Source organism: Ursus maritimus, unplaced genomic scaffold, assembly GCF_017311325.1.
Source record: "Ursus maritimus isolate PB19 unplaced genomic scaffold, ASM1731132v1 scaffold_26, whole genome shotgun sequence".
Lineage (NCBI taxonomy): Eukaryota > Metazoa > Chordata > Mammalia > Carnivora > Ursidae > Ursus > Ursus maritimus.
Genome location: NW_024425119.1, coordinates 29,275,702 through 29,407,972, shown reverse-complemented (window position 1 = coordinate 29,407,972; position 132,271 = coordinate 29,275,702). Strand labels below are relative to the sequence as shown.

At 39.2% G+C, this 132,271-nt stretch overlaps 1 protein-coding gene and 1 non-coding gene across 2 annotated transcripts; one reads left to right on the top strand and one right to left on the bottom strand.

The window, feature by feature from the left end:
* The first annotated feature begins 14,330 nt into the window (after positions 1-14,330).
* PKP2 (plakophilin 2) lies at positions 14,331-104,140 on the top strand. Its single transcript, XM_040642332.1, has 13 exons — positions 14,331-14,623; positions 27,790-27,902; positions 28,597-29,291; positions 39,594-39,729; positions 56,304-56,511; positions 65,210-65,387; positions 81,383-81,500; positions 82,363-82,527; positions 83,418-83,591; positions 91,543-91,696; positions 99,058-99,247; positions 101,666-101,753; positions 101,901-104,140. Exons 1-13 carry the CDS (start codon positions 14,401-14,403, stop codon positions 101,967-101,969), a joined length of 2,511 nt encoding a protein of 836 aa, XP_040498266.1. The 5' UTR covers positions 14,331-14,400; the 3' UTR covers positions 101,970-104,140.
* On the bottom strand, positions 36,125-36,232 carry LOC121105455. The gene has a single exon (XR_005837984.1). It is a non-coding gene; the product is annotated as a U6 spliceosomal RNA (small nuclear RNA).
* Positions 104,141-132,271: the final 28,131 nt, after the last annotated feature.

Genomic DNA, 132,271 nt, shown 5'->3' with positions numbered 1-132,271 from the left:
GAAAAAATCAGCCTCACACAGATATGCAGCTGGAAAAGCATGGGGTGGTTTAGTAGCCTTTTGGGATATTTATGAACATTTTATTTGATACTACATGAAAATTTAGTGGTAGAATCTTAAAGGTTCATTGTGATGTGGAATTTAAAATTACATTAATGAATTTTTCTTACTGTCCACACTAAAATCCATTTGTCTATTTAGCACTCTGACTAGCTCTTTCATCCATGCATGATTGTAACAGAAATGTTGGCTCATTGAGTTATGTATGTCTTCTAAATGTTGGTACATCTTATTATACGATAACAAAAAAATCATATTTGTTAATATCACCATCAATCTCAGAAAAATATGGGAAGCTTTTAAAGTCACAATGGCGACACATTTTTCCAATTTCTCATTTTTACTGAAAAGTTTGAAATCTTGTCATTTGCAATAAATACTTGTAGTTGGTGTCTTTGAATTGATAGACTTCATTTATTTTCAAAAAAATACCTGCCAAATACCCAATTCTGAATAATCATATTTTGTTAGTCCTTCTTACAAGTGAACAATGCTATCTCCTGAAAAAGGGGACTTGTTTCACTCACAACTGAAACAGATGCACGAATGCTTTTCCTCACGGCAATCCTCAGACACAGCAGCAGATCTATATGTGTACCTCCAATTAGTCATACAGAACTTTTTTTTTTTGTCAACTCTACACCCAACGTGGGGCTTGAACTTACAACCCTGAGGTCAAAAGTCACATGCTCTACCTATTGAGCCAACTGGACACTCCAGTCATACAGAATTTCTAAAAGACATGTAATCAAGGGTCAAGATTTAAAAGAATTAATAATTGTAAGTCTTCCATGAATGATACTCTTAAGTGAAACTGGTATTCTCTTCTCTCCTGCAAGTGTGTGGCAGTGGAGATGGCCATGACTCCTAGCATGGGGCAGGACCACTGACTTGCGCTCTTTCGCCCACCATTGCTTTCCACAGTCAGGGCAAATGTGAACATAGCAGAAAAGGCAGAGAAAGTTTCACTAGTATTATGAAAATAGTGTTATTTTGCAGAACTCTAAAAGAGTCCTAGATCCCTAACCCTACAGATCCCTAAGTACAGACCACTACTCTAAATGTATAAGCTAACCAGGGAAAAGTTATACAGGAATAGGTTTTTAACGGCAGGACTGGAAATTTGGAATTCTCAAGGAAATCAGTTGCAAAAGTGTCCCAAGAGTTGTTTGTGTTGAGAGCCAAAGGAGACAGAGAAAAGGAAAGAAGCAGTCTTAACCCTCTAAACAACCAAACTTTTTAGGGGCCTTTTGAAAGCTGCTAAACATCCCTCTTACATAACAAATTCTTCTGCTACCATTCCTTCCTCTGCATCTCGCTGAAAAAACACACGCTCTAGAGCCCCGGAATCACCTAGGACCCCCATGACTCCTGCACCGCAGCTGAGGACTCTTAGTTTACCATCTCATCTCCACTTTTCTTTTCCCTCCCAGGCCATTCCAGAGACTGTAAGTAAAGAGATCAGAATCTCAGGTAAAGAGATCAGAATCTCAGATTCATACCTTAGAACACCTCCACTCCCCAAAACTTTCTATGACTCTTCACTGACTTCTGTAGTTTTCTCATAGGGTTCCCAGAGACACTTTTCTTAAAAAAAAAAAAAAAAATATATATATATATATATATTCGTACATTATTAAAGTTTGAGACATGGTGTTTTATAAGGTACAAAATCTGCTCCCAACATTAAGGCCTCTGTAGTTTGGACCTCAACTAAATTTCTCCCTTTATGGCCCACTAATCCTTTTTATCTGTGGTTTCCAAACCTGGCTGTTGATCAGAATCTCCTTGAAAGCTTTTTCAAGCCTATAGATTCTGATTTAATTGTGCAGACTGGAGCCCAGGAATCTGTACAATTTTTAAAGTTTCCTCTTTGATTCTATTTTTTTTTTTAGATTAGATTTTTATTATTTGTTTACTTGAGGAAGAGTGAGTGAGAGAGAGAGAGAGAGAGAGAAGGAGCAGGGGGAGGGGAGAGAGAGAAGGAGAAGCAGACTCCCCACTAAGCAGGGAGCAGGACTCAACTCAGGGCTCATGATCCCAGGAGTCTGGGGATCATGAACCAAGCCGGAGGCAGATGCTTAACTGCTTAACCAACTGAGCCACCCAAACACCCCTCCTCTTTGATTCTAATGTTCAACTGGTTTGGGAACACTAGCCAGATTTATTCTAGTCCGACTAGTTTTATCAGCCTTCCAACAATCTCACTTTTCTATCTCCACACTTCTGCTGCCCACCTTCTTAAAACCCTCTACCACTTTCCACCTAATTAAACACTACTTATCCTCAAGATAATGCTCGATGAATACCCTACCACAATCTCTATACTTACTGCACCAACTGGAAAGCAATCTCTTATGCCTAGGACTTTCAGGAATACTGTTTAAATTTCCAATTTATTTGTCAGATCATCCTGTACCACCTCCTTTACTGTTGCTTTGAATGATTTTTGACATGCTATTGTTATTTAACTTTTGACATATTTTTGTTTTATCTCCCTATCTATGATGGAAGGGCCTCTAGGGCAAGAATGTTCCTTATTCTTTTTGCATACCAAGTTCCTAGCTACTATCTTGCATATTGCTAGTTTCAAAACAATCTGTTACTTTGATGGCATGTATCTAAAAATTCTAAAATATGCAAGATAATATTTAACATTCACATAGTGCTTTATGGTTTATAAAGAATTTTCCTGTTATTTCACTTGTCACATTAGCCCTAATAAATATGGTAGTATTTATTACCCTGCCCTCTTCAAGCTAGAAACTAAGGCTTAGAGAAGTCTAGTAACCTGACCAAGGTTAAATAAGTAATAAATGGCAAACAGAGAAAAGAATTTAGGTTTATCTAATTTCAGAGGCTAACTCTTAACCATTATGCTATAGTTCTTTATTCATCATGCATTTACTATTAATTTTTCATTTACTAATTTTTATTTTCAGTACCTCAGATATACAAGCAAACATAAAACAAGCAAGTTTGTTCTGAACACTAGGCTCAGCTCTTTAAAAATGTCATCTCATTTAATTCTCAGGAGGCAAAACCAAATGATTTTAAAGAGTCTGGGGTGGAGCATAGGGGAACCCATAAGAGCAGATGAAGTCAGCCTTGTTAGGGAGAGGAAACATAAATGGACCTTAAAAGATGCAGTAGATGTAAACTAGGCAGTCACTGAAAATAGGAGGAAATGAACACCAACAATTTAGCGTGTGAAAAGAATTTCAGCCTGCCTGCTTTAGAATGTTTGTTCTGGAGAGTTCCATACTGTGAGATAAAGTCAGCTTGGTAGGGTAAGGCTGATGAGAAAGATCTTGAATGCCAGGATAATTAAGGCTGTCTTGATCCTTTATGCAACTGATTGCTGATGGGGTCACTTTCCCACTTAAGTACTTTCCTGATAATGTCTTTGAAATTTGGTTCATTGAGTCAATAATTGCCTTGTTAGTCATGGCCTCAAAGCTTGATGTTTCTGCTGAAATACACGACATCGAAATATCAGCAAGGCCATTCAAAATACAGAGCAAATCATTCTCAACCATTTTCATGAAAGCTGTTGCACAGTCATAACTTCGGGAGGACTTCCTTTCTTACCTCCTTTTCTGTATCACAGGACAGTCACTAGGATTCCTAGGTGACTTTGGTTCTATAGTCAGAATATTTCTTCAAAAAGTTTGCTGCTGTCTGAGCTATAACACTTTAAGCTTAAAGAGAGCAGAACTATGGGGCGTCTGGGTGGTTCAATCAGTTAAGTGGCCAACTCCTGATTTCAGCCTAGGTTATGATCTCAGGGTCGTGAGATCGAGCCCCCTGTCAGGCTCCATGCTGGTCATGAAGCCTGCTTAAGATCTCTTTCTCCCTCTCCCTCTGCCCCTGCCCACCTCCCCACCCCCCAGTGCTCCCACGCTCTCTCGGTATTAAAAAAAGAAGAGCAGAACTGGACAGGTTCTAAATTTGAACTAGTTTAGTTCAATTAAGTGGATATTAGGGAATTTTAGTTGCTGCAAGAAAGCTTGGATTGTAAAAATGAAACAAGTGACCTCAGAGATGCAGAAGTATGTGTTCTGTCTAGACCTGTCCCTGAAACCATGGAAATCCAGAGCTTTCCAAAAGGCCCTTGCCCTTTACAAAATTGCCACACGATCCCTAACTAAACGGGGTGACTCTGGGAGATTTGCAGTAAGCTCCAGGTTTCAGGTTCCAAGAGCAAAACAAATTGTGAAAACAGATGATTGCTTAACCTTACCTTCATTTAACACATTATTACTCAAAGCATTAAGTTTAAAAAAAAGATAATGAAATAAGTAAATCAGAATCCCATCTTTCATTATAAAGCTTTTTTCTTTCCACGACAAAAAGATACAAAAAAATTGTCCTCACATTTAAACTATATTAAAGGGGGCACCTAGGTGGCTCAGTTGGTTGTGTCTGCCTTAGGCTCAGGTCATGACCCCAGAGTCCTGGGATGGAGTCCTTCATTGAGCTCCCTGCTCAGCGGGGAATCTGCTTCGCTCTCTCCAGCTGCCACTTCCCCTGCTTGTGCTCTCATTCTCTCTCTGCATCAAATAAATAAATAAATAAATAAAATCTTTAAAAATAAGTATATAAACTGTATTAAAGAAGAGGGAGGAACTAAAATTAAAATATATTTCTATTATGCATTCAGTTAACAAATACTGTGAGCTTACTATACATATGGATTCTCAGCACTATGGATGAATTGGTGAACAAAAATTTTCTGCTTGCAGGAATCTTACATTCTAGGAGGGAAATAACACATATGAACATATATACCTCTATAAAGAAGACAACCATCAGGACAAGGTAAGTGCTTTGTAGAGAGTGGCAGAGTAGGTATTTCAGACTGGTTGGCCAGGGAAATTCTTTTTTTTTTTTTTTCTATACCCAGTGTGGGGCTCAAACTCATGACCCCAAGATCAAGTGTAGCATGCTCCACCAGCTGAACCAGCCAGCCAGAGAAATTTTTTTCTGAGGAGGAGATATTTAAACAGATTTGAATGACAGGAAGAAATCAACCTCATGCTGATTTGGGGAAAGCATCTTCCAGGAAGAGGAAAGAACGAATGCACAGTTGTATTTCATCAAGATATGAGGAAGGACGCTTAGCCTCACCACCTAAGCCCTACCTGGACAATTTTTATTTATTTTTTTAAAGATTTTATTTATTTATTTGACAGAGAGAGACAGCCAGTGAGAGAGGGAACACAAGCAGGGCGAGTGGGAGAGGAAGAAACAGGCTCCCAGCAGAGGAGCCTGATGTGGGGCTCGATCCCAGGACTCTGGGATCACGCCTAAACCAAAGGCAGACGCTTAACGACTGAACCACCCAGGCGCCCCTGGACAATTTTTAAATTGAGGCTGCAGATCTGATAAAAGAGAACAGAACATAATTGGTATGGTCTGAATGTTTGGGTTCCCTAATATGTGAAACCTAAAACTCGATGTGATGTTATTAGGAGGTAGCGCCTTTGAGAGGTGGTCGGCCTATGAGGACAGAGCCTTCACGGATGGGAGTAGTGCTCTTATAAAAAAGACCCCGGAAAGATCTCTTCCCCATCTGCCACGTGAGGTCGCAGTAAAATAATGCCTTCTGTGATCCAGGAAGTGGGTTCTCACCAGACACCAAATCTGCTGGTGTCTTGATCTTGGACTTCCAGCCCCCAGAACTGTGAGAAATAAATACTTGTTGCCATTAAGCCACACTTTCTTTTTAAAGATTTTTTTATTTATTCACTTGAGAAAGAGAAAGATAGAGAGAGTGAGTGTGAGTATAAGCAGGGAAGAGGGTTAGAGAGAGGGAGAAGCAGACTCCCCGCTGAGCAGGGAGCCCGAGGAGGGGGGGTTGGGAGCCTCCATCCCAGGACCCCGCTTAACAGACTGAGCCACCCAGGTGCCCCTTAAGCCACACTTTTTATGGCATTTTGTATAGCAGCTGGCACTAAGATGATAATGGAATATAAATGTAAAATAATGGGGTTGGAATAACAATTGCCTGTTCTTTGTCATTCATACTCTCTCTTGGCAATTGCTGTTCTTTTGTACTACAGCAACTGTATTCCTAGTGAATAGCAAATGTTTCTTCTTACTATTGTAAAGATATTATGTATTTTTCTCTTACCATTATAAGTAGGAATGACACAATACAGTGAAACTATACTATTCATCACTTCTGAGATTCATTTATGTATTTTTAAAGTTATTAATTTTTAAAGTTATTAATGAGTGTACTCTGAATAAAATCCAAGATGATGATCATTCAAGCATCAGTGACATCACTGAGACGGTGAACACACTGGAACTCCATCCACTTTTGAACCAGTAGAGGACCAGCAGGGAATGCATCGCATCCAATGAAACATGTCTGAATTAACTGCACTTGATTTCTAAAGATATCCAAGTTTTCGCTGAATAGAGTTTAAACTCCACTGATGTAACAGGCAGAGAGCTACATGGATCCTCTCATCACAGGTAAATCAATACTGATTTCCTTTGGCTTTGCTCCTCCAGCCATTAAAAGATAATAACAATCCTGCTAAGTTCTGAGAGGTATACCAAATCTTGATAATGATAAATAATAACAGCAGCTACCATTTATTGGGCACTAAGGGTTTTCGATTGTTTGCAAAGATATCCACCACATCTCCCATCCCTGCATGCATGCCTCTTGTAATACAACTTTGTCGTCTCTCCCTTAAGAGATGGCATTTCTTCCCCCACTCCTTGAATCTGGGCTGGTTTTGTAACTTGCTTTAACCAATACAATGTGGTCAAAACAGCATTAAGCAAGTGCCAGAAGCTAGGCCTAAAAAGGCCTATTACTTCTGCTCTTGTTCTCTTAGAATGCTGCTCGAGACTACCCTGTAAAGAAGCCTAACTAGCATCCTAGAAGATGGGACGCATATGGAAAGAGGTCCAACCATTCTAGCTGTTCCAGCTGTTCCCAGACTCATGAGTATGGCTGTCTTAGACTAACCAGCTCCAGCCAAGCCACCAGCTGACCTCAGCGATGAGTGAACCTAGGCTAAACCCATAGAACTCTCAAGTCAACCACCAGATCATAAGAAAGAAATCAATGTTGTTTTAAACTCCAAAATGTTGGATTTGCAATTGTGTATAAATGAACTAAGTGTGGACTAGGAGATCAAAGTGTTTTATATTTAGTATCTAAATAAATCTTCTTAACAACCTGAGAGGCCAATACTATTAATAACAGGACATACCAAATAAAGAACTTGAAACTCAGTGAGTTTAAGTAACTTGCCTAAGGTCACACAGTAAAGCAACAAATCAAATCCAGTACTGTCTGGCCTCAAGCACACATCACATCCCTCTACCATTCTATAAGGATGTTTAAAATATCATTCTACAATGATGTTTGGGAAAGAAAAGTAGTGGGGAGATGGGGCTTTTAAAATCCAAGCCAGATTATTAGTATTATTTTTTTATACAGAATGTAATACTTCCCTTTATAGAATTTCAAGGAACTAATAGTATATATGGAAAAGGACACAAATTAAAAATGAAGATAATTTATTCATGAATGAAAATACACATGTATCAATCAATATCTTACATTCATATAATTTCCGAACAATCCAAGACAGCGTATAATGCAGTAATTTTTAAAATTTAAACAATGCATGACATTGCAGTGCTAGATCCTCTACAAAGTTATAGAAAATCATTTTTTTCTGAATTTCTCTGATACCTTCATAAGGTTAAAAATTACTAAACATCAATCCCATTTCCATCAATCCCATTTACAACTGCACCCAAAACCATAAGATACCTAGGAATAACTCTAACCAAAGAGGCAAAGATCTGTACTCAGAAAACTATAGAATACTCCTGAAAGAAATTGAGGAAAACACAAAGAAATGGAAAAACGTTCCATGCTTATGGATTGGAAGAACAAACATTATCAAAATGTCTATGGTACCTAGAGAAATCTACTCAATGAAATCCCTGTCAAAATACCATCAACTTTTTTCACAGAACTGGAACAAATAATCCTAAAATTTGTATGGAATCAGAAAAGACCCTGAATAGCCAAAGGAATGTTGAAAAAGGAAACCAAAGCTGGGGGCATCACAATTCCGGACTTCAAGCTCTATTACAAAGACAGTATGGTACTGGCACAAAATCAGACACATAGGTCAATGGAACAGAATAGAGAACCCAAAAATGGACCCTCAACTCTATGGTCAACTAATTTTTGACAAAGCAGGAAAGAATATCCAATGGAAAAAAGTCTCTTCAACAAATAGTGTTAGAGCAATTGGACAGCCACATGCAGAAGAATGAAACTGGACCATTTCCTTACATCATACACAAAAATAGATTCAAAATGGTTGAAAGACCTAAATGTGAAACAGGAATCCATCAATATCCTAGAGGAGAACACAGGAAGCAACCTCTTTGACCTCAGCCGCAGCAACTTCTTCCTAGACACGTCTCCAAAGGCAAGGGAAACAAAGGCAAAAATGAACTATTGGGACTTTATCAAGATAAAAAGCTTTTGCACAGCAAAGGAAACAGTCAACAAAACCAAAAGACAATCGACAGAATGGGAGAAGATATTTGCAAATGACATATCAGATAAAGGGCTAGTATCCAAAATCTATGAAGAACTTATCAAACTCAGCACCCAAAGAACAAATAACCCAATCAAGAAATGGACAGAAGACATGAACAGACATTTTTATAAAGAAGACATTCAAACGACCAACAGACACATGAAAAAGTGCTCAACATCACTCAGCATCAAGGAAATACAAATCAAAACCACAATGAGATACCATCTCACACCAGTCAGAATGGCTAAAATTAACAAGTCAGGAAACAACAGATGTTGGTGAGGATACAGAGAAAGGGGAACCCTCCTACACTGTTGGTGGGAATGCAAGCTGGTATAACCACTCTGGAAAACAGTACGGAGGTGTCTCAAAATGTTGAAAATAGAGCTACCCAGCAATTGCACTACTGGGTATTTACCCCAAATATACAAATGTAGTGATCCATAGGGACACCTACACCCCAGTTTTTAAAATAGCAATATCCACAATAGTCAAACTATGGAAAGAGCCCAGATGTCCACTGACGAATGAATGGATAAAGAAGATGTCGTATATATACACAATGGAATATTATGCAGCCATCAGAAAATGAAATCTTGCCATTTGCAATGACGTGGATAGAACTAGAAGGTATTATGCTAAGTGAAATAAGTCAATCAGAAAAAGACAAGTATCATATGATCTCACTGATATATGGAATTTAAGAAACGAGGCAGAGGATCATAGGGGAATTGTGGAAAAAATGAAACAAGATGAAACCAGAGAGGGAGACAAACAGTAAGAGACTCTTAACCATAGGAAACAAACTGGGGGTTGCTGGAGGGGAGGGGGGATAGGGTGGTTTGGTGCTGGACACTGGGGAGGGTATGTGTTGTGGTGAGTGCTGGGTGTTATGTAAGACTAATGAATCACAAACCTGTACCCCTGAGACAAATAGTACATTATATGTTAATTAATTGAATTTAAATTTAAAAATATCAAACAACAACAACAACAAAAACATTGTTCCCTCCTAGGCATTCAAATTACATTGAGATTTTGTATTAGGCCAAGCTACCTCCTTCAGGTTCCTTTTGCTCAGTTGTACCTGGGCCCACTCAGAGGCAAATTAATTAATCAAAATGCTTGTAGATGAGAGGTTATACTCAACAAGCTATTTATTGAACACCTGCTAGCTATCTCATTGCTAGGTTCTATGGCAAAGACAAAGAAGTGAGGAACATGGTCTCTTATGAAACCAAGAATGTACGGTGGAAATCCACCAAGTTGTTCCCTCCCTTCAGCCTCTCCGGTTATCAGATGAAAGTGCTGACAACCATTAATGTAGCAGCTGTAGTCATCCCCCCAGAAGGTGCTGAGCTCATACATGCCCATGAGTCATGATTTAAAGGAACTGTCTCTCCTTTTTTTTTAAGTAAACTCTACATCCAATGTGGGGCTTGAGCTCACAACCTTCAGATTGAGAGTCTCCTGTTCTACCGACTAAGCCAGCCAATTGCCCCTAAGGGAACTGTCTTGAAAGCCTCAGTAACTATGAACAAATCGCTCATTGCCAGCTCTTATGGTTGCCCACCTGGTTTCCACCTCCCACATCACATTTGGGGTCTGTTAAAAAGAATAATTTTCAGACCTACATACTGACAATGTAGCCAAAATAGCAGACAAGATGAATATCTGCATTAAAGATAAACACCTTAACGCTCCCTGCCACTGAGGTCCCCATCACAGAGTGGTGTTCAGCACGTACATGTTCAGAGCTTCCTTTTCCACTCCTAATTCAGTTTCATTGTATGTGGCTAATGATAAAACTGTTACCCATTGCCTTGGCAACATACCATTTGCTAAAAGGAGAAATAAAACCTGAGGTTTGTTTTAAATTTCTATCTGCCAGGTCTCTTATACTAATTTAGGAAATATTTTTTTAAAAACAATAGATGTTGGGGCGTCTGGGTGGCTCAGTCAGTTGAGCATCTGACTTTGGCTCAGGTCGTCTTGGGGCTCTGGGATCAAGCCCTGAGTCAGGCTCCATGCTCAGCTGGCAGTTTGCTTCTCCCTCTGTCCCTGCCCTTGTTCTCTCTCTCAAATAAATAAATAGAATCTTTAAAAATAAATAAATAAAAGTAATAGATATTAATAGCCTACAAATAGTAACAGGAAAATGTTTCATGAAAGACACTCATGAAAATGTATTAGTTTATTTTTTAAAATATGAATGAGTTTTGATGCCATTAGTATTTTAATGAACATTAAAGAACATGTCTGCTCTAAAGTTTATACTATAGTCTTCTAGTAACTTCCTGAATTTTGTGCATATTGGAATTTATAAATAGTTAAAGAAAATAAAGGTTACTCTGAGGAAATCTTAACTGTATATTTGAAAACAATAAAAGATTAGTGCTTTAAGACTATAATGTATAAATCAGGTAAAAATGCAAATTTAAAACTCAAGAATTTTTTGAATCCTTATTGCATATTTCCAACAGAAGTAACCTCATAATTCAGTTATCTGTTATTTACAATCCACTTCAACATTTCTGTGGTTTTACCTTTTTTTCCCCTTTGATTAGTTTCTGCTGATAAATGAAAAACAAAAGAAATGGGAGCATTTTCAAAACTGAACCAACATACTAAAAAGTAGCAGATTGCAGAACAGCCAAATACCACAAAAGTATTCACCAGCATTTTATTTCCATGTCACAATTTGTTGGCCAGAAGCTACCTTTAGCATTTAATATGAGGGCTTGCTCACAGTTTAGGAAGTCAGCTAGGCAGCATTCCCAGGAAATGCAAAGAACATGATAGGACTCGCGCTCTGTTGGAGTAGAAACACATCTATTCTGTGTTTTGGGGCACAATACCAGAGTCCGCTTACTTCCTCACCCTGTAGTTAACTATTGCTATTGCAATAGGATTCTCACATCCAAAGAGATCCTTTTAATGAGTTTATATGTTTATCTTAATTCAATGTTCTACTGAACCATTGAATTACGAAAGTATTGAAAAATTATTTCAGTTTAGTTTGTTTTTTATTTACAGGGAATATTACACAGCTAATTAGTAGAAGACCTAGAATATATAATGATATCTAAGTGACTTTTTAAAAGATAACAAGTTACCAAGATTTTGAAAGCCTAAATAATTATTGCTGACTAACAGTTGTTGAGCACTCATTATATATCGTGTAATATACTAAGTGCTTTTATGCAGGATTCATTCATTTAACATATATCTATTGTCTCCTATGTGCATTATTTTAGGGCCTGGAGAACAGCAGTGAACAAAACAACATCCCTGCTTTCATGAAGCTTATATTTCAGTAGGAAACAATCAACAATTAAATAAGTAAAACATAAAGCATGTTCAATGAAAATAAGTGCTATGGGAAATAATTAAGCAGCAAGGGGAGATAGTGAGTGATCTGTGTATATGTGTATGTCTCTCCTTGAGATAAGTCGACATATGAGCAAAGACCTGAAGGAGGTGAGAAAATCCAAAAGTGGATCCCAGAAGATATTAAAGAGCATTAAACAATTACTTATTGAGTATTCTTATGTAATCCTCACAGCAGCACTTTATGGTAGGTACTTTTATTGCTCCCATTTTCCTGGTAAGAGAATTGAGGCCCAAAAAATGTAAAGAAACTTGCTTAAGGCCGCACTACTCACAAAGGGCAATATCAGATCTGAACCCAGATCTGCCTCCCTCACAAAGTGTGAGTGAGGCTTTTAACCATCTTCCTCCTGTCAAATCACCTACCTATCCCATAACAAGATTTCTACGTGCCCTACCTAAAAGGATGGTCAATTACAACATCAACTTAATAAGAAAAAAAAAACAACTTGAGAGGAAAAAGGTAAACGAAGTTTGGCTCAAATAAAGAAATTGAAAAAAATTCCTCTCCAGTCCCCTGGTTAGGGGTCTAGATAAAGGCAGAGCTGACCTTGTCAGTTATGGCTCTCCAGGCATAAAATCAAGGATACCTTAGCGGTCCCTATGGGGGCTGGTACTGCAATGTCTTTCAATGCAGCACTATCAGGGCTGCAAGAAGAGGCCATAAGTAGGGAGATGAAGAGAGAAAAAAGGAGGGGACAGGAACTGAGTCTGATGTTGGAAGCCTCTATCATCACTGCCCCTTCAGTTCACTGATCTTTTCAATTGAATCTCAGCATCAGAGTTGAATGTTTACATCTGGCTATGTAATTGAACTCTTCACAAGGTATAGTCTACTTCAGGACTGGTCCTGCTGTGAGGAATTAAGATCCGCCATCCACATGACTTCATTTAAGCATTACATTCCGAGTGGCCTTAGGCTTGTGGCCAGCTGAGAAAGGCTGGCAGAACTATCACCACTCCATTGTCTGGGTTTTGGGCCCCTTGATTTCCTCTTCACTCCCTGGAAGCACGTGTACCCATGCATGAAGTGTGTGTGTAAGGGTAGAGGTGTATGCACAGGAGAAGGGGGAAGCTGTGTTCTTCAGCCACTTCAGACCTGAACAAGTGGAAGTTTGCAGTATATGAGAGATTTGAGGGAAAGTGAACATACAAACCCAAGCAATTGAAGAGAATATTATCTTACTTAATACCAGGAATAGATGTTTTTCTTTCTGCCTCTCAAGTCCTAAGAGGAAAATCAGGACGAGTGATTGTTGCAAACTTTAAGGCCAAGGACCCTTTCCGTTGAGCTTCACTCTCAAGTTCTCAGTAGTCAACTGTGCGTGAAACATAATTAATAGCAAGATAAATATAAGTTGTGGAAGATGCAACTGAAAGTCAGAGGCCACTTCCATGGGCCCTCTACAAAAAGCCCATCATAAACAAGACGACATTAGCAGGGCTATTAAACAGAATCACCTTTTAAAAGCGTACTCTTCTCTAGAGCCTCTTACTGGAGTTTCTCTGTGTGGGTGTGTTCGTAAGGGAGTGGGTGAGCAAGAGTGTACTGGGTACAATTTGTGTATTTACAAGAGAAAACAGAAGCTCTGAATGAGGAAGAACATATGTTTCTGGGACTGCATCTGTTCAAAAAGTACATAGCCCCTGAAGTTGTACGAGAAAAAAAAAACTATTTAAAAAAGTCTTTTATTTCACACACATCATCTTTTTGGCACATTTCCCTCCTGCTGCCCTTTCTGCCTGACCTTTCTCACCCTCAGGTCCAGGAAAACCATGAAATGTTGAGCAGTGTGACAGAGGCTGCCTAACCAGATAAACTGCTCACTCGGGGATCCCACAAGCAAATCTTAACCCAGGATCAGAAGTGACTCTCGGGGCGCACCTGCCTAGAGGGCGGCTGCTTCTGCAATTAAGCGGAAATCACATCCTCTGCCAGAGCTGCGCGGACGCGGAGCACTGCAACCCGAGCCGGGCGCGGCCCCGGCAGGCGGTATCCGAGGTGACTTGGAGGGTTTGCGCGGCCCCGGGCGGACCCCGCCTCTCACCCATCTTCCCCGCGGGGCTGCCGACTCGCCAGGTGTCTGTGCGCGGCCGGCCCCGCCCCCGCTCCCAGGCCGAGTGCGCGTGCCTGGCCGGAGCCGCGCCCCCTGCCCGGAGGGGTTGGGGGGAAGCTGGGCCTTTCCTCCTGAGGCCGCGCTCCCCCCGGCTGGGGCCTCGCACCAGGCGTGGGGGGTGGGGCCGGAGGCGGGGCCGGGGCGGCGGGGCGGGGCTCGCGCCAGTGCCCCTGGCTCCGCTGCAGCTTCGTCCGCAGGTCTCGCGGCAGGCGAGCGGCTTCGTCGCCCCCTCCGGCTCCATGGCAGCCCCCGGCTCCCCGACTGAGTGCGGCTACATCCGGACAGTCCTGGGCCAGCAGATCCTGGGGCAGCTGGACAGCTCCAGCCTGGCTCTGCCCTCCGAGGCCAAGCTGAAGCTGGCGGGGAGCAGCAGCCGCAGTGGCCAGGCGGCCAAGAGCCTGCGGATCCAGGAGCAGGTGCAGCAGACCCTGGCCCGGAAGGGCCGCAGCTTGGTGGGCAACGGTGAGTGGAGCCCAGCCGCCCCCCGCACCGCCCCCATCCCACCCCTTATCCCTTCCCCTCCCTCATTCTCAGCGCCCTGTTGCTTCGACTCGCTGCTTCCTGAGGGTGCGGAACCTGCTGTTCTGCCCACCTGTTGCTCGCGGTCCCTTTGTATGACCCGCCGCGCCTCCAGACTCTGACCGACTTACTTGGGAAAAGCACTCTTTCTCAGCTTCTTCGTATATGCATCTACATATATTAAATGCAGATACATATATATGTGAAAAAATTAATACAAGATTTTCACCCCTTAACACCCCCCCCACCACCACCAATATTGTAGACTTAATCTGGAGGTTCTGGGAGTCTATAAACACTTCGAGATTCTGTGCAGAAAATTGGTATGATCATTTTTCTGGAGGAAAATGCTCCTAGCTTTTATTAGATTTTTAAGAGTCTATGACCGCTCTATAAATTTTTTGAAAGAGAAAACCTGAAAGTACTGGCCCTCCCTCTTACAACCTGTAAATTACGATTGTGGTGCCTCGCCCAGGTATTTCGGGGCTCTCCACCCTGTGTACGGAGCGAGTGGTTAATCTAGGAAGTGAAAAAAATTGAGTAGGAGGCTTTGGGCCAGGGAACAACCATACCACCCCGCGGAGGAGGCGGAAGGGGACTTTGGCCCGGCCAGCAGCAGCCTCACCCGCTTTGCTAAGGCCACTGGATGTCCTCTTGGGCACAGCCCTGGTCTCTCCAAAAAATTAAACTTGGAAGTGAAAGGGGTTTAAAAAACAACAATTACACTATATTAGTAATTGATAGGGGAGGTGGAAGGGAAGATGGTAAACCAGCTGTGAAAATTAGAGAACATGCTAAAAGTCAGATAATCAGAGCCGCACAGTAACACTTTTATTAGTTGTTTGATTTATTTTCTTTATTATAAAAGCATTATAGGTTTATTTCTGAAAAGAGAAGAGGGAAACTAATTGATTAAGTTGGGATATCCGTTTGTTTGCTGCATTGTTGAACTGTTTCTTTAGGACATAACTTGGGCAATGGCAAATATAGAACCCATTAGGGGGGAAAAATGCTTGCAGACCAGAACAGAGATTTAAAACAGCAGACCCTGGGAGGCTATATTGTTTTCAGTTTGTGTGAAAGACTCCTAAAGGATCAGGCAGTCAATATTTACATACTTGAAAGGTAAAGAGAAGATATTTAATGATTGTAGTTAACGCAATTCCCTACTGTGTGCCAAGAATTGAACTACGTGGTTTGCATTCATTGTATGGTTATGTTTAAAACAACAACAACAACAACAAACTTTTGTCCTAGATGTTTTACTCCCCATTTTACAGATGAGGAAACTAAGCAATTAAGTAATACTCAAGTTCCCACAGACAGTAAGTAGGAGAACTAGTATTAAAACCACCAAGCCTGAATTTTTAAACCACTCATCAGTTACATCGTTAAGCTTTTTGGTTATTAATACAAAATGGGATTTTTGTTAGACCCCGAGTCCTCCCTGGTCTCTTCTCATTTTCCTTTAAGTAAAATTGAGGTAGTTCTGAGAGTAGGGAGGTCTAGACAATACTGAACTGCCACAGTACATGGAAAAAAAACCCCTAAATTTACATTTGAGAGTGTGACAACTGAGGCCAATTTTTGATCAGTGGCGTCATTGCACCGTTTGTACAGATCCCGTGTTAAACTGAAACCAAACTAGGGTGTTCTGCTTGGGGGACACAGGGGATGCGCATTAAATGTTATTTCTTATCCTCTAAAAATGGCTAACCAGAAGAGGATTTAGACAGCCGTATTCAATGAATGGGGAAAATCAACATAATGAAAGGGAGCATTGCTGAGCGTCTACTGTGTGCCTAACCCTGTTCTAAAATCTTCTAATGTTTGCATTTCATTAAATCCTTAAAACAATTGCATAAGATGGATATGAAGCTCCACTTCACATATGAAGAATGCATCAGTCTCTCAACTTTTATTGGTTTCTTTGCCCCAAACCCACACATGATCTGTCCTCCCTACAACATAGTAAATTCATATTGCTTGGTGAATTCAAGAACTATCAGATGAGTCTGTTCTTCATGCAGGGCACTGTGCAGGTGCTGGATTAAACAAAGACTGCACTTGCTTTCAGGCGAGAAGTTTAAAGTCTGAAGAAGGAAACCTCCCTCTAAAAAATGTGTTATCACATAAAAAATAGTAAGCAACCCAAAAGAAGAACAGCTAACACATTACGGAGTTTGGAAGTACAAGTTAGACTACCAGCTAAAGGGGATTTTGAAAAGCTTCTTAGAGGAATTGGGATTTTAGATCTCAAAAAATCAGTAGGACTGGAGCGTTCCAGGAGGGAGCAGTGCGAATGTTCCATAGTTCACAGAATTGATGTGGTAGAACATGTCGTGGTGCTTCTGCTCTAATGCTTAGGGCAACTACTTGAATGGTTCTGCCTACTAAGAAACAAAGTGTTTGAAATATTTTGATTACAACAGGAGCTTCCCTGCAAGCCGAAGTACATTCAGCAGCCTACACAGAAGTACAAGTCAGGCAGAGAGATAAGGCAGCGAACACCTACTTATTCTAAAGCCTCAGCTTTCTGAGACTTAAAAAGGAAATCGGCTTCAAAGGAATTTAACATTAACACGCCATGGAACGATTACCGAGGGTGGTTCGTGTATGTTAATTAAAGTTCTTTGAAAAGGCCTGGGGGCTTGTGATGGTTGTGAGTATTGTTTTTATTATTTCCGTATTACTATCCTGTCTCTAAAGTTGAAACAGACACGCAATTGTTGCAGTAGGGCTGGTCTGGAAAGTCTCCTGTATCAACACAAGAAAAGTCTGGGAAGAAAGGACCCTGGTGTTAACTGCTGTTAGTTCCAGAGCCCTGGAGAATTCTGAATTGTTGACATACCTGCAAGATTGGGGCAGCAGATAATCTGCTGAAACAGAGCTGTGATAAATGAGGCTGATTTGTTGATAAATATCCTGCAAGGGTCTTGAATGCCTCAGTGTATAGGTGGGTGGTTTTCATTGTAAATCATTCTAACCTTTGTTGCTGTTTCAAACTGTGTTGAACATTTTAAAGTTGGCTGTAATTCCTGGGAGTGGCGGGTGTGAGGGGGGTGGGATCCAGGGACAGGGGATCAGAGGTATGTAGCAGCATTGTGAAATGAGTGAGTGTATTGTAGGGAATTTTAAAAATCACTTTATAAACATCACAGAGAAGACATTTAAGAACTGCAAGTATCAGCAAATGAAAAAATTTAAAGTGTCCATATCCTATTTATTACACTTACTTTGAAAGTACTACTATACTTAATACACGGTTCCCCCAGGTGCTTGAATGGGAAAAGTCCTGTTTTAAATTGTTGTATTAATACTTGTAAAACACAGTGAACAATATCCTCATTAAAATTTGCAACTTTTTAGGAAATCTGCCATAAAAACTTGAAGCATGTCATTAACTTAATTTCCCTGTTCAAGATGTTTTGAATATCTGTGATCAGAGGAAATTCTGGAGAAAGGACAGAAACTTGGTTAAGGAAGCAAGAAAGATTATTATTAATTGTGTTATTGGGGAGAACAGACTTGGGGGGTGTTCAAATCCTGTATGCATTTATTTGTTTGCCAAAAAGGAATTCCAGGAATGAAGCAGTTCTGGGAGCGAGGTGGCTAGTCCTTCAGAAAGTGGGAGGGATCAGGAGAGGGGGGAAAAAAGAGTCTGATGGTGGGGTGGCAGAGACATGCCTAGGCTGCTCTGAATGTAGTATGTCAGTAGTGCCACCTGATTTAATGTACTTCTGTGTCTGCCTAATACTGCCCATGGGCTACTTTTTGTTTAGTGTTCAGCAGATCGATTGCAGTGAGTACAGAAAAAGTGTGTGTGGGTTTTTAGTTTAGTTTTGTGGGGTTTTTTTTAAAGACACTATTTATTTGAGAGAGAGCACGAGCACGGACAAGCAGGGGGAGCGGCAGAAGGAGAGGGAAAAGCAGGGTCCCCACTGAGCAGGGAGCCCCATGGATCCCAGAGTCCTGGGATCATGACCTGAGCCAAAGGCAGACGCTTAACCAGCTGAGCCACCCACGCACCCCTTGTTTTGTTTTTTAGAAATTCTTCTCATTATAGTTAATAAAAGGAAATAGAATGTTAGCAAAATATCACAAAAACTATATTCCACACTATTAGAAATAGTGAGAACACATTCTTTATGAATAAGGTCTTGAGTGAGAGTGTGGTGGGGATCTTTCAGAATTAGTGGAACTATAACAACGTTTGATTTTGATTATAAAAATTCATTGCTCTATGTGTCACAGATAAAATGCAGGACATTCCCTTCAAGAGAAGACTGTTATTTAGTTTTTTAAAAGGGCTCCTTTAATGTTATCTATGCCCTGTCCTAGTGGTTCCAATGATGGGAACAGAGGGGAATTCACTTGACTTAGATATTCGAGGTATTTGTTGTTCGCATTGGCTCATTCTTCTAAAGTGCTTTTTTGGTCATCGGCTTTAAAACTTTTTTCTCGTGTATTAAAATAAGGATATACATATTTGCATTATTTTATCTTCAGATATAGTTAACATTGAATTTAGTTCAATTGAATATAGTTAAAATTGAATTTCTGGCCTGATCAATAAAAGCTTTATTTTTTCCTTTTCTGAAAAAGTAAGCATATTATTGGCAACCTATCTATGATTAGTAAGAAATATAATAAATATGTTGCTAGAACCTCTAGAATTTATAAGCCAGACTTGATTGATAAGTCCTATGAAAGATCATTTGGTTCCATCTCAGATGATATCCAAAAATTTTAAATTATACAATTCTGAGATAAATGTTCGACTCCAGCTATTTTGTGCATGTACACAAATGTTTGAAGACATAAATACCATACTTCTCCTGGGGGAAGTAAACAGTAGCAGGCAGCATCGCAAGTGGGAATAGAAAAAATGAGGAGATCTTTGGATTAGAGTGAACCATCTCGCTTGCCTGACTTATGGTAGGAGTAACAGAATTTCAGATCCTCTAACAATAGAAATATTTAAAAATCTATTTTCTATCTTTTGTGTAATGCCATTAGGGGTGATTGGATATTGGACATAAAAACAGTTGTTATTTCTTAAGTGCTTAAAATGAAGTAGGGAACCCAATATGTCGATTTAGACAGAAATGCATATTTCAAAGAAAAGAGCCTCCCTTGAGCATTTGGAAACACAACTCACCATTACCATTAGAAGAATCCACATACTTATATTCTTGGAATAATCAGAATTAGGCTTAATACTGTTAATTGGTGAAAGCATCATGATCAAAGTACTGAAATGTCTTGATTTCCAGAAGAAAACGTTGCTCATTAGAAGCTTAATAAATTATTCCCACTAAATCTAAATCTCACTAACACATGTAAAGGATGGGAGTGAGGAGGGTCATATCAGAATTATCGTATTGGGTTACCTTTTGTCTTTGAAGGAGGAAAACAAATGGGAACTTTTCTTGACAGATAATAGGAACTCATAGACCACCAAAATATTACAGGTCAATCTCAAGCCATACAGATAAGAGAATGACAAAAAATATTTAACATCCAGATGTAGAATCAACCTTGCTAAAAGAAACATAGCCTTTCTACTGAGGAAGAAAGAGTCTGCCTACATTAGGGGGAACGAAATTTTTTCTCCTCTCTATATTCCCAGAATGACAGACACAAAAAATATTTGGGCAACTTCTATCCACACCAAGGCAAAGAGCACACGTGTGACTGCCATCCTTACGTTTGGGCTCCACTGTGGCGACCCACAGGATGGATGTCACAAGGTGGATGTTGGCCTGAAGCCCTAAGTGCAAACTGAATTTGTGTAACTAGGATATTTCAAATGGTTAAGGAAATATGACTAATTAACAATTAACTTGTCAAGTGCTGATGCAGGACTGTGCTAGAAGCAGTAATAAAAGATGTGATTCTTTATGTCGGGATGTGAAAATTTACCTAGAAGATAAGACAAACCCTTCCTGCTTGAATCTGGCCTCACTCCAACTCATTCCTCACCTCACTACTAGAGTAAACTTTCTAAAGTGTCACTACATCATTTCTTGATTTAAATTCCTTCAGTTCCTTGCTCTTATCGACATAGTTATTCCACTGTGAGTAAAATTCTCATTCAGCAAGGCATTCCAAGTTCTTCATGGTCTGATGCCTGCAACTTCTCAAACTTCATCTTATCACCCCCTCCTCCCATGCCCCACCAAACAAACACGTGTGACTTATCTTACTTGGTGTTCCTATTCCTGCCACCCTCATTCCTCTCTTCTTCTGGCCTGGTTAACCTCTTACCCGCCCCCTCAAAACTCAGTAAAGTTGTGTTGTTGGATAGACACTATCTCAGAGGGTAGAGAGAGAGATATTGAATGCAAGTTGAAGATTTGATATTTGCAAGTCACTGAAGACGTTTCAGCGGGAGAGAAATGTGAAAAATGCAGGGGATTTCTGAAAATACATTTGGAAGATTTGGCGCAAGGAGAATTTTAAAGGAGAAGGGACAGCAGCTATGAATGAGTTGGGAGGGAAGAGATTAGCCCTGGCACGTGAGAGGCAGTGGGGATATAATGACTTGAGACTCATTACAAAAACCTGTAGTGAGTTTAAAAAAAAAAAAAATAAGTTTGTGAGTTCTGTAAATTCATCTTTTTGACCATTATTTGCACTGTTTTGAGTATAATGTGATATTTGTCATTGCAGTTCGAAAGTAATCATTATCGGGTATGTCTGCGAATGAATTAGTAGGAATGCCAAAGTAAGGAGACAAGTGACAGGAATTAATAGATTTAGAAACTTCCAGGATGTATCAACTTAGGACTTCATCAGTGTGCCTAAAATCACATGTTCTATAATCATATATTCCGGCTACTGATGAAATGCATAATCTAGACACCTGCAGTATATAAGGGTCCTTTTTAATATGTACTTTTGTGGCTATCTCGAGCAGTAATTTGAGGATTGTCCCCCACATGCCATAAACAGATCTATCCGAGGATAACCTCAAGCTGCTTAGGGGGCTTCCAAGAAATAAGGCCTTCCAGTGGCTGGCTGGTTTCTTGTGTGAGGGACAATAGCCCCGGACTAGTTGCACAGTGGTACATGGCGCATGTGGCCCATTGTGCGAGGAGAGCTGCTCTGTCCCTGGGATAGTCACCTTCCCACTATTTCCCCAGTGCTGACTCCTGAAATATCAGCTTTGTAAGAAAGTCCTAGTTCGTGCTTTCCAACCGTATACCCAATATATCAGTTGTTGCTCGTAGTCGATTATGTAAGTTGTGTTAACTGGTCACAATAAGCGGCATTGCACACTTTCTGTTAATTTTTCCATGAGGCAGAGCATGGACAGACTCTGACCTACTTTAAAATAAATCTTTGCCATCGTTTTTAAACCAAATTCCATTCACTTTCCAGCCTGAGCAAGTACTCACCTGAGTTGTATGCATGCTCTAGAATTGTGATTTCCACAAATATCTGGTCGTTTTTCTTAGAAAGTAAGAACAGAAGATAAAAGAAGTATTTTTTTTTTTTAATGTAAATCCAGGGAAATGAAGCTTGTGTCATAGGCCCACACAGGCAAAGAAAAATCCTTCACCAGTTCTGGAGTCCTGTTGTATGTTTAGGGTTCTTGATGGCTCCTAATGTAATTCATGTTTTAAGCTCCTACTTTTTTAGTAAATGACTTTAAGGAGCCATTTAAATGTGAATTTCTCTATACAGATAAGTTTCAGGATGCCCTTTGTCACCTGTAATAACGCCCCCAATTTTACTCTTAGGGAAGAAGTTAAATCTTCTTAAGGTATGTGAAGGAAGAGAACTGCTGTTCCCCAGAGGTTGCTGCAGAAAGGCCAAATACAAGAAGATGATAGCTCTTAGACTTCTGGGCTCTCCTCCCACCAAAAGACCATTGTCAGCCCACACTGTGAAGGCAACGTCTTGTAGCACATTCAAATCAATACTAGCAGTGAACGCCTGCTGATTCCTATCTATACATTTAACCATACCTGTTTTCATGGGAATTTCTTCTCTCTCCAGTTCTGCAAATTCTCTTCTTAGAGCTTAGGGTGAACCAAATCAGTTTTTAACCATCTCAGAAAATACTAGAAGCTTGAAAGAAAAGATGCTTTTCTGAATGCAAATGCTACTCTAATAGAAGCAAGTTATATAAGGTTTTGTTTGCTCATTTAGCAGCTCTCAATCATCTGTTTACTGTAAGGGAGGCTGTAGTTGATTTTTAAAACATGCTCAGATATAGGTAAGAGAGTCACAGTTAGAGGCTTGTCAGTTTGACTTTATAAGTGTATTAAATTTAACCAATTAGGTAACAAAGCTGCTAATAAAACCCACAAACAAAAAACTGATTATGGAAGTCAGTTTATTTTTAACCCTAACAATAATCCGTTGTTTTGGACTATACTGACATACATAACCAGAAACCAAGATATTTTCTCCCTAACAGCTGCTTAGGAAGTCCTATCATTCAGATTCACGTTCAGACCAGGAAAGAGAGAAAATTACATTATCCTGTGAGGTCTACACCTCTGCAGTCTTCTGAGCAGTCTGGAATCCTTCCACCATCAAAACCAACTCCCATCACCCCACCCCTACTCTATCATTGCTTTGACCGGAATTGCTTATTACTTGAGGAGGCAGAGTTTAAAGTTGTTCTGTAACTACCTTCTTCATTTCCCTTAAAATGGGCTCCATAAAATGTCTCTGGCGTTCTTAGATGGAAAGGTATGGAATTATTACTAATTTGAAATAGTTCCTATAAATCATCACCTTCTTTAGGAAACACAAGAAGCACATGTACACACTGAATGGCTAGAAAAATGAATGAATGAATGGCTAGAAAAATCACAGTACTGTCATTGTGATCCACAGTGGCTGGGTCAATCACAAATAACCAGAGAAAGTTAAATTCAAGACCACTAGTAAATTTACCAGAATAAAAATTCCGAGATAAAACACAGTGTAAATTAAAGCATGCGCTCTAGTTTATCCCTCTTTCTAGAACAGATTACTGCATGAGAAATGGTAAAAAACAAATTTTCATAACCCAAATTCTAGAAAACGCTGTCTTATTTTTGCATATTGCTTTACAATTTTAAAAGCATTTGAATATATGCTTTCTCGGGGAAACCTCTCAGCAACTGTTAGTGACCAGAATTATGGGAAACTAAGGCATAGAAGTGATAGTAGAGTGGAGGCTCCAGGCCAGATTAACAGATTTTTTCTGTTTTGGGAAGATACCTGCCTCATTTTGTGATATAAACAAATTCTTTGAAATATAATGATACCCTCATTTTCCATGTTAGAAAATCTGAATTTTCATGCTGGTTTATTTAAAGCAGGATGTGCCTGAAATATGCTATGTTTTTGTTTGCTTTCTTTTTTCTGTTTTTGGAGAAGGGCATGGCTGAGTTATTACATATGTTTGGTAGTTATTATTATATATTTTATCCTCTGAACAGAAAATGACTTGCCTTAAACAGATTAGTTTCCATCCTGATTAATATATATATATATATGTATATATATATGTATATATATATATATATATACATATATATATATATATGTATATTTTTTTTTTTTTTTAATTTCTTCTTAGAATACAAGGGCGCCTGGGTGGCTCAGTCTGCCTCTGGCTCAGGTCATGATCTCAGGGTCCTGGGATCAAGCCCCACATCAAGCTCTCTGCTCAGTGGGGAGTCTGCTTCTCCCTCTCCCTCTACTCTCCCTCTCTCTCTCGAATAAATAAATAAAATCTTTAAAAACATAAAATCTTAGAATACAGCTGCTCATTCATCTTTAAGCCACTCTACTGATGGCAAACTCGTGACTGCCTAGGCAGATCAGTGTGCATTGCTTGTTTTAGATTGGCCTTTTAACCAGAGAAACCTGCAAGCTAAGTATCAGGAGTCACAGCCTATCTAGCATAGGAAGAGAGTCTATGGCTTAAAGATCCAAGCTTATTTTATTCCTTGTTCCCAACTGTGTTGTAGTTATTTTGGGAACCAGTAAACTGGTCTCGGTTCATTCATCTAAAAACTGAGGGAGAAGCTTCCTTATAAGGATTTATGTCAGCAAATAAAGAATTAATAGTTACAGAGTATTTGGAGTTGCCCAGCTGAAGATTCTAGAGGAAAGAGAATGGTTGCTTTTGGTTTTCTTATCAAAACCTATGATAATGATCCCTCCAGAGCATTGGTAAATAGCAGTTTCAGAAAAACTACAATGCAGTCAAACCAGTAGAGACCAGTGGAAATGAGGAACTCAGAGTTCAAACATGATACAAAATTGCTTTGCAATCTAAAACAAGTAATTAAGTTTCCCTGTTTGTTAAGGAGATGATAGGAGCTGGCTCTGCATGTCAGAATATTGGAAAGAAACATAAAAAATAATTTGAATTCCTTAAAGAAAAATAATATTGAAATATAAAGAGCTCATTTAAGTTGCTTTAAAAAGACTTACAGCCCCCAGCAACAATGGAAGTTAAACATTTTACTTCAATAGGACTGATTATAAAATTCAGTGATTGGCTATTTTGATAGGATACATTGTTTCACTGGATCTTTTCCAAAGATTCTTACACATTTAAAAAATCCTTGCAGGAATCTCAGCTTGAAAATGGAAGTAGTCCCCTATTAACTGTTCCTGAATGTCTGCCTGCTCCTGGAAGTAGGGCACGGGTAATACTTAATACTGCAGGTGATGATGGGCTAGAGGGGCCCAGGAAAAAATTGTCATGGGTTTTTAAAATTGCACCCTTACATCATCAGCCATGTAACCGGAATTAATAGTTCTAGCAACCATCCACATAATGTCATTAGTGTTTTTCCATTCTAGATTGTCCCTGACTCATATGTTCAGTTTTCATATAATTTAAATTCCGAAACGACTTTTTTGAGAGACCATAAATTTGACATCACTAATGCTGAGAGCACCCTAGTCCGCAGACCCTTCAGTATTAGAGCCAGGATGTTCTCTGGATCTGCCCAGCTAGCCACCTTTTCCACACCTGCAGGTGTGGCCTGCTGCCCTACTTTTCTGATAGCCTGGGGTGGGGAGTTGGGGTGACAGAAGGATCACTGAGGGCAGAGTTGGGGCCTAGGACAGCCTCAGCCAGCTGGCAAGCTGGGCAGGAGCCCCAGGCTGCGGGCATGGAGATTTGAGTACTTAAGACATTACAGCCTTTGCTCTGGGGTTGTAAAGAATTCCTTTTCCTCATTCCATGTGGAGGTTTCAGAAGTTTTCTGTCATTGAGGCTAAAACTTAAGGGGCTACCTGAGCTTTTGCCTGCCCTTATGGAGAAATCAGTCCTCTAGAAACAGGAGATCCCTGGCTTACCTCAACTTCTCTGGTCTATAGAAGGTGACAGTTACAAGCCTGCCTCCCCCCAGGACCTTTGAGGCCTGAAACTGTTTACCAGCCAGGTTGTTTGGCTCCAGGAAGTAAGACACATGTACAAACAATTTGGGATGGATTCATACCTCTGGCCACAACCATCTCCATCTCCCCTCCCCCTCAAAATATGTGATTCTATTTAAAAAATGTGAATCGATTGTTAGCCTTTGAAATTTTGACCTTACAACAGTCTTGCTGGGAGAGTATGTTGGTATGTTCCAATCATGTTGGAGAGGGACTGCCTGTGTTGTTCTATTCTCCGATTCCTTCACGAGTCTGAAACCTAAGAGAGTTCATGGAGTATTTTTTCCTCTTATTTTTAAAGGAAAAAGAAATGTTGATTAAAATCAGGGAACCAGAAATTACCTAGGTCTTAGAGATCTGTGATGATGATGATGATGATGATGATTTTTAAAGATTTCATTTATCTACCTGAGAGAGAGAGAGAGAGAGCACAAGCAAGGGGCAGAGGGAGAGGGAGAAGCAGACTCCCCGCTGAGCAGGGAGCCCAGTGTGCTGAATCCAGGGACTCCAGGATCATGACCTGAGCTGAAGGCAGATGCCTAACTGACTGAGCCACCCCAGGCACCCTGAGATCTGTGATTATTTCGATTACGGTTGTTGTTTTGTTTTGTTTTTGGTAAGGCAGTGGGAGATTATAAAAGAAGAACAAATGGAAAGCTGAGGGAAGGGTAAAGGGCATAGAAGAGGGTCACAACACTGCCTTCTGTCAACCCCCCCCCCCCAAAGGAGTGTTTTAAGAGGCATGCATCCACACAGAGTTGATCGGGAAGGGCTGCCTCCTCAGCGTTTGTAGGGGAGTGGGCTGAGTTAGACCACCAGACTAAGAGTGAGCCTGGTAATTCCACAGAAGCACTCATGTGTAGTGTAGAGAATGGTTTCCTCTCCTGCCTGACTCACGGTGCCAAATACCTCAACCCCAGGCTTGGCCCCTTTCAAGCAGATGTTTTTTCCCACCGCACTGACCCACCTTACTGTTTTTACAAGCTGTCTTATCTACTAGTATTGAGTCACTATTCTGTTTGTCAGCATTATATTTATGCACCTATATCCTTCCCAGGAAGCTTCTGAATTCCCACCCCAGGAATAGAGTTCTTTCTTCCTCTGACTTAAGAAATGGAATGTTTATGATATGGACCACCTAAGCCAATAAGCGACTTCCAAATTACTCACTGTCATAACAAACATTTTTGATCTTTGGTGGTTTTTTTTTTTTTAAAGATTTTATTTATTTATTTGAGAGAGAGATAGTGAGAGAGAACATGACCAGGGAGGAGAGGGAGAAGCAGGCTACCTGCTGAGCAGGGAGCCGGATGTGGGACTCAGTCCCAGGACCCCAGGATCATGACCTGAGCCGAAGGCAGACACTTAACTGACTGAGCCACCCAGGGGCCCCCATTTTTGGATCTTTGTGAAAATCATCTCTCCTCATTCTTCCTTTTTCTTACAAAAAAAAATTTTTAACCAATTTTTTAAAATACATTTTTGTTCTTAATTCAACTTTTATTTTGAAATCTCATAAAGAATATTGTGATAACATTTGGTCATTTCCCACACCCAAGGGTGATGTTAAGCTCTTAAAAACACTAATATAAACCTGATCCTTGTTATTGGTCTTAATTACTTAAATTTAAAATACACTATTGTTATATAATCTTTAACTACTGATTGGCCCACTTAATATTTTACTATATGATTGATTGCAGGAAATCTTCACCGAACCAGCAGTGTTCCTGAGTATGTCTATAACCTACACTTGGTTGAAAATGACTTTGCTGTTGGGCGTTCGCCTGGTACTAAAACCTATGACATGCTAAAGGTAGGAAACCAAAGAATAACCCTAGTTATCAGATTACCATGAAAACATTTTTAAACTTCCATAGTTTTTTTTTAATTCTGCAGATCTTAGTTTTTTATTTTTATTTTTTTAAGTAAGCTGTATGTCTAACATGGGCTTGAACTCATGACCCTGAGATCGAGAGTCACATGCTCCACTGACTGAGCCAGCCAGGCGCCCCTTCTATAGATTATTTTTTAATTTTTACCTTTCCTAAATGTTGTTATTTCCTAAATGAATTATATGAGGATTGATTTTGTGTGGACACCAGGAAAAACTGGAGACTTTATTTTTAAAAAAATATTTATTTGAGAGAGAGAGAGAGCAAGCATGAGTAGGGGGAGGGTGGAAAGTGGGAGAAGCAGGCTCCCCTCTGAGCAAGGAGCCCGATGCGGGGCTCGATCCCAGGACACTGGGATCATGACCTGAGCGAAGGCAGATGCTTAACCGACTGAGCCACCCAGGCACCCCAAAACTGGGAACTTTAAATAGTATCAAATCCTAGTACAAATAACTAGCCAACCCTTTTTTTTTTTTTTTTTTTTTTTAAGAAAAGGGGCCAACTTCTTCATGTGATTCAGATAAATGGACACCTTATGTAATAGTCCTGGAGTCCTTGGTCTTTAACAAAGATGAAAACTGACTTATGCCTGGTTTAAACTTTGTTTCTCTGCAGACAGGTGCCACTGCCACTTACGAAAGTCGCTGGGGGAGAGGAACAGCACAGTACAGTTCACAGAAGTCAGTGGAAGAAAGATCCTTGAGGCAGCCTCTGAGGAGACTTGAGATTTCTCCAGACAGCAGCCCTGAGAGGCTTCATTACTCACACAGTGATTACCAGTATGGCCAGAGAAGCCAGGCTGGGCACACTCTGCGGCACCAAGACAGCAGGAGATCCACCCTCCTTCTGCCTCCTAGATATGCTCGCTCAGAAATCGTTGGTTTCAGTCACTCCGGGGGCATGAGCAGACATCGCCACTATGACACTTACCACAGACAGTACCAGTACGGGTCTGTGAACGACACCGTGTTTGACAATGCCTCTGTCAACCCAGTGGTGCTCACGTACCCCAGGCCTGGGACCAGTCACAGCATGGGAAACCTCTTGGAGAAGGAGAACTGTCTGACTTCAGGGCCTGCCCCTGGGCACATGCGGCCACTGGTGCCCCTGCAGACTGTCAGTCAGAACAGGGCTGCTCAGTCCTGGCATCAGAGCTCCTTCCGCAGCGCCCGCATGGTGAGGGAAGCCGGGCCCAGCGTCACCGTGGATGCAGGCGGGAGGAGGACACACATGACCGTTGGCCAAGTGGCAGCAGGTGGAAGTGGGAACCTGCTCTTGGAGAGAAGCACTTTCACCGACTCCCAGCTCGGGTGAGTCCCCTCGTCATCCACAGGACAGCCAGTGCCAGCACATTCTGTTCCCACAGCCCTGCAGTGTGAGCTGGCATTTCTGGGGCTGCCGAGAAAGGCTTCCAGAGATAAGTGGTTAAAACAATGACTTCTCGGGCAGCTGCCTAATTGACAGATTAGCCTATTTACCACAGGGACAGGGGCCAAGCTACCTGCCCCGATGGCAGCTTTGTGGGGAAATGTGACATTGAGTCCATCTGTTCCATATTAGATGCTGGCTGAAGGGATGGCCACCCCTTTGCTGTGTGAAAATCTGCTCTGAATGAGAGTTAACTCCAAAGTAGACCAAGAAATGGGTAATTGTGTGCATTTTCTCAATCACTCTTTGAAAAAAAGGAAGGAAAAAAGGAAAAAATGCTTATTGCTGGTGCTTAAAAGTGAGCTGGAGAGCTAAATAAGCAAAGGCAGCTTAATTTCTAGGTGTCTCTTTCCTTCCTTTGATACCTGATGCTTTTACTTGTTGATTCTAGCAGCAGTGATTTGGAGGGTATATTTTTGGCAATACTGAATAATTAAAATAACCAGATTTTTGAAGTCATTCTTCTGCCTCTTGTATTGACTTTCTGGATCAACCAGTCTGATCTTTGGAACCTAAGTCTTATTCAGGTTTAATGCTGAGTACAAATTTCATCTACAGAGGTAGTTACTAAGAGAAAAGATTGAGAAATTGATTATTAAATCAGTAACTCCTGAAATAATGATGTAGTATCATTATGGTAAAACATTAAATACATGATTTTTGTTTTTCTAAAGTTGCTTAATGGAAGTTGTCACCTCTCATCCCTTTAAGAGTAATTGTGCAGTATACGCATTGACTGGGCAAGCACTGGTGATAAAAGATGTTAGGACTCATCTAATCTTGAAGCAGGAAATTTTTAAAGATTTGTTTATTTGAGAGAGAGAGAGAACGTGAGCATGTGGGGGGTGGTTGAGTAGGGGCAGAGGGAGAGGGAGAGAGAGAATCTCAAGCAGACTTTCTGGTGAGCACAGAGCCTGTTTAGGGGTGGGGGGTGGGGCTCAACCTCACAACCCTGAGATCAGGACGTGAGCTGAAATCAAGAGTCAGATGCTTAACTGATTGTGCCACTGCGGCACCCCAGGAAATATTTTTTATAAAACAAAACTAAGCATGAGACTTCTAACATTTCTTATAGGATGCAGATCTTTGTCACTATGGACATACTTATAAAGAAGAAAATGCATGAGGTCATTATTTATGGAGGAAAAAGCTAATCAAGACCTTTAAATGGATAACTTAAAATTTATGAAATGCCTGCTATATTCTAGGATTTGTTCTTGGCACAATTTTCACGAAGTGATCTTAGCAGTTCTGATTTAACAGAACTCTCATGCCGTATCCTCTGACAGTTGGCATTCTTCTCTTCCTCCATCTCTGTGCCCCCATGCTTCTTGAGGCGCCCGGTCACTTCCCAGTCTCTCGTCACTCTGCTGCACTTTGGCTTCCATCCCCACCATTTCACGGAAGCCTCATCCGCACAGATGACCAATGACTGCCTTTTTGCTACATCCAAAGCAGACTCATATTCGGTCCTTTATTACCCAGCCTTTGGGCAGCATTTGACAGCCCTGTCTGTGAAGTTCTCTCTTCCCTCCGTTTCCAGGGCGTCAGCCTCTTCCGGTTTTCCAAGTCCTGCCCCTTCCAAGTCTGAAGTCATGCTTATCTTCAATGCTTCACGTTCCCACATCACCATATTTCAGCCTCCTCAGCAGGCCTTAAATTTTTACCCTTCTGTCCATCTCCATTGCGTGCATCTCTCTGCCTCTGGTCTTGCTTGCTCAGAACTGTTCTCTGACCGTGAGAATGATCTTCCCAAATCTGATTCTTTCTCTGCCTCGGTTTTTTTTTCTCTCTGCCTCAATTTTAACCTTTCCATAATTCCACCAAGTTTTCCTACTTTCTAGAAAACATGGCCAGTCCGCGTTTTCACCTCTGCTTATCACTCCAGTCCCACTCCCCTCCACCCTTTCTCATCCCCCACATGTCCCCTGCAAAAACAAACCACTCGGAACATCTTCACTTAATAGATATTCATTCATATATTTCCTTTTTCTCTGCCTTCTTCCTTCCTCCCGTCCTTTTTCCCATCTATCTGTATCTGTATCCGTCTGTCTCTGTCTGTCTCTTTTTCCCCTCAGTAGCTCTGGTTTTGCCTGGCTCCTCATGATTCTGGATGTGGCTCAGATCCTGCCTATTTCCTGATCACCCCCTTCGTAATCAAGGTGCCCTAGATAGCTGCACCGTGTGGGTGTCTCTGCCAAAATAATACATTGTGCTCATTCACTTCTTACGTCTCCTCCTCTAGACTTTGAACTTCTTGTGAGTGTCTTATCATCTTTATACTCTCAGTACCTTAAAACATTATGGGCACTAAATAAATGTATGGTGAGAGAATGAAAGAATTCTGTTGCTCAGATTCTAGAAGTATTAACTATGCTGTTTTGAGTTATTTTAATGGACAGGGCAGATTTTATTAGAATAATTAATCCTGTTTCAAAGAATAGAAGGAACACTTGGGGGTCAAGAAATTTAAAATAAAGGGTAAGAATTCTATTCTTGACAATTCCTGAAGTTGCCATTCTAGAGAGTTGCCATTCATAAAAATGAGCTCTTCTTGAAATTTTTGCTCTCTGTAAAAGGGGAAGGGACTCAGCAGTATTTCCTATAATGAGAAAAATAAGTCCTCAAGCTGGCGTCTGTGCCTGACGCCTGTGTCTATGGTGTCCTTGTCTCTTCCTTCCTGTGGTGTCCCCCATGGCAGTTCAGCTCCCTAGGCCACCTCCTGAGAGTCCTGGCTCTGGGACCTGTGTTCTCCTTTGCCCCGCATTCTCTCCCATTTCAAACCTATCCAGCCCATTTTTGGAATCTACTTTTTTTTTTTTTTATGTCCAGTGAAAGTCTCATGTGTAAAGAAGAGTTCTTTCATGTATGTGGAACATTCCTACAGAGTAGGTAGGTACAATTATAAACCTACATAGTAACATAAGGTACTAAACAATGGATCTTTTCTTTCTAAAAGAAGAATGGCCGGTCAGACAGTTACACTAAGGCAGCTGGAAGTCAAGGCATTGGAGTGAAAGAGAGTCAGTATCTGGTCTAAATCGGACTGATGAAAAAGGTTTAAGAAATTACCAAGTGAAACATTCCAGATCTGTTTTTCTGAAAATATGATTTTTGTACCTGTGGGGGACTGGTGGTTCAGCAAATGAGTATCAGGCTCTTGTAGCGTACCCAGCACTGCCAGAGATAGAAAATGGAATGGACTATAGAAGGTCTAAGACAGATCGGTGAAAAAAAGACACATCATTCAGTCGTAGGTTATGGGAATTCGGAGAACAAAAGAGCATTGTGCTCTGAGATTAGTAGATGGAGCCTATGGAAAGAGATCGGATCCCTAGTACCATTACCAGTCAAGCTCATGACATAGAGTGGCACAGAGCAGAAAAGATCTTCCATATCCTCTTAATTACTGATGTCTTTAGTTCTTTGATTCTTCAGGTATCTTTCAACTATATCTTTCTTTCCATTTCTATTTTTAATGGCCCAGTTCAAGGCTTTATTGCCTCAGCTAACAATCTTCTAGTTCCCTCAAAACGGTCTCTAGGAACACATACCCACGCCAGAGGCATATTCCCAAAGCAGTGCTTTCATCACACTTAAATCTTTGTGAAGTGGGGGAATTTGTGTTTCCTGAGCATCTGACAACACCCCGAAGCTTTCCATTCATCATCTCACATTGATTTGGCCCTCTGAGGTGTAGCCCTATTAATATATATAGTATCTGGGAACTAGCCTGGGGCAGGGCTGCGTTGTTAGTCAGCAGGAATGCTGGTTGCTGAAGGATTGCACACACAAAAAAGTACCATTTTTAATTTTTTTTCCTATATCATCTCCTGTTTTGGCCAAAGATATTTTACACTGGTTCCTCTTGCATTTTTCACTTATATTGACATCACTTTAACATTATCTAAAGTTGTTAAAAAGACTCAATTCTGGAGAATGTGTTCAGGCAGTCATGGGGCACAGGACCAACAACTCTTCCTGACTCTCCTCTCCCACCTCTCTCCGCCCCATCTCACAAGCCACATTTCCACAGGCTTCACGAAGTGTTTTGTGATTGAGTGGGGAGGGAAGTAGGAAGGAGGAAGGAAGAGAAAGGGAAGAGAGAGGGAAGGAGGGGAGGAATGCTGTGGGAGAATAGAGGAGGAAATTCAGAAAAGCTGTAGCTGGGGATAGGGACACAGGAAAGATCTCACAGAGCTGTTGATATTTGAATTGAGTCATGAAGAATGGATAAGAATGAGGTAGAATGATGGGCTTTCTAGAAAAATCAGAGCAGCTTGTGAGAAGGCACGCAGTGTTCAGAGAAGGATTAAAGCTCGTCGGGGCTGGAGGATGGGGTAGGCAGTCAGAGGAGGGAAGGGAGGGGGTGAGGATGGCAAGGAGATGGAGCCAGACTGGGGTCAGAATGTGTGCTGTGTTACAGAGTTGGGCTTCACAGACAGTAACAAGACAGAAAATCGACACCCTCACACCTGTAGCAGACCTTCTTGAAGAGGAAGTCTTCCTTTGGTTTGGGAATTTTTTTAATGATACAGTGAGGTAGCACTAGTTTGACCAGTAGTGGATGCAGAGCTCCTTTGTGAATCATGTTCAGGAAAATAAAGGATTAGAGTAATGGAATTATTTGTGGGTGTTACGGTGTTGGGAAATTCAAACTTTACTGAGTCATGTGTGACTTACGAAGTAGATTAAAGGCTTAATCTTTAAAAAAAAAAAACTGCATTGAACAGAAGGCTATTCGTATAAATGATCCTTCATCAGTTAAAACACCTATAGTGTTGGAAGGTAAACACTTAAAATTGCCACGAGATTGAGAGTGTTAGAGTTTTGATTTCTCTGTGAAGGCATTGGAGTCCATGCATGTAAAATATTTTCATCTCTTCTATTAATTTTTTAAAAATTTTTATTTATATATTTAAGAGAGAGGGAGGGCACAAGTGGGGGGTGGGGCAAAGGGAGAGGGAGAAGCAGACTCCCCGCTGATCCAGAAGCCCAACACGGGGCTCGATCCCAGGACCCTGAGATCATGACGGAGCTGAAGGCAGACGCTTAACTGCTTAATCGACTGAGCCACCCAGGCGCCCCTTCATCTCTTTTAAAAGCTGTGTTTATACTAAATAAAAGTGACTCAAATAGTAATAGCCTACATTTTTTACCCATTAAATTGACTCCTGAGGCACAACTTTAAAATATGAGATCATTATATAATCCTCAGTACAGATGCCAGAACTGTTCTGTTTCATTCTTAATACCCTTATATTCATGAGGTAACACTGGTATGTTTGAACATGTGTATCCGAAGCACTGGGTATTGGTTTTTAGTTATGAGTCCCATTACTCTTACCTCCTCACCTGTGTCACACCCACCCACACACAAACACACCATTCACAACACTGCACATACACGCACTCATCTCTGCACGTGTATTAGTGGGTTAGCCTGCTATAAGAGAATTTACATACCTCGAAGGTACTGTGGGTTAGGTTCCAGACAGCCACTGTAGAGGGAATATCATAGTAAAGTGGGTCAAATATGAATATTTTGTTTTCCCAGTGGACATAAAAGTTATGTTTACACTATAATATATTAAATATGCAATAGCATTATGTCTAAAAAAACAATGTACATATGTTAATTTAAAAATATTTTATTGCTAAAAATGCTAAGCATCGTCTGAGCTTTCAGAGAGTGGTCATCTTTTTCCTGGTGGACGGTCTTACCTCAATGTTCATGGCTGCTGACTGATGAGAGTGGTGGTTGCTGAAGGTTGGGGTGTGGCAATTTCTTGAAATAAGACAATGAAGTCTGCCCCATTGATTGACTTTTCCTTTCATGAATGGTTTCCCTTTAGCATGTAATGCTGTTTGATAGCATTTTACCCACTGAACTTCTTTCAGAATTGGAAGCAATCGTCCAAACCTTAGGGCTTCTTTATCAACTAAGTTGAAGTGATATTCTAACCCCTTTGTTGTCATTTCAACAATCCTCACAGCATCTTCACCAGGAGTAGATTCCATCTCAAGAAACCATTTTCTTTGCTCATCCATATGAAGCAACTCCTCTTCTATTAAAGTTTTATCATGAGATTGCAGCAGTTCGTCCCATCTTCAGGCTCCACTTCTTATTCTAGTTCTCTGGCTGTTTCCACCACATCTGCAGTTACTTCCTCTCCTGAAGTCCTGAACCCCTCAAAGTCATCTGTGAGGGTTGAAATCAACTTCTTCCAAACTTCTCTTAATGTTGATATTTTGACCTCTTCTTGTGAGTCAGGATGCTCTTTATTTTTTTAGTTTTATTTATTTACATAATCTCTACATCCAACGTGGGGCTCAAACTCATGATCCCGAGATCAAGAGTCACTTGCTCTTTCAACTGAGCCAGCCAGGCACCTTGAATCAGGAACGCTCTTATATGGCACCCAGAACAGTGAATCCTTTCTAGAAGTTTTTCAATTTACTTTGCCCAAATCCGTCAGAGGAATTACTATCTATGGAAGCTATAGCCTTGTGCAGTGTTTTTATGTATTTATTTTTTTGAGTGTATGTAGTTGACACACAATGTTACATTGGTTTCAGGTATACAACATATTGATGCAGCAAGTTTATACATTATGCTATGCTCATCACAAGTGTAGCTACCATCTGTTACCATACAATGCTGTTACAGTATCATTGACTATACTTATGCTGGGCCTTTTATTCCCGATTTATAAAAACTGTAGAACGCTTCACAAATTTGCATGTCATCCTTGTGCAGAGGCCATGCTAATCTTCTCTGTATGGTTCCAATTTTAGTATATGTACTGCCAAAGCGATGTATTTCTTAAATAGTAAGACTTGAAAGTCAAAATTACTCATTAATCCATGGGCTGCGGAATGGATATTGTGATAGTAAGCATAAAAACGTTAATCTTGTTGTATGCCTCCATCTGATTTCTAGGGTGACCAGGTGCATTGTCAATGAACAGTGATATTTTGAAAGGAATCTTTTTCTTCTGAGCAGTCGTCTCAACAGTCAGCTAAATATTCAGTAAACCATGTTGCAAACAAATGTGCTGTCCTTCAGGGTTTATTGTTACGTTGACAGAGCCCAGGCTAAGTAGATTTAGCATAATTCTTAAGGTCCCTAGGATTTTGGAGATGGTCAGTGAGGATTGGCTTCAACTTAGAGTCACCAGTTGCAATAACACCTAACAAAAGAGTCAGCCTGTTTCTTGAAGCCAGGCCTTGGCTTCTCCTCCCTAGCTATGAAAGTCCCAGACGGCATCTTCTAATATAAAGCTGCTTTGTCTACACTGAAAATCTGTTGTTTTGTGTAGCCACCTTCATTAATTATCTTAGCAAGATCTTCTGGATAACTTGCTGTGGCTTCTACAAAAGTACTTCACCTAGGGGCGCCTGGGTAGCTCAGTCGATTGAGCATCTGACTCTTGATTTTGGCTCAGGTCATGATCTCAGGGTCTGTGAGATCAAACCCTGTATCGTGCTCCATGCTGGGCGTGGAGTCTGCTTGAGATTCTCTCTCTCCCTCTTCTTCTCCCCCTCCAACTTGCATGCACTCTCTTTCCAATAAAAAATAAAACAAAATAGGGGCGCCTGGGTGGCTCAGTTGTTAAGCGTCTGCCTTCGGCTCAGGGCGTGATCCCGGAGTTCTGGGATCGAGCCCCACATCGGGCTCCCTGCTCTGCTGGGAGCCTGCTTCTTCCTCTCCCACTCCCCCTGCTTGTGTTCCCTCTCTCGCTGGCTGCCTCTTTCTTTGTCAAATAAATAAAATCTTTAAAAATAATAATAAAACAAAACAAAAAATTTAAAAATGTGTATCTTTAAAAGTGCTTCACCTTGAGGGATGCCTGAATGGAGCAGTTGGTTAAGCATCCAGCTCTTGGTTTCGGCTTAGTTCCTAATCTCCGGGTGGTGACATTGAGCCCCACTTAGGCTCTGCACTCAGTGAGGGGTCTGCTTAAGACTTTCTCTCCCTCTTCCTTTACCCTCCACCCTCCAGCGTGCACGCGCGTGCGTGCACTCGCACTCTCTCTCTCTCTCAAATAAATAATTTTTTTTTTAAAGTGCTTCACCTTGCACTTATCTGTTATGGAAATGGCTTCTTTCCTTAAACCTTATGAACCAACCTCTGCTAGCTTCACACTTCTGCAGCTTCCTCACCTCTCTCAGACTTCACAGAATTGAAGAGAGTCAGGGCCTTGCTGTGCTTTTGGCTTTGGCTTAAGGGAATGTTGTGGCTTGTTTGGTCTTTCCAGACCACTGAAACTTTCTCCATATCAGCAATAAGGTTGTTTCACTTTTTCTTTTTCTTTTTTTTAAGATTTTATTTATTACTAAGAGAGCAAGCTAGAGACCAAGCACGAGTGGGCAGCGAGGTGGGGGGGGGGGAGGAAAGGTGCAGAGAGCAAAGGAGAAGCGGACTCCCCATTGAAGTTCTTCAAGAACTTCTCCTTTGTGTTCATAATTTGGCCAACCGTTTGGTGCAAGAGACCTAGCCTTCAGCCTTTCTTGGCTTTCAACATGCCTTCCTCACTAAGCTTAATAATTTCTAGCTTTTGATTTAAAGTGAGAGACGTGCAACTTTCACTCAAGCACCTTGAGACCATTGTAGGGTTATTAACTGGCCTAATTTCAGCCTGTTTCTCAGGGAATATGGAGGCCCTAAGGAGAAGGAGACAGAACACACATTTATCAGTCAAGCTCACCATCTTATGTGTGTGTGGTTCATGGCGCCCCCCCAAATAAACACAATAGTAATATCAAAGATCATCGATCACAGATCACCATAGCAAAAATTTGAAATATTGTGAGAATTACCAAAATGTGACCCAGAGACAAGCTGTTGGGAAAAAAAGCGCCGATAGGCATGCTTGACACGGTGTTGCCACAACCTTCAAATTAGGCAATATTGCAAAGCATCGTGGAGCAAGGTACAGTAAAACGTGGTATGCCTGTATTCATTGTGCTTGTTAGCAAATACTGGAAAACACCCAGCCTAGCTATCTCTTTATTCTCCATTTCCAGGAATGAATCAGGTATAGCTCTCTTTGAAGCCAAAGTCCTAGGATACCTTTAAGGCGTGTGTTTAGCCACAGTTCTAAGATGTTGCCATCCTGAGTCTGCTTTCTCTGAGTCAGTGCTTAAGGAAAGCAGGAATGTGTTAACATCCACAGTGATAATCGGTTGCCTAACCTGGTTACCCTCCAGGCAGAAATAAAAGGGAAGAAAAAACCGGTTCGATGAGGCAGTTGGGAGTTATTGTTTTACAAGTGGCAATTTTATTTGTCCTCTATAGAGTATTCTCTCTTGTGTCAAACTGCATCAGATTTCATCATCACTATAAATGCCTGCAGTTAGTAAAGGACAAAAGTGTGCTACTAGATAGACCTAAACCAAATGTCATTGCAATGGCAAAGCAAATGGTAACAGAATGAGTATGAAATTGTTTTCTTTAAGAAAAAGCATATTATAATTATGTTTAATCGTCACCTTTCGTGATGGATTCTGTCACATCAGCATGACTTATTTGAACACAACAAATTCAATTTTTCTGGCTTTTACTGTTTACCTACTGTTATATTTATTAGAAAACTTTTTGAATGCTTATTTTAAAAACTCATTTCCAGGTGAAATAACAGATTCTGAGCAGCTTTGAGAAAAACTAATGATTATTGAAGGAAGATATTTCATCCACAGGTGTAACATTACCATGGCAGAAATAACTTTTAATTTCGAAGACCAAATTTATTTTAAATTATACTTATTGTGACTTTATTTATTTGTTTGTTTGTTTTTAAGTGGCTCCACTGATGGAGCCACCCAGGCACCCCATATTGTGCCTTTAAAGTGACCTTTTAATATGTGATTATCATACAACACATATTTATCTTAAACAGAGTTTGCCTTCTTTCTTTGGTATATATTATGATTCTGCTCAATTCAGTGACATTTTCAGAGGCTAGTCTGACCAGAGCTGGAATATTTCTACTGCTGGCTTCCTGTACCTTCTGATCTCAGGTGCTGATTTTTCTTTTGGGTGAAGAGAAGCCAAGGCTCAGATGTCCTAGGTGCTTTCAGATATTAGCCGAGTCATTTCTGGAGAATGAGGTTGGTAGGCAGGTTGGTAGGCAGGAGGGAGCAGGTTTGGAATTCTGCTGAATGTGTGACTGTCTGTCTAGGAATGCAGACATGGAGATGACTCTGGAGCGAGCAGTGAGTATGCTTGATGCCGACCACACACCGCCACCCAGGATTTCTGCTGCAGCTACTTTCATACAGCACGAGTGCTTCCAGAAGTCTGAAGCGCGGAAAAGGGTGAGTGTCATCCTAAGTCCAGTTTAAAATGATCATGTTTTCACCTCTGTTATGGTGGCCATGCAAACTGCAAGCAATAATTTATTTAAATTTTAAAAAATCTTTATTGAGTTATTTGTCAGTTATAGGTCAATTTTAAATAACAAATTAATAAAATAAGTAAAAGTCTTGAGACTTCTTTTAGAAGATTTTATTTATTTATTTGAGAGAGAGAGAGCGCACGTGCATGCGAGTGAGGGGAGGAACAGAGGGAGAGGGAAGGAGAACGAATCTCAAGCAGACTCCACACTGAGCGTGGAGCCTCTTGTGGGGCTCAATTTCACGACGCTGAGATCATGACCTGAGCCGAAATCAGGAGCCAAACGCTTAACTGACTGAGCCACCCAGGCATCCTGGCCTAAGTGTTCTATAGGACAGAACCCACCAAAATGGAATCAATAGGTCACTTTATGTTTGTTGGAAAAGTGGTACATTTGTGCAGGAAAAAAATCGTAGTTCAAAAAGGTATGTAGTGAAAACTGTTTCCCTTCCACACCAAATCTCGGCCTACCCCCCATCTCCCTCTTTCCTTCTCTCTCACTCTTCTGTCCTCTCTCTTTCTCCCTCCCTCCTTCTCTCCCTATCTCTCTTTCTCATCAATTTTTGGGTCTCTTTCCAGAGATATTCTGTGCATATAGAAACAATTATTGGATGGGTTGGTACTGGTATCATTTTTTGTTTAAAACAAAATTGCAGATGGTGGCAGATTATGTATAGCACCCCACACTTTGTTTTCCTTTAACCCTGTATCTGGGAAATGTTTGGTATATATTAGTCCTACTTCATTCTTTTAAAATTGCTACATAGATTTCTGTTGTATAAATGTACCAGTTTTGTTTGCTCGTTTTTTAACATCTTTATTAAGGGCCATTTAAGTTTTGCCATGTTTTGACATCATGAAATCATCACAATGAAGATAATGAATATATTCATTACCTTCACAGTTTCCTTGTGCCCCTTCGTAATCCATACATCTGACCCCTCTCCAACCCTCTTCTAGTCCCCAGGTAACCAATGATCGGCTTTCTGTTACTATAGATTATATTGAATTTACTAGAGTTTTACATAAATTATATAGTATATATGCTTTTCCTCTGGATTCTTTTACTGAGCTTTAATCTTTTGAGATTCATCCATGTCGTGTGTATCAAAAGTGTGTGTGTGTGTGTGTGTGTGTGTGTGTGAGTATAGTTGACTAGTATTTCCTTGTATGGACACACCTTAATTTGTTTATTCACTCACCCATTGGTGGACATTTGAGTTTTGGCTATTACAAATAAAACTGCTATGAACATACGTGTACAAACATATGTATTCATTTCTGTCGGGTAAATAAGTACGTAGGAGTGGAATGCCTGGATGATATGGTAGTTGTATGTTCGACTTTTTAGGAAACTGCCAAACTATTTACAAAATAGCTGTGCCATTTTACATTCCCACCTGCAATGTATGAGACTTCTAGTTCCTCCACATCCTAATATTTGATCAATCTTAATTTTAGCCTGCTGGTTTGTAGTAGTAGTTTATTGTGTTTTAACTTAGATTTCCAAAGGACTAATGATGTTGAACATCTTTTCACATGCTTTTTGCCATCCATATGTATTCTTTACTGAAATGTGTGTTCAAATCTTTTGCCCATTTTTTCCTTTTTAAAAAAATACTTTTAAAGATTTTATTTATTTATTTGAGAGCGAGAGAACACACAAGCAAGGGGGAGGAGCCGAGGCAGAGGGAGAAGCAGGCTCCCCACTGAGCAGGGAGCACCCCGGAATCATGACCTGAGCCGAAGGCAGACACTTAACTAAGCCACCCAGACGCCCTTAAAAATAATTTTAAATTCCATTTAGTTAGCATACAATGTAACATTAGTTTCAGGTGTACAAAACAGTGGTTCAACACTTCCATACAACAGCTGGTACTCATCACAAGTGCATTCCTTCATTCCCATCACCTATTTAACCTGTCCACCCACCCGCCTCCCCTCTGGTAACCATCAGTTTGTTCTCTATAGTTAAGTGTCTGTTTCTTGGTTTGCCTCTCTTTCTCTCTTTTTCCCCCTATGCTCGTTTGTTTTGTTTCTTAAATTGCACATGTGAGTGAAATCATATGGTATTTGTCTCTCTCTGACTGACTTATTTTGCTTGGCATAATACTCTCTAGTTCCATCCATGTCATTGCAAATGGCAAGATTTCATTCTTTTTTTATGGCCAAGTAATATTTCATTGTGTGTATACCATCTCTTCTTTATCCATTCATCAGTCAGTGGACACTTGGGCCATTTCCATAGTTTGGCTATTGTAAATAATGCTGCTGTGAACATAGGGGTGCATGTGCCCCTTTGAATTAATATTCTTGTATTCTTTGGGTAAATACTCCATAGTGCAATTGCCAGATTATAGAATAGTTTTATTTTTAACTTTCTGAGGAACCTCCATACTGTTTTCCACAGTGGCTGCACCAGTTTGCGTTCCCACCAATAGTGCACGAGGGTTCCTTTTTCTCCACATGTCATCAACACCTGTTGTTTCTTGTGTTGTTGATTTTAGCCATTTCTGACAGGTGTGAGGTGATAGCTCATAGTTCTTTTGCCCGTTTTTATTTCGGTTTTTGTTCAATTGTCATTGAATTTTGACATTTATGTTTTCTGGGTATAAGGTTGTTTTTTTTTTTTTTTTTATTTCAGATACATGACTTGGAAATACTTTCTCCCAGTTGTATTTTATCTTTTGATTCTTTTAACAGTTTTTATTTTTTTTATTTTTTTTTTAAAGATTTTATTTATTTATATGACAGAGAGACAGCCAGTGAGAGAGGGAACACAAGCAGGGGGAGTGGGAGAAGAAGAAGCAGGCTCCCAGCCGAGGAGCCCGATGTGGGACTCGATCCCGGAACTCCAGGATCACGCCCTGAGCCGAAGGCAGACGCTTAACGACTGCGCTACCCAGACGCCCCTCTTTTAACAGTTTTTAATTTTATGGAGTCTAATTATAAATTTTTTCCTTTGTGGATTGTGCTTTTTGTGGTATATCCAAGAAATCTTTCTGGTCACTCACTCTAAGGTCACAAAGATAATCTATATTTTCTTCTAGAAGTTTTATAAGTGTCAGATTTTGTAGTTGGTCTGTGATCCATTTGGGATGAATTTTTGTATATATTGCAAGATGTGGACTGAGGTTTCTTTTAAAAGATATAAATATGTTTACATATATATATATACGTATACATATATATATATACGTATATATATGTGTATATATATATATACATATATATATACGTATATATATATATGTATGTATATATATATGCAATTGTTTAGGCACCATTTGTGGAAAAGACTATCATTTTGGGTCTAAACTGTTTTTGTGCCTTTGTTGAAAAGGAATTGATCACATATATGGGAGTCTATTTCTGCACTATGTACTCTGTTTCATTGATCTATTATTGGTCTGTCTTCATGCTAATCTCATACTGTCTTGATTACTATAGTTTTATATATTAATATAGCTTTATATTGAAGATTGCTAGTGTTAGTCCTCTGACTTTGTTCTTTTTCTAGTGATTTTGGCTATTCTAGGTCTTTTGCAGTCCCATAAATTTTAGAATCTATTTCTTTATAAAAAAAAAAAACTGCTGGGATTTTGTTTGAAATTGCATTGAATCTATAGATCAATATATGGAGAATTTTCATCTAAACAATATTGAGTCTTCTGACCCCTGACCTGACCCCTAACCCATTTATTTAGGTCTTCTTTAATTGCTCTCAGTTGTATTTTGTAGTTTTACTGCAATATTACTAAATTCACTCTTAGCTCTAGTAGAATATTTGTAGATTCATCAGATTTTCTACATATATCATGCCATCTGCTAATAAAGACAATTTTGTTTCTTCCTTTTCAGTCTGGATAACTTATATTTCTTTTTTCTTTCTTTCTTTCTGTATTGGTTAGAACTTCTAGTGCAGTGTTAAAAAGAAGTAAGAGTCAGCGTGTCCTGTTCTTGATCATAGGGGGGAGCATTTGGTTGTTCTTTCTCTATTAAGTATGGTGCAACCTGTAAGTTTTTTTGTTTTGTTTTGTTTTGTTTTGTTTTTAGGAATTTAATCTGGGGGGGTTTTATGTGGTTCTTTTTGAAAGGAAGGAAGAAGTTTATATTTTAATATTTTTAACACCATTTCTTTTTCCTGCTTATTTTTTAGAGTTATAATTGAGTTATATTGATAGTAATATAGAAAAATATATTGTTTTCAGGTATACAACATGATATATGTATATATTGTGAAATGATCACAAGTCTGGTTACCATCCATCACCATTCAGTTATAAATTTTTTTTCTTGTAATGAGAATTTTTAAGTTGTACTCTCTTAGCACTTTCAAATATACAATATGGTATTAATAGCTAGTCATCATGATGTACATTACATCTTCATGATTTGTTTTATAATTGGAAGTATGTACCTTTTGACCACCTTCACCCATTTCACCCATGCCAAACCCCCCATCTCTGGCAACCACCAGTCTATTCTCTGTATCTTTGATTTTGTTTTTTGTTTGTTTTTAGATTTCACATGTAAGTGAGATTATATAGTATCTGTTCACTGTCTTTCGCTCAGCATAATGCCCTCAAGGTCCATCCATGTTTTTGCAAACAGCAGGATTTCCTTCTTATTTATGACTGAATAATATTCCATTGTGTATATATTCCACATTTTCCTTATCCATTCATCCATCAACGGATACTTAGGTTTTTTCTATGTCTTGGGTATTGTAAATAATGCTGTAGTAAACATTGGAGTTTGTTTATCTTTTTGAGTTAGTGTTTTCATTTCCTTCTGATAAATACCCAGAAGTAGAATTACTGAATCATAAGGTAGTTCTAGTCTTAACTTTTTGAGGAACCTCCATAATGTTTTCAGAGTGTTTGTACCAATTTATGTTCTCACCAACAATGCACAAGAGTTCCCTTTTCACCACATCCTTGCCAACACTTGTTATTTTTTTGTGTTTTTGGTAACAGCCATTCTGACAGGTGTGATATATCTCATGGTGGTTTTGATTTGCATTTCCCTGATGATTAAGAATGCTGAGTACCTTTTCTGTATGTTGGCCATCGTATGTCTTCTCTGGAAAAATATCTGTTCGGATCCTCTTCCCATTTTTTAATTGGATTGTTGTTGTGTTTTGTTATTGAGTCATGTGAGTTCTTTATATATTTTGAATATTAACCCCTTGTCAGATATATGATTTGCAAATATTTTCTCCCATTCCATAGGTTGCCCTTTTCATTTTGTGATGGTTTCCTTTTCTATTTGATCTAGTTCCACTTGTTTATTTTTGCTTTTGTTGCCTTTTGTTTTGGTGTCATATCCAAAAACTCATTGCAAAGACTGACTTCAAAGAGCTTACTGTCTATGTTTTCTTCTAAGAGTTTTATGGTTTCAGGTCTCATGTTAAAGATTTAATGCATTTTGAGTTAATTTTTGTGTATGGTCTAAGATAGTGGTCCAGCTTGCTTGCTTTCTTTCTTTCTTTCTTTCTTTCCTTTTCTTTCTTTCTTTTCTTTCTTTCTTTCTTTCTTTCTTTCTTTCTTTCTTTCTTTCTTTCTTTCTTTCTTTCTTTCTTTCTTTCCTCTTTCTTTCTGCATGTGGCTGTCCAGTTTTCCCAACACTGTTTGTTGAAGAGACGCTCCTTTCCCCATTGTGAATTCTCAGCTTCTTTGTTGTAAATTAATTGACCATATATGTGTAGGTTTATTTCTGGAGTGTTTATTCTATTCCATTGATCTGTGCATCTTTTTATACCAATATCATACTGGTTTTTTTTTTTACTATAGCTTTTTAATATAGTTTTGAAATCAGAAAGCGTGATGCTTCCAGTTTTATTCTTCTTAAGATTAATTTGGCCAGTCAGGGTCTTTTTGTGGTTCCATATAAATTTTAGTATTGTATGTTCTATTTTTATGAAAAATACCATTGGAATTTTGATAGGAAGCATGGAATCTGTAGATTGTTTTGCGTAGTATGGACATTTTAACAATATTGATTTTTCTAATCCGTAAGCATGGAATATCTTTCCATTTATTTGTGTCTTCAGTTTCTTTCTTCATTGTCTTTTAATCTTTAATGTACAGATCTTTCTCTTCCTCAGTTAAATTTATTCCTAGGTATTTTTTTAATGCAATTGTAAATGAGTTTGTTTTCTTAATTCTGGTAGTTTATTATTGGTATACAGAAATGCAACAGATTTTTGCATATCGTATCCTACAACTTTACTGAATTCATTGATTAGTTCTAGAAGAGCTTTGGGGGAGTCTTTAGGGTTCTCTATATAATGTCATCTGCAAATAATGACAGTTTTACTTTCTCCTTACCAATTTGGATGCCGCTTATTTTTTTTTCTTGTCTAATTGCACCAACTAGGACTTCAGTACTATTTAGAATAAAAGTGGTCAGCGGCGCCTGGGTGGCACAGCGGTTAAGCGTCTGCCTTCGGCTCAGGGCGTGATCCTGGGGTCCTGGGATTGAGCCCCACGTCAGGCTCTTCCGCTATGAGCCTGCTTCTTCCTCTCCCACTCCCCCTGCTTGTGCTCCCTCTCTCGCTGGCTGTCTCTCTCTCTGTCGAATAAATAAATAAAATCTTTAAAAAAAAAAAAAAAGAATAAAAGTGGTCAGAATGGACATCCTTCTTTTGTTCCTGATCTCCAGAAGGAAAGCTTTAACTTTTCACTATTGAGTATGATGTTAGCCGTAGGTTTTTCAAAAATCTCCATTCAAGTTGAAGAACTTGCCTTTATCTCTAATTTTACAGAGTTTTTGTTTTGGTTTTTTACTCAGGAGTGGTTGTTGGATTTTATCAAATGCTTTATTCTCTCATTAAAATATTTTATGGTATTTATCTTAATTTTGCTAATATGGTAAATTACTTTGATTTTTAAATGTTATCCCTTCCTGGGATAAATCCCACTTGGTCATGATGTACTGTTACTTTTTAAAATTAGATTTGCTAAAATTCTGTTAAAGCAACTATGCAGCTATATTTATAAAGGGTATTGATTTGTAATTTTCTTTTCTTGTAATGTCTTAATCCAATTTTGGATTGAGAGTAATACTAGCTTCACATTGGAATGTGTTCTCTCTTCTTCAATTCTCTGAAAGTTTGATAATCAAACTTAAATGTTTGGTAGAATTCACCAGTGAAGCTAATTGGACCTGAAGTTTTCTTGTGGGAGGTTCTTAACTATACTCAGGGCCTTCAGAGCATGAGATTGAAACACTGCCTACTGCAGTAAGGAGGCTAGCTAGGTTCTTAACTATAAATTCAGTTTCTTTAGTGATACAGGGCATTTGGGGCTATGTACTCTTCCCAGCGAACTTTGGTAGTTTGTGCAGTTTGAAGACTATCCATTTCATCTAAGTCGTTCTGGTGGTCTTCATTTTTTTTTTTTTTTTTTTGTAGATGTTATCTGTTATTTCCCATTGCCTAAAGAATTTTTCTTTAACATTTATTCTAGTACAGGTCTCCTGGTTATTAACTATTTCAGCTTTTGTATGTCTGAAAAGGAATTTCGTCTTTGCTCTTGAGATTTCACTAGCAGTAGATTCCTAGGTTGACAGTTTTTTATTCCAGTACTTGAAAGTTGTTGCTTTTCACTTGTGTTTCTTCAGGCAAAAAATGATCTATCATCTTTATTGTTCCTCTGTGCATACTGTGTCTCTCTCCGCCCACCCAAGCTGCTTTTAAGGTTTTCTCTTCATCACTAATATTGAGCAGTTTGGTCACAGTGTGCTTTGGTGTAGATTTCCTTAGGTTTCTTGTGCTTGAGAGTTCACTGAGTTTCTTAAATTTTTAGATTTTTTACTTTTCATCAAATTTTGCAGTTTTGGTTGGATTTTTCAACCATTAATTGTTCAAATATTTTTTCTGTCCTTCCTTTGGGAACTTTTTACATACATATTTGGCTGCTCGAAGTTGTCTCATAGCTCATCCATACTCTATTCTTTTTCTCTAGTTTTTTTTTTCCCCTGTATGTTTCCTTTTAGATCTGCTTAGTTGCTATGCTTTAAATTCACTGATCCTGGGGCGCCTGGGTGGCATAGCGGTTAAGCGCCTGCCTTCGGCTCAGGGCGTGATCCCGGCGTTACGGGATCGAGCCCCACATCAGGCTCCTCTGCTGTGAGCCTGCTTCTTCCTCTCCCATTCCCCCTGCTTGTGTTCCCTCTCTCACTGGCTGTCTCTATCTCTGTCAAATAAATAAAATCTTTAAAAAAATAATAATAAATAAATAAATAAATAAATTCACTGATCCTTTCTTCTGCAATCTCATTTGGATTTGTTTGTTTTTTTCAGTTCATAAATTATCGTTTTCCTCTCTAAAAGTTAAATCTCAGTCTTTTTTTTATATCTTCTTTTTCTACCTAACATTTTCCATCCTTCCTCAAGATTTCTGAACATATGAAAGACTGTTAAAATAGCTGCTTGAATGACCTTGTCTGCTAATTCTCATATCTGTGTGCACTTCTTATTTGCATTCCTGGAAATTTTTCATTGAATGCCAGGTATTATGAATTTTTCCTTGTTGGATGCTGGGTATTTTTATTTTTCTGTAAATATTCCTGAGCTTTGTTCTAGGATGTAGTTACTTGAAAACAGTTTGATCCTTTCAAATCTTGCATTTGAGATTTTTTAGGTGGAACCAGAGCAGCGTTTATTCTAGGACTAATTAATCCCTACTTCTGCATTCTGTCTTCTCCACTCTGCTTGTGGAATTCCACTTGGGTTTTCCTTCAGCACGCTATAGCCTGAGAACTCTCTCAAGACAGTGATCTTTGACAGCAGTGGGGCTCACCTTGCTTGTTTTCCATCCCTGAGGGATCACTATCCATCATTGCTACATGTCCAGTTCTTGAAACCATTGCATGTTTTATCTGTTTTTAAAAGTTGTTTCAGGTGGTAGGCAAATCCAGTCCTTCTCACTGTTGAGTCATTATCAGTTTTGATAAATAATTCCCTAATAAATTCTCCCTGAAATTGTGTAAACTTACAACCCAGTAACATTGTGTCCCAGTGCCCATTTACATGCATCATCACAAAATTATTCTTTATTGTTTGGTTTTGTTAATCTAATAAGCAAAAAAAAAAAAAAAAAAAGCCATCTGTTTATGGTAGAAATTTTCCTGTTTTTTGAAATCAAGACTAAGAGTTGGTCATTTAATCAGTTACAGAGAAAAAAAATTTATACACACATACCACACACACACACAATTACACAGTTTGTCATAATCTTTCATAAAATATATCCATTATGTATCATCTGCAATTTTTAGTTTCTTTAAAGTGAAATGAGAACTTAGTGGCACTAATTCATCTGAGTTCAAATCCTTCTGGATTTTTACATTTTCCCTAGTCTTTTACATTAATTTTGTCCAAAAATAATTAAAGAGCTTTTTAAAGCTGTTTACCTTTTTCTAGTCTTTCCAAAGCATGCAGATCAGTTCTCAGAGAGACAGAACTCTTTTCACAGTTATATTTCATTCATTTTCAGAACAGGTAAATAAATTACATGATTACAGTAACAAGTACAGTTGGCCTAAATACATTGGTAAACACACCTAAGTTATCCTTGGAAAACATGTAACTCAACTAGTAGAAATAAGAGTTCAAAGTCCAATGTCTAGTAACCTAGCAGCTTTGAATCCATAGAGTTCACAGAGGGAATAAAGAATGTAGGTAATCCTGCAGGTCAGTTAAGTAGAGGCAGACAAAAGAGTTCTGTTGACTGTTTTTTTCTACTAAGATCTGTATCTCCTTAATGATTCGTAGGAGTTCTTTATCTATTCGTAATATTATATATAATCCAGTGTTACGCATTTTATGGCATCTTTCATCATGCAGGATTTAAAAATTCTTCCGAAGACAAATCTGTCAATATTTCTATTCATGGCATCTGTATTTTAGGTGTTTCTTTAAAAAACCTATCCCCATGTCTAGAATATTTTTTGGTTTGTTTTTTTTTTAAGATTTTATCCATTTATTTGACAGAGATAGAGAGAGAGAGGGAACACAAGCAGGAGGAGTGGGAGAGAAAGAAGCAGGCTCCCAGCAGGGGAGCCTGATGTGGGGCTCGATCCCAGAATGCCGGGATCACGCCCTGAGCCGAAGGCTGACGCCCAACGACTGCACCACCCAGGCGCCCCTAGAATATTTTGGTTTTAAAAGCTGTATAGGGGCACCTGGGTGGCACAGCGGTTAAGCGTCTGCCTTCGGCTCAGGGCGTGATCCTGGCGTTATGGGATCGAGCCCCACATCAGGCTCCTCTGCTAGGAGCCTGCTTCTTCCTCTCCCACTCCGTCTGCTTGTGTTCCCTCTCTCGCTGGCTGTCTCTATCTCTGTCAAATAAATAAATAAAATCTTAAAAAAAAAAAAAAGCTGTATAATTATTGGTTATTTCTCACTGCCCCTTTGCCTATGTTTGTTCCATGGGAAGAATAAGGATTTAAAAATATATATATATTTAACTAGTAATGAACTTTCTTTGTACATATAGGTGAAGAGAATTGGGCTAAAAGTTATGATGAAATTGGGCTAAAAGTTTCTATGATGAAATCAGATAAATGTTTAAATCTTTTCTATTTCCAATTTTAAAAAGCTGGGCATTATTATGCATGCTTTCATTTTCTAATATGGAAATACTTGAATTTTTCTTTTGTTACTCAAGTTGGGCTAGATTTCTACCATCTCTTAAGTTACTAATTTAATTATAAATATCATTTTGCTTATATATAGGATTAATGCTGTGCTTGCATTCTTGGCTCTTATTCTAAAGCTAGGACAAACACTGGTTTTGAGAGTAATGAAACATGAAAATCACACTGAAACCTAAAAATATATATGTATGGTAGAAAAATTTAAGAATTATGTTATAACCCAAGAACATTAACACAATCCTGCTAATATTTAGCATAGTGCTATAGTGTTTGAAGTTATGTATAAAAGACAATTACAGGGGCACCTGGCTGGCTCAGTCAGTAGAGCATGCGACCCTTGATTTCAGGGTTGTGGGTTCCAGCCCTACATTGGGTGTAAAAATTACTTAAAATATTAGGGGCTCCTGGGTGGCTCAGTCAGTTAAGCAGCTGACTCTCGGATTCAGCTCAGGTCATGATCTCATGGATCTTGAGATCAAGCCCCACCTTGGGCGCTAGGGGCTCGCCCTCTGCCCCTCCCCCATACGCACATATGCACATGCGCGCTCTCTCTCTCAAAAATAAAATAAATCTTAAAAAAATAATTACAAAGTGTACATAAAGATAAAAAATCTAAATCATAAACTTTTGAAACCAGTGGCAACTTTTTAATCCTTATTTTATTTGATTAGGACTCAGCCCATTTAACACGGTTGGTCTCTTTCTTCTTTTTGAAACTTTCTTCTTTTGGCCCAGAGTCTCCTGGTTCTTTTTCTATCTCTCTGGCATCTTTGGGTTTCTTCTGTGAAAAATTTATCTTTAACCTGTCCCTTAAATGTTCATGTTCCTTAGATGCCTTCCTGGGACTTTTCTCCCTCGACACCATCTCCTGACCTGTTTCATCCACTCCTACGACTTCCGTTCCCATATGATAAAGATTCTGATGACTCATAGCATCTCCAGCCCCTGTCTCTGCCCTGGGCTCCAAACCATGTGTCCATTTATTTCCTGGACATCCCCCTGAACTCAACATCAGCATTTCAAAAAATGAACACATTATCTTCTTTTGCTCTTCTTCTCTAGTGTCCAACACTCCTTCTAAACTTGTTCTTCCTACTGGATTGGATGGCAGGACCCTTGGTGGTTTGAGCGTTAATTCTCAGGAGTCACTCGGGGCAGGGTGAACCCAGCACCCTAGTTATCTCAGTGACCTTGGGCAAGATATTTAACCTCTCTTAGCCTCAGGATACCTACCTTTGAAGTTGAAATAATAGTCCTACTAGAAGGAATTGTGAGAATGCAGTCAGTGCAGTCAGATAATGGTACAATGCCTGCCCCGAAGTAATGAATCAGAGCATATTATTTCTTTGTAGGTGAGTGGTAGTTCACCCAAGTGGTGTGACACAAAAACTTGAACAGAGACTTTGAACTTTCTTTTATTCTTACCTCTCAACATTACTCATGTTCATGCAGTTTTTAAGATCTATTAGTACTGCTACTAAAAGTGTCTTGAATCTACCCACATCTTTCCCTCCCCCACTCAGTGCTACTATCACGATGTTTAATCCAGCTGCTTCCTGGTTCATTTCCCTTCCTCCATTCTTAACCACTTCTGATAGTCGCCTCAGAGCACCAAGGGAGACCTTTCCAATAGCTGCCCCCCTTGCCTGTGGGAGAAAGGACAAACCCCTTAATTTAATCTGCAAGACCGTCTAAAACTGACCTTATTTGTATGCCTGCTTCAGATCTCATCACTGAAGTATTGACTGCCATAACTGTCTTGCAGAATCTTATTATAAACTTATATGAATTCATTACTCAGAATTTGAGAAAGTAAGAAAAAAGAAAAAACATACCCACAATTCCCACTCTTGTTATCATTTTTGTTCTCTGACTTCTTAAATGCATTTATGTACATAGCTATACTCGAATATATAGCTTTGTAGGGGGTTTTTGTGTGATTTTTAAAAATATGCACAAATACATGCTTCTTGTTTTAAAAAAAATACAAAATAACAAGCTGCTTTCATAACTCATATGCCCTTCATTTCTTCCAAACTCCCTAATTTCATTTCCTTCTTTATGTCTGTGTTTGAATGGCAAAACATAGATATTTTATACAGTTCTTTTCAGGAACACTGTATCATAAGCACTTTGTCATAACATTAGCAATATTTTGCATACCTCATATTAATGGTGGCATACTAACGATGATAGTAGTAGCTACCGTGTGCTGAGTGAATACTATATACCCTGCATGCAGATTGTTAATCTTAGATAATCTCCATTTGACTGGTGAGGGAACTATAATGACTAATAAAATATGGGTCGGTTCTAACATTGCTCTGCCTCTCCCATGGAAACTTCAACATAAGGATATGTGACAATCATTAACCAGTCTTCCCTTTTGTTGGACATTTATGGTTTCAAATTTTTCACTATTATAAATAATGTAGTTACAATTATGTGTGTGTGCATTTCAATTTATTTCCTAGTGAAGGTTATTAGAAGAGAATATTTTTAAAGTTTTTGACACATATTGCCAATTGCCTTCCTGAAAGTTTATACCAATTTGCAGGGAGTGATTAATTCTAATGGGAAGAAAAGAGAGAAGGGGAGTGACATTTCACGGAGGTGACATTTGAGCCTGCTCATGCAAAATGAGTGGGGCTTTGCCGGAAGTGAGGCATAGTGGTCAGAGCGTTCCAGACGGGAAAGAAAAAGAGAGCAAAGGCACCAGGGCATAAGGGAGCTCTTGCCCCAAAGGAGTCAGTCTGTTCCCTCTGCTCATTTGCCACCAGAAATCCTCATCTTTTATTTTATAGTTGGCAGGAAAGAGAATCAGAATAGAGCCCTTCCATATATTTAGAAACCATCTCAAATGAAAGCTCTTTTGAAGTTCTGAGACATTCATGTTAGTCTGTTTCTTGTCTCCTTTCCCCAAAAGGACGAACAAATCCCCTGAGGATTCAGTATAACTGGGAAACACATGCAACCTCTCTGGTCCCATCTGCTTCCCTGAATTTAAAGGGGGCAAGGACAGTACATTTGATATTGGTCCTAATGAACAGAATCCGTCACCAACCGTCCTTCTAGTTATATCCAATAAGGAGAATATCATCAACATTTGATCTTGATTTTGTATCATTCTGCTTGATAAAAATGGATAAAAGTAATTAAAGTCTATTTTTCAATTTGGGCTAGGTGCTAGACACTAGAGACTCAAATTCTACAGTAACTAGAGCTGCAGCAGATTTCAGCCTTTATCTGAGCATGGTGTGTCTGCAGTGCCTTCTTTCAGGGCTGGAGCAAGTGCTGAAAGCCAAAGGGGTAGAGGTGACAGGGGAAGGAAAGCCTGTCTTCCGCCACCCCCCCCCCCAATCAGGTCAGTGGAGGCTTCCATATGCCACTTTGGCTAATTCTGTAATCGCATCTGGAAATGCAATATGGCCAGTAAGCCACTTCGCATCATATTTTGAAGAAGGCAACTTATAAATTATAAAGTAAGCAATAAAATATTTCTAAAGTTTAGACTACCTTCAGGACAAACAGGATTTTCTTTTCGCACCTGATGTTTATACTGCTCGTGTGAAGATTTAGCATAACTGGCATTTATGAAGTTTACAGAGTATACATTTAACCACTTTAAAACCTAACTATGAAATAGAAATTGATGGAATTAGGGAAACATGTGAGTTACAGTCTATTTTAAAATAAAGTGTGCCTTTCTGCTTTTAAAGAAGTGTAATAATGGAAATAGATGAAGTGAGCAAATAGATGATCTGTGGGACCAGAATTAATTGATAGCTAGGAAATCTTTCTCATTAGCGTTGTCACACAAATATATAAGAATGGCTCTAGACATAGCCCAACAAAATTGCTGTGACCAGTCTACCAACTGTGTCCTGTTCTGCAAACGAATGGCTCCTCTGAAGGGAGCAATAACTGGAAGTGGTCCTCCTCATTACTACCAGTGAAGCCTTAAAGGCACCAAAAGACTACTTCTCTCTCTCTCTGTCTCTTTTAAGGAGTGGGGGGGTGGACAGAAGGAGAAGAAGAGAGAGAGAATCTTAAGCAGGGCTCCATGCCCAACATGGAGCCTAATGGGGGGCAGGACCCCACAATCCTGAGATCACAACCTGAGCCTAAATCAAGAGTCAGATGCTTAGCCAACTGAACCACCCAGGGGCCCCAAGAGTATTTAATCTATTAAGGTTCTTAACAAGCTATTAATTGGAAAACATATATAAAACTCTTAACACCTGGAAGTGGGTAAAGGAAGCCTTATCTGTGTTTTATTATTATTATTATGGTTATTATTTTCAAGCCTTGACTTTTATTCTTGCCTTGCTAGTCTTCTTTCCAATCCTAACAAAGGAAGATGTCACATTGGAAGATTATGTCTTAAATACCATTTATCTGTCTATGAAAGGGAAGCTGGAGTTTGATGACACATAGAAAATATGAAGAGGTGTTATGGGGCCCCGGAGCATGAACTGTTGTGCAGTTAGGGCATCATTTGTAGGTGATGAACTTGATCTGAAAGGGAAACTCCTGCCCATTCACAACAACAGTTATGTCCTAAAAATTTCTGCATTAAGATGGTGAAAATGACTGAGATCTTTACCAAAAGTTCTTACTAAAAATTTCTGGGGTTGCCTGGGTGGCTCAGTTGGTTAAGCATCAGACTCTTGGTTTTGGCTCAGGTCATGATCTCAGGGTTGTGAGATCGAGCCCTGCATCAGGCTCCACACTCAGCCCTCAGTCCTCAACTTAACATTTTTCTTCAGCAACCCCGTGTCCACCTCTTGATTTTTTTAGATAATATTTGCAGCCTGAAATAGAATATCACTTTGCTCAGATTGCCATTATTGACCTCTTCTTGAACAACCATCCATTTCAGAATCTAAACCATCTATTTTTCTAACAGCTTTTTTTTTTTTTTTTTAAGATTTTATTTATTTATTCGACAGAGAGAGAGACAGCCAGCGAGAGAGGGAACACAAGCAGGGGGAGCGGGAGAGGAAGAAGCAGGCTCATAGCGGAGGAGCCTGATGTGGGGCTCGATCCCATAACGCCAGGATCACGCCCTGAGCCGAAGGCAGACGCTTAACCGCTGTGCCACCCAGGCGCCCCTAAACCATCTATTTTTCTGTTCCTTGTTCTGGCCCTTTCTGTAACAGACAGCACATTCTTCCTTGCATATTTGGATAGGAGAAATATTTTTAAAATAGCATCTCAAAAAGTGTAAAGTTATATTATTTGCTGAAATGAAAATGCTTGCATAATTTTTATATAAATCTTTTTAAATACCCAAAGCAATTGATCATAAAAATAGCTGGCATTTAGGATTAGTTTGCGTTGCTACTACTGTTGCTATGGTAAGTGAATCTTTATTTCTACCATTAATGAAGGTGAGATCTGTTTGTTTATATTGACTGTAAAATTCTGTCCTGGAAAAAAGCACTCATGTAATGGGCTGTTCGTCCATAAAACTCCTCATTCCTTGCATTCCCAAGTCTGTTCATCTTCATTATGCTTAAGGCTTTTATAACTTAACTCTTTCTATCCACTTCACTGTCATTTACCCACCTCCTGTCACTTTCCTTTCCCCTTCAATTATCTCCTAGGTTTCAGTCTTCTCAAATTTATTGTTAGCTCCTCTGTGAGAAGTACTGCCTTATAGCAGGTGTGTGCTGTATGCTGTGAGTCTCCGGTTGTGTCTCTGTTGTTGTTTGGTGGGAGTTCCAATCCACATTAGTGAACTTCATCTGTTCATTCATATTACAACCAATGTCTTTAACGCCACATCAGAATAAATACCTGAAATACACATCCGCTTCTTCCCCAGGTTAATCAGCTTCGTGGCATCCCCAAGCTGCTGCAGCTCCTAAAAGTTCAGAATGAAGATGTTCAGCGAGCCGTGTGTGGGGCCTTGAGAAACTTGGTATTTGAAGACAATGACAACAAGTTGGAGGTAGCTGAACTCAATGGGGTACCTCGGCTGCTCCAGGTGCTGAAGCAAACCAGAGACTTGGAGACTAAAAAGCAAATAACAGGTAGTGTTTATGGAATATGTAGAACAGGGTACCCCAGCTGGATATGTTATGCCATCTGTTTTTTCTTAAGCTTCCCAGAACCAATGATTGACGGGCTCATCATTATCTGAGAGGTGGCTTTCAAGGCACATTGTCACCCTGCTGAGTTAGACCACAGATTCAGGTCAAGTTTGAATTCCTTTTTTTCTGAAGGAGAAATTGTTTTGAGGCTTTTGCTCAGTATTTTTCATTAAAAACTGTGACTTTGACTACATGTTTTTAAAACAACTTTGCAAGACACGCTGCCTGGAAATCATGCATCAGTTTACTAACAGCCAGCTGTGTAGTTGAGGACGTGTGAGGTGTGAGTATTGTCTTGGGGTGTCCAAGGCATGCATTCTGAAGAAACTCAATAGGAACCACACCCAGTTATTTTTATTAATACTCAATAATCCACTCCCTGGATCTATTCAAAGAAAGCAAGTCAGGAAGTCAAATAGTGCCCGAACGTAGAGGGTCAATTTAATCAAATAGTCAGAATACAAGAAGTGTTGTTCCCCAATCTTTCCATTGCCTGGACCCCTCAAAATACCTGCTCCCTAGCCCACCCACCCCTGCACCCTAAAAAAAAGAGAAAAAGATGAGAGTGGCTGGATGTGGTTTTTTTTTTAGTTCTCTACTTTATATTTCAAAATACTGATTTGCACAAATAAATATCTTCTTTCTGCCCAAGAGATTAGAAGGATGAAATAGTCTGATAGCATTAAAGCAACAGTTTTAGTAATCCTTGAAACGTGGAGAAGAGAGACCTAGATTCATTTAAATGAATAGTACATGCAGTAGAGGAGAAAATCGTTCATCGGTGCCTTTTTTTTTATAATAATATCTTTTTATTATATTATGTTAGTCACCATACAGTACATCCCTGGTTTTTGATGTAAAGTTCCATGATTCATTAGTTGCGTATAACACCCAGTGCTCCATGCAATACGTGCCCTCCCTAAGCTCATCCTCCTCGCCATCACCATCAGCTCCCTGCTGGTGCTCCCTGCTACATTACAGACTGCGATTGTCAGTAGGATTGCCCTGGGGAAACTTTAATTAAGTAGCTTCAGTGGCCCAGGTGGGAAACATACATTTTTAATTTAATTATCACGGAAAGGTTTTGAGGTATTTTTAGGTATTATTGGGTGATTAAATCTCACTTTTATAGATGAGAAAAAGAAGGCCCAAAGAAGTTAACACTTTTTAATATATCCTAGAAAAGTATTTTTAAGTAATAATGCTTGACAGTGTTATTTATTTTAAGAGGAGGTATTTCACAAATATTTTAAATTGAATATGTTCTATACTTCTGCCATGTCCCCTTTACCATACAACAGTTCTTTTTTCTTTTTTTTTTGAATTTAAGGATTTATTTATTTGTTAGAGAGAGAGAGTGTGTGTGCCCGCAAGATAGAGCACAAGCAGGAGATGGGGAGGGAGTGGGGGAGGAGCAGACTCCCTGAGGCTGAGCAGGGAGCCCGACTCGGGGCTCTATCCTAGGATCCCGGGATCAAGACCTGAGCCGACGCTTAACTGACTGAGTCTCCCAGGCACCTTCAACAGTTCTTTTTTTCTGTAGAAATGTTGTCATTCTTTTTTTCTGCAGAAATGTTGTCATTCTATCTTCTCTGCTCATTTATATCTTAAAATAATCACATATTTTTCTATCTTGATATATTTTAATTTTATAAAACTTTATGAAGGACTGTACTATGCTGCCCTTCTGCCAGCATGCTGTCATGTCCCATGAGAAATTTCCTTCCGTATTTATGACTTATATTAAAATACGTACAGAAATTAAGAGTGATCTCACTCATTCATTGATTCATTCGTTCATTCAGCCGGCATTTACAAGGCTGCCTTCAAGTGCCAGGGAATGAGAATCAGTCTAGAGAGGCTATAGATGTTCTTTTCCCTCTACTAAAACATGAACGATTATGTAATGGTTGGTACTTTAAAAAAAAAAAAAAAAACCAAACCTCATAATTAGAACCTAACATTTCCTTCATTAAAACATAGTAATGACAACCATAAGAGAGAATCAAACAGATACACTGTTTTACAGTCGAAAAAAGACTTCACAAAGGAGGTATGTTTCCTTGTGGACTTTAAAAGAAGCATAGGATACTCTTTGGACTGGTGTTTTGAAGGAGAGTGAAAGTTATTCCCAGCAACGTGAACATCATTAGCAAAGCGAAGAAGCAAAAAGAAGCTGCTGGTCATTTAGAGGGAGTTGGATAATAGAGTATTGAGGTTAGGGCGTATTGTAGCTAGAGAGCTTGGGAGGATTTGTGGGTGTGTGTCAAGGAAGTAATCCATTGAACCACACTTCCTCTTCTTTTGTTTAGGCAGTAGGAAACTACGGTCAGAGAGCGTTCTGTGGTATTAATGCCATAGAAACCTTATTCAGTTATCTTTAGATAATCTACAGAGCTGATAAATGGAGGTTTATTGTGCAGTTCTCAGGATTTCTAGAACAAGCCAAACACCCCTACCAGAGGGTGCTCATTACATGCTAATTGAATTGAGTTGATGCTTGAATGTTTGATACAAATCCTTCCAAATAACTTCCTTTAGCTCTATTAATAGAACAGCCAAGTAAGTGCTTTCAGGGCCTCAGAAATAAACTGTTGACTTAATGTAGATATGTCTGATCTTTGTTTAGAAACACAAAGCGAACAACAATATATGTGAATCTTTCCTTGTCTATTTGGTGAACATCTTATAATTGAGCCCCTTTTACAGGCTAGTCACAAGTTAGGACTTTCCATTTTTCATCTTTGTGCCCCCTGACATCTCCATAAGGCATTATTGATGATTTCCACATGATCAGTGTGACACGCAGCAGGGAGAAGTAGATCGCCCAGGATTACACAGCTAGCGGAGCACAAGGCCCAGAATCTAGCTTTATCTGGGTGTTTTGCTCCATGAAAGTGGCTCCCACCCACTGCTTTTGGGGCAGAGAGTGACTCATTTTTACACTTTGGGAAAGGGCTTGTCTTTAAGAATCGCAGATCAGAGAGCTCCTTCACTCCTCTCTGAGCTTTCCTCTCTCTCCACTTACCACTGACGTGCTTCGGTCCTCTTCACGCCACTGGTCTGTTGCAGTCACTTCTTACCCACCCTCTGATTCAGTATTGCGCATTCCCACTCGATCCACCATTCTGCTCCTAGTTATTTCTTTCTCATATGAAAATACTGCCCCATTACGTCTAAGATAGTCCATACTGTGGAGTATGCCACACAATTAATTTTATGACGTGAGCCTGGTAACCGTGGGCAGCAGTGTCTCCTTTCATACCCTTCCAGCCCAGCTTCTGAAATCCTGGAGGATTAGCTGGTCTGTTCCATGTCTTGGTATCTTTGTCTCTGCCGTTTCTTGGACTAGAATCCTTTCCACACCTTGACCACCTGGTGGACCCTCTCAAAAGGCATCTTTTCTTCTGAAGCATTTTCAGATGCCATCCCATCATACCTTACTCCCTGTCTCCTGCCATCCCCCCAGCGGAGTTGTGAAAGAAGGGGCTTCTAAAGAACTACTTCTGCATCCTTTAATATTAGGATGCCACTTACTTCATTTGTGGCTGTATGCAATAACAACAGTGCTACTCCTCTAAGTTTCTCAACAACTGTGGCTGTCTGATTGAATATGTGAAAGAGACTTGTGAGTGCCTGGGTGGCTCAGCCAGTTAAGCGTCTCCCTTACAGCTCAGGTCATGAGCTCAGGGTCCTGAGATCCAGCTCTCTGCTCACTGGGGAGCCTGCTTCTCCCTCTGCCTCTGCCCCTCCTCCTTACTCTTGCTTGATTTCTGTCGTGCTCCCTCGCTCCCTCTCAAATAAATTTTTTTAAAAATCTTTAAAAATAAATAAATAAATAAATTAATTAATTCTTTGAAAAAAGAGAGAGAGACTTGTGACCTGGGAATATCTAGATTACACACAAATAAGAGAATGAAGTGTGTTTTCTGGTAAGACCCTGATTTTTCTGGCCAAGATATAAAACAGTTAACCATCTGATTTCTATATATGCATAAAAGAAGCCCCAGAGCTTTGTTCATTTGGGAGAGAACATCAACTCACTGACCTTCCTGGCTTTTTCAGTACCAGCCTAGGAGGGAAGCTCTTTCCTTTTCAGATGAAAAGACTTCAGGATCAAAGACTTTCCCTCTGTGAGATTGTTCCCCTCCCTTACCAAGCGAGCGTGGTAGTGTACTTTAATCGAAATGAGAACAGTACATACTGATCTCAGAGGTTCATCTTCAGGGTCACTGAGTAATGAGCACTTTCAGGAGTGAGTAGGGCTCTGCCTTGGGAAGAATGAAGCAGGAGATTCTTGTCCTTCTGCATGTTACATAAGGAAGGGTCGGGATGATGATGAGATTTGTTGAAAATGCATATTGACCTCTGCACATTTTATGGAAATATGTAATTGGATTGCTGTTTTTTAATAGCAGAAACATTTTACTGTAAAATATTCATTACCTTTTAAAAATAAATGTATGTTATTTTTTTCTGCATTTGTAACGTGCAAAAAGTTACCTTGGGTTCATATATAACTTGGAATAAATGGCCTTTGCAATAGTGTGGTACTTCAGGTAAGATTTACAAAACTTAGGTGAAAAGAGTATATACATGCAAGGGAAATTACTTAAAAAAAAAAAAATCCTCCTGTTCTGTGATCACTTTGCAAAACGAGGTTAAACACACTAGTTCCCCTTTTTCTCCTCCTGCTCCTCCTCCTTCTGCACTGATAACAGGGATTCATTTAATCATAATGCTTGCAATTTTTGCTGCCCAAGTGTCATGCAGACTCTGTTAAATAATTGTATTTCTAGTCCTAAAGGGCAATATTAATAAAACATGGATTTTAATATCTTATAAGGTCCCTTTACTAAAGTTAGCTATTTTTTTTTTTTACAAATATCACAGTTGGCAATAAATTTCTGGATAATGCAGTTATTATTATCTCTGTTATAAGTGCTAATTATTCAAAGTATGTCCTTACCAGAATCCATTTCTCTTTCTTTTTGGCTCAAATGAGAACTTAGTGATAGAAAATGACAGGCTTATCAGCTGCAACAAAGAACTATAATAGAGATCTAGGTGCTATGAATAAATTAACCAGAAGTTAAAGGTCAGACCAATGAAAACCTAAAACCTAATACTATCTCAGGGTATCTAGAATCAAGTCATTGAAAGGAACCTCTATCAGGGGTCATCTGGTCCATTCATTTCTCAGTGCCAGAAATGGGAATCATTTTAAGTAATCTTTTCGCCCAGTGTGGGGTTCGAACTCATGACCCTGGGATCTAGAGTCGTATGCTCTACCCACTGAGCCAGCCAGGTGCTGGGAATCATTTTTAAAATACAGATTCCTAAGATCCATCATGAGATTCTGGCCAGTAAATTTGGGATGTGGCCCAGGAATATGTGATTCTGATATGCCACTAGGTTCATTTGGAAACTGCTAGTCTGTGTAACTCTCTAGCTTTGGGATAAAAAAAGAAAAAAAAGAAAAAAAACCCTTGTCAGCGTTTTCATTAAGGATGAGCTCATTTTTATCAGCCCCAGTGACAGCTGAATCTTACAAGCAGATCTTTCTGTTTTCTTCAAAGCTCTCTTAGAAGTTTATATTTTCAGTGAGCCAGAATCTTTTCCCCTAGAATTTTCTACTCATTAGTTCTGGTTTCGCCTTCTTATAGTCACAAAAAAATGATATCTAGCTGTTAAAGTTGCATTTCTTTCATTACTAGAGAAAATGCTTTCCTATGTATAGTAGATAATAATGTTTTTTAGCTTGGGTTAATTTTTCTACTAGCAATTGAATCTTTAGTGATTTATAAGAACTCTATTAAGGATATTAACCTCTTATTGTCATACATATTTTCCCAATTTATAACTGGTCCTTTATTGATTTTGTATGTACAGGTAGGGGGAGTGTCTAAGTATATATAATCCCGAATCTCTAGTGAACACTAAGCTCCTTCCTAGCTTTGTGCCATATAAAAATTTGGCAGGCATGACATTTCTATACGATATCCTACATTAAAAATTCAAAAATTATACTGACACTCCCAAAACAGATTCTTTTATAGAAGTAATACTGCATGCCAAGCTATAAAGGACTGTTGAAGGAAAATTCCACTCCCTTTGTTTAAAATTAATCCTCTTCTGGTTTTTGTTGTAAGGTATACTTTTCCTTTGAGTGCCCTGTGTGGTCCTTTTTAAAAAGAGGAAATGTCATTATGCTTTATGTTTTTAAGCCTCTGGCAGGCAGGGACTGTTAATTTGTTTGTTTATTTAAAACAGGAAGCTTTTTTTCTTTTTCCTTTTCTCTCTTTTCTTTTTAACTCTCTTTAGTAGCTTAGTAACCACACAACTCGGCCACCTCAGACCTGCCTCTAAGTTGTTTTCAACCACCTTTGAAGTTTTCTTTTGTCACTCCCCCGTCCAGCGCCCCTCAAGATGAAGTGGGAGGAATGAAGTCATTGTGTTGCAACACCTGGGGCTGAGGGACACTGCTCCTGACTAATCCCTAGCTGGAGTTGGATCAGAAGACCTCCTCCTGGGCCAGAATGCCAGTCCTCACAGGACACCAACCCAGTGTCGCTCTATCTGACAGAAGCTCAGTGTAGGCTGCAGTGGAAATTTGGTTATTGGTTCAGAAATTACATACTGGTACACAGCCAAAGTAAATTGATTAAGGTCAAAAGACTGTGTTTGGCCTCGAGTGTGCTAAATGGAGGGCCAAATATTAGTATGGTTGAATAATTAGCAAGCTTTAACTGCACAGATGATTATTTCAGTCATTAAAATCAGGGGTGATGATATCACCACATAATTCAGCCCAAAAAAAAGCACCTTTGCTTTTTTCACAAGGTAGATGGTCCTGTATACTTGTTCTTCCTTGTTCTTTTATGCAGACAAAGCAGTATTACTGACTGGGTGGTGGAGGGATGAATAGGGAAGAAAATCAAGATCCCTTCTCTTTCTGCCCCTCTCTCTTTCTGCCGCCCTGGGTGCTAGTGCGTGAGTCATTTACTGAGGTACGAAAGAAGGTGAGGCAACTTGACATGTCCCGGGAGTCACTGGAATAGCCAGCGAGAGGTGCGTAGTCCTTCCACTGAATCGGAAGTATTTGAATGCCAAATTTGTGAGAAAAACAAATCCTAAACGTATGTGCCACTTTGTATTCTCTCTGAGATATCCAGCTTCAGGCTCTGTCTCACAAATGCCCTGGAAAGTACAGTGTGGGGGCGCCTGGGTGGATGAGTCATTAAGCGTCTGCCTTTGGCTCAGGGTGTGATCCCAGGGTCCTGGGATCGAGCCCGGCATCGGGCTCCCTGCTCTGCTGGGAGCCTGCATCTTCCTCTCCCACTCCCCCTGCTTGTGTTCCCTCCTTGCTGTCTCCCTCTCTGTCAAATAAATAAATAAAAATTAAAAAAGAAAGAAAGAAAGTACAGTGTGCTGTTATCTTAATTTCTTTCTGAGTCAGCTTATATAGCCTTTCTCTTTAATGGTGGGTCAGGGGGAGAGGTTTCAAGAGGAAAGGGAAAGTTGAATGAGGACAATGGTACCAGCCTCAGACCAATGCTTTAGGCCATACACGTTGGCAAATAGATCAAATACTCTTGTATCTCCTTCACTGCCAAACTATAATATAGGAAATACATGAGGTAGCTAGCATAAATTCTAGGAGGACAGACAGTCTGTCACTGGGTAGGATTTAATAAATATTAATTGGTGATGTTGGTCAGCCTACTGGTGACAGGCATAGGTATAGGCAAAGACTTTCTGTGGGCCCTTCCTGCTCTCACTGGGAGGCGAATATCAGGTGGAAGTTGCAGGTAGTGGGGAGCAGGAGGCAGAGGGAGATATTCTCTCCCTTCTTCTACAGGAGAAAAAATATGACCCTTCAAAAACACTGAAGTCTTGGGACGCCTGGCTGCCTCAGTCGGTAGAGCGTGAAGTCTTGATCTCGTGGTTGTGAGTTCGAGCCCCACACTGGGTGTAGAGATTACTTAAAAAAAAAAAAAAGGGAAAATCTTTTTTAAAAAAATAAAATAAGGGGCGCCTGGGTGGCTTAGTCTTTGAGCGTCTGCCTTCGGCCCAGGGCGTGATCCTGGAGTCCTGGGATCGAGTCCCGCGTCGGGCTCCTCCGCTGGGAGCCTGCCTCTTCCTCTCCCACTTCCCCTGCTTGTGTCCCTTCTCTCGCTGGCTGCCTCTCTCTCTGTCAAATAAATAAATAAAATCTTTAAAAATAAATAAATAAAAATAAAAACATCGAAGTCTTTATTAAAATAAGATCATTTCCAGTCTCCACATTGGTGAGACCAGAATTTATTATCTCAGTAAGGTCAGCTTAATGGTGGGATCTTTTAAGAGAAACAGCATCAACGTTAAAGGATTTCTAACTTTCATTCACATTCCTGACTAATTTGAACCTGCATACTTTTATATCATAATCTCTCTCTCTCTTTCTCTTTTTGGATCAGCTTCATTGCCATCTAACAAATTCTAAACTGATTATTTCGGTTGGGAGAGGCGCTGTCTCCCTCACCCTTTTCTCTAAACAACCAGCCACAGACCTGGGGCTGCTGGCCTTAACTCATCTTTTCAGTAGTATTTTTGACCCATCCCTGCACTGTTTTGATAGTACTCTTTGCTTTTCTAGGTTTGCTGTGGAATTTGTCATCGAATGACAAACTCAAGAATCTCATGATAACAGAAGCCTTGCTTATCCTGACTGAGAATATCATCATTCCTTTCTCGGGGTGGCCAGAAGGAGACTACCCCAAAGCAAACGGTTTGCTTGATTTTGATATATTTTACAACGTCACAGGATGCTTAAGGTAATGCCACTCTACAAATCTTTTCTCTGTATACCTTACATACTGCATCCAGGTTTCTAAAGCTCTATCCCATTACCCGGAGATGCAATAAGAATTATAAAGATCATGCTAAATACAAGAAGCACAAGAAGTGCGTCATTGCCCGTTGTTCCCAATGGGGCATGTAGAGACAATGAGAAAGGTAAAGTAAGAACAGAATATTGTCTTAGGCATGTTTGGTTTCAGCAGCTACCCACCTTAGCTCACAAGAGCGAGGATGTCAGTTCCAATAAAGAAAACAGATCTGATCTGAATACCCAGAATCCCATGCAGACTGGCCTTCTCTATCTCCCAGGGTTTAAGGTAGGCTCCATGCTATTTTTTAAGTCACAAAAATCTAATTTACTGACATGGTTAAAAAAATAATTTTAAACCTAATGTTTTTATTCTTTTATACATTATATTAGTTTCAGATGTACAACATAATGATTCAATATTTGTATATATTGCAAACAGTCACCACAATGAATCGAGATAACATTCATCGCTATGCATAGTTACAGAATTTCTTTTTTCTTGTTATGAGAACTTTTTAAGATTTTTCTCTCTTGGCAACTTTCAAATATGTAATACAGTATTATTAGCTGTAGTTGCCATGCTGTACATTACCTCCCCAGGACTAACTAACTTATTTGTTTGTTCGTTTATGGCATATGAAAAATATATTTCCATTATGGTTTCTTTGGACTTTTTTATTTTATGACTAGAAATTTGTACCTTCTGACCCCTTTCACTCATTTTTGCCACCCCTCCTTGCCTCTGACAATCCCACCAGTCTGTTCTCTGTTATCTATGAGCTTGTTTTTATTGTTGTTGTTGTTGTTAAGTAATCTCTGTACCCAACGTGGGGCTCAAACTCACAACCCTGAGATCAGAAGTCACGTGCTCTACCAACTGAGTCAGCCAGGCACCCCTATGACATTGGTTTTTATTTTTGTTTTGTTTTGTTTCTTTTAGATTCCATTTATAAATTAGATCATACAGTATTTGTCTTTCTCTGATTTATTTCACCTAGCATAATGCCCTCAAGGTCCATCCATGGTGTTGCCGGTGGCAATATTTCATTCTTTGTTATTGCTGAATAATATTCTACATGTCTATACAAGATTTTATCCATTCACTTATCGATAGACACTTAGCTTATTTCCATTTCTTGACTATTATGAATAATGCTTCAGTGAACATGAGAGTGCATATATCTTTTCAGGTTAGTGTTTTGTTTTCTTTGGATAACTACCCAGAGGTGGAATTGCTGAATCATATGGTAGTTCTATATTTAATTTCTTGAGGAACCTCTGTAATGTTTTCCATAGTGGTTGTGCCAAATTAACATTCCCACAGACACTGCACAAGGTTTGCCTTTTCTCCATATCCTCACCAACACTTTTTATTTCTTGTCTTTTTGAGGATAGCCATTCTAACAGGTGTGAAGTGATATCTCCATGTGGTTTTGATTTGCATTTCCTTGGTGATTAGTGATGTTGAGCATTTTTTCATGTGCCTGTTGGCCATCTCTGTATCTTCTTTGGGAAAATGTCTGTTCAGATCTTCTGCTTATTTTTTAATCAAATTGTGTTTACTATTGTATGTTCTTCATATATTTTGGATGTTAACCCCTTATCAGATATATGATTGCAGGTATTTTCTCCCATTCCACAGGTGAGCTTTTCATTTTGTTGATTGTGTTCTTTGCTGTGCAGAAGCTTTTTTAGTTTGATATCATCCCACTTGATTATTTTTGCTCTTGTTACCTTTTCTTGTGGTGTCAGACCCCAAAAATAATCACCAAGATTAATGTCAAGAAGCTTACTACCTATGTTTTCTTCTAACAGTTTTATGGTTTCAGGTCTTATATTCAAGTCTTTAATCCATTTTGAGTTAATTTGTGTGTATGGTATGAGATAGTGGTCCAGTTTCATTCTTTTGCATGTGGCTGTACAGTTTTCCCAGCACCGTTTATTGAAGAGACTTTCATTTCTTCTTTCCCCACTTTCCCCAAGTATTCTTGAATTCTTTGTTGCAAATCAGTTGACCATTTGTGCTCAAGTTTCTTTCTGGGCTCTTTATTCTGTTGCAATGATCTATGTGTCCACATGCTGTTTTGGTTACTATAGATTTGTAATACAGTTTGAAATCAGGGGGTGTGATACCTCCAGCTTTGCTCTTCTTTCTCAAGCATGCTTTGGCTATTTGGGGTCTTTTGTGATTCCATACAACTTGTAGAACTGTTTGTTCTATTTCTGTGAAAAATGCCATTGGAAATTTAATAGGAATTGCATTGACCCTGTAGATTGTCTTGAGGTAAAATGGACATTTTAACTATATTAATTCTTCCAATCCATGAGTATGGTATATCTTTCCCTTTATTTATGTCTTCAGTTTGTTTCATCAGTGTCTTATTGTTGTTAGTATACAGGTCTTTTGCCTAATCTCTCTCTCTCCAGGGGGGGAAAAAAAAAGATTTAATCAAAATTAGGCAATCCATGAGAGGTCAGAATATATTCTGCCTTTTGATATTTTCTCTAGTTACACTTCATTTTTTGAGGGAATCTAGATGGTAACTAAGAGAATTTATTATGGTAAAATGTTTATCTTATCTCCATAGTTAATTACACATCATATCAAATGTCAATTTTGTGTAAACTTTTATGTTAGCTACTGAGAATTTCACAAAGATGAATAAGAAAATCCTTAGGGAACTGTTAACCCAGCAGGAGCTGCAGATGAGCAAAGGAACAAGAACACAGCTTACAATGAAATATGTTAGAGCAGTGGCTCCTGGAGTATTAGCATCTGGATCACCTGGAACCTGTTAGAATCCTCAAGTCCCACCCCGGACCTTCTGTATCAGAAACTCTCGGCGTGGGTCCCAGCAATCTAGTTTTAACAAGCCTTGCAGGTGATCCTGATGTAGCCGAATTATGAGAGTCATGGTGTTAGAGGTACAAGGGATGTGCTGCAGGAATGCAGAACAAAGGACCATTCACGCCAGCAGAGTGGAATCAGAAAGACAGTATAGAAGAGGTGCCAAATGAACTAGGCCTCAGTGGATTATTTCAATAGAAATTCTCTAAGGACTAGGGACTCAATCCTTGAACAGGAGAAGAGGTGCCTAAATGGTCTCTTTGAATCCATCTTCTGTACAGTTAACTAGAACTGCTTTTTTATTGCACTTTTGATCTAATAGCACATTTTGATCTATTTAAAAACATTTTGCATCTCAAAATTTCTCTGTAGCTCCCATTGCCTGACTGTGTGACATCAGAGCTCTTAAAATATCAGGACTCTTTCAACTCAAAATGAGATACTTACCTCAAATTCGATAAAGCTAAGTAAGAATTCATTGGCTCATGAGATGTTGACAGTCACTTGTGGAAGTGAAGGAAGTGCACCAGGAACAATGACCTCAAGGGCTAGGACAGAAACTCAGCATCCATGGGACTCACTCTGTTTTTAAATTTATATCTTCTCTCCCCACTTGCTCTTCTTTTTCACATGTTGAGCTCATTGTCTACAAACAAGCCTGTGCATTCTTTTTATCTTTAATCCCTAACACCTAGCAAAGTTTCTGGCCTATAGTAAGCAAGTATAAAGTATTTGAATGAAAAAAATAAATGAAGGAGTGAGCATATGAAAATACATGATGAACTGAGTGAATAATCAAGTCTGGCGAGAGTATCAAATTTGGGATGAGAAGTAATGAAACAAGTTAGAAACATAGGCTAAGGTCAGATTGTGGGAACCTTGAAGGTCATGTTAAGGGGTTAATTTTTTCTTCTGTAAGCAAGATTAGCTACAGTGGGTGGATAGAAATATGATAAGTTCTGTGTGAAGAATAATATTAACAGGAAAGGTGTATTGAAAAGGTGAATAATATACTAAAGACAAAAGTGTTAGTTACAAAGCTTTTTCTGCTGTTTCCCCTTATGAACAAGGAATAAAAGACTTGGTTTGAGTGAAGCAGTGCCTTAGTCGACACACATTTTCCAGAAGATGTAATAGCTGAATACACTCCCATCAATATGACACCTTTTTAAACAGTGTTTGCAAAGCCAATCCAAACCACTGATCTGAACTACTTTTAGAAGGAGAATATAGCAAAAAATATACACAATTGAATGCCATAGTACATGCCTAAATATCTGTTCTTATTTCACCTGTGTATCTAATTCGCAATAATAATAGCTGACATTTATTGTGTTTTATGTTCTAGAAACTGTTCTGAATGCTTTATGAGGATTTTCTCAGTTTATTCGTACAGTAGCCCTTGTAAAGCAAGCTTTCCCCGTTTTATAGTTAAGGGGTTCAGAGAGGTTGATATTCCCAACATCATGCAGCTCGTAAGAGACAAAGCTGAATCAATTCAGGAAACCTGTCTCCAAAGCCTGTACGTTCACACATTCATGTTTGTCACATTTCTACAGACTGTGCTGATGTGGATAAAACCTCTGCCCTTCACACGGCTTGGTAGGCCAACTTATAGTCACATTCAAGTCTTGTCAAGGGCATTGCATCTGTGTCTCATTGTTTTTGTTTTAGAAGTTCTATGCAAATGGAACTCTGTACTGCATTTCATATAAGCAGAGAAGATACAAAGGATGGAGCCTATGAAATGGGAGACATTTCCGGGAGAGGAAAGGGCATCGTAGGCAATGTCAGGTTTGATGTTGTCACAATGAGTATAAAAGTCACTAGGAGATGGCATGCAGAATGCAAGAAAAGACCTCTAGGGAACCTGTGATCAAATAGTCTCAATTTCCATAACAATAGAGGTGTCCGCTGAGTAGTTGCTTATTTATGACCACAGCTTCTCCAAACAGATTTTAAGACAGGTGTTGACTGGTTCTAACAAAAGTGAATCTTGCTGAATGAAAAGGTCATAAATGTTAGCAAATATCTTAATTGCTGTAAGTTTATTTGAGGTATTCTCTCCCCCAGCGCATGTAGAGCCAACAATGAATTGGCAACATGAGCAATATCTTTGGTACTGTGGTTGACTCAGGTTAGTGTAACTAAATTTTTTCAGTCTCCTTCGGAGAAAAACTGCATACACCAGTGACCTTTTTCCTTTACTAACTTGACACTGAGATCAGTTTTGAGAGGGACTTCCCTCGGTCTGCCTATAGCAGTGTTGTAGAGTGAATCAGCTCTGCGGGGGAGATGTTTGCTTTGTTCATGACCTTGAAGCAGGGACTCTGGCTCTGCCCACCTGGAGCGGGTACAGTGAGATTGCATTCACATAGGGGAACATGCAGAGTTTATCCTTCGAGAAGACCAATGCTGGCAGGTGCAGCCTATTTGTCAGGTATCAGATTATCTATAGGGTCAGCATCTGTCTGCAGCAGCATTTACCAGCATGGGTCTTGGTGCTTTCTTTAGGTCCCTTTGGAAATAACATGCTTTTCATGACTAAAGTTACTCACTGAAAGTTGATACAAATTTTGCAATGAGGAAAACATCTTAAACAATATTATGCTGGCAATAATGAGTAGTAAAATCCAAGTTAGGAGAGGAAAAATAAAATGGTATACTCCAGTTTGTGCTAGAGCCAGTGAAAGCAATTGTCAGCATCTCTTAATAACTCCACAAGCAGTGACATCATGTTGGTAGCTTGTAATCAGCCACGGTGGGAGTATTTACACTACAGAAATTGGCAAATGCTACAAGTCAGAGGTCTCCCCACTCCTTTGCCCCTAGAAAACTGATTGTTAAGTAAACACTTACCAGCACACCACTGGCACTGAATTTCTATTAGTTAATATTAACACCAAAATGTAGGTAATTAGGGTAGAGGCATATTTTTTTCTATACACATCCCTTTTCAAAGAGGAGACAAATCCTTTGTTTTCTTGGAAGGTATTACAAAGCTTCAGCATTTTCCTTTTTTTTTTTTTTTAATGGAGGAAACATGCTAAAATGCCCCATTCTTTTTTCTCCCCCCAGTTATTTTCATTTACTTAGGGCAAGAAGTGTAACAGTATTTGATATTTGATAATTTATTGCAATCACTAGGATACTCTTTCAGATATTTCAGATTCCAAAAGACTTATGTGACATTCATAGAATTGTAAATTACCAAAAAGCATGAGCTGCCTTCTTCAATTTAACACCTCTCCTACATACACACTCATTGTGATGAGCCCCTGCTTTTCTATTTAGTATGGGTAACTTCTTAGGAATTGTTGTGACATGGCTGTCAAATCTGTATGTTCCACCTCGCTGATTGGCACACCTTTGGAAAACCTTTGGATGTGACAAATAAAACCAATTATTATCAGGAGGAAGTTTCAAATTTCAACCAAAGATTTATCATTATTTCTCCATTCCTCCATGTCGTCCTCATGGCTTCTTCCTTCCCATTTCTTTCCTTCCTCCTATCTTTCCTCTCTTCCCTTGTCTTCCCTGAGTCTTTGTTCTCTTGAAGAAAAAGGGATGGAAACAACTTAGAGGTCAGAAATTAGAGTGCCTCCAGGTTCTGGTTGGACTTAAGTGGACCGGTATAAGACCATTGGGAATGATGGAAGCTGTCAGAGTAAAGAATGGGAAAAATATGCTTTTTCCAGGAGCAGTGATTCAGAGTTCTGGAAGACACTTCCGACCAAACACAAACACATCTCGGCAGCCTCTGTTAGCAGTCTCCTTCATTCTTGAAGAAATTGACAGTGACTCTCCCACAATTATAGGACCATTATCAGAAATTTGAGAAAGGAAACTAGCCCAGCTTTCTTTGGTATTTTACCATTTGGTCTGTCTTTCCTCTTATCTAACACTGTATTTGTTCCTTGAATGCCTGCTATATTCAAAGCACAGTTTTAATTTCTGAAATTTTCAAGGGGAATGGGACCTACCTCGCCCTGGAGGAACTCCAGGTTTAGTGGGAAAGACAGGCACCTGAAGGGAAAATCACAATCCATTTGATAAGAAGTATAAAAGGTATGAAAGACTGTTCTGGAGGCACTGAGTTGCCTAACTGTTGTTGCCTGAGCATTGGGAAAAATTAACTGGCAGTCACATTTAAGGAGCTCTTAAAGGATGAGTAGGTGTTTGAATGTCCCTCCCCATCTTCGGCTCTTCATTCTGTTACTGGTTCACCTCTATCATTATTCAATATAGTTATAATGAGAAACTCATATAACATTGGCACCTTCATCATATCGCCATAACTGAAGGCCATCCTAGAATTTTGCCACTTTGCTTAGGATGATTTTTCTTATTCTTGTATTTTGTGCCTATAGATGCCCGTTAAAGAAGAGAAGCAATTGGTAATACATTTCTCTTGCAAGTTACTTAAACTTCATTTTCCCCCACATGTCATGGTGTAGTAAATGTGTTTTGATGAATGTATAATACATGTATTAAAATTTATAACTGTCTTAAAAGAAACTTCTGTTGTCACTTACCACTATAAATGTAACTGGGGTGGATTTGAGTGGTCTGATGAAGCAAACTACCTTTAGAAAGAAAAGCCGTAACTATTAATCTTGTTCCTAATTAGCCACAGGGTGAAGAGTAATGTCACAGGGTGGGAAAGGGGATCTTGAATATCAATATACCCACTCTCTGGAAAAAGAATGTCTCCATGTAAAATTTTAATGTATTCGAATACTTCTATCTTGTCCAATATATAAAAAAAAAACCCACAACATATCATGTTACTAATTTTCATTTTTTACACATATCTGCATATCAAACTTCAGAACTTTCCTGAGTCTGTATGTTCTTAATTGTATATTTTCATTCTATTTACTTGTGCTAATTCATCCCTTATTCGAAATACTCATGACAGAAGAGGATTTATTTGGTTTAGCCAAATACATGCCAGATGATTATTTAAACAATTAAGAATTTGATAATTAAGATACTTAATTAAATGAGGGTCTAATAATTTCCCTGAGTATCAAATAACAATTTTTTATGAGATTGTAGATCCAAAGCAGGTGAGAACTACATTTTAAAGCTATAATCTAAATGTAGTTCTTTATTTCTGGAAAATAATTTAATATAAAACTAGAAGAACGTTAGTTAAAATAGTGTAAATAATACCAAAACTTGATAGAAGTATTCACGTAATTCAACCTAAAGTATGATTTTCCAGAAATATAAAGACAATTGAACCATCAACTTCAAACACAGTTATTTGGTTAATTATTTAAACTCTTAATTTGATGTGTAAATATAGAAATATGAAGTCTGTTGTTGGAGAGGAAAAAATTTTCTCTACCCTTCAGAGTTCTTCTGGCTAGTTTAATAATCAAATTGGCTTAGATTAGCAAGAGAAAGTCTAACAAAAGCTTAATAACATGTATACCTCCTGTAAACATGGGAGAAACCAGGAAAATTGCATAACTCCGCAAAATGCCTAAAGCCATCACCCTTTTTTTTAAGATTTTATATAATTATTTGAGAGAGGGAGAAAGCACAAGTAGGGGGAGGGGCAGAGGGAGAGGGAGAAGCAGACTCCCCGCTGATGCACGGCTCCATCCCAGGACCCCAGGATCATGACCTGAGCCAAAGGCAGAAGCTTAATAGACTGAGCCACCCAGGCGCTCCAAGCCATCACCTTAAATATCATCTTCAGCTGAAGACAAAGATGTTGGGGGTGGGGAGTCAGTTAAGGGAGGTTACCAGGCAAAGCACAATAAACAAGAATAAAGCTGTTATGCAGTTTTAAATCCATGCTTTCTCCTTTGATAAATTTCTAGAGATTTAGTCTTCCCTCTCTTCCTGATATAGCAGAGAGACACCCTTCCAAATGGAGATTTTCCTTACAAATTGTAAGAGAATGTAAATGTCTCTTACAAAAGGGTAACTTCCACTTGGTTGGCAGAACTTCTCCTGTGTTTGCTGTTTCCTAAAAATAACCAGCTTAAAATAGCATGTCAAAGAGGCTATCTTGGGGTGGCAAAATTTGCTCCCCTATACCATAAATAATGGAATTGGCAATATTTCTAGCAATGTTATACTATCAGTCATAATTGTATTTTATATGTTGTGTATTTCAGATATTGTGGGGCCAAGAATAGGCCACCCTAAGATGGGCCACTTTGACATGAAGATTATTTTGAGCTGAAGGCAATCAAGACCTTTGTGCTCAAGTGAAACTTATGCCCCTTCATTAACTACATAGAAAACTCTAAATTGGGGGTCTTTCCCAGAATAAGAGTAATTAGCAGAGGTAAATTTGATCCGAGTGTCCCCTCTGTATGGCAGGACAAACATCTAATTACCAAACATCTCTTCTTTTCACCCTGTGAATTGCATTCCTTTCTTCTGAAGTCCCAGGACTCTACCCCCTTATCCTCAGTTTAGAATAATATATATATCTCATTTTGCCTGTCTTTAGAATTTCCATGACTATGTGGATTCTCTGTACATATGCTATTTGATTTTCTCCTCTTAATCTGTTTCCTGTCAATTTGATTTTTAGTCCAGCCAGAAGGACCTCAAAGGGGACAGGAATTCTTGATCCCCAATAATATACAAACAAATGTCTAGTTTACTGAATTAAATCATTTTGTAAATTTCTCTTTAAGTAAATTTAAAAGATGTAAGCAGTATTTAAATGGATATTGGGGTGCCTAAGAGGTTCATTCAGTTAAGCATCTGCCTTCAGCTCAGGAATCCTGGGATCCAGCCTTATCAGGCTCCCTGCTCAGTGGGGAGCCTACTTCTCCCTCTGCCTGCTGCTTCCCCTACTTGTGCTCTCTCTCTCTCTCTCTCACTCTATCTTAAATAAAGAAATAAAATCTTTTTTAAGAAAAGTGGTATTTAAATGGATATATAAAATCTTGATTTAAAAAAATGATTGTTTTATAAGCTAAGTCTCTGGGGTTTTAGGTCATTGAAATCTCTGTTTGAAATCTCTCAACAGTAATTTAGTAAAGCAAACAAATCAAACATACAAACCAAGCAAACACTGCTGTGCCTACCCGATCACCCCTCTCTGATCTTCCTGAACCCAGTGTTCTTAAGAGTATAGGTCGAATTAGAATTGTCAAACAGCACAACTACAACCCTTGCAAATGTCTCAGTTCTTCAGACTAAATTTTCCACTATCCTATTCATGTCCTTAGCAGATAGGCTCAGATTAGGAGTCGTACTTCTTAGTAATAATATGACATTTCTCTTTGCCAAAGAAACTCTTTTTTCTTATCAATCAACACATAAATATTGACTACCTGCTTTGGGCTCAGCTGTGGGATAATTATTAAGGATACATAAATAGGACTAACATGGAGGAAGAAAAATCAATGAAGGTAACAGAAGAATAATTTTTATTATATCAAGAGGACTGTATTTGCCTGTTTTTCTGTATCAGTCAGTATGTGACTTGAGTCCTAAACAACAACAACAACAAAATTCCCAAGAATGACTTGTCAAGAATTTTTAAAGCATCCTTATGTTTGTTTTTTGAGGTGTAATCGACACATTAGTTTCATTACAACATAGTGATTGATATTTGTAGACATTGTGAACTGATCACCACAGTTAGTCTGGTTACCATCTGTCAGCTTATATAGTTAACAAAGATTTTTTTTTTCTTGTGTGAGACCTTTTCAGCTTTACTCTCTCAGCATCCTCCTATTTAAAAGTAATCTGTGTATGGCTTTAATTGGAAGCAGTTTATTTTTAACTATATCTTATGTCGCTGAAAATTTTTTTCCAAAAAAACTTTACTATCATCATAGAACTATTAAAAAATTTATAATTCATCATGATAAATAAAATGAGCAGGTTGATATATTTGGATAAAGCCCAGATGACTTTGTTGCTATCCTGTGGTTAAAATCTGTGCCTGTTTTGGAGTCGCAGACCATCTGAGCATCAAATGATTTTACTCTAAGCCTTAAGCATCTTCATCAATCCTTGTCTGGCATCCGAGACATCTCCTTTACGTGTCAAGAAGGTCTACTCAAGTTCCAGTGGCTCCCGGGTATATTTTAAAAAGTAGTTTGCTGTTTATAATTGATTCAGAATGGAATTTGGCATTCTACCTTGAACAACCAGCTAAATCCAAAGGAAGTGACTGTTACCTACCAACCAGATGATTGCTGGCTTCATTGATTATTCAGAATGTTTTTGGAGGATCCAAAAAGTGCAGGAAAGCAAAACCAAAGGATTTTTAAGGATAGATTTTCTCCTCCTCTGCCTTCTGGTTTCTTGATGTGTAATAGATGCCGACATACTTTTGTTTGGTTAATGTTCCTTGTCCTGGAAGGAAAAAGATGTGTAGATGGGAGAGCTTTGTTCTACCTCCCAATGATGCTTCTGTTTGCAGACCGAACAGTTGACTTTGACTGATGTTTGCAGATACCTCCAGGAACTGACGTTGACTTTAGGGTAACAGACAAGCCCTTTTCTTGGCAAAGAGTTTTTGTCCCTCTGCCAGTTCAAATGAGGCTCCCTTTTTGTTCTGGGCCATAACAATCTGCCTCTGCTGCTTTCTCTGGGGTAATCACAGACAAGGCCCAACTGTCTGATAGATATCAGCTGAGACACAAACAAAAGCCCAGACCTAAATCTCAAATAACAAGAGGAAGAAGGATGCCTCCTTATCCACCAGTCTCTTATCAAGTGCCTGTTGGGTCTTAGAATGGACTCTGACCAAGCACTTAGTGGACTAGGGCCTTATCGCACAGTTTACGATACACGATACTAGAACTCCTATAGTTGTTGGTGAACATGAAGATGTACCTACAGTATTTGTAAAACTGTCGAGATGATCCCTCCGTCAGGATGCTAGCTGGACCTTGAAGACTGGCCCCATAGGTAGTAGGTCTTGCATGTGATACACATGTAAACTGCGTTAGTAGGAAACTAACCTATTATCAGTAGATATTGCCCCATTTAAAAAAAAAAAAATCTCTGCCTCTTAGAATTACTTGGTGGTGAAGTGTCTTGAAAAGATTCACTTTAACCATATTATTGTGTTGTCTGCCATTCTCATCTGGTAAGTAATTATAGCCTTTAACTTTATTTGTTTTAATTCCAGTATAGTTAACATGCAGTGTTCGTTTCCCCAAGCTAGTTGACCATACACCACACACAGAGCTTTGGACGTTCTGTGTTATAACAAACCTCCTTTCGGTGCTGGCCAGCCAGCTGTAACAGCATGCCTGCATGCAGCCACACACATAACTTTTTATGGAAGGGCCAGTAAAAATCCTACTAGAAGCAGGTAATTACGATTTTAAACAAGAGTCACAGGTCAGGATTCCAAATGAAATTTTAGCATGCCCTAATTTGGAGAATTTTGTGAAAATTACAGATAACTGTATTTGTAAAGTGCCTGCTATAATGTCTGTCACACACACTAAGTTGCAGTTGTCTTTATCATTTGACATTGTCCATTCTTTGGTTTGCCCTATAAATTTAAGGTTTAGTCACCCTGTCATTAATCTTAACGAAGACATTCCATTCTTCTTTTAATTATAGCAAGGTTCTGGGTGCTTAGTTTTCTTTTCTCCTTTTCATTATGACACTCAGGAATGTGTGAGATAAGTGGTCCTAGAGAGAGTCATGAATCAGTGATTTGCTTTTAGATTAAACACCTGAATCTTCCTAAATCTGTAAAGTTTTGTTTAGAGACATGCAGAGGTTCAGATTCTATTTTTTCCCACCCTATGCAAGTCCTATTACTAGAAAAAGTCTTCTTCATGTCAAGCATAAGTAACTGATCAAGCTGTTGTCCTCCTACTCTGGCTCAGGGAAGGTGAAGAGCTCCAAAACAATCCTGCCTTTGTGTGAAGAGTTTATACTCCCCACTTCTCCCTTCTCGGGAGGCCTGGGCCACCAGCCTCCAACCCCGGTCCAAGGATCTGGTTTTTAAAATTCAGTGTACAACGGCATACATATTTTAGCTTCCTGGAAGTTGCCCACATATTTACTCAGACTTTGGCTAGATTATACCTCTGGAAGTAAAACCATCATCTAATTGAGTTAAAATTATAGACACCTGGGGCGCCTGGGTGGCACAGCGGTTAAGCGTCTGCCTTCGGCTCAGGGCGTGATCCTGGCAATCTGGGATCGAGCCCCACATCAGGCTCCTCCGCTGGGAGCCTGCTTCTTCCTCTCCCACTGTCCCTGCTTGTGTTCCCTCTCTCGCTGGCTGTCTCTATCTCTGTCGAATAAATAAATAAAATCTTAAAAAAAAATAAATAAAATAAAATTATAGACACTAAATTAAACATTTCTAATATATTCACTGGTAGCTCTGATAATCAATTTTTATTGAGTAGTGTGTTTGCTCATTCTCTTTTACTTTTCAAGAAGATAATTGTTTCCGTATATTGATATTTGATATTGTTTCATTTGTAACTTGGGGAGATTTTTCATATGAAACCTCTTTTGGGCTATGTATAGGAAATAGTTATAAATAAATATTTCTCAGGATTTGAGAGAGACATTGTAAAAACTTCTATTCTGCCTAAGATTAGCCATGGTAATTCTCTGATTCCCACAAACTTAAGTAGTACTGGCTGTTGAAAAAAATATTTTAGTGCCTTAAGATAGATATATCACTTTAATAATTACTGCTTGTTTGCAGAGTGGTTCAATAACAAATTCCTTTCTGACTAGTGACTTCTATTCATGGATATAGCGCTATAAAATAATCCACCCTTATCGTTCATATTTCTGGCCCGTTGAGTAAGGTAGGAGCTATGTTTGATATGCAGGAGCAAATACTAAAGCAGTGGGGTTGCACTTTCTGTCAACAAAGGTATCAACTGCCAGAAAACCCTGATAAGTCCCATTTCAAGCAAGTAGAGTCTGGATAATACCAAACTACGAGACAAGAGTCCGTGCTTGTGAACTGGCGGTACCGCCAAAGCGAATTACCGTTCGCACCCAAAATAAACACCCTGAAGTTTTTAACAAAGCTAGGTCATCCATCTGCAAGGTATGTGGCGGGTTTAGCTAGTGAGAAACCTTTTGATTTGTCAAAGCAGTTTTAAACTACTGTCATTTCTCCAAGCCAGAGGTTGAAAAGGTCAAGGGGAAGCTTTAAAACATGCGATAACGTTGTCTTGGAGTTGGGGGACATACGGTATTTGCTAAGCAAATGGCAGAGTGAATGAATGCTGATGAGGTGTGCTCTATTCTGGAGTCGCCCCTGAGAACAGCATAAAGAACAGCTCTCCTGTTCCGACTTTACCACTACTATGCTGTCACCGGGGAAAGTAACTTCAACTCTTCGCACCTCCGTTTCTCCATGTGTAAAATAAGATGACTGGAAAAGACGCTTTTTTCAGTCTCTGTCAGGCTTCTTCAGAGAATAGATACAGGATCTTGGTTCAAATGATCATTTCTTGAGAAAAAAACTATAGTAAAAATGGTTTGATTTACAGTTTATAAACCCATGCGTTGTCTTTTTTTAATGGACAAAGTGTCAGTTTTTCAGGTACGGTAAAAATTAAATAAGGAGGCAAATCTTTAGTTGGAATAGTCAAATGAAAACCAAAGTCACAAAGGATTTTGTTAAAATTAAAAGTTCATGGTATCAATCCACAACCATTAAATTGTTAGGATAGCCTTAGTTTAAGTATATTAGTCTCATCTCCTCAACTATTAGGTTGAATCATGAAACTGCATCTCTGTGGGTTTAAAACGGTCTTCTGTCGTCGAGTTCATCCTATAGATGTGATTTTCATGGGAGCAGGGGTACAATGCTGTGTGTTCCTTTCTTGATACCATGCTGGGTACATTTGTTCTCTGATATAGCATGTATCGAAAGCAGTATTTTGGGGCAGAAAGTCTTTTTGAAATCACTTAATGCAATATATTACTTTAAAGATGAAGAAAATTAGACCCAGAAAGTTCTCAGAATTGTAGTTCTTTTGATGTTCAGAATGACAGAGGCATTAGAAACAAAAACTTTTGAATATACTTTGAATACTCTACGTATCAGTTAAAAAAAAATACTGGTCTGATACATTTTATAGGAATAGTTCTTAGCGATTAAAGTTAACAAAAGGCAGTAAGCAAGGATGGTTCTCAAAATTCTAAAAATCTGAAGGTGCTGTTCTTTTACCATTTTTGTTGACAGAGGTATTAACATTTTTGAGGAAAACTTTTTTTGATTGTTAATGCTAACAAAATCTTAATCCAAAGGATCACCATCGTCATCATCATCATCATACTAGAAAATAAACATGATCTGAATATGAAATTCGATCCCCGAATAAATTACTTTGCTATATTTGATAAGTTTCAATTCTCTATAAGGAAGCAGCCTCCACTTGTAGATGTAGTTACTATTTATAGAAAGGTGTCATGGCCTCACAAAATTAGAAATAGACTAAGTGCAAAGATATTTGTAGGTCATGCTTTTGCCTTAGGTCTTACACACTGTGGAATTTCGCATTCTTGTCACATCTCTCTGCCGTTTTAATTATAGAATCATCACATTTTAGAAAATCTGGTTTGATATTTGTCAATAATTGTTTACGCTGAAAGCTATATAACCCCAAAATAATAGAGTCCAACATTACGTCTTTACAAATGAGGAAACTGAAGCCCAGAGAATTTAAGTCACTTTAAGTTACTTTGAGTTAAGACACCGAACAGGTTGGGACTTGGACATCTAGTATACTGCTACATTGAGTGTGTCATTTATTTTCTTAGTTGCAAAGTGTTTGCTTCATATTTACCCTCTCAAAAACAGATTGCAGATTAAGGAAATGATGTTGTGACCTTGGTGCTTGGAGTGAAGTAGACAGAAAGGTTTTATTGACACGACGGCATACTATAGGAATATAGCTAGAGGTTGTGTCCAGATACGATGACCGTCGGGCAATTGATAATGAACTGACCCCAGGACTTGTCTGCCACGCTTTTACAAATTTGTCAGTTTTCCAAACACTTGGAAGAAGCATCAATCAAATAAAGATTTGAAACAAAGGCCTATTAGATACACAGCTTAAGTCTTATGGTTGGTTGTCTGTTTTTCCTGATAGAAACATGAGTTCAGCAGGCCCTGATGGGAGGAAAGTGATGAGAAGGTGTGACGGACTGATCGACTCCCTGGTCCATTATGTCAGAGGAACCATTGCAGACTATCAGCCAGATGACAAGGTGATTCGTGTGTTAAATACCTCTCATTTTAATTACTTACTTTGTCTTACTAAGATGCCTCAGAGAATTCTGGAAGCATTCTGTTTGGGTTTAGCTTTATTCATTAACTCACTTGCTAAGCTTAAGATTCCCCATCTATGCTTAGAAATATTAATATCTACCTAACCCCATTTTTCTGTCTACTTTCCAGACCCAAATTTACAACTACCTGTTTAACAACTCTGTGTAGATATTTGAAAGGAGCCCAAGTGCTCCATGTGCAATAACGAACTTAAATTCATTTCTTCCCTTATTCCCAAACTTACTCCTTCTCTGAATAATCCTTCTTAATAATTATCCCCATCCACCAAATAAAACAGAAATTTGCATAATCTCCAACTGCCTGCCTTCCTTCACATCCTGTATCCATCAGGCAGCAAACCATGTGCGTTCCACCTTGGAAACACCCCCCAGTTGGTTCACTCCTCCTCCCTGGTGCTGCTTCTACTGCCCTGGGTTGTGTATCTTTCATATTTACCATGCAGTAGCCTCCTGACTGGTCCTACGAACAGTTCTGGTTTCCAGCTCCACATGGCTACTAAATTACGTATCTTAAAATATGGAATCATCGGAACACACTCTTAGAAGTAAACTAGAAAGGCTCTCCGGTGGTTTGAGAAATTCAGCCTCTTCTTCTTAGCATTGTGCTTGTGACCATTTATGATCTAGCCACACTCATTCGACTCCCCCGGGCACAGTCGAGCACACCCCACGGCATCCACTAAACTGTGTAAAATCTAAAGGCGCAGGAAGTCCTGGGATAGCACACCTGCAAAGGGGTGTCTGTATGTGTATGATCACTGCTCACGTCCTGTTTTCTCAGGCCACGGAGAACTGTGTGTGCATTCTTCATAACCTCTCCTACCAGCTGGAGGCAGAGCTCCCAGATAGATATTCCCAGAGTATCTATATCCACAACCGGACTATGCAGACTGACAACAACAGAAGTATTGGGTGTTTTGGCAGTCGAAGCAGGAAAATAAAAGAGGTATACTGGGAGGACTTTGAAAGAAAAATTATGTATGTGTGTATTTCTGAGTACTTAGTATATGTCAGGCACTTTTTTAAGTTGTTTTAATCCTTACATCAACCTTAAGAGGTGTATTATTAATATCCTCATTTATTGACAAGTTAACAGAAGTACAGAATGGCTAATTAATTTTCCCAGAAAAATCCAAGAAATTAGTAGAGGGGACAGAATTCAATCCCAGGTGGTCTGTCTCCAGATTTGCACTGTTAGCCACCATATCATACTGCTATCTGCTCTATAAGTTAGGAAATAAGCTTAATGCAGCATAGCCAATGGTGTATAAATTGCTTAACATTAAAAGCAACCCTTATGTTTGGCTCTGGGTATCCTAAAAGTATATCCATACAAAGGAATACTGTCCATACTGGCATTCCATGAAAACTGGAAGAATGTAACCTCTCCTATTCCTCAGACTATCATGGTACATATTTGTGAACTTGGAGAGCAACTGGTAAATTTAGAATCCTGATGTTATCCCAGACAACTTAACAAGACTGAGGGAAGAGGCCTGTTTTTCTTATCTCTACAGTGGTTGTGACTAATTTAGCTTTTAGCTTAACAGCAGCCTGAAAACTATTCTAGAACAGCCTATCCTTCATGCTTGAGTTTTCTCTTACTATGAAAAGTAAAGTTGGGTGTTGTTAAGGAGAAATAGACATTATGAGCTAAAAGTTAACTGATTGGAAATCATACATATTTGTTTTTTCATTTCCATATCAGGGGCTTGTTATTATGCAAATTGTCAGTCTCTCTAGACTAGATGGTATTTCTGGTCCCTTAGTTTGGGTGCGGAATTGTAGAAATCACTTGAAGGCATTAATTCTGGATTTCACTGTGTATGTGGTTAGCAATATCAGGACATGCCAATGCCAGAAGAAAAGAGCAACCCTAAGGGTGTGGAATGGCTGTGGCATTCCATCGTGATACGGATGTATTTGTCCTTGATCGCCAAGAGTGTCCGAAACTACACTCAGGAAGCATCCTTGGGAGCTCTACAGAATCTCACAGCAGGAAGTGGACCAGTGAGTATCACCCTGTTCTTCTGCTTTTTAAAAATAATGACATTGTAGGACATACGTATCTACATTAGGTTCAGAGATAAGACAGTGAAGTAAGAGCAAAAGTTTTCTCTCTTTAGTCAAGACAGTTCTCAGTAATTGCCAGCAAGACGTCCAGCTTTCTAGGACTTTCAGCCTCAATTTCTGCAGAGCCACATCAGGCTGTGAGTGAAAGACTCCTAGATATTTATTTTAGAACTCTTTCAATTATATGTCTCCGAATCCTACCTAAAGTGGCCTGGGCAAAAAAGAGGAATGTCTTGGCTTATTTAACTGGAAAGTCAAGGTGGGTCTTCTTTCTGTCATGGTGGGTAGGTGCCCCAGCAATTGTAATTATAACTCTATCTCTGGGTTCTCTCTTCCCCTTTTTTATTTTCAAAGGCTCCTCTCATATGATAGCAAAGGTCACCAATGATTCCAGACTTTCATTTTATCCAGTCCAGTGTCCCCAACAGAAAAGAAACTACTATTTTCTCAATAGCTCCATTTGGAACTCAAGAAATGAGTCTCACTTGCTCATATCTGAAGCAATACCTGTGGCTAGGAGCCTGGGATGTTGTGACTGTCCAGGTCTGGGTGATGTGCCCACCTGTGAATTTCAGGGGCATAGGTTTAAGCAGGCAGGGTCACTGCCACTGGGACCACATGGACTGGAATGCTAAAGGAGCGGCTCATTACCAGAAGGAAGAATGAGTCCTGGCCAGGCAAAAACAAGAGATGTCCACTGTGTATGGAGTTGGAGAGGACATCTGTGCTTTACATCCCAGAAATTCAACTACAAAATAAAGAGCTGCTTCTCTTCCTGATGCACTTACTTTATACCAGCAAAGTCAAAATATATAAAACAGTAAAAGCTTATTCCCCTCCCCATGTATTTTACACCTCACTACATAGTTAGGGATTCTATAAATATTTAGTTATTTGAACTAAGCTTATATTCTTTATCTTGATCATGAAGTTAGAATAAACCCCCTCACACATAAAATTGTTCATTGTATGTCCAGTTTCCAATTATCCATCCCCACAGAGAGAAGTACTCTTATGGATAACAAAAATAGTATTTATTTTTTTTTTAAAGATATATTTCAATACTTTTTTTTTAAAGATTTTTTTTTTTTTTTTTTTATTCGACAGAGATAGAGACAGCCAGCGAGAGAGGGAACACAAGCAGGGGGAGTGGGAGAGGAAGAAGCAGGCTCATAGCGGAGGAGCCTGATGTGGGACTCGATCCCACAACGCCGGGATCATGCCCTGAGCCGAAGGCAGACGCTTAACCACTGTGCCACCCAGGCGCCCCAAAAATAGTATTTATTTTTGAGAAACCATATTCATTCTTTAATGTATTTACACAGAAGCTTGCTGTGTTTTGAACAAAATTGTGAAACACTAAAACCAGTATTTCTCTTATCTCAGCACTGTGGTTAAGAATATGACCAAACGTAGGGCACCTGGCTGACTCATTCAGAGGAGCATGGGACTCTTGATCTTGGGGTTATAAGTTTGAGCCCCATGTTGGGTGTAGACATTACTTAAAATCTAAAAGAAAGAAAGAAAGAAAGAGAGAAAGAGAGAAGAAAGAAAGAAAGAAAGAAAGAAAGAAAGAAAGAAAGAAAGAAAGAAAGAAAGAGAAAGAAAGAAAGAATATGACCAAACTTTCATCTCTTTGATTTTCTGCAAAATTTACTTGTGCACAGAGAGGAGGGAACAAGAAACTACCAGGGAGCCCTGAATGATGCACAGTCATCATACCTTCTCATTTTCCCGTGCGAGGTTTCCCAAAACTATTTCTTTCACTTTCCCAAACTACAGAAGCCCTCTTACTAACTCTCAGCCAACTTAAAAGAAAATGTCAGGAATTAAGTGGTGTGCGTGTATGTGTGTGCATGTCTGAGTTCCCTGTGCTGAGTATGGTTCAGTATGAGCTGACCCTTTAAGCCTGCATTTTAGCCTCTTCCATTCCAAGATCTCGCATGGAATCCAAACAGTCCAGAGGTGTTTCCATGTTCCCAAGGATTGAAATATTTGTGCCACTTAAGTTCTGAATACGTAGTTTATTACCTAGATCTTAAGTTCCTTCGTTCATTTTTTGAGCGCCTCCTATGTAGCAGGTACTAACTAGCATAGTGCTAAGTAGGTAGCAGTGAATAAGACAAAATCCCTGTGGTAGGTAGTAATCTAACTGGGATGAATAAATAAACAGAAATCTAAGGTACCAGGACATTCCAAGTCCGAAAGGAATCTAAGCATTGGAAATATCTTCATAACTGTCCTAATTGTGTCCATTTAAAATCATACCTAATATTAAACCAGTCTGGTCCCCTGAAAGGAGGCCTACACTGACCTGGTATCATCTATACTCAGAGTTGTTAAGAGTTAATTTGACTGGAGATATATAGGAGAAAATCATTAGCACCATGGGACAATTATATGTTCTTTAAAGTTACAAGATGCTTTTTATTAAAATTTTGATATATATAAATATATATCTATACATATATCCTTTCTAATCATTACTTTTCCTATTTTTGTTATGCTTAAATAGTATGATAAAAAAATACTTGTTTTTTATAATTTCTAAAAAGAATCACTGAATAGAAAAACACAAAAAGCAAGGCATTTAAAATTGTTCAGAGAAAGCATCCAGTCCATTAACCTTGTGTTCATAACTGAGATAGCCCTAGCAGTTGATGGCCATGTGCCTGAAATGGCAAAGAACCTAAAGTAAAATAGATAGCTTCCTAAAAGATAGGTTATGTAATTTAAGTATTAAATTATGACTGATTTCTAGTCAGTAAAACTACATTAATAAAATTTATTGGTTCAGATAAAGTGGTCATTCTAATAATAAATAAGGAAAGAGAAAGAATTAATAAAATTTACCCATTTAGCAAACTCTGTAAGTACAGTATAAATTAAAAGTACATTATAAATCAAAGGATTAAGGTACAAAAAAAGAAAGAAAAGATTAAGGTACAAACTTGCGATTAGAAGATAAATAAGTCCCGGGACGCCTGGGTGGCACAGCGGTTAAGCGGTTAAGCGTCTGCCTTCGGCTCAGGGTGTGATTCCAGTGTTCTGGGATGGAGCCCCACATCAGGCTCCTCTGCTATGAGCCTACTTCTTCCTCTCCCACTCCCCCTGCTTGCGTTCCCTCTCTTGCTGGCTGTCTCTCTCTCTGTCGAATAAATAAATAAAATCTTTAAAAAAAAAAAAAAAGATAAATAAGTCCCAAGGATGTAATGCACAGCATGGTGACTATACTTAACAGTACTGTTTGATTTGAAAGTTGCTAGGAGAATAGATCTTAAAAGTTCTCATCAGAAGAAGAAAAAAAAGTGTAATCATGTGCAGTGATGAATATTAATTTATTGTAATTATTTTGCAGTATATAGGTATATCATATCATTATGTTTTACACTCAAAACTATTACAATGTATGTTATATGTCAGTTATGTATCAATAGCAATAAGTTAAACATCACATAGTCAAAGTTAAAAGTCATTGAAATAACCATTTTTCAAATTTCTAAAACACTTTAAAAATATTTAATATCTGTTGGAAAAAAACAAAACATATCCCTTACCTTCAGACCTTACTGGAAAACAAGTACTAACAGCAATGAGATTTAAATATGAAAGACAAAACAATAAAGCCTGTGGAGCAGTATCTTCATGCCCTGGAATAAGACACAAAGGGGACTACTATGAAGTACGTATTTTATAAACTGACTACATTAAAATTAATAACTTATGCTGTTATGCTATCAAAAGACATTGTTAAGACAGTAAAAAGGCAAACCACAGAGTAGAAAAAGATTTTTGCAACATATATAAATAACAAAGGTTGGTGTCTAGAAAATATAAAAAAACTCATCAAGTTAACAATCAAAAGGTAACCCAATAGAAATGAGCAAGAGACTTGAACAGGCCCTTCACAAAAGATAATATAGACATGGCCAATAAACATTTGAAGAGGTGCTTAAAACCTCATTAGTAATCAGGACAATATGAACTAAAATGTTATTTGCAAATAGTTGACCAGCTTATTAATAGTCATTCTCACATATTTCCTAGAGCTGGAATAAAAAAAATCTCTATTTGGTAAATCTGTTTACTTTCCTTTTTGAGCAAATTGTAAAGACCGTCGCACTTTGGACTTTCTCATTTCCCTCAATGAATCAGAATTAACAAGACTAATATGCCATGCTTTCCCCTCGTTGATTAAACATCTTTTGAGGATCCAGACTTCATCAGGACTTGTATGTTTCAATGATTTTTTTTTTTTTAAGATTTTATATATTTGACAGAGAGAGACACAGCCGGCAAGAGAGGCAACACAAGCGGGGAGTGGGAGAGGAAGAAGCGGAGCAGGGAACCCAGTGTGGGGCTTGATCCCAGGACCCTGGGATCATGCCCTGAGCCGAAGGCAGACGCTTAACGACTGAGCCGCCCAGGCGCCCCAGAGGGAGAAACAGTCTTCCCACCAAGCAGGGAGCCCAATGTGGGGCTCAATTCCAGGACCCTGGGATCATGACCTGAGCCAAAGGCAGACGCTTAACAGCTGAGCCACCCAATGATTTTTTATATATACTAACACCAGAACCCTTTATCATATATAAGAATATATCATTAGGTGGTATAGTATAATATACATACAAAGCAAGATTTCAATTTTAAAAGCATCTTATATCTTAAAGCAAAAATTTTAAGAAATAAATACCTTGTGACTTTTTTTTTAAAAGATTTTTATGTATTTATTTATTTATTTATTTGAGAGAGAAAGAGAGAGGGGGGGAGTACAGGGAGGCAGAGCAGCAGGCAGAGGGAGAGGGAGAAGCAGGCTCCCCGTCGAGCAGGGAACCCGATGTGGGGCTTGATCCTGGGATCCTGGGTCATGACCTGAGCTGAAGGCAAATGCTTAACTGACTGAGCCACCCAGGTGCCCCTACCTTGTGACTTTTTAATACATCTTGATATCCTGAGATGATAGTAAATCTTTAGGAAAACTTGATAACATATTATTCATATGGTTCAGTTCAATAAACATTTACATAGGACCTCTCATGTTCTAGGCACCATACAAGGCCTTAAGGGGGGAAAAAGTGATGGATAAGGTCCATGTCCTCCTTTAAAGGAGCTTGTGTTCTAATAGGAGAGATAGCAGTTTAGTATAGCTATAGCCTAGAGAATCAGTAATGATAAGGAAAGAGAGGCAAGTGGATGCCAGGCCATATGAAGACATCTGAAAATCATTCTGGAGACAATGGAGAGTCACTGCAGGGCTTAAACCTGAGGAGGAACATAATCAGATTAAATTTTAGGAGGAGCATTCTGGTGTAAGGCTTTGAAGCCCCAACAGGCAGTTTAGAAAGTTGACTGGCAACATTTGGTTCCTAGTGAAGACTGGAGACCATAAATTTGCAGAAATATCCTTCCACAGGGGTACCCAGGTGGCTCAGTTGGTTAAGCGTCTGCCTTCAGCTCAGGTCACAATCCCAGGGTCTTGGGATTGAGCCCCGCATCGGGCTCCCTGCTCAGGGGAGAGCCTGCTTGTCCGTCTCCTTCTGCTGCTCCCCCTGCTTGTGCTCTCTCTCTCTCTCTCTTTCTCTCTGTCAAATAAATAAATAAAATCTTTAAAAAAATAAAAAATAAATAAAACCTTTAAAAAAAAAAGTATCATTGCACAAATGCACTATTTACTCTAGCAGTATTTGGTGGCCAAGCATAAAATCAGTTTTGCAGTTTTAATGGGTGGGTGGAAATAAGCTGGGATGACAGAGAGCGAAGGGTATCGAAAGATAGTTTTTGATGTGTTGGTTCATGTACCTTAGTCTAAATAAGAAAGAAAGGTAAGGCAGAAGAGGACTGACAAATTGAGGTGTGGGGAGTAAAGGTTGAGATAAAGGCACTGGAGTTCTTGATGAGGCTGAAGAAGAAATATGGTAGGAGTGAGGGAGAGAGAGCAAAGACAACAGGAAGTTGTGTTCAGGGACTAGCATTGGAGTTTATGTTTTCAGAATCAAGGTTTTGTGGGGTGAATACGGGTTCTGTATGACCATGGAAGTGAATGCTGATACATGGGAGAGATGAAGGTCATTGACATTTAGGAAGTCTAGGAACTGTGGTGTAATTAATGCGGTCATCTACAGTGAGTAGGAGGTGGAGAAGGCTCTAAGCCAGGCTCTGAAGCCACCAGTGGATGCTGGGAAAGGACCAGTAGGCTTCAAGATGACAAAGAAAACGGTATGGGGGTGATAGAGCTGGATGACAGTGACTCAGAAGAGGAGAGCTCTTGTATGGGAGGGAAGACACTATCTAGACAGGCCATTGGGAAGAGAAAGGAACGCTTACCTACCTCTGCGCCCAAGTCACAGGAGTGGTAGAGAATAAGTAGCCTCCTCTCTGGATGGCTACTGAGGAAGGATTCTTCTCAGAGTGGAGCACATAGTTTAATGGAGTGCTCTGCAAATTAGTGAAAGACAAAGTGTAACTTGTTTACAATAAAACATTCTAAAATAATGATTATTAAACTTCTTTGGAGTAGTGGACACTTTGAGAACTAATAAAAGTTATATACCCTTTCCCTGAGAAAGTTTATTATAAACACAAAAATAGGCTTTCTTTTGTTTTTTATGATTTTTTTTTAATATTTAAGTAATCTCTATACCCAGCGTGGGGCTTGAACTCACAACCCCAAGATCAAGAGCCACAGGCTCCACCAACTGATCCAGCCAGGTGCCCAATACAAAAATAGTTTTAAGGTTCTCCTGTCCTCTCCCTGAAACCAATCCAGGGCCCTATATTAAGACCCCCTGTTCTAAAAAGTATAGTGGAGAATGTAAGGAGAACAGTCTGCGGGAGGAAGGAGGAAATAAGCAGTGTTTCGGAAAGATAGACAGAGAAGATAGTCACCCTGAAGAATAGTCAAGAATTACAGGACTTTTTGGCAGGTGGCCTCAAGTTAGCTTCAAATACAAATCTATAAAGTGATAGACACAAACCCCAGTATTAGAGGTTTATGGATGCCAGGAATGTTCTGGTCAGTACTCAGACCCCCTGAAAGTAGGTGGCCAGCCTGATTCCAAATAAGATTTGCACATACAGCCTCTGATTGAGAACGTAAAATTAGAGTAATCTAACTAGCCGTACGTCTTTTCTTTAAAACCCCAATATCTCCTTCAGAATAAGCAGGCTTCTTAGAAATGAGTAAGTTCATTAAAATACATAAAATGCCAAAATGTGAGCAAGAAGGTGACCAAAGGAACAACCAGCAAATATGCTGAAATATTAATTAAACAAATAGTTCAAGAAAATAGAAAAGGGAAAAAAAACATTATGCAACTAATTTCATGACACTGGTGTTTGATTCTAAAACATTGTCCTTATATCCTTTTCATAATGCTGAGCTGAAAATGTGAATAAAGAAGGATAGGAAAAGACGGCCCATTTTATTTCTAAACATGCAAAAATAGCAACTAACCAAATCCAATATTCTTTTTTTTATTATATTATGTTAGTCACCATACAGTACATCATTAGTTTTTGATGTAGTGTTCCATGATTCCCAAATCCAATATTCTATCTAAAAATACTAGATAGCTGTTTTTATCCTATAATTAAATTGAGAACATAAGAATTTATTTTTTTAAATCTTATTTATTTATTATTTGAGAGAGAGAGCATGAGGAGGGAGAGGGGCAGGAGGAGAGGGAGAAGCAGACTCCCCCCCGTTGATCAGACTTAGCCACCCAGTACCCCCAAAAATGTAATAAGAATTTAAAGGAAATACCTTCAACTGTTTCACCACAGCCCTAGTTTTCAAAACATCTTGCTCAGTCTCTAGTAGGCTACAGAAATTCAGTATTAGTGTGAAGTCAAATGCAATAGTATCGATAAGACACGTCTCATACCACAGATGCCGTCGTCAGTAGCTCAGACAGTCGTCCAGAAAGAAAATGGCCTTCAGCACACCCGCAAGATGCTGCATGTCGGTGACCCAAGTGTGAAAAAGACGGCGGTCTCCCTGCTGAGAAATTTGTCTCGGAATCTTTCTCTGCAGAATGAAATTGGTGAGTCAACAAATTGTCTCGATGTTGTGAATACATATTGAAAATGTATCACATTTTCTACAATGATGAACTGAAAATATGAGGGGTGAAGTGTGATAGACCTGGCCTTCGCACCCAGGCATCAAGGTAGGCTTTCTCCCCGGGCCTCAAATAGGATTTTTCTTAATATCCAGCATTTTGTTGTTGTTGTTTTAATTACTATAGAAGAGAAATTTTAGAACTAACTATAATTAACAAGGTAGGTAACATGTCTGATGTTTTTCAAAAGCCTTCGGCTGTGCAATCAGGGGGAGTCTTTTTAACCCACTCAGTTAGTTTAGCTTGCTTAAGCACTGCTCTTCTAAAACATTGAAAATATACACATGGTGGTCCTCACTTGAGAAGCTTGGTCCCTGTTGCACTAGAAAAAAATGGATGGACATGCAAAAAAGACAAAAAGGAGGAGTCACTGAGTGTATACTGAATTCGGCATACATTTGCAACAATGTGATGGAACTAGAGGGGATTATGCTAAGCGAAATAAATCCCTCAGAGAAAGACAATTATCATATGATCTCACTCATGTGGAATTTAAGAAACAGAACACATGAACATAGGGGAAGGAAAGGAAAAATAAGATAAAAAAACAGAGGGAAGCAAACCATGAGAGACTCTTAACTATAGAAAACAAACTGAGGGTTGCTGGAGGGGAGGTGGGGGGGATGGGGTAACTGGGTGATGGGCATTAAGGAGAGCACTTGATGGGATGAGTACTGGGTGTTATACGCAATAAATCACTAAATTCTACCCCTGGAACTAAGAATACACTATATGTTAAATAAATTTAATTTAAATAAAAATTCTAAAAATTAAAAAAAATTGGCATAGACAATTTTAAAATGAGTACAATGAAGTATTTGCTCCTTTTTTTGAGTCTATATTATTGACAAAGATAACTTGTTAAACTATCAAGTATAATGTTTTGTTCATTTGCCTTATACACAGAAATGTCTGAGAAATGTTGCGAATCAAGTCAAAAACTATAAAATGAGATAATAGGAAGATAACGCCAAAATCAGTCATGCCTCCTAACGCTCCATAAATTAGTCATTCCTGACAACTCAAATTCGGTTTTCCACAAAATTCCACCAAAATTATAAACAGGTTCTTGTTTGGTTTTAGTGCATTGGATTAATTTGGAATACACACAGACACGCAGCACCAGAGAGACTGAGGTCTGTGCTTATGTTTTAATAACATCATTTCCAAAGCCAGCCGGCAGCACAATATTGGACAGGCGGTTTCATACAATGGTTTCCTGCCCATTATAAATCCGGAGAGAGCCTGGAAATTTTTCATGAATCTAAAAGAAACCTTGCCCTAGGCACTCTGAAAATTATGAAAGTGTTCTCCTCATTGTCCTTTGTGGACTTCCGTGCTGCACTTTAATCAGGTATATCATCCTTTGACTTTTTTTTTTTTTCTTTTCCCAAAGGAAATGTTGACTCCATCTTTAAAACGGTGCTGATGGAGAGTAACTGCACTCCCCGAATTATGCTCATGCCTTCAGGGTAGAAGTGCTGTTGCTCCCATGTCCTACCATCCTCTAACTGTGGGGAGGATACAAATGTAGCCCCACACTTTACTTTTTTTTTTTTTTAATAAATAAACACTTTATTTAATTCTTCAGTTGAGCAGGAGATGGCCTTAGCAGAGAAAGGGTTTTTTTGCATTTCACTATACTTAATGTTTATTTATTTTCTTTGTTTGCCTACTTTGAGTGAGTTCTGGCTTTGACACATTGCATCTTAAATTTTGTTGGCTCACCTGAGTAATTATAATATTTACACTTTTTTTCTCTTAATATTTAATGACTTAAATCGAGCCCCACATCAGGCTCCTCCACTGGGAGCCTGCTTCTTTCTCTCCCACTCCCCCTGCTTGTGTTCCCTCTCTGTCAAATAAATAAATAAAATCTTTAAAAAAAAAAATTTAATGGCTTAACAATGTGACTTCTCATTCCTGTACTTGTCACTTTTAACCAGAAGCTAGATAAATGGGAAATTGTTGTTTCAGATGGTTGTATTAAAGAACAATAACTTTAATTTTTTTTAAGATATATGTTCATTTTCAAAAATTCAAGCAATTCAGAAAAGCACCACAAATAAAGGAAAAATACTTCCTCTCACCACTCAGAAAACAATCATTGTTAATCTTAGGTGAACATTATTCCAGACATCTCTCTGTGCCTGTAGACAGATTAAAGTTTAGATGAACAGAAAGATAAATAAATGATAATTAAATTTGGATCATACAACATCTAGTAGCTAATAAATTATTAGAGTTAATTTTAACAAAAGCAAACTGAATGATACAGAATCATTGAACTTTGGATAAATTTTTCATTACATTTTAGGCATGTTTTAGAGACTGGTAATGTGTACCCAAGTTTGTTTCTGATTTCTAACTTTTGGCCAAACCTAGAGGAATATCTTGGTTGCACCCACCGCAATATTAGTCTCTTCCATCTCTTTTGTAACATGCGTGTGACATGCATGTTAACATGTATAATATTTTTGTCACTAGTTTGTAAAACCATAAAATGGAAAGAAAGAAAGGAAAGAAGAAAGGGAAGGAAGGGAGAGAGGGAGAGAGAGAGGCAAGTTTCTGTTCCAATGTCTATATTCTAGTTTGTCATTTTAGTAGTCCTCTTAATTAAAGTGGCATGTAACTTGTAGGTAATGCTCACTGAGCATTCTAGGGAGAACCAGTGTTATGTTCAATAGGTCTGGCTGCCTCCTTTATTAATGAATAGGGCCAAAGGACCATTATGGACAGTCACAGCAGAGTTTATTATGACCAACCTGATCCAAATCCTCTCACTAATGAAGTACTTTGCTCCAAAAGTCTAGTTTTGTTTGATTTATGTTCTGTAGCCTGTTATTGTAGTGAGGCTTTTATCTGTAAAATTCTAATGAGATCATCTTTATTGGGTTCTTTGCAATTTAAAAAATTTTAATTCTAGTGTAGTTAACGTACAGTGTTATATTCATTTCAGGTGTACAATGTAGTGATTCAGCAATTCTGTACATTACTCAGTGCTCATCAAGATCAGTGTCCTCTTAATCCCCTTCACCTATATCATACATTCCCCCACCAACCTCCTCTCTGGGAACCATTAGTTTGTTCTCTACAGTTAAGAGTCTGTTTTTCAGATTGCCTTTTTCTCCCCTTTGTTGGTTTTGTTTTGTTTCTTAAATTCTACATATGAGGGCATCTGGGAGGCTCAGTTAAGTGTCTTCTTAGGTCATAATCCTGGGGTTCTGGGATTAAGCCCCATATCGGGCTCCCTGTTCAGCAGGAAGACTGCTTCTTCCTCTCCCTCTGCTGCTCCCCCTGCTTGTTCTCTCTCTCAAATAAATAAAATCTTTTTTTAAAAAAATCTACATATGAGTGAAATCATATGGTATTCGTCTTTCCTTGAGTGACTTATTTCACTTAGTGTTATACTCTCTAGCTCCAACCATGTTGTTGCAAATGACAAGATTTCATTCTTTTTTATGGCTGAATAATATTCCATATAATATACACATGCACGCACACGCACACCACATTTTCATTATCTACTCATCTATCCATGGGCACTTGGGCTGCTTCCATAATTTGGCTATTGTAAATAATGCTGCTATAAACATAGGGGTGCATGTATCCCTTTGAGTTAGTGTTTTTGTATTCTTTGGGTAAATACCCAGTATGCAATTACTGGATGGTAGGGTAGTCCTATTTTTAATTTTTTGAGGAATTTTTTGAGGAATGTCTTCCACAGTGGCTGCACCAATTTGCGTTCCCACCAACAGTGTAAGAGGGTTCCTTTTTCTCCATATTCTTGTCAATAACTTGTTGTTTCTTGAGGTTTTTTTTCTTTTTTTTATTTTAGCCAAACTGACAGGTGTGAGGTGATATCTCATTGTGGTTTTGATTTGCATTTTCTTGATGATAAGTGATAATGAGCATTTTTCATGTGTCTGTTGGCCATGTGTCTTCTTTGGAGAAACATCTGTTCATATCTTCTGCCCATTTTTTTAATTGGATTATTTGTTTTTTGGGTGTTGGGTTGTATAAGTTCTTGATGTATTTTGGATAATAACCCTTTACCAGATATGTCATTTGCAACTATCTCCTTCCATTCAGTGGGTTGTGTTTTAGTTTTGCTGGTTGTTTTTTGCTGAACAGAAGCTTTTTCACTTGATGTGGTCCCAGTAGTTTACTTTTGCTGTGTTTCCCTTGCCTCAGGAGAGCGATGTAGAAAAATGTTGCTACAGTCGATGTCGGAGAAATTACTGCCCGTGCTCTCTTCTAGGAATTTTATGGCTTCAGGTCTCACACTGAGGTCCTTAATCGATTTTATTTTTGTGTATGGTGTAAGAAAGTGGTCCAGTTTCATTCTTTTGCATGCTGCTGTCCGGTTGTCCTCACACCATTTGTTGAAGAGACTGGTACTTTCCCATTGCATATTCTTGCCTCCTTTGTCGAAGAGTAATTGACCATATGATTGTGGGTTTTCTATGTAGCCCATGCTTTCATAAGATGATGCACTGATAAAGGTCCTCTCATTTCAAGGACAGTATAGAGAAGAGACTTGAGCAAGATAAACGCATTTTTTAAATTACAAGTCAGCTTTATATCAAATATATAATTTGAGTGACAGGACCCATCTTGATTCAGAGTATTCATAGCCAGGAATAAATGAAAATCAGTTTGAAATACATGAATCCTGTTTCTCATGAGAGACTTCTAGACTAAAACTTTCCATGTGCTGACCTGGAATGAAATCTTCACATATTACTTAGATTTACAGAAATAAACTTAAAACTTATATCTTCTTGGGGCAACTGGGTGGCTCAGTTGGTTCAGTGTCTGCCTTCAGCTTAGGTCAGGCTCCCAGGGTCCTGGGATTGAGGCCTGGGTCGGGCTCCCTGCTCAGCGGGGAGTCTGCTGCTCCCTCTCCTTCTGCCCCTCCACCCCCAGCTTGTGCGCGCACACTCTCTCTCTATCAGATAAATAAATAAAATCTTTCTAAAAAACTTATATTTTCTTACAGATTTAAAGATAGGCACACTGGGTATGGTGACAGAATAATAGATCTCATGCAGATGACACGGATCTACGTCCTACAATGCCACTTCGTCACACACACCACCTCGGCTAGTGATTTAGCTGTCTGAACAGAATGAGATTAATAATCACTACCTCACGGTGTTTTTACAAGGATCAGATAAAATAATATATTTATAAGGAAATATTTGGACACATCTTGAGATTCTCAGTTCCCATTTACTTATAGTTACAGATGTTTTCAGACATCCAACTAATGTCTTGGCTTTCTAAGGCATTGAGTTTAAGGATTAAGTAAAATCTCCCTCAACAATATGACATTGAGCTGTAACCCTCCAATATCATGATAAGGCCTTTAATTTTATATTTCACTATTAAAGATCCCATTTTAATTGTCCCAAAATAAATATATTTATCCAGGCCCAGTTATGTGTGTATGTACATATGCATATAATACCTAATGCTCTTTCTTCTCAGGTTTCTCTTGCATATTTTCTTTCCTAATTACTTGTATGCAGTTATGTATGTATGTATATTACCAACCCTGTGAAGTAGACACTATTATTCCCCCATTTTACAGATTGGGAAAAATGCAGCACAGAGAGGTTAAGTAGCTTGCCCAGACCACACAGCCACTGAGTGGCAGAGACAGGACTGAAACTGAAGAAGTGTGACTTCAGAGGCTGAGCTCTGATCTCTGAACACTGTGCCGTGATGCTTCAAGGACAGTGAAAACCAGAGTTCAGGTGTCTGAGCAGAAGGTGTATCTTTCCTGTCAATCAGGTCCACTTATTATCAAAGGACAACAGTCACTCAGTTCCTTTCATTGCATCCCTCTCCATTTTAGACATGGCGATTGATGCTGGAAATCCGGAAGTGAATGTGATCATTGTCTTCAGGGACCCGTAGCCCCCTTTGGAATTCAGACAGACACATGTCTAGTTACAATGCAGTGCCCTAGAGAGAGGAGTGCAGGTCATCGGGACACATCAACTCAGATGAAGAAACAACAAAATTAAGCAGAAGTATTTGTCATACAACCATGATCAACACAACACCGTACTAAAGAGTTGTGAGGAGCCATGGGAGCATGCTCTCCATCATTTGAGAAGAGTCCGAAGTAGTAAGAGAAAATGAAGAAAACATACATGAAAAGAATTCTTGCAAAAAATCAAGTATAAATTCATATTACCTAAAATCTATACCAATATATTTGACAAGTTATAATCAAATCATCAAATATTAATACCTCTTTTGTTACCACAAAAAAAGCCAAATTAAAACCCTACAACCAAGAACTTACATATAGAGTGAAAACATAAATTTAAAATAGTGGGGTTTTTTTTCTTTTTTAAATAATAATATTATTTTTGCATTGAAGAATCTAAGCAGTACAGATAATTTTTTAAAATTTTAGGTCACCATCAATATAGTATTGTAGAAAAACAAGTCCTATTAATATTTTAATGTATTTCTTGTCAGGTTTCTTTGGAATATTTTCTTTCCAAATGTTATATATTCTTTATAAATAACTGTACTGATTTTTCACACAGAATACTAACATAAATATTTTCTTGTTATACATGTTTCATAAATATTTTTGGGATACATAATCTTTGCAGACATGTTAGAGATAATCATATTCCTATTATTGAGTTATTTAGGCTTTTTATAATTTTTCACTTATATATAATACTATAATAAAAACTTCTGCATAAAGCTTTTTCTGTCTTTAAAGTAATGTCTTTAAGATGAATTTCCAGAAGTGGAATTACTGAATCAAAGAATGTGAAAAAATGTTTAATTCTTGACACTTCTGTCAAATTGTTGTTGTCATTTCTGTCAAAAGATTTCCAATGTGCTGAGCACAGAATATCATCTTTCTGGGGGTGCCTGGGTAGCTAAGTTGGTTGAGCATCCAACTCTTGATTTCAGCTCAGGTCGTTCTCTCAGGGTCATGGGATCGAGCCCCACATTGGACTCCAAGCTGAGCGGAGAGTCTGCTGGAGATTCTCCCTCCCCCTCTGCCCCTTCCCCCACTCACAGTCACACGTACGTACATGTGGTCTCTCTCTCTCTCAAATAAATCTTTAAAAAAAATCTTTTTAAGAATCTTTCTTAAATTTGAGTATTAGAGATTACATCTTTCCAGATGCTCATTAACCAGTTGTGTTTCTTTTTAAAATGTTCTTTACCCAAAATGTATTCGGATCTTGAGATTAAGGAACAATCCTTCTAATCAAGTGTTGTTTTTTTTCACTTTGTAGCCAAAGAAACCCTACCTGATTTGGTTTCCATAATTCCTGACACAGTCCCGAGTACTGACCTTCTCATTGAGACTACAGCCTCTGCCTGCTACACTCTGAACAATATAACCCAAAATAGTTACCAGAATGCACGGGATCTTCTAAACACTGGAGGCCTGCAGAAAATCATGACCATCAGCTCAGGCGATGCGTAAGTCCTATAGTATCTGCCTGTTGGCTCTCTCCCCATTCCTCACCACCACTCTCATATGTAAATCTAGTTTTGAATGTCCACACATCGAGTACCGTGGGCATTATGGCCAAAAAACGAGATTGTAAAGTTGGGCCCCATCATCGGGTTCAAGATCCTTGATAACCAAGCAAGTGAAAAACTGAATTCTCCCAAATAGTTGCCCATTCTCTTCTAAAATATCCAGATAGTCGAACTCCGTAGTTTCCCTGGGTAGTACATTCCAGTCTTTTATTGACCTAATGAATTAATTTGTTTCCCAGAGCCACAGCTATGATTTAAGACAAGCAAAACATAGGCAAAGTGGGAGTCCTATGGACAGGGACTGCCCCTTTCCTCAATTTGATATGGAGCCAGTGTCACCCCAGGTGGCTTAGAAGAAACAGCAATAACACAAGAAGTAGGAGGCCACATAATCAGAAACTCTTGCTTTCTCGGTTTTCTCTATCAAATCTCTTCCATCTCTTATTCCCTTTTGAGAATAGAAGGTCTAATGTATAGAAGTCATCCCACATCCCTGTTTCTGTGTCTTTCAATTTTCCCCATTAAAAAAAAAAAAAATTGATAAAGAGAATGAAAACCTTGTGTAACGAAATTTTTACTATTAGCTAATTTAGAGGCGTGGAACCCAAAGGGGGCATCTTCTTCTCTTTATACAATTCTGAATTGTTTGACTTGTTAAATACAAGTTAATTTGTAAATAACTAAGAAAGAGATGAAATGTTATACCCCAGTTCCAACGAGTTGTAAAGCAAACAGACTCTACCCTCGGTAGACAAATGTGCGCCTCGCCCCCCGGGCAAGCATGGGGCTTTGTGGTGTCCTGGAGTGAACACACGTCTCCTTCCCAAGCGCTGTGCAGGCAGGTCCTTGTGCTCTGCAGCCCCACTCTGGCAGACCTCAGGGGGAAGGAATACCATATGCAGAGTCAGGATTAAAAGGAGCACTGGTTAGAATGTCAGTTCCCCTCATCAGAATATTCACCTGTCCCCAGAGTCTGGCAGAGAGCAGTTGCTCAATCTTTTTGGAAGGATTGAATGATTGCTGTAAAACGGAAATGATTATTTCAAGTAGTCATCCGTGCTTATAAGCAAATCTCCATGGGACCATATGGTTTTAATTATTTGAGTATTCAGGCATAAGAACTGTGTGAGAATATATGCCCTCACTTTTGGAAACTTCTGATACCTTAGCAACAGATGGGAATGTGCTACTCTGTTACTTCTTTCTTGCCCTCAGTGTCCATTTGCCCTGTCTCAAAAAAAAAAAAAAAAAAAGAGGGAAGGGAAAAAAAAAAAAAAAAAAAATCAGGGTGCCTAGGTGGCCCAGTCGGTTAAGTGTCCGCCTTTGGCTCAGGTCATAATCCTACAGTCCTGGGATCGAGCCCCCGAATTGGGCTCCCTGGTCAATGGGGAGCCTGCTTCTCCCTCTCCCTCTGCCTGCCAATCCCCCTGCTTGTGCTCTCTATCTCTGTCAAATAAATAAGTAAAATCTTTAAAAAAAACAAAAAAGAAACTATCAACAAGGGGCTTCTACCAGTTGTGGCTGCTGTTCCTTCCTTGCCAGAGTGTCGTATAGCTGACCTGTTATTTAGGGGCTAGGCTGGAGATTAGTTGCGTATAAATGGCTATAAATGCATTTTTTTCTTTGAGTCACTAATTCTAGGAGGTAGATATATTTTTCAGCCATGCTTTCCCGAATTCATATTCTACATATATGTATTATAAATGTACAAATATATTTCTATTCTATAGTGTATATGTAATATATATAATATTTAATATAAATATATTTAATTTTATTTATTAATGTAATACAAAATAAATGTAAATGGTGTATATAAATATACAAATTGTATTCTATAAATCAAGAACTTATGAAATCTAAGGATATGGTCCTTATAAATATGAGGAATATGCTCTGTCGGGGCACCTGGGCGGCTCAGTTTGTTAAGCATCTGCCGTCAGCTCAGGTCATGATCCCAGGGTCCTGGGATCGAGCCCCACATCAGGCTCCCTGCTCAGGGGGAGCCTGCTTCTCCCTCCGCCACTCCCCCTGCTTGTGCTTTCTCACTCTTGCTCGCTGTCTCTCAAATAAATAAAATCATTAAAAAAAGAAAAAGGAATATGCTCTGTAAACTATTTGTTGGCCTGTGCTAGTGTTTTAAAAGATTTTTTTAATAATTAAAAAAATAAAACTCAATGTGGCCCCTGGCCTCCAAAGCTCACCATCTAAATCTCTTGTCATGGTGAGTGGCTTCACTTAATGGACGGCCACCAAGAAACAGCAGTTAAAGAAGATTTACAGAACGTCCAAAGACAGCATCCAGAAGCCCCACACATTCTCACTGATCTCGGAATGCCTTTTTCCTCTTTTCAGTTATGCCTCCAACAAAGCAAGTAAAGCTGCTTCTGTTCTCCTCTATTCTCTGTGGACACACACGGAGCTCCATAATGCCTACAAGAAGGTAAGAACACTAAAAAGGTGTAGGCTGCAGTTAACAGCCAGATCGTAATGGCCTGTGTGTCTGCCCCTGGCGAGACATCACTAAAAACTCCATTTTCTTGTGTGAAAATGTTGTTACCTTTCACGTTTCTGTTTGCTTATTCCAAAGGCTCAGTTTAAGAAGACAGATTTTGTCAACAGCCGGACTGCCAAAGCCTACCACTCCCTTAAAGACTGAGGAAAACGAAAAAGTGCTCTCAGAAATCTCAGCCTCACCATTCTCAGCCACAAAAAAGCCCCAAAGGAAAACACCTATTTTTCTACTTTCCAGCCCAAGAACCCTCAAAAAAGCATGCCCTGTTTCTTAGCCTTTTCTATTTCCAAGGTCCCCAGAATCCAAAAAAACAAATAAGCAGAATATAATTTTATTAGTCTTCCAGAAAACTTCTGAAAGTTTGCTACCAGTAGATACTGGCCACAGGCTCACTTTTACCCTCCACAGATTGTGGTCCTTGTGATCTGGGCTTATGGTGCAGGGCCTTCCGGAACCAAAATGTGAATCCATGTGGAATGAACGTTAACAACGAGTAAGGAAGGAGGCAGTGGTATTACTAGCATTTTAAAAGTTTGATTTACGTGTATATTCCTTTTCTGATTTCCACGTTTTTGTCACTCATATGCACATTGCTTCGCCATTGAGGCACGAGTGTATTGTTCTGCAGTGTTGAAACAGAATGGAAGCGACAAGAAAAATTTGCAGAGTTATCCAGGAGAAAATTTAATGGCAAAATTATACGTTTGTTTACTTTGTGCTTGTTTTTATCCTCTTGAATTTTTTTCTCTGCTTTGAAATGAACTTAAGAAATTTAGATCACAGAGCTTGCATGACTCTAAGAAAACGAAATTGAAATAAAGTGATCATAGCAAATTTAAAAATCTTTTCACAGAGAAAGGCAACTGTGGTTATGAAATTCAGTGTCCCCTCTGACACTGTGTAAATATGAGTCTTGCTCAAGGAAATACCTACCCTATGACAACACTATGAAATGCAAATCTCTCCTAAATAGTAGGATTCAGTATGATCTATTGCCTGGACTTTTTCAGCAACTTCAGTGGGCTGGTAGAAAAATGGACTCTATACTCTTCAGCTACAAAAGGAACCAAAACCTCTCAAGCTGCTGGGTGAACCCAGGGCACTTGAAAACACAGCTCATTTTAATGAATTACATTATCAATCAACCCAACTTTGCCCAATGTTTAAAAAATAGCAGAAAGCCTCTCAATCTCCTGGGATCTTCCTCAAGCCAATATTTTAAGTCAAGGGAATTCTAGAGCAAAAATATGAAGACATCATGTTGAGGAAAAATATGTCAAGGCCACCCAGAAATGATACGAGAAATACTAGTGTTGAAAGGTTGACATCATCTGTTGAAGCGAATCTGTATCAAGTGTTCTTTTAACTGAGCTGTGATTAATACCATTTACATAAAATTAGTCTTCTCAACTACAATTGTTATATTTTGCTTTAAAAAAAAAAAAAAAAAAAAAAACACCTGACAGTGTTTGCTATAAAAAAGTAAGAAGGAAAAAATCCTTCAGCTCCTTTTGGCCAGAGAAGTATAATAGAAAAATAAATTCCCATATTCAATCTGAATGTGTATTTAAGTCTTTATTATATTTAGAAGATAAAATTCTTTGAATTTTAAGAGCTTGATGGAGAAGACTGTCATTACTAACCTAGTTCAAAATGAAATTAGTTAGATACCAATTTTTAAATACTGAAGAGAGAAATCATCTCTTTTTATAGAGTTTTGATGAATAACATTTGGAACATTTTTATTCCTCTAGGTAACTGACGGATGTTCAAGAAGTTTCTGTGTTTTTTAAGGTATTAGTAGAGCTTTCGATATAAAACACAAAAGGAGGCCAAAATAATGTTGTCTGCGTTGGTATCTGTATATATCTGATTTATTTGTGTATCATGGTATATGTGGTATGACTGACATGACATTTGAAGATTTGACCTTATAAACTTCCATTGCTAAAGTTTTAATATTTTGTAATTATTTCTATTTCTTCCCTACTTAAAGCCCTAAATTCTTTACCAAGAAACACTTCCTGTAAGAAAACTGGAATTAGCTAATGACTAAAACATGTAACAATGGAGAGACATACAAATGTGGTAGATTTTAGTAAATTGAGTGGGTCTGTGACCCTGACACGATGGGCTGTGTTTGATCCCCATGTCCTGCTTTGTTCACTCTGCTTATCAAAAACCTCACTACTTTACTATCTGTGGATACCTTTGAGGGAGGTCCTTGTGTGGTTGAATATCAGTTTTGATCACAGGTCCACACAAAAAGCTCTTTTTTTTTTAAATATGTGTCCCAACCTTCCCATGTCATCAGGGGAATTGACAGGCTGAACGGGGCCTTTTTGTGTATTTGTGCTAAGAGTTCCAAAGGGCTCCTGCCTTGTTAAGGATTCTTAATGGTGTTCTGGCATATGGGAGGTCGCTGCCCTGGCTTTCTGTCACTGGAAACATTTGTTTATACCTGATGGAAATAACCAAAGGGTTATCTGGCAAGATAGGGGATTAACATGTCAAATGGGAAAATAAGCAGCATGAGTAGATAAACCATTTTAAAATGAATTTAATCACCCTCTGAAGAAGCAATTTCTTAGAATAAAAAAAGGAAATAGAAAATAAATATATTTAAATATATCTTTATATACATATAATTTATTTGTATTAGAGTTATAAATGTATTAGAGTTAGAAATTTCCTCTAAATAAAATGTGTCATGAACTTATTATGCTTTGGAATGAGGACGACTTCAGTATGTTTGTACTTTCAACAAAATTGCAGAAGCCTCAAATCACAGGATCTAAGGATTAGGGGGGAATTTAGAGGACATCTGGTCAAATCCTCCTTAAAGTATCGTCTTGCATCAGAAAAGATGCAGTTCTTATTAAAGTAACAGAGGAGAAAAATATGCAGTCGTTCAGCTAACGCTCAGCACGATCCTGTAATTCACCCATTTTAAGAGTCAGTAACTGTTGCACTAAAGTATTTGTTGTGGAAGAGAAAATAAATAAAAAAGGAAACAAACTTTTCAAAATAAAATCCTGCTTTAGATTTAATGTTTTAGTTTATAGTGGTACTGACAATTTCATCTCTTAGGAAATAAACTTTAACCTTTTAAGGACCGTAAGAGAAAGGAAAACTCTCTTTTTATGATATAATCAGGAAAAAGATATCAAAATGCTGTACGTTGGTAAAAGAGCTATTTAAAGTATGAGTGGAAGGGAAAGCATTCTGAAGCCAGGGTCTGGGAGACACACGTAAAGAATCCAGTAATAGTTAGCCTGGAAGAAAGGTGCCGTGTTACCTGTCTTTAAATCCTGAAGGACTTGGGGCACCTGGGAGGCTCAGTTGGTTAAGCGTCTGCCTGCGGCTCAGGTCATGATCCCAGGGTCCTGGGATCGAGCCCGCATCGGGCTCTCTGCCCAGCAGGGAGTCTGCCTCTCCCCCTCCCTCTGCCTGCTGCTCCCCCTGCCTGTGCTCTGTCAAATAAATACATAAAATCTTTTAAAAAAAAAAAAAGATATATATTTTTTATACAATACATATATGGTATAAAAGATGACAGTCTTATTCTGAGTAGAGGACAGGCCAGGGCCGATAGGTAGAGACTTGTGAGACTAGCTTTGACTGAACAATAGTGGACATATATTGAGCACTCCTCACAGTCTCTTCATGAAGGATATACTTTTTCCTTTTTCTTTCTTTTTTTACATTTTACACATGAAAATAACGTGAAGCCAAGAGAGGTCATGTTCCAAAGGAATACAGCCAGAAAGTGCAGGGAGGCCATAGGAAGCCAAGTGGGAAGATGTGAGGATCTCTTTGGCTTATCTCTCTTTGGAGAGTGAAGAAAACTGATTCTAGAACCAGCCAGTCTGAGCTCCAAGTGTGACTTCTCCATTTAATAGCTGGGGTGAGTTTCTTAGTTACTCTGAATCTCGGCCTTCTTTATCTGTTAGGTGGGAATGATAGTAGTAGTTACTTCATTGGGTTGTTTTGAGGATTAAATGTTTTCTTAATTGTAAAGCACTTAAAACATTGCCTGACAGTCTGTACCCAATAAATGCTAACTACATTACTTGGAGTTCCCTGGTTTGAGGGTTCTTTGCTTTTTTTTCTCTCTTGAGTTTCTCTTTTCAAATATGGTTGGTTCAGTTAAAAGCCCAACCCCTTCCCTCCAGCTGCCCATTTCACACACACACACACAACACACACACACCCATCCCTTAGAAGGCCAGGTAAAAATGGGGAAAACAAATATGGCCCAGTCAAGTGATTCTGAATGTCTGTTCCTCAGGAAACAAGTCTTTTGGGAGGTATTTATAAGTGCTATATGAGAAGAAATAGCCCCAAATCAAATAAGTTTGAGAAGGGCTGAGTTATACAAAGACTGATTGCAAGACTTCTCAGAGTCCCTAACATGCAATGTGCATTATGAAATCTCCCAAGAATGGGAGATTTTTGTTTGAATCAATACACCCTTGTCTCTCAGATGACTCTTGAAGCTATGCTTCTGTTGTAGGTGTTGTGATCTGGGCCAGAGGCAGGAGGACAGGAGGGATTTCTCTGCTTCGCAGGCCAGTCTGGTTCATCTGAGGCCCGGATTACTCAGTAACCAAACCTGGGTTTAGCCATGATTTAGTGAAATCTGAAAACCAAGGATTCAATAGATTAAGGATTACTTCCTGAATGTTTTGTTTCATCCCCACCCGGAGTCTGGTCATCTACAGGCAGGAAGGCAGCTCGGAAGGCAGTTCTTAGCCCCGAGGAGCAGGTCGAGGCAGCTACAGACGTTCCTACACGCAGCTGATCAAACCTCATCATAAATCTCACATCAAGAAGCAGGTAAATCTCTCACAGGCCTGAATTTCACCGTAAGCTACTAACATACAGTCCATCTGGCAAGGAATAAAAAACAAGTTCAAATTTGCAGATTTTCCCACAACTGTAATACGATGTTCTTCCCAGTAACAAGTAATCCTTTGGGAGTTTTGTTTTAATTATCTTTCAACATCCATGTATTGAACATTTACTCCTGGAGCTGAGGACCAGTGAGATGCACCTTTATGAGAAAGTGCTCGTGCATCTGAGTGAAACAGACGTCTCTGTGATGGACACTCGTACAGTTTACAGTATCCTTCGTGTTATCTGGGAACTGGGGAATGAACGTCATCATCCATAGGGTGACAGTCGGGGAACTCTAGACCCATACAGACCTTCTGGAATAGGTCTCTCATAAAACAAGAAATGGTTAGCCTGAGAGGCAGAGGATTATTAAGAAGATACCTGCATTTTTAGCCAGAAGGATTTGTCAGAATTGAGATCCTTTAATAAGAGTGTGTGAAAATTTTAATATTTAGAAAATTGACAATTTTTTTCTTGGGAATTTGTTTTACCTCTTGCTCTAATTAGAGATTTTTGCAGTTCCTAATTTTAAAAATAGAAGTGATCTATTTTTGTGGTATTGCCTGAACAGCTTTTTATAAGAATTATGTGTGAACATACTAAGTAGCACATTCGCACTTCTGGTGGCTCATACCTAAAGTGACCCTCTTCCTCATCTCATAGTTCTATTTCTCCTGCTTTAGTTTATCGCTTAAGAGACTTCGTTTGCATTTGAGTAACAAAGAAGTTCAACTCAAGAGGCTTAAACAATAAATGTATTTACTTTGTGTAACAGGAAGACCAGGTTGAGGCTCAGGCTTGGTTATTTCAGCAGCTCACTGAAGTCATCAAGAATCTAGATTCCTGGGACGCCTGGGTGGCTCAGTCAGTTAAGCATCTGCCTTCAGCTCAGGTCATGATCCCAGGGTCCTGGGATCCAGCCCTGCATCAGGCTTCTTGCTCAGGAGGGAGCCTGTTTCTCCCTCTGCCTCCCTACCTCCCTCCCTCCCGCTTATGCTTTCTCTCACTCACTCTCTCAAATAAAATATTTTTTTTTAAATATCTAGATTCCTTCAATCTTTTTGCTCTGCCATCCTCAGCATTTTTGCATTTGTCCCCTGGTTGATTTCTCCACGTTGACAAAATGGTTGCAGCAGCTCCAAATATGCCACCTTTACAGGGCCGTGTCTAAAGCCCAGAAGAGCAAGCAATCCTTTCTTGCATCCTTTTTTTAATAAAAATTTCCCAGAAGCCTCCATCAGATATCCCTCATTTCATATGGCCCGGCATTCTATCACCTGTCCATTCCTAAATCAATTCCTGGTGAGGAAAATGAAACTACTGTTCCTTTCTCAAACCGACCACGTTTCACCCAAGGCTGGGCCTACCTCCCCTGAGACACATGGATGGGAAATACTTGGACACAGTCGGGGTTTTATTGAGCAAGGACAAAAGGGGCAGCAGAGTAGTCAACCAACATCGTCTGCCATCTGTAAGGATATTTGAAGAAGAAAGAATTCAACTTTTTTTTTTTAAGAATTAAACATTATTTTAGCAACCTGACTTCATTTGGCCTGTAAGAGAAGTGTTGTCTCAAATGCCACAGGGGAAAGAACGAGTTTGACTGCATGGCTGTTGCATTTAGGACAAAGTCCGTGAGGGCTTGTGGACAAAGAATGATGGAAGAGCTGGGAAGTGCAGTTAAACCAATAATCATGATTTCAAGAAGAATAATGAAAGACGATAAAACTGGTGCTCAGCTGAACGGTAGGGATGGAATAAAATCATTTCGGAAGTACTGTGCCTCTTTTTCATTCTCCTTTTCTTGACATCTATCATTCCTCACCTTTAGTGATTATGGAACCCAAGTTATACCTTCATGGACCACATCATCTTAGAAGAAACTTGGGGCGGAGCCTGAGGTGACTGGATAATCTGATTTCCTCAGTGAGACGTCAGATTGGCCAGTAGACACAACATGGACTGGAATTCTGACTTTATCTCTCCCTGGCTGTGTGACTCTGGGGAGTTACCTTAACTTTCTGAGTCACTGGTAAAATGGAGTTGACAATTACCGCTTCGTAGGACTGTTCAGGGAATAAAATGAGGTGATGTTTTCATTATGCTTGGTGCCTGGGCACTAATACAAGGTAGCCTTGACGACCTCCTGCAGATCGGGCTGCCACCCAGGCGTCCCCAGCCTTCAACTTCTGCCTCCAGTTTCATTTCCCTGCTTTTCACAGTGGCCCAGGAACCATCTTAGAGCAGAAAGCAAATTCCGTAGTGGGCAAGAAAAGTGGGAGAGTGGGAAAGAAAAGCAAAGAACCCTCAAACCAGGGAACTCCAAGTAATGTAGTTAGGAAATGAAGAGAGAGAGAGACTTCCCTGCTGAATCTCCTTGTCCCCTCCAGCCCCTCCTCATGCCTCCTCCTCACTTTTCTTCTGCTGATCTGTAATCCACAAACTCTGTCCTCCTGAAGAACCCAAGTCAGAGAAACCTAGGAGCACAGAGTGAAAGGACTCCCTTGGTTGCCAGAGTTGCAGTGGCAGATAATGTGTTCTTGCTAACCCAGGAGGAAATATTGAATAAGTTTTTCTATTAAAGAAAGGCATTTGTGCTACTTTGGGTAAATAATGCATCGGGTCAAACAATTGAGCTTAATTTCCTTTTCTTAAAAAAAAGCAATTTTTTTTTTTAGAGTATCCTGATACTTTTCCGAAGTAGATGTTTTATGTGTGTATGAAAGTATGTGTGTGGCAGAGATCGCTCATTGCCCCCACTACATCCTTTCTCGCCTTGTCCCAACAATAGAATTTTTGACAAGACACGCGCTGCCCAGTGTAAAGACCGTATTTCCCTGACTCACATGGCAGCCGAGTTGAAGGCATGCGAGTAAATGCTAGCCAGCAGCATGGAAGTAATGTATGATCCCCCCTGCCTCTCAAAACCTTCCTTAACACAGTGGGCACATGCCCTTTGCCCTCATTTTCCCCCTTTCTCCATTCTGCCTGGAATGCTGGTATTACCTGCCTGGACCACAAGGATAAAGGCCACACTCTGGTGTGGTAGGATAGGATCTCAGTGGAACCTGGTCATACCAGTTTGGGGCACTTTCCTTCAGACACTGCACACATGAGAGAGAAATAAAATTTTATTGGGTGTAAGCAATTATTATTTTAGTTTTTATATCTCACAATCAAACTTAATTGTAACTATCACTTCTTGACACTATTATATAGAGAGAAATCAAATTAAGAAAATTTCCAATCCAGAAGATACAGTGCTTCTGTCCTAGATCAAAACGCCAACTAGAAGATTAAACTGCTAGCAAGAACATAAAAAAAAGAGAAGTAAATTTGGTGAGTTAATTTTGGACTTCAGATCCATTTATTCTGTTGATAAGGCTCTTTACAAAGCAGTCTTCAGCCACATTGTGAAATTAATTCTACTTAATAGGAAAATACATACGTTTCCAAGAGGGAACTGGAAGGCCCAGGTTTGACCTTAAGGGTGTCCTATTTCCTCTGGGAAGCAGACTCTGGGACATATTGCCTGGGGGGGGAGGGAATGTAGTGCCTGAAATGTAATCCTTGTAAAACTATGTGACTAGGGAAGCCTGTTTTCTACAATGTATTTGCTGACAAATGTCAAGAGGAAATAGTTTCTACAAAATGAAAAGAGCCATTAAGTAGTCTAATTTAGGTCACAAACATTTTTAAAACTTCTACTGGAAAACCACCTATGGTTGATTAATACTCTGTATCCCCCAGGAGCTCTATCTGATGAAAGGCATCCAATTTCTGACCTGCATGCTGTGGTGTTAGGAAATAATGCCATGTCATAATAAATAGGCCTGTATGGATTGGTGGCCTTTTTGCTTCACGGATCTTGTCTTTGGGATCTCGACACCCAGTCCCACCTCTTCCAAATTCCCTCCTGTGTCCTAGGGGCTAGGAGGCAAGAAGCTACCTTTTTCACTCTCTCACTGCTAGAGTTTGGGATACAGCTTAGGTTCTGCCAGTACGATGCAGGTGGGGTGGAAGACGGAGGCCACGTTCCAGCTGCTATTGCTTTTGGCAAGCAAGTCCCAATAGATGTAAGTGTACCCATGTCCAGTCACCAGCTCCATGCGTATTGGCAGCCAGGATACCAACAGGTGTGATGGTAAGACCAGCAGCAGCTGGCCTCCTGACTTCTGCTCTCCCAGCTCTTGCACAAGTGTGTGAACCCCCAAAGTCTTTCTACTCGTACACTGTTGTATGAATAGAAATTCTACTGTGTTCGAGTGAATTCTGTTCTCTGTACCAAACCCTGAGAGAGTATTCCAGTCACTCATACTTGCCAGGAATTGGGGAAATTAGTTTCCCAGAAAAACCTAATCATTTGCTGAGTTCCTTAATGTTAAAAAGGGATCTTTGGTATATCATAAAGATTTGTGTTTCTTAAACATGGAGTTCAACTTAAATATTTGGTTGTTTTCAATGCACATAATTTTTCTATAAAATTTTTACTTGATCTTCGATTAATATTCCAATAAATAATAAGTTCAACAGAGTAATTTACTCCAAATAATTAATACCTCAATTAATTATATTTCAGTTAAGCATGTTAAACAATAATCATAGAAATTCAATGTATCTCAAGGCCTTCATACACCCAACATGTTAGATCCAAATATTTAATTAAACTTTCCTAAGTTAAATTGTGCTAAGAAACCTGAGCATAAAGACTTGAAATATCCAATTCCTTTAGGCAAATACTATTTTCAAACTATATCTAATACCTTCCTCATAAAAATCACAAGACTAATATTAATTAAATATTTCAAATTAAAATCACAAGTACAGGGTCATCTGGCTGGCCCAGTTGGAAGAGCATGGGATTTTTGATCTCGGGGTCATGAGTTCGAACCCAACTTGAGTGTAGAGATTACTAAAAAAAATAAATAATACTTAAAAAAATAAATAAAATCACAAGTACAAAATGCCAGATCTCCTTGATTTTATTAAATGTGTTAAGTAACAAATAGAGGCAGATTATAATGGTGATTTTAAAACTTACCTCTAGGTGTACGGAGAAGTATTAAAATTATTATTTTGATTTATGTCATCATTTCTATGATGTCTAGAGTCTTTGCAAGGCTACAAAGTTACCTGTATAACTAAAGAAAGCAATACACCTGAAACTAATATAACACTGTATTAAACAGTACTGGAATTTTAAGAAATAATAAAATAAGTTAAATAGGAGCGCCTGGGCGGCTCAGTTGGTTAAGCCTCTGCCTTCAGCTCAGGTCATGATCCTGGGGTCCTGGGATTGAGCGGGGAGTCTGCTTCTCCCTCTGCCCCTCCCCCTGCTCATGCTCACACACTCTCTTGCTCTCTCTCTCAAATAAGTAAAATCTTTAAGTTAAATAAATAAATAAAAGGAAAGAAAGCAGACTACCAGCTCAGAATGGCTAATTTCATTGGTATGAAATCCAGGACCAGCATGCTGTCTCAGGTGCGATTAGTCAGAGATTCCAGACGTGGATAAGGGGTCTAGATGATGGTTCCGTTCGGTTCTACCCAAGCCACCCAAACCACAGATGACCTCCCTCTGCTCTTTCTCACAGATTATCCTTCTTAGAGTAATGGACTTTGGAAGCACATGTGTTTTCTGCTACCTGGTCCCCTTCCCGAATCTCTAACAACATTTTATTGTCTTACTTGGGTGGGGTGAACTACTTACTCAAACACACACACAAGCTCACACACTAAACATGATGGCAGCAAATCTCTCCTGCCTGAGTAGAGTTAGCAGAGTCCTGCAAGCACACACAGAGTAATTAATGTTCTCATGCGTTACTTTATTACCTATAGAGCCATCATTTTGTAAACATCGTAAGGACAGTGCTGAATTTTGGCCCTGATACAAAAAGTCTACAATAATTAAAAATTAGAGAACAGCATTCCTTTGGGGGGAAGCACACACACGCAACACACACACACACACACACACACACACACACACACACACACACACACACCTTCTTCCTTTTTCCCTCCTGGGGAAAAAACCATTGCACCTGAGAGTTTAATGAATCTGAACTCGTGGGAAAGGAAAGGCACTTCCAGATCTTGAATTTATATCCTCCTTCAAAGAAAATTTTCTGAATCAAGAATATTTAGCCATTTTAGATGTTTTAAAATGATTTTTGAACAAACCCCTGCTGGGGCTTTTGCTTTCAAGAGTTTTAGTTTTGGCCAGCAGATAATTAAAGCCATTGATTTGTTCTGTCGTTAGCTACTTGAAATTATACTGAGGGCCAAAGAGTCTTGTAGGAATTTCTTCTTCATCAGGAAAACCATTAGAGAAAGGTCATTTCCAGCAATGTATACTTAGCAAATTAATCTTTTTTGGAAAACTGTTCACATTACTGTATGGTAAAAACCCAAGCAATTAGCCAAATTCCTTAGAGTTGTAGGCTGAAGTTCAACGTTTCTTAATACACTGCCCATGATTCATCATCTTGAATAGGTGTGTTTGGGGCTGAGGCCCCCATGTTTGATAATCGCAGCAATAAAACTCAAATGATCAGAGTTATTCATGGGATGCTCGTACACAAAATTTGTTTTTGTGTACCACAATTAGTATTGATTTTGCTTATTCTTTGAACCTCATTATTTTTACCATATTTCTTCATGTAGTCTTTCTACTGTAGAATCACAGTTTATCAATATAAAACATTGATTTTATTTTTGAAAAATTTTTATGATGTTAGTTATGCTTTAACTAAAACTAACCATCACAGGTCAACAGACTCTAATGATTAAGTGGAAGACATTTCTATCAAAACAAAAAGTTCCTATTTGAAAAGGATATTTATATATGTTTTGTGCCCCTGTCTGGAAGTCAACAACTAGAGATTAAGGCTTTGGTTAAATATAAAACCTCTTTTAAAAAACAAACTCTCATAGACAAGTTAGCACCTAAAGTTCCAACCAACAACATCAGACAATATAAAAGAAATCAATCACATTGCATAGTAACTCATCATACAATGTAATAATATACAGTAAAGAAAAAGAACAAGTTGTGGTGCCCGGGTGGCTCCATCGGTTAGGCGTCTGCCTTCGGCTCAGGTCATGATCCCAGGGTCCTGGGATTGAGCCCCACATCGGGGTCTCTGCTCAGCGGGGAGTCTGCTTCTCCCTCTCGTGCTGCTCCCCTTGCTTGTGTTCTCTTGGTCTCTCCCTGTCAAATGAATGAACAAAATCTTTAAAAAAAAAAAAAAAGAAAAGAAAAAAGAACAAGCTGCAGCTATGATCATAAAAAAGAAAACTAAATTAGATCACGTTAAGCATGAGGAGACTAAAGTAGGATGATTCCATTTAAACTAAACTAAAAATTATTGATTAGGAATAGATACTTATGTGTCTTTAAAAAGCCATAAAAAGAATGCATGAGAGATGTGTTTAAGAATACATGTAAAGAAGATATTGGCAGGGGTGTTGCCTGCTTGGCATGTCGAGGGCAGTGCTGTATCAGTGAATGGATGGGACAACCATTGTGTAATGCGTGTAGAGATGTGTTTAAGCACGCTTGAAATAAGATGATTGTAAGGGGAAAAAATCATGTTGTAGGTTGAATGGTTTCCTCTAACCCAATCTGTCTCGTGTCTTTAATTTTAAAAAAGGGGGGGAGCTATAAAGAGTAGACAGTAAATGATTAATACCCAAGTTAGCTCAGCAGCTTCCTCTGGAGAGGATACAATTAAGGAGACTTATGTGGGGGCTTCCAAGGTATTGGAAATGGTCTATTTGGTATACATATATTGTGAGTTCTCTAGTGTGATATATGTCATGATTTAAAAGTTTAAAACTAATTTAAAAATTAAAGATGAGCTGCCATGATTTAAAAATGAACACAGCCAGAGCTCTGAGCAGAGTCACACACCCTTGTCCCACTTCCATCTCTGCTTAAAGGCCAAGGTGTACCAGCAGGATCCCCTGCCTCGGGTTTGGAGCGCACCCTTCCAGCTTCTGGGAGTGTTAGCAATCACTTTCTCTGAGCTGAGTCCCTCTCTGGGACTTGCCTTTGGCTGAAGACAGCCATAAACCCAAGATAATACCCCTCCCCGGAAAAGCCCATATACACGGACTGGTTAAATTGGAATTACAGGAACGCCTCCTTTTTTGCACTTTGCTTTAGTGCACTTTCCAGATACTGTTTTTTTTCTTTTTACAAATTGAAGGTTTTGGCATCCCTGAATCAAACAAGTCAATCAGCATCATTTTTTCAATAGCATTTTGTTCACTTCATACCTCTTGCCATATTTTGATAAGTCTCACAATATTTCAGAGTTTTTATTATACTTGTTATGGTGATCTGTGATCAGTGATCTTTGATGTTACTATTGTCACTGTTTTAGGGCACTGTGAACCACACCCACCTAAGACAGCAAACTGAATTGATAAATGTTTGTGTTCTGACTGCTCTACCAATTGGCTATTCCCCCATCTCTCTCCCTCCCCTCGGGGCCTCTCTATTTCCTGAGACACAGTGAAATTAGGCCAGTTAATAACCCTACGATGGCCTCTAAGTGTTCAAGTGAAAGGAAGAGTCACACGTCTCTCACTTTAAATCAAAAGCTAGAAATTATTAAGCTCAGTGAGGAAGGCATGTTGAAAGCCAAGAAAGGCTGAAAGCCAGACCTCTTGCACAAGTTAGCCAAGTCGTGAACGCAAAGGAAAAGGTCTTGAAGGAAACTGAAAGTTCACTCCAGTGAAACACAAATGATAAGAAAGAAAAACAGGGGCGCCTGGGTGGCACAGCGGTTGGGCGTCTGCCTTCGGCTCAGGGCGTGATCCCGGCGTTGTGGGATCGAGCCCCACATCAGGCTCCTCCGCTATGAGCCTGCTTCTTCCTCTCCCACTCCCCCTGCTTGTGTTCCCTCTCTCGCTGGCTGTCTCTATCTCTGTCGAATAAATAAATAAAATCTTTAAAAAAAGAAAGAAAGAAAGAAAGAAAGAAAGAAAGAAAGAAAGAAAGAAAGAAAGAAAAGAAAGAAAGAAAAGAAAGAAAGAAAGAAAGAAAGAAAGAAAGAAAGAAAGAAAGAAAGAAAGAAAGAAAGAAAAAAAAAACAGCCTTATTGCTGATATGGAGAAAGTTTCAGTGGTCTGGATAGAAGATCAAACCAGCCACAACTTTCCCTTAAGCCAAAGCCTAATCCACAGGAAGTCCCTGACTCTCTTCAGTTCTGTGGAGGCGGGGCGGGGCGGGGGGACCTGCAGAAGAAAAGTTGGAAGTTAGCAGAGTTTCATTCATGACGTTTAAGGAAAGCAGCCGTCTCCATAACATAACAGTGTAAGGTGAAGCAGCAAGTCATCAAGGTCGACCTAAGGGCCACCTGGGCGGCTCAGTTGGTTAAGTGTCTGACTTTGGCTCTAGTCATGTTCTCGGGGCCCTGGGATTGAGCCCTGTGTCAGGCTCCCTGCTCAGTGGGGAGTCGGCTTCTCCCTCTCCCTCTGCCTCTCCTCCCTGCTTGTGCTCTCTCTCTTTCAAATAAATAAAATCTTTAAAAAAGGGGTGCCTGAGCGGATCAGTTGGTTAAGCATCTGCCTTCGGTTCAAGTCACGATCCCAGAGTCCTGGGGTACAGCTCCCTACTCAGCAGGGAGCCTGCTTCTTCCTCTCCCCCTGCCCCTGCTCATGCTCTCACTCTCTCAAATAAATAAAATCTTAAAAAAAAAAAAAAAAAGATCCAGCTAATTAATAAAAGTAGCCACACTAAACAACAGATTTTCAATGTAGACAAAGCAGCTTTATATTAGAAGAAGATGCCATCTAGGACTTTCACAGCTAGAGAACAGAAGCCAATGCCTGGATTCAAAACACAGGCTAACTCTTGTTAGGGCCTAATGTAGCTGGTGACTAAATTGAAACTCGTTCTCATTGACCATCTCCAAAATCCTGGGGCCCTTAAGAATTATGCTCAATCTACTTTGCCTGTACTCTATCAACGGAACAACAGAACAACAAACCTTGGATAGTAGCAACATGGTTTAATTGCAACATGGTTTACTGAATATTTTAAGCTCATCCTTGAGATCTCCTCAGAAAAAAAAAGATTCCTTTCAAAATATTACTGTTCATTGACAGTGCACCCGATCGCCCAACAGAACTGATGGAGACATACAAGATTAATGTTGTTCTCACACCTGCTAACACAACATTCATTCTGCAACCCATGGACCAAGGAGGAATTTTGACTTTCAAGTCTTATTATTTAAAAATGATATTGTGTAAGGGTACAGCTGCCATAGGTAGTGATTCCTCTGAGGGATCTGGGCAAAGTAAACTGAAAACCTTGTGGAAAGGATTCATCATTCTAGATGCCATTAAGACCATTCATGACTCATGGGAAGAGATCAGAATATCAACATGAACAAGAGTTTGGAAGACGTTGATTCCAACCTTCACGGATGACTGTGAGGGGTTCAGGACTTCAGGAGAGGAAGGAACTGCAGATGTAGTGGAAATAGCCAGAGAACTAGAATTAGAAGTGGAGCCTGAAGATAAGACTGAACTGCTCCAATCTCATGATAAAACTTTAATGGATGAGGAGATGCTTCATATGGATGAGCAAAGAAAGTGGTTTCTTGAGATGGAATCTCCTCCTGGTGAAGATGCCGTGAGGATTGTTGAAATGACAACAAAGGATTTAGAATATTACATCAACTTAGCTGATAAAGCAGCAGAAGGTTTTGAGAGGAATGATTTCAATTTTGAAAGAAGTTCTGCTAGGGGTAAAATGCTATCAAACCAGCATCATATGCTGCAAAGAAATCATATGTGAAAGGAATTTGTCAATTGATGGGGCAGACTTCATTGTTGTCTTATTTTAAGAAATTGCCATAGACACCCCAGCCTTTAGCCACCACCACCCGGATAAGTCAGCAGCCATGAATATTGAGGCAAGACCCTCCACCAGGAAAAAGATGACCATTCACTGAATTCTCAGATGATGGTTAGCACTTTTTAGCAATGAAGTATTTTTAAATTAAGGTATGTACATTGGTTTTTCAGACATAATGCTATTGCACGCTTAATAGACTACCATATGGTGTAAACCTAACTTTTGTTTGTGTTGGGAAACCAAAAAATTCATTGCAATATTCACTTAACTGTGGTGGTCTGGAACTAAACCTGGAGTGTCTTGGAGGTTTGCTTATATAAAGGTCTAGTCCCTCTGCCCTTCATAGGATTTAAATGTGATGACATGAACATGTTTTAAATAATTATGAAAAATATTAGCAATAATTTAGGTTAATTGAGAAAAAATGCCAGTTAGGTACTGAAAAGAGAGATCACTCTCCAAATGGCATATTATCAAAACTGCATACTGTCCAGAACCTCTTCACCTTGTGAGGTGTGGGTTGTGTTTTGTTTGTTGTTTGTTTGTTTAGAGGCATTTTTTTTTTAATCAGGGCCCTCTTAAAGGAACAAGGGTACTATAACATTTTGAATATGAAACTTCAAGATGGAATTTCCAGGATCGTTTATGCAGATGTGAGGCATTCTTTCTTAAATGTATTGAAAACAAAAAATAAAAGCCTAAATTTTGCCTTCTAAAGAACTGATAGCAAGTGACCCCACGTCAGTGGTCACCAGGCTGCGGTTTAAGAGCTGACATTTAGAGGCAAGAAAGTAAAAGTCAAAGGGACAAAACATCTTGCGCATGGTACCAGCATTTGTTTTTCAGTGCTATTTGAGAATCCGCTGGTAACTTCCAAGCTCTTCCTTAAATAGAAAATATCACTCTTCTGTCAGTTCTGCTTAACAACAAGGGAAGGTCCGCGGGGACCTCCTGGATTATGCAATAGTGGGAAAGTTTGAGAGAGGCAGAAAGGACCTATTTTGGCTGAAAATAGAGAAGAGAACAGAAATCATCTGAGGGCTCCTGGGTTTCTGTTACAGGAGGAATGTAAAACTGCACTATCATTTGGGTTCCTTCAATCTTTTTACATAACAATGGCCATTCAGATGTGAACTCTATAAACCTACCCACCGGGAATTTCTAAGAACTTTACCTGTGAATATTTCTCTCTGAAAATGGTGCTAAGGAATATTTTTAAAAGATTTTATTTATTTATTTATTTATTTATTTATTTTGAGAGAGAGAGCACACACAAGCAGAGGAGGAAAGAGAGGGAGGGGGGAAATCTCAAGCAGATTCCCCAGTGAGCATGGAGCCAACGCAGGGCTCGATCTCACAACCCTGATGTCAGAACCCAAGCGGAAACCAAGAGTCAGATGGTCAATTAATTGAGCCACCCAGGCGCCACTGTACTAAGGAATATTTAGTGGGAAAATATGACCTCGATTATCTCAGTGTCAATATAAAGAAGGCGATATATCCCCAAAATGCTTATCAACTTGCCCTTAGATTATGTTAAGGTTATGCCATTTTTGAGCATGCCAAACCCTTTCAATGCCGTTCCTTTCTTTCTTCCTTCATTTATCAGATGGCTATTTGGTGCCTGCTATGTGCCAGGTAAGCGCTCAGCACCAGGGATAATATTGAACAACATAAAGATGACCCTGACTTGTGGAACTTAGGTTTTGTAAGGTCTGTGGCTTCATTGAGAGTTGACGATCTCTGTATAACATAGACTGGTAAAAAGCTTTACATAGTTATCTTTCACCTGCTGTATAAAGTGGGATTTTTTTTCTTTGTTCTAAAACTATTTCAAAAACTGCTCACCTATCCGTAGCCATACCGCCAACCACATACAACCCTCCCACACCCATGGTTCGTGGAACATAGCTTATTTCAAAGGACTTATTCTAGAGTTGTTCTGAAGAAGGCAGCAAGTTCAATTACATGTTCGAAGCAAGCCCGCTGAGATCACAGCAAGGGTAACTCTCATGTTGGGGGTTCACACTGCGTGCCAGGCCTTGTGCTGGGCCTTTCACTGCAGCGTCTCCGCAAGGTACTGTCCGCGCCTCCGTTTTCCACAGGAGGGGGTTGAGACTCTTGGAGGTTACATTGTTTCCGGCCACGTAGCTAGCAAATGGCGGAGCCAGAATGCAAACCTCAGACTTTGAGACTCCAAATGCCATACTCTTTTCTCTAGACATGTTCTTTAAAAGGAAATCCAAGAGGATTGCACAGATTCGTCTGTTTATTCATTCTGTTTGTTCTACAGTGTTTTGCTCAGTTTCATCTGGTCTTCAAGAAAGCACTTACCACCGCTGTCTCAGGGAAGTGGTCCGCTTCGCTGTCTCTCTTTGTTGTCAAGACTTCCTTAAACTCCGGAAATGATAGGCTTGGTTATATTGTCCACCGTTCTGATATGAAGCTGCTTTTTATCTTATCTTTAATAATCTATCATATACAGAAACTTTCACTCTCATAGACCCAGCCTTGCTCAACCTGCACTCCAGTCTGGCATTAGCATATGTGGAACTAACTTGTTATAATAACTATTAACACTTTCATTATAACTAACTAGTATAATACAGCTGACCCTTGAACAATATGGGTTTGAACTGCAGGTCCCTCTCAATGTAGATTTTTTTCAATATGTACAGTATAGTACTGTAACTGTATTTTCTCTCCCTTGTGACTTTCTTAACGTTTTCTTTTGCCTAGCTTGATTGTGAGAACAGATATATAATCCATACAATGTATAAAATATGTGTTAATCGACTGTTTATGTGATTGGTAAGGATTCTGGTCAACAGTGGGCTATTAGTAGTTAAGTTTTAAGGAGCCAAAATTTAGATGCGGGTTTTCAACTACATAGGGAGACAGCACCCCTCACCCCGATGTTGTTCAGGGGTCAACTGTAATAGCCGCCACCCTCGGTCCTCTAGCTAGAGCCATGCTAACTTCGCACAGTTCTCCAGACCCTCCATCCCTGTGTTTTCATAATTCTGTGTCTTTGTTCATGCAGTGCCATTCACCTGAAATATCTTCTCCCCTTTGTTTTCATCTGATAAACTTCCACTCATCCTTCAAAAGGATCCCACAACTCAAAAGGAATTGTTGTGATTATAGCCCAGATACCCCAAGCTGAGTTGCTTGTTTAAATCGTTGTAAAATTCTATGGTCTTATTGCCTGCCCATTGTATTGCAGACATCTGCTTACTGTCTCCCCTGCTGGGCCATAAATTGATTGAGGTCAGGAGTGGGGTCTTATATACGGATATGTAGCATCTCATGCAAGGCTTGGCACAGAATCGGTGCTCAATAAACTTTAATTATTGAATGGGTGAAGTGGTAGAGATTTAATACTTATATTTTGAAATAAATATGTCTTTTGCTATGTGTCTTATGTAGGGACCTGCTACTTTTCCTTTCTCCTCCTGTCTACTTATCATGTAAGGATATATGAAATGTTTAAAACTTCAAGCCAGCCTGTGGGAAAACAGTGAGTCCTTCCCCCACCCCCCATAGGGGCATCCTTTTGACTCAGCCTCTCAGTTTGACTTTATCAACATTATTTTCCAATTTTGAAGCATGACCAGTATTATGTTCAGTATTTAATTTACTAGGTGTGTCCTTCGGTAATTACTCCCCACATCTTACCCCCAGTTTTTTGTTTGTTTGTTTGTTTATTTTTTTGTAGGATCCTCGGCTTGGCCTTTCTGTGCCCTTGCCTGACTTCCTGGCCCTTTTCCTCTGCCAATTTGATCTGGGAAACCTTGTAGGTTATAAATTCTCGAGAGGGGAAAGAAACAAGTGTTAGTCCAAGTCTCTTAAACATAAGAGAATGTCTTTTCCTTACACTAAAACCACCTAACTCCTTTAGGGAATATAAGCAAAACACAATGGGGCAGATACAGTCATTCATGATGAACAAATGCAAGTGAATCAGTGCAAGAAAACACCTCGTAGATGTATGTGTATGAGGAGCACAGAGGCTAAAACTTAGGCCCAAACACAACCAAACGCAGGTCCAAATTCCAGCTCTACACTTACTGTCTGAGTTACCTCAATTTCATCATCCATGAAATTGGTATTAAAATTAAACTTATGTCAGAGTTGTACCTGCCAATTTCTAGCATCACAGTCTTGGATCATCACCTGTTGAGTAAAGCGTTTAAACCAGAAGAACAGCAAGTTCCTTCCAAGTCTAAACTATCCTGTGATTTTGTTGCCTCACATGTTTCCGTATTTCTTCTCTTGGTTCCTTCCTTAGGTTTACAAGAGAAAAGGAGCTACCTATCATTGTTTATTGCCAGCCTTTTAGGTTTGCCACTGATTGACATTTCCCTGTCTTCCCAAACTCCAAATCCCCACAGGCACATACGAAAGAACTAGTTACAGGCTTCCAACAACTCTCAAAGCAGCTAAACTTCGTTCTCTTGGGCGGGGGTTCCTGGATCCAAGTTTAGATTGCAGATTGTTTTTGGTACATCAGAAACATGGGTTTCTAATCTTCCAGGTGATAAAGCATCGGACAAGATAACTGCAACTATAATCAGCAGTGGTTTAAATCTCATTGGAAAACTGTGATCACCACAGTTTTTACTTAAAAATATGGAGATATTTAAGAAGAATTTAAAGTCGAATCAAGCAATTGAAAAACAGAATATCTAAAAGCCTTTTTAAAAATTAGAGCTTTTTAACTTGGTAAGAAGTGCCAGAAGACAAACTCAGTAATGGTCATCAGACTTGGAAGGTTTTTGCAAAAGAATAGTAACTAACAATTTTGCATCTCTCTTCAGCGCAGAGCAAGAAAACTCCCCTTTTGAGTACTTGGTGTCAACAATCGCACCTGTTACTTTTCCTCATGACCTTGTGCACAAAGTAGTCTGATTTACTTATCTGTAGTTTTATTGGTCTGTACATTAACTAACATTTATTGGCCTTCTCAAGGTAAGGATATGCGTGATGAAAGAGTAATTTCTAATGCGCTTTCTTCCCACACTATTATTAAATCCAAAGATAATAATGAAGATCGTGGTTGTGTAAGCTCTGTGCTGAAAGTCTGCATTTTCACAGCCAGCAGGACCCCTGTGAAAAACCATTTCTAGCACTAAAAGAAGAGTTCAAGCTGGGACCTTCCATAGGAGACCCTCCCTCTCAACTGAGGAGAAGGTTACCTGGGCCATACCCCAACAGCACACCTAAGAACACTTCTGTCTTTTACTCAGGATCGTGAAGAGGAAGAATCCACAAATCTGTCGTATTGGAAGAGAAGAAAAATTGTTTCCCCCTCATCTCTTTAATATACAAGTCATCAGGACCGCCACAGCCCTCATAGATTGGAGGGGAAAGGCTCTGGTTAAAGGTGGCTGCAAGATAGAGCAATAAAAATAAAGTGCCTAGATCCTGTCAGCCTTTGCCAAAAATGTTATGCACATTATTGCTTCCACTCCTATCAATAAAGCCTCGTGATGTTAACACCGCTGTCGCCATGTTACAGGTGAGAATGCTGGAGCAAAGTGGCTAAGGGACTTGCTCAGAGTGACAGCCGGAAAGAATCAAGCTGTGCTTCAAGATTGTATTTGTCTTGCTCCAAAGCCTGTATTTTTACTGCACTCTGTGGCTCCCCTGATTTGGAGAGACTGTAATCAGGACCCCAGAAGGCCAGTAAGGCTGCTAGAGGGGGACAAAGGCTCTGGGGATCAGCACCAGCTCTCAGAGAGAGGAAGCACGTGGCTATCTTGATTGTAACAGCAAAGCAGATGAAGATGCAAGTGTTGATCTACCCCTTGCTTGAGGTCCCTGCAAAATTCAAATTGTGGGCAAGCAGATCAGAGTGAAGATTAAAGCCCCTAGCACTAAGATCATGAATAAGAGGTCAGCGTGCAGTGGCCTGAGCTAAGCACTGTGGAGTGAACGGTCTAGGTTGATTCAAGGCTTAAGCCATGCGTGAAAAAACAGGAGTAGAACTGAGTTTAGACCTGTTTGAATTGGGTCAGCATCACAGAATCACAGAGCAGCAACACTGGGCCCGACTGACTCATTATCCCAGGACAGGGCCTGTCTGTCCTCTGCGAACGTATATCAGCGAATTTATGTATCAGCGAATACAGCCGAGTCCATGTGTTTAGCTCACAAAGCAGGGCAAAGTTCCGTGTGTGTCCTTAAGAGCAGAAGGCTTGGTCCTCTTGCAGAGCTTTTGCATTTCTAACAGAGCTGATGTAACCACAAAGGCAGTGACACTTATAATCTGCACCATTGGAGGTAAAGATATAAATGGTGCCAAGTGACATATCTCAATGGAAACCCAAGTGCCAGAGCACCGACCATCTTGCCCAACAGTCACATCTGCTGTTCACTCCTTAGTCTTTGTCTATTTTCAACTCAGAGGTATGGACATCTTGATGCCGTCCTCCCTGCCAGTAGGATTTCATTTATAGCTTGAATGCTTTCAACTGGAGATAATGCTGAGCAGTATTCTCTGCTCAGTAGGTTGACTTCAATTGAGGCATTAACAGGCATTTCTTAAAGAGCACACCTGGAAGACAAAGCAAGCTTTTTTCCTCCTCTAAACAGTCCTGTGAAAGTGATTTGTTCTTGCTTTTTTATTTAGAAAGCATGACATCACCCTTCTTTCTTAAAACGAAGGGTTTTTTTTGTTGTTGTTTTTTTAAGTCAGGGCCATCCATGGCAGCTAAGTGATGCAAGCTTGTAGGCTTAGAGTAAAGTTTAGATCGTAAGTTTACCTCTGAGTTCTCTCTCGGTTCCCCGCCCAGGACAAGGGAACAATAAACTCAGAAACTCCTTTGTCTAACATGAGCTGATTTTGAATTCATCATGGAGAATAATCATCATGTTTTAGTCTTGAAGATTGTGTTTCTCCCATTTCTGTCCCATATTGTGCTTTGATTTTACAACCATAATTGGATCACCGAATGAATATGTGAGTGCTTACTAAACTAGACAGCACTGTCGTTAGCATCGTAAAGAACACATTACTCACTTTCATTTATTGCTGGCAATAATTGCCAATACCTATAAAAGTTAAAACCATTCTTTGACCAGCAATTGAATTCTAAGAATTCATACTACAGACGCATTAGGACATACGTAAAATGGCATGTGTAAGATTATTCATGCAGCAATATTTGTAATAACTAAAGACTGGTGCTATTGACCATCAATATTGGTTAAATAAATAATTGACTAAACAAATTATCTTACAGCTTTTCATGAAACTATAAAAAAGAATGAGGGTCCTCTTCCTTTACTGACTAGAACCTTTGCTAAGCTATAATTTTAAAACAAGAAAGATGCAGAATGGTCTATATAGTACATTATTACTAATGTTATATATGATATATTTGAAAAGATGCAAAAGAACTGGTAACAGTGGTTGTCTTCTGAAAGAAAAGTGAATGTATCTTTAAACGCCTCAAATTTGACCCATAAGGGTTTCTTTTTAACAATATACTGCTTTTTTTTTTTTATTGGCCAGCCTGTAGGCTTTTGACATCGATCGAGGATATGATGGCCAAATCGCTGAGATCACAGCTCTTATTATGTATTAGATAAAGAGCTATTTCTAGTGAAATGTAGTACAGGTTTTATTTCTATTCATGTTTCTTTTATATATTTTTACATGTGGAAAATCCCAATGTACTTTACAATTTTTCATCCAATTGGCAGTTTATCCAGTCTCCGAAAGGCTTCCAGGTCCTTTCCATCTTGGGCAGAATCCAAGCAGAATCTAAAGGAAATCCCCTCCCTCCTTGTTTGTGTGTGTATCCTGTCAATATTGCTGGAAACAATATTTTGTAAAGTCAATGTAAATGCGTATGGTTTAAATGTTAAAATATGTTGGAAATAGATTGCTTGAGTGAAAACAAGATTGCAAATACAGAGAGTAAGAGAAGGAAAAGAAATATGATAAGTCAGAAAAGAACAAGAAAAATCAAGGATTAAGTTAGTTCTGGCTTAATGTAAGGACTATTCGTGGGCACTAAGAAACTAAAAAGCCATCAAAAACTAGTTTTAAAATATTCCTGTGGGAGGAGCCAGAGAAGATTTATCACTGCAGAAGGTTGGCTCCTTTGAACTTTGCTCTGAACTTCAGGGTATTAATCTTAAAATGTAGTGTGTGTAGCCCGTGGAGGGTGCAAATTCACACAATGGCATGCAAGATAAAAAACCAGAATTTTGATTTTTATATTTTAATTCAATTTGTGGATGTTTTATGATGTACATAATATTTCGGTGGTACGTTTCACACATGTACACATGTACACACACACACACACACACACCCCGAGACATTGGATGCTCAAACTTTCTTAGTTAGGGGTGTATGACCAAAAAGACTTGGAGGCCACTGGACCACTGCTCCAGGCTAAGAACAAGAGAAACTGGATGGGAAGAATCTTGCTTTATTGGTGTCAAGGATTACTGACTGAAGGTAGAAGAAGATTTTTTAAAAGATTTATTTATTTATTTGAGACAGAGAGAGAAAGCACAAGCAGGGGGAGCAGCAGAGGGAGAGGGAGAAGCAGGCTCCCCGCTGAGCAGGGAGCTGGACCTCAGGACCCTGGGCTCATGGGCTGAGCCGAAGGCAGACGCTTCACCAAGTGAGCCACTCAGGTGCCCCATATGTGGAATCACTCCAAAAAAGTGAACCTCGTAGAAAGAGTAGAAAAGTGGTTGCCGCAGCTCACAAGTGGGGGAAATAAGAAGAGCTTGGTAAAAGGGTACAAACGTTTGGTTAAAAGATGAATAAATTCTGGGGCGCCTGGGTGGCACAGCGGTTAAGCGTCTGCCTTCGGCTCAGGGCGTGATCCTGGCGTTATGGGATCGAGCCCCACATCAGGCTCCTCCACTATGAGCCTGCTTCTTCCTCTCCCACTCCTCCTGCTTGTGTTCCCTCTCTCGCTGGCTGTCTCTATCTCTGTCGAATAAATAAATAAAATCTTAAAAAAAAAGAATAAATTCTAAGAAACTAATATATAACATGATGACTATAGTCGATAATAACACTGTAACGTCTACTTGAAACTGCTAAAAGAGTAGAACTTCAATATTCTCACAAAAAAAAAGAAAGAAAGAAAAGAAAAAAGAAAGAAATGGAGGGATACAGGCAGGGAGGAAGCAAGGAAGGAAGGAAGACTGATGGCCTCCACCTGACAGCTGACTCCATATGGCTCATGAGTATATCTGATTGGAGGAATCCAACTTTCACTTAGAACCCTAGCTGCAAGCAATTCTGGGAAAGATAGCTTTCAGTTTTCCAGCCCCTGCTGCACAGAAAGGCATATGGAAGGAATTAGACATAAACGTCAGTCCAAAAGAATTAGCGTCAATGGCATCAGGCTAAGAGAGCCTAATGTGTTCATCTCACAGCAAGCCTGAGCTTGTCAGCAGCACCATCAGACCATAAGGTCCTGCTACACTCTAAACTCTATAAGGACAAGAGACCTCTGTCTTCCTATCAGTTAAATTTTCAGAACTTAATACAGGTCTAGTACATATCTCTTGAATGAAAAACTACTTAAAAGTCTTATACAGAATGGCTAAGAAGATGTTCATTGTTGTCAGAAAAATCTGGATTCAGGTACTGATGTTTCCTCATCTGTGAACTAGATAAAAATAATAAAATTTCTCTTAAGAGTTTTGGTGAGAATTACATAATTCGTGTAAAGCACTTACCACAATGCCTAGCACACAGCATTCAATAATATTCATTATTATTATTATTATTCCTGACCCTTGTATCTAACTTGACATTAGGGATCAACCTGCCAGTTGTCACCACAGATATATTCCAAGTCAGAAACCTTCGTCTCCATCTCTTCCCTGCACAGTGGGTGGGCGAGGATTACCAAGGGTCTCCTCGTGGATCTTTTCTGTGCTTCCAAGCCTGCCCAAGTCTTCATTTGAGTAGTACCATTGGCCTATTTGTATAGATATATGCTTTAGATCTTTGAATATCTGTAGTTTTATAAGATCAATTTCTGCATTAGAAGCCAGTCACTTCAAACAGCAAATCATTTTATATGAGGAAAATCTGGCTTTAAATTATATAGCTGGTTATTAATTACTGGTGAGCCTGAACATTTTCTAAAATGTCTTACTGGCCATTGGACTTTCTGTATATGTTTGTGTGTGATTTGTTTATGCATTTACCTATTGGAATATCAGGCTTCTTTTCATTAAATTCGAGGTCTGAGTCGTTAAGCGTCTGCCTTCAGCTCAAGGCGTGATCCCACCACAGTCCTGGCATCGAGCCCCACATCAGGCTCCTCCGCTGGGAGCCTGCTTCTCCCTCTCCCACTCCCCCTGCCTGTGTTCCCTTTCTAGCTGCCTGTCTCTCTCTCTGTCAAATAAATAAATAAAATCTTTTTAAAATATTAAAAAAATAAATTCGAGGTCTGTTTAATAAGTAGTTGTTTCCCACATACATTATAAATATTTTTATTTTGATCATCCTATTTTTTTTCAAACAGAAATTCTTAACCTCTATATCATGATCCTACTTTCTTTTATTTTAGAGAATTCTATTCCACCTCAATGTGAAATCTGTACACTTTTGTTTCTGATTTTACTATTTAAAAACACAATGTTAATGGATAAAAACTATGCCAGTACAGGTTTTACCATATTATATTTAATCAGTTCTCATTATTTGGATATTTAATTTTCCCCATAATAACCTGGTATGCATCCTTGTGCCTGTCTTTTCCCACATTTCATATGATCAGGACCAAATATTTAAACATTTCATTGTTCTTCATACATGTTGCTATTTCAATACTGTCTTACTAATTTCAATGTCCCAGCTCTGTAAGCCCATTCACCCTACCATTTTGACTATTGAAAACTCATATTACTAAGGAGAATCAATTCATATCTAAGAATCCTCCACAAAACATATTTAAAAACTCTTAACTCAGAAAAAGGTTTTGACTAACTGGTTTTCCAGGGTAGAAATTTTAGGTAGAATGACCATATAATTTATTGTCAAAACAGGACACTTTGGGGAGTAAAAAGGGTCATATTAAGAATTAGGCTGAGACAAGAGGCAACTAAACCAGGGCTCATGGTCACCTACTAACAGGGTGCGTTCTCAAATGTGTAGTGTGAAATAATATTAGCAGTCCATAGGGAAGGTGTCTCAGTTGACGATGTGTGCTATGTATTTGGTCATAGTCTGACATCAACTAGAGTGTCCATGATTTCTGCTCCCCTAGATTTTCCTTAAACTCCGTGCTTGAAGAAGAGTTATGTGTGACGCTTAGTGGAAAGAGGGGCACAGGTATGTAAGATTTTTTCTGGTTTCTGGGAAAATAGCTATGAGCAGAGGAATTGTTCTCATTTGTTTTCTGTTAGTGAGACCCTTCCAGTTTGGTCTTCACCCATGGACAACTGTTAATAAGATTAGTGGGGAACAAACGGCTTGAATTTGAACACAGCTACTTGGGTCCCGATCAAACATTTCTGTAAATAGGATCTATGTTTCATTGGTTAGTGGTCACTTTCCAAATCTTTTTTTTTTTTTTTTTAAGTAAAACTCTTACCCCCAAACATGGGGCTCGAACTCACAAATCTGAGATCAAGAATCACAAACTCTACCAACTGACCCAGACAGGACCCTGTAAATCTTCGCTTTTTAAACTTGTCAGCCATGTAGACACTATTTAAAATGGCTTCTACTACTTAAATGAACCAAGTAGAGGAGGAAATAGATGAACATGCTTTTAAACCTCTTTTCTAGTGTGGCAGCTTAAATAATAAAGATAGGTGTCTCAGAATTTTAGAGCTGGATGGGGTTCTAGAGATAACCTAATCTAGCCCCCCCTTTTAAAAAAAATGTTTATTTAAGCAATCTGTATACCCACTGGGGGGCTTGAACTCACAATCTCAAGACCAAGAGTCACATGCTCTTCTGAACCAGCCAGTCACCCTAACCCCTTTGTCTGTAAAATGAGGACACCAAGGCCAAGAGTGTTAAGTGAGTTATCTAAGGAGTACAGCTCGTGGGGTTGAGCTGAGACAACTAACAGGTGTATGACTCCTACTCCAGTGCTCCTGTATCACAATTCCGAACCACATTTTGTTGCTGTTATGAAGATGAAGGAAGTCTGATTTTTCTGTGTGGGGCAAATAAATGGAAGGTATTTACTCCCATGATAGTGTTATAGAAGAGTAGTTAAGATATTTCTGGACTTGCTTCTCACTAAATCATTGACAGTACAGTGCTTACAACAGGACCACATAAAGCCTATATGGGACACACTGAAAAGCAAAGGACAAAAATAAATTGAATTGAAGTGGAAATACTCTACAAAATGTAGACTGATTGCTTATTGTTTTACTTCTTCTCCAATGGAGACATAAGTTCAGTTGCCCTTGATGGAAGGAAAATGATGATTGATTGTTCCACTTGTGCACCATGTCAGAGAGACCAGAAAAATACTAAGGTGACTTGTGAAACAGGCAAATTCAGAAATTATCTGGTCTGAAGACATTATCCTTTTGAACTAAGCTTTTCAAAAGACAATCACAACTGGTGTCACCAAGAATCTGTTTCTAGGAGACAAGCCTGCTTGTTCTCATCACATTAGCACACAGACAAGCAGCTTGTGAAGTAATCCTGGCAAAGAGCCTGTGAGACAAAATACCGGTGTGGACTGCACCAGCTATCACCAAAGCTGGAGCGGAAAGGGAGGGGGTTGGGGAAAGCGTCACCTGAGGGGAAAAAGTCAGTGCAGCAATAGGTGAAGGAAGACAAAATTGCGGATCCAAAGAAGAAGAATTGTGTGAATTCTGCGGCCCAGGATCCTGTGAGCTGTATGCCCCTGTCANGGGGGCTTCCCTCATCATAGTGTCCACAGTGTTTCTCTCCCTCTGCCCCGTCCCAACCTGCGGGTCCCTAACAGTCACCTTGGACTGTTTTCCTCTCTCTGCCCCAAGGCTGGGGGTGGCAAAGGGCCCTGGGTCAGAAGGAGGAAATCAGTGAAGAACAGGACTGCTCACATAAATATGACTTCAGAAAGTAATTTCATCTCCATGAGGGCAGGGATCTTCTTTTGGTTCATGAATGTGTCTAAGCCATCAGAACAGTGTTTGACTTATTGGTTGCTTTTAATAAATATATGTTAAATAAATTTTTAAATGAACAAACTTCTGAGTCCTTAACCCACTGTAATGGTGGCAAACTACTTTTGCAGCATTATTGAGCCCCACAGAAGAGCCCCAGGATTTCTAAAATTTGATCATCTTACATGATGTCCAGGAAATAACAATCTCCAATCTATTCTGGTCACTCTAGCCATCCTCAGTGGCCAAGCCAACAGTGGTTCTCTGAGGCCTCCAGTTGGCACTTAGGCACTGTGCTGCCTCAAATGGAGCAGAGGAACCTCCTGCAAGGCCAGGAACCGCAGGCCTGAAGTGCATCAGGAGACCAGCTCTTTGAGGCCAGGGAGCAATGCACAGCTCCTCTCGCAAGTGAGGCCAACAGCCTAGGTTCTCTAGGTTGGAGCTCTCACTAATAAGGAGAATCATGTCTCTTTCTCTTCTGCTTCTCCAAGCTTATTTTCTCAGGCTTTATTCTTTCTCTAGGTTTTTGACTTTTGGAAACGACGGCCAATAAAATTTCTGGACTTACCCTGCATTCTTCCCTGACACACAAAGCTTACTACCAACTTAAATGGTAGAATGGAAAGGGAAAAATGAAGGATGGGAAAAACAAAACAACAACCCATAAATATCTCAAAATATTATCTAGCCATATGGGTACGGGACCAGGTGCATATAGTTATGGCAACTGTGAGCCCTCCAGGTTATTCCACTGACTACAAAAGCAGTTAAAAGAAAGAACAGTTGTGTGTATCCTTCTTTGATACTCCCAATGTAGAAAGGAACATTTAGTAACAGTTTTTTTGTTTGGCTTTGTTTTGTTTTTTGGTCTAATATCCTCTTATAACCAACAGCTTTGAAGAAACTAATTTCTTCTAAAAATTGTTTGGATGTTAAGATGACCACCAGCTCAAAAAGCATCAGGGACACTTCAATAAAAGGACATAGATTAGGTCTCAAGACAGCTGGCTGACATAAATTTATACTTTGAATCAAATTTAATGGGCTTTCTTTTCTTGTGAGGAGGATGAACATCATTAATTTCACATTTTAATATACTTTAGGGGTATGATGAACTTGGATTATAAAAGCATTTTTCTCCTATCCCACCTAGTGCAGAAGAAACTCCCTGGAGGAAATTCATTTGGAAAGAAGGGGAAGTAATCGTCTTGCAGAAGGGACGGGCAGAGTGGGATGATTCTTTATGATTTGTGGTTGTCGATTTCAAGAATATTGGCAACTATGAAGTCATGAAACAGGATGAAATTATGAGGCAGATTTATTCATTACTATACATAGATAACAAAGGCTTGAAACCGGCGTTTAGAAGTGATTCTTGATCTTTGCTCAAGTAATAGGAAATAGGAATATTACAGAAATACTTCATCTGGAAGTATTTCGAAGGCCATTGCTAAATCCCTGAAGTGACTTAGCATTTCTATTTCTTGTTCCACCGTTTTGCATCCTATGCCACCATTTATGTGCCAGTAGAAAGCTATGCCACCTGTCTTCAAGAGAA

What these genes read in the sequence shown, in the direction of transcription:
- PKP2 (XM_040642332.1), top strand. Translation starts at nt 14,401, where the DNA reads ATGGCAGCCCCCGGCTCCCCGACTGAGTGCGGCTACATCCGGACAGTC. An exon ending in AAACCTATGACATGCTAAAG is followed by an intron (nt 27,903 to 28,596) that starts GTAGGAAACCAA and finishes GTTTCTCTGCAG; the next exon opens with ACAGGTGCCACTGCCACTTA. An exon ending in ACTATCAGCCAGATGACAAG is followed by an intron (nt 81,501 to 82,362) that starts GTGATTCGTGTG and finishes CTGTTTTCTCAG; the next exon opens with GCCACGGAGAACTGTGTGTG.